Source organism: Suricata suricatta, chromosome 15 (assembly GCF_006229205.1).
Source record: "Suricata suricatta isolate VVHF042 chromosome 15, meerkat_22Aug2017_6uvM2_HiC, whole genome shotgun sequence".
Taxonomy (NCBI): Eukaryota; Metazoa; Chordata; class Mammalia; order Carnivora; family Herpestidae; genus Suricata; species Suricata suricatta.
In genome coordinates, this window is record NC_043714.1 from 59,579,614 (window position 1) to 59,710,379 (window position 130,766).

Sequence of the window (130,766 nt, forward strand, 5' to 3'; positions counted from 1 at the left end):
CACTTGTGGGGAGAAGCACTGGGTGTTATATGGAAACCAATTTGACAATAAACTTAAAATATATATATATATATTTACGGAGTCAAACACAGAACTGTAATCCTTTATGACTTCTCTCACACAATCTTTGCAAGATTGTAAATCAGACCATGATATTCCTCTGTTCAAAATCTGCCCATGTTCTCAATATAAGCTTTCGGTGTGCATATTAAAAAAAAATCACTATGATGCCCTTATACTTGGCCGTATAAAGAAGAAAAAGAAAATAATCTATAACAAAATAATATGATTTTAATGTTTAAATGACTACAGAAGTCCTAGTGAGGTGGTCAGGTGTTAACAACTACTTATAATGAATATTTTATTTTGTTTCTAATATTTATTTTGAGAGAGAGAAATAATGTTTATTTATTTATTTTGAGAGACAGAGAATGAGAGCAAGTGATCAGGGGAGGTGCAGAGAGAGGGAGGGAGAGAGAGAATCCCAAGCAGACTCTGTACTGTTCGCACAGAGCCTGATGTGGGGCTCAAACCCACGAATGGTGAGATCATGAGCTGAAATGCAACCAAGAGTCGGACACTTTACCTACTGAGCCACCCAGACACCCCTAGAGTGAATAAATTTAGAATAACAGGAGGAAGGCAATAGTTTACTGAATATTGCCATCACTTCTTTTTTATATGTGGCATTTTAAAAATTTGTCTAAATAACATCCCTGTACAAACACACACAGAATCACCACATGCACATGGCTAACAAGTGCTGACTGAAACAGGGATTCAGGTCACACAGTGTGTTTACCACACACAACAGGTGAACTGCTTTTATGTCATGATGAACCTTTCCTGGTCAAGTTCATAGCAAAGCGCAGCTTTTGGGTTTTTTTTGTTTTGTTTAGTTTTTGGTCAACGTAGACAATAAATGCATTCTGGACAAGTCAGAATTCTGTTAAAATTGTGTGAAAAAATATCTTGTGTTTTTATATAAAACCAAGTTGGGTTTTAAGCTCAGAGAATAGCAAACAGGTTTTTCACTTACGAGAATATCCCACGGAACCTAGGAAAGACATTCAGGATTGAGGACAATTCCTTAGAAGGTGCTGTATCGGGAAAGTGAGAATGTCTAGCATCCCTAGTTCCCGGTCACTAAAAGCCACGAGTAGCCCCAATAACGTGACACACCGCAATCCCCACCCAAATTTTCCAAAAAGCCCTTTTGGGGTCAGTTAGCCCTTTTCCAGGAGTCATTTAGTGTCATCATGAAATCAGCCACTAGGTGGCAGCACACACCAAAGTATTAAGTATTCTTGCCGTCCTTCCAGCAGTTAAGAACTCCTAGGGACCTAAGCAACATTTATTTGTGATGTTTGCTTTCTATCACTACATAAAAGATGAATCAAACACGACAAAAATATTAAAAATGGATGTGGATGAGGACATGAAAATTTTATTTTTTCTTATTTGTATATTTATTTTCCCCTTCTTAAAGGGTGTGTCAACAGAAATATCTAGACAGGATATTACTAAACCATCAGTTTGCTCCCATTCACAGAGAGAACAAACCTGGGGAATAGAGACTCCCATTAATGGCTAAAAGTCATGTGAATCTTCTGATATCATGTGAAGTCAGAGGAAAGGAAACAGCACACCTCTCGAGGGAGTGTAAGACACCACAGGGAAGGTGGAGTTTCAGTTGATCTTTGAGATCAGGTGGGAACAATACTGGCACATATTTACTAAAAGGCAACAACAGTACTCAAAGGAAGCTAACGTGTTATTAAGCTTCAGAGTTGACAATATTCTTTCAAGTGTTTTGTTCAAGTTCATCGTCTCACATTGCTGCTCACCCTTAACCAGTAAGACTAAAAGTGTGGTCTTCCAACTGGTGACCGTTACCTGTAATGAGAGACATTGAGACATACGGACACCGAGTGAAATGTTTATTGGTTAATTTTCTGTCCACACCGATAACAAATTGGGGCTGTGTTTTATACGTTTTAAGTGTTCATTTCTATTGGATTTTACCAAAATGTCAATCTTCAGTGAATTAAAAACACACACACAAGCACGCACGCACGCACGCACGCACGTACATCTACCAGAAGTCTGAGGAGCACTGTCTCCGGAGCACCAAAACAGGCAGAAGGCACGAAGCAGGTGGGCAGGACCGGCTGGAGGAGAAGGCTCACATTCAATAGTTCGCAACTGTAACGAGTGTGCTCATTACATTTTATCTAGTCCTCCCAACAACCCAATGGGACTAGTAGTATGATCTTGACTTTACCAAAGGGGGCAAAAATTAGGGATGATAATGAACCTGCCCCAATGGAGTCAGGAATCAAACCGAGGTCAGGTGGAATCTTTGGCCCTTTGAAGATCTTCACACAGGCTTCATCCCCATGTCAGTGCGCATCTCTCATCTAGCGATACCTAGAGATCACTGTCTATTTTGGAACCAGTTGCGTGAGCTCACAGACTCACCTAGTGCTCCTGGGTTCTCAGCAGTCAGACCGATCTTTTCCTCACGCAGGAAAAAGGGTCTGTCTTCTAACTCAATAGAGCACAGTGTGGTCTCACGTCAAAAGAAAGTTTGAAACAATCACGGCAAACAAGTCCCCCTCCCCGTGGACATGTACACACCCAGAAAACCCTTCTCCTCGAACGAGAGAAATAAATTCTGCTCTTTCTCACTGGAATGGTACGAGGTATTTTTCCTGACTTGAGTTTTCCTCCCTTATGTCAAGGTGTTTTTTTCAATCATAAACTTCCATGAGAAAAGGTTTTTATCCTATTTTCAAATCATAAACCATTAAACAAGAAAGTATTTTACAAAAGTACACTTCTTTTAAGTTTTGTTTTTTGGATAAAGAAAGTTGCCTAAATTTAAATGAAAACAACCAGATTTATAGAAAGAGAAACAGAAGACGATCACAATCGAGATATGAGTTACAACACGGAGTCAGAGCTTTTGGAAAAAACAGTGCTGAACACTGCTGTAACAGTTTTTTTTCATTCTATACTTTCAAAAAGCTTAAAAGCATTAAATAAAAGATTTAGAGAGGCCAGTCTTGCACTTCTCTTTTCTTCATTTTTTAAAGATTCATTTTATTTTTTGAGAGAGGGACAGCATGTGTGTGCGTGAGCTGGGGAGGACAGAGGGAGAGGGAGAGAGAATGAATCTTAAGCAGGCTCCATGCTCACCATGAAGCCCAATGTGGGGCTTGATCCCGTGACCCTGGGATCATGACCTGAGCAGAAATCAAGAGTCACAAGGACCCTCAACTGACTGAGCCACCCAGGCACGCTTCTTTTCTTCATTTTGAAGGCCCATTAATAATTTAGAAAATTATTTAGACACAACTTGAGAAAAAGCATTTTTGCCTTGCACCAAAAATTCCTCATGGAAAGTATCTGATAAGGACTTTTTCTCCTTCCTCTCTTTCCTCCTCCTCCTTATTAAAAACAGTAAAGATATTAAAGAGAACAGCTATTGGCCACATATCATGTATGTGAAAACTTTACATAATGTTATTAAGGCACCCAACATCCCCATACGGTAAGAATTATTCTTTGGGGAAACTGAGGCCCAGAGAAGTAACTAGCATTAAGGCTGCAAAGTTAACAAATGACAGAATCAGTATAGAAATGGCATGTTTGAGTGTGAAGTCCATGCAAACTTTTGATATTCTATGATACAGGATTAAAATATGAGTGACAGGGGCACCTGGGTGGCTCAGTCGGTTAAGCGTCCAGCTTCAGCTCAGGTCATGATCTCATAGTTCGTGGGTTTGAGCCCCGCATTGGGCTCTGTGCTGACAGCTAGCTCAGAGCCTGGAACCTTCGGATTCTCTATCTCCCTCTCTCTTTGACCCTCCCCTGCTCATGCAGTCTCTCTCTCTCTCTCTCTCTCTCTCTCTCTCAATAAATAAAACATTTAAAAAATGAGTGACAGCCAGTTGTTACGCTCATTAATTCTGGGACCTTTACTGATGTTAAATTATTTTTATAGTTTATGCAGAATGAAGCTCTTAGAATCACATTCACTTAGAACTATGTCTTGCTTGCCCTACATTTTTGCCGTAGTCTATTTAGGAAGTTAAGAAAATTAGATAATGTCATTTGGTGAAAGAGTTACCTAATATCTTGTGTTGAATGCCCAAGGGAGTGGGACGATTTTTCTCTTTCTGGAGTAGGTTGACCATAACCTTGAGCATCTACAGACCCAGGGTTCAAGGGCTGCCTAAGTGACTTTCTGGGTGTGAAATTTAGGCAAATACTTTACATCTCTATGCTTAAGCTTGTAAATTGACAATAATAATACCCGGCTCTCAGGGGTCAATTAAATAATATAAACAAAATGCTTAGCACCATGTAAAGCACAGTATAAATGTTCACTGAATTGTTATAAATTTTAAGTTCAGTAATAATCTTGTAGAATGTTGGAAAATGCTAGTTATCTTCTTTAAAAACAAGAAGAAAACAGAACAATAAAATATAATAAACCAGCAGGGCTGTGAGTATAAATATTCTTGAATAGCAGAATTGGTATAAAATATTCAAAGAAGAGGGGCACCTGGGTGGCTCAGTCAGTTAAGCATCCGGCTTTGGCTCAGGTCATGATTTCGCATTCGTGGGTTCGAGCCCCTCATCGGGCTCTGTGCTGACAGCTAGCTCAGAGCCTGGAGCCTGCTTCAGATTCTGTATCTCCCTCTCTCTCTGACCCTCCCCTGTTCCCACTGTCTCTCAAAAATAAAGAACATTAAAAAAAATTTTTTTAAATATGCAAAGAAGAGAATTTGTTTTTAAACAGCCCTCTCATTTTCATTTTTATTTTGTAGACTTACTACAAATCTTCAATTGAAAGAATACTTTTCCATATAGTATTCCCTAAAAAAAAATTCACATTTAGTAAGGGCAAAGAGACTTGCATATGTGCAAAAATTGTAAAACGCTGCAAGAAATGTCAACAAACAAATGTCCCCTTAGTACAATGACAACTACCGTTAGCATCACTCTGTTTTCCTTCAGACCAGGCTCTGACCTTGCATGGGACTGAATAACAGGACATTTATTTGGTATTAGTCAAAGTTCCTTCCATCCCTTCCTGTAGAAAATACCATCATATCTTCGTTTTAAGAAGCAATCTTTTAAGAACACAACACTGAAGCCAGAGTGTCCTGGACTTGATATTTCTTGCATTTATTACCTGCCTTGCCAGGAGCCTGCCTCCTGGTACAAAATGAGGACAATACCCATTTTATGATTTGTTGCAATAACGAAAGAATTTCTTCTCCTTCCTCTCTTTTCTCTGAGGCATCTTTAACACAGTAGATATCAACAGGTGGTAGCCATAATTATTTCTATTTTGTAAAGGAAGAAACTGAGGATTAAGCACATTTTGGTAGGGAATTACAGGCGTGGAACTGGATCCTAGGTCTGTCTGATTTCCCTGGCCAGCGTTCTTTAGTGATTACACAATAAGGTAAATAAGCTGTCTTTGCTGAAGGGGATTGGGCCGAGAAGAATGCCTAATTTCACCAACCCCTGCAGTGACGTGTATATCCGGATATCCTTCAGGGTTCACCGTTGAACTATTTCATTATTATTTTCACTCTACCAATTTGGAGCATAGACGGTATAATAAAAATACCTTTATACTTGTTCAGGAACACCCTAACCTTTCCCCCACGGTCCCTGAGCATGAGCTCTGTGGGTAACGCACAAACGAGGTCACCGATCTAACCTCCACCAGCACACTCACCGCGGAACCGGAGCCCCGCCCAGATGTTTATATTTTCCTCCCTCGGCCCCGCCCCCCGACCACGCGGGGCTCCAGCCTCCGCCCCAAGCTGGAGTTCCTGGAGCGGACTTGCCAAGCGCGTCGGCCAACCCACAGGGATTCCCTCTCCAGCCAATCGCGATTGAGCAACGGGACTGCCCCTAACAAAGATGGCGGGGCAGGCCTCCGTGAGGGCAGGCTGATTTAACACCCAAACCCGCGGCGTCTGGGGAAGGCAGTGGTAGCGGCGCGGCCCGACCATGGAGGAGGGCAGCGGCGGCAGCGGTGGCAGCGACAGCAGCACCGGCGGGAGCGGTGGAGCGCAGCAAAGGGAGCTGGAGCGCATGGCCGAGGTCCTGGTGACCGGGGAGCAGCTACGGTAAGGCGTGGGGCAGTGCCGGTGGGCGCGCGGTGGCACTGCCAGCCTGTGTCCGCAGCAGTCCCGCGCGCACACGCGTACGCCTCGTGCCACGGGACTCGCGCCGGGCTCCGGGACCGCTGCGGGCGCGTGGACCGTCGGCGCTGCGCCCCTGCTAAGCTGCTGCAGCCGGGCGTCCGGCGACTCGGGACCGGCGCGGGGCTCCCGAGGCGGACGCGTGCGAGCGGGTGGTGCGCGCTGCGCCCCGGCCCCGCCGCTGCAGCCCTGCGCTCCGCAGACGCGCAGCCGCCCGTCGCACGCTCCCCCTTCCTGGGCACCGGGGCACTACCAGGCCTGCTGGCTGCCAGCAGACCCCTAGTCTGTCCAGAGAGCGAGAGGTTGGGCGGGCAGCCCCAAGCCGCTTGCAGCCCCAGACTCTTTACCCCAAGATGAAAGCGCCAACCCCAATGATCGCCTTCACCTGGGGTTTTCCTTTTTGCGGGCAAGTCCTGCTTCACTCCTCGTACCCTCAGCGTTTTCATCTGGAAAATGAGGCTGGTCACCGGGATCCCCTGAAGGGGTGTTGTGGGGGCTAAACCCCAGTTTCTGAAAAACTACCTATCACTAAATTGGCACATCCTTGTCTATCGTTATCCGGGTCCGCAAGGGGGCGTGGAGGCACCTTGCCCGGAGACCCGCTGTGCCAACTCCCCTAGCGCGCGGCTGCAAGAATTAGGAATTGAGGGGTCTTATCGCGCCGAGGATAGGCAGTGAGCCCCAGATCCTCCCCTTAACATTCGCATCCCATCCTGGTCCTTGGATTCATGTTTGAGTTAATGTACTTATACGGTCTGATCGGTTCCGCAGTTGCCCGTCGTGCGGTCATAAATCAGTTTGCCAGGGGGAAAAACCATGGCTCTGAATCGTTTGAGCCACTACTTGCGTGCCTGCCCCCGGCTCAGCTGGAAGGCGGCGCGCGCCTCTTCCTTCTAATGCTTGGCCCGAATCTCCAGGCTCATTTTGGTTTGTAAATGCTGTGTTTCAGGACCTGAAGGAGAGAGACTCTTGCAAAGATCCCTGAAGGTTTTCAGTAGCCACCCTGCTTGCAGTACTTAGATTGAGGAAGTACATTTTGGAAGTCAGTTGGTTGAATTTAACGTTACAGAAGGCAAACTGCGCATTTTTGTCCCTCGATTTTTTAACATGTAGTCAGAATTCAAGGGAATAAAGCCTTGTTTTTCCTTCATCAAGAGTATTTTTTAATTGACAAAATTAAAGCTTTTCTGATTCAATCTGAAACATTTGCTTTTTAATAGTTTATTTGCTTCTCATTATTCTATCACTTTTTTAAAAGTCCTCAAACGGGTACTTTTTATTTCTTTTTAAATAATAAGTTGCAGGGTGACTCTCTTTGTCCAGGAAGCACTTTCTCCTTCAGGATGCAGCGTAAATGCCCCTTCCTGGGGGTCTCCAGAGCAGCTGTTACTCCCCTCTGCCCTACCATCCCTCTGCACCGCCAGTTTTGAGAGCCATGCTTAGTCTGTTGGAAAGAAGATAGAAGGCTCTCTCTGGGCGCCTGGGTCAGTGGGTTAAGCGTGGCAGTTCCGTTCAGGTCATGATCTTGAGGTTCTTGAGTTCAAGCCCAGAGTCAGCCTGAATCAGATTCTGTGTCTCCCTCTCTCTCTGCCCCTCCCCCACTGGCACTCTGTATCTCTCTCTCTCTCAAAAATGAATATATATATATATATATATATATATATATATATATATATATATGAACTGTCTTTCACTCTCACTCAGGAGGTGGACCTGGGTTTGAATTTCTGCTCCGCCACTGCATAGCCAATAATTACCCTGAAGTTGTTTTCAAGACTGACTTTTAGAGTGAAGTTTGGGTTTGCCATTTATTAGTGGGGGACCTTGAACAGTTATTTAACTAACAATGGTGGTAATAAGGGAGCCTCCTGTATAGTGTTGTTGTGACCATTAGATAAGTCCATGCTTAGAACACTGCCTGGAATATAGTAAGCATGATGCCAGCATTAACTATTGTAGCTCTGTGACCTTGGACAAGTTAATTCACTTCCCTTGAGCCTCTGTTTCCTCCTCTATAAAGTGGAAATGAAGAAAAGCACTTCATGGGTTGTTGTGAGAATTTGTCCCTGAGATTCTTGAGTTAATGAGCACTCAACAAATGGCTGTTGGAATTAATCAGTATTATTGGACTCTGTGCGTCACCACATACAACTTACAGCCAAGCAAGATCTGGCAGGAAGGATTGGGTGGTGGTTAAGAACACAGGGTATAGAATCAGGCTGTCTTGATTCTTATTCTACTGCCACCATTTAATAGTTTTGTGACTGTGGGGTCAGTTGACTCTCTGGCCCTGTTTCCACATCTCTTGCAAGAATTTTGTGAGGACTAAATGAGATGATACCTGTGAAAGGCTTAGAAAATGTTCACTATTTAATTTGACTTTGGAAACGTGTAAGCAGGGATTAAAATCTCAACCATCTTAGTACTGTGTCTAGCACATAGTAATTACTCAACAAGTATTAGATTGATATAGTATATATGTTTAAATATACTACTGTAAGTACAGGTGATATATTCAGAATTTAGGAACTTTTTAAAAAGTTTATTTATTTTGGGGGCACCTGGGTGGCTCAGTTGGTTAAGCATCTGGCTCTTGGTTTCAGCTCAGGTCATGTTCTCATGGCTTCATGGGTTGGAGCCCTGCATCCAGCCCTGAGGCTCTGAGCTGACAGTGTGGAGCCTGCTTGGGATTCCTTCTCTCTCTGCTCCTCCCCTACTTGTGCTGTCTTTCTCAAAATAAAAAAACTTGAAAACAAGTTTTTTTATTTTGAGAGAGAGAGAGTGCTCAGGAGGGGGCAGAGCAAGTGGGGAAGGGGCAGAACTAGTGGGGGAAGGGCAGGGCCAGTGGGGGAGGAGCAAGGAGAAAGAGTGAATCCCAGGCAGGTCCCACACCATCAGTGCAGAGCCCCACTTGGTTCTTGAACTCTGGAACCACGAGATCATGACCTGAGCCGAAGTCAGATGCTTAAAGAACTGAGCCACCCAGGCGCCCCCAGAATTTAGGGATTTAAATATGCCCTGGCTTCCTGATTGCTGGAGGAACCTCTCATGAAGGAGAGGAATGCAACCCTCCTTTCTGTCACTGTCACAACATGTTCATACACCCCTAGCTGCTCTCTCACAGTCTGGTTGTGGGGACTTTACGGTGTGCAGGCTGCCTGCCTTGAAGTGCGTCACATACACGCACCTCCCTTTTTCTTTCTCTTGCTTTTCCACTGTGTTTTTGGTCATCAACAATACGGCAGGTGAAAGTGAGAAGGAAAGAAGCCACCAAGGATTGGGATTTAAGGTAAAACATTTGGCTTCCTGGCTCAGCTCTGTGCATTTTATTTATTTAATATTTTATGAGATAAGTATTACAAATATAATATAATATATAATGTTTATTAGACACACATGTGTGTATAGGTATGTATATATTTAAACTTCTATTCCCTTGGTCAAGTCAGCCGCTCTGGGCCTCAGTGCTCTTACCTGCAGAATGGGAACACTAATACCCTTCCCCATCAGATTTGTGGTGGTGGATCAAATGGGCTAGAATACAGGAGGAAACTTTGTAAAATAAACCATAAACCAAGATTAGTTATTGTTGTTATGATTATTAGAAGCTCCAGATGTGAAACTGTGAGCTGACTCCACAATTCTGACACTTTGAAAGGGAGTCAGTTGCATAAGAACCTGAAATGAACTAAAACTTCCTTTTCCAGCCCGACTGCAGCATCCTTTTCCTAATGTCTTCATTCTTTCCTTTTCATAAAAGGTTTTACTCCCATGGTCAGTGTATTTTTACGGTTTTGCATCTTAAACCTGCACTCAGATAGCGCTTCATGCCAGCAGGAGGACTGTGGTAAAACAGACAGTAATAAGTGTTGGCAAAGAAGTGGAGAATTTGGAACGCTGATACTGATGCAGCTACTTTAGAAAACAGTCTGGCGTTTCCTGAATGATAAAACATATGATGCAGCCATTTTACCCGTAGGCATATATTCAAAAGAAATGAAAACATAAGTCCACTTAAAAATGTATATGCAACTGTTCACAGCAGCAGTATTTATAATCACTGAAAACAACTCAGGGGCACACCCATGGAGGGGTGGATTCGCAGTGTGTGGTGTGCCCATGCAGTGGCATGTTATTTGGCTAAAAAGGAATAAAGTACTGATGCATGCAACAGCATGGATAAGCCTTGAAAATATGCTCAGTGAAAACAGACACAAAAGGCCACATATTGTATGACTCCTTTTATATGAAATGTCCAGAAGAGGCAAATCTAAGGAGCGGAAGAAGGTGGTTGCCGGTAACAGCGGGGAGGGAGAATGGAGAGGGTGAGTGTTAACAGTTCCGGGTTTCTTTTGGGGAGGAGGGAAATGTTCTACACGCGATTGTGGCTATGATTTCCTAGTTCTGGGAGTGTAGTTAACGTCATCACATTATACACATGCAGTGGATGAATTATGTGCCATGTCACTTATATCTCAATAAAACCATTACAAAAATGGGTTTGGATGAAACATTTTATCAAAGAATGATAAAAGACAAAATATTAGATGTATTTAAATAAACTTTTGGTTTTCTGACTAGCCAAAGAATGCAGTGATATTTATCACTAACTCAATAATACATTATTGCCACACCGGATAGAACTGATATTTCACATATATACTTTTATAGTATTATTCTTGATACAAAACAGAAAAAGTGCCATAAATAGTCAAGAAAATCTTCTCAGAACATTCCTAACTTGAAGATAATTAACCATATATAAATCATTCATGAGTGAGGTTTCATATTATGAATTTTCAAATCATTTGTTATTTTTATGGGTTCTATATTTCTATAATGTTCCATATGTCTTTTATCTTGAAACTTGTTCATGTAGTCATAATTGTGACACTGATTAAAATTCACCTCATATTTCTTTTCTAGGATAATCCCAGAGATACTTAACAAGAAAGTGGTTTGTGATAGAATGTTTAAACCCCAATAATATCACTGGGGGCACCTGGATGGCTCAGTCCGACTTCAGCTCAGGTCATGATCTCGCGGTTCTTGGGTTCGAGCCCCGCGTCAGGCTCTGTGCATACTGCTAGCTCAGAGCCTGGAGCCTGCTTCAGATTCTGTGTCTCTTTCTCTCTCTGCCCCTCCCCTGTTCACACTCTGTCTCTCTCTGTCTCTCAAAAACAAATAAATGTAAAAAAAACAACATTAAAAAATATCACTGTCCTCTTTGTGGTAATGGTAGGCATGGTAATAATAACAATAATACTCATTTATATGGCATTTATTACCTGCCAAGGAGATGGAGAGATATCTATATATCTGTATATATCTATATGCCTTTAATATATATCCTTAATATATCTATATATATCTTTAATGTTTATAGCAACCCTATATAGAAGATCTTCTTAGCTCCCTCATTTTACAAATTTGAAAACTAAAAAACTGAACATTTAAGCCAACTGGCTATAGGTTTTCTAGCCATAAAGTGGTTGAGCTAAAAGTGGCTGCTCTGAGGCGAGAAACTAGAGTACAATTTAATGATGTCCTCAACTCATAATTCAGAGGGTTACAGAATGTAATGATAAGATACATTTAAAACAAAATCATGTATATAAGACTTGTCACATTCTAGCATGACTACTTTTTGCAAACAAATAAGCAAATGATTTTTTCCATTTTGTTGGGGGAAAATCCCATTTATTTCTAGAAGTGTTTATGTTTTGACAGGCTAGAATGGTCACTTTCTCTACTAACTGTTAAACGGGGTCTTCCTCGCTATGGAGTTTTGAAAACTTAATTAGAACTCCACTCAATCTGAATTTGTCATCATTTTAACAGGAAGATAAATTGCGGTTCACTATTTTGCCAGCTGTGAGGATGGAAGTGGAGCAGGTTGGAGAATTAAGAAGGTAATGAGGAATGCTTAATTAAGAGAGAAAACGTTTCAAGCATTCCAGTTATGCTCATCTACCTAGACTAAATATGCTAATTACAACAATCGTGTCCAATCACTAAAAGCTGGTTTTCTACAAGCAATTTACGAGGCAATGAGTTTTAGCTAAATTGTAAGAAATTGTAGTTCCTTCAGGTTGTTTGATGTATTTGCCTCTTTGCTATAACAGACTGCCTTTCCAGACTCTTACAGCCTTGGTATTGCCTTTTTCAAAAAACACGTTCAGTAAGTGTTGAGCTGCTTCCTGAATTTGCTTTGCCCATGTTAGTGCAGTGTGCAGGTAAGAGGTAAAAATCAGCTCATTGAACCAAAAATCAAGCTATAATAAAGTAAATATGAGATAAGGAATTTAGAGCGTGCCAAATAGAAAAAGGAGAAAGAATCCATTTCATTGCATTTTGAACATAAAGCATTTTAAGGTTGGCCTGAGATTTTCTTAGGGGGTAATCCTACTGGAAGCCATTAATATGGATGCTTAGCTCTGTTAAACATTGTAGATGAAGGGAAGAGCCGGAAACTACCATCCAGAAGCTACTACTGAAGTCTAGAGAAGCAAAAATAAGGAGAACACTTGTATTCTTCTAAACAGCAGAGATATCCTGGAGTCAGGAAATTATTGCCTGTTTGGGTAAAAAAAAAAAGGGGGGGGGTTGGTGCTGCAGGAAACAAGAGTCACTGTATTTGGAGTTGATGCAGAGAAGCCTTGTGTCTGGTATTAAATGGCCTTTGCGTCAGAGGCTCCTCCAACATACAGACCCTGTTCCTGGGAACATCTTTTCTGCTTCACAAATGGGATGTGAGGGCAGGGAGCAGAACCCTGGTACATAGCACACCCTTGGTAATGACTCGTTCCATAACCTGGAGAGAGCACGTGAAGGTACTTTGTCACTTGAAAAACACATCATGCACATAGAAGGCGTTTAGTAAGTGCTCAATAAACGATTATAGAATAATTTTATACCCTTATGCACTTATTCATATGAAAACCTTTTTCTGAAATGACTGCTGTTAGTTGTTTATGAATAATATATTTGTGTTTCCTCAAACGCCAATGCTGATATTTCTGTTATGGCTTCTGTCTTTTGGAACCAATAAACCTGAAAATACATCTCCAAAGAAGAGAATGGAAGGGGAAGGAAGATTGTTCTCTCCTATTCTTTCCAGCATTCATTTGTATCAGGAACTCACTTCCCTTTACTAAGTAGTGGCTCTCAAATGGTTTCTAGGATGTCAGTGTTTAGGAAAAGACCGAGGAAAACAATGATCAGTTCTCTTCATACACAGTAAGTCTTCGCGCTTTTCTGTTCCCCTCATTGTCTACCATGGAGAAGCAGAGTCTACATCTGAAATCTTGTTCTAATATTTATCAGCATTAACCAAACCTGGAAGCTCATGTCAGTGACTCTTTTTTGTGGATCATTATTTCCTTGGGGGACAACAGTGGAGACGGAGTGGGGGCAGAGGACTTAGTAGGCCAGACGGCCTGCTTGCATGCAGCTGTTCCTGGTGGCGATGCCAGCAGGGGCCACGGGGGGCTATTTTCGTCAAGGCTGGCTGTGCTGGTTCCATCCTGGAAGAGTTGAGACAGAGCACTGACCTACTCAGGTCTACACAAAGAATTGCCTTTTTTTTTTTTTTTGGTAGCTTTCAGAATAATTTTAAGGGTCACTAGGAGAGATGAGATGAAGCCAGAGAAAATACATCTGGGAGGGTGGGACGAGATGTTCTTTTGTATCTGTAGTTTTCAGATCAACAGCTGTTGCTAGGGTGTGGCAAGTGGGGACACATGCCAGGGCCCTCCAGCCCAGGGAAGCCCATGGCAGCTGGGGAGGGGGAGGAGGAGGGGAGGGGGAGGGGGAGGAGGAGGGGAGGGGGAGGGGTTAGCTCTAGTGTCATCAGAGAAGTCTCACATCTCTCCACTCCGTCAGCTGTCACTTGGGGCTCTCTGTTTCTGGTGATGGTGATGGTTCGCTTGCTCGTGTTAATGCTGATGACACAGTCCCCTGGAGACACTTGTGTCCATCCACTTCTGATTCTGATATTTACCCAGAGATTCCTTCTTTTTTCAATAAATTTTTTAAAGGTTTTTTCTTTTATTTCATTTTTGAAAGAGAGAGAGAGACAAAGTACAATGGGGGGAGGGGTAGAAGGAGGGAGACAGTATCCCAAGCAGGCTCCAGGCTCTGAGCTGTCAACACAGAGCCTGACACAGGGTTCCAACTCAAGAACCATGATGTAACCTGAGACTGAAGTGCGGTGCTTAACCAACTCAGCCACACAGGTGCCCCCAGAGATCCCTTTTATTGAGGAAGTGGTGACCCAGCACCCACCTCGATCTCTGCCCAATTTGAATCATCCAGCGCTGTGAAATGGTAAAACTATCTACCGAGAGCTGAGCCTGGGGCTCTGTGGGCTGATCGGGCAGCCTTCAGAGGACCTGTCCCAGCACAGCAGCTACTCTCTCTGATCTTGACCAAAAGCGTGAGAGACAAATGAGCATTCTGATGAGCACACTCTCTCATTAAGAGGTACAGTCTCATTTCACGCTATCCTGTTTTCATTAGGGTTGAGTTAGTCACTGCATTTTATTATGTGTGAAGCTTGGCCATTTTCTAACAAGCTGTGAAACTTTGAAAGGCTATGCTGTGAGTGGTGTCTTGACAGAAAAAGCAACGGGAGATTTGCAAGGGGATAGCATAGAAATACAGAATTATGTGCTGGTCTGAAGGCGGTCTTAGGCTTGCCCATCCGTGATTCATGTGGCAAGAAGGATGCCATTACCCCACCTGCCTTGTGTCCCCCTTGGGGAAGAGGGGAGATCACAGCTGTTGTACTTTGGAGAAAGGTTCATGGACTGTTTGGGAGATAAGCACAATGTCCTATGCAAAAGGACATTATCTTCTTCTTTGTATGAGAATATATGAAAGTTCAAATTTACAAAGCAAATGTGTTCAGAAAGGATTGATTTTTTTTTCACATTAAAGAAGAGTTTAGCACATATTTCTTTTGTGTATCCTGAGTTAGTTTGCTATTTAAAATGCAATCCTCTTATAAGATTTGCACACTATTTTCAGGCACATACATTGAATGCACTCGAATGTGAATTACTTGGATTGCAGAAATGCTGTCTGGCTTCCCGATTCCTTTTCTCTTCCCTAGGAGAAAAGGAGAATGAGTAAACTTGCACCTTCTTTTTACTGAATTGTTTTTAAAGTTCTACTTACCTTCTTACTGTTGAACTTTTCCATAAATGAAAGTGACTTTCACAGAATATAGTCACTGCAAAAGCAACAGGGATAGTCCCTGTGATGATATACAACTGTGTTTTACACTGAGGTATATTATGATTAAACTGTGATGAGGTAGATAAAGCAAGACTTTACCAAAGCTCCTACGTCTTGTATGACTTTTTTTCTTGAGAACTGACTACAAAAAGCAGTTTAGGAATGTGGTCTTAAGGCAGTATGATCTAATGCATAAGCATTTTCCTTTACACTTGTTAGAATTGATTTTGTTAATGACTGGGTTGTAGAATCTGACAGTCAAACATAACGGTGGGTAGAACCGAAACCGTGATGGGAGAGGATGCACGGACCTTGGCTGTCACGATAAAGGACACTTGTCCTGCAGCCATACTTACAAGAGCTGAAAGATATCCCAGAGTATTTGAAGAACATCTAAACGTAAAGAACAAGAGTGAACTAGCGCTTTTTCCTCCCAATAATTTATCATGAAAAAATTTAAATATACAGAAAAGTTTAAAGACTTTTACAGTGAACACCGGTATCTCCACCACGTCGATTCTACAATTAACATTTTACCATGCTTGCTTTATCACACAACTGTCCTTCTGTCCCTCTTTCTATCCAACCATCAATTCATCTTCTTGTTCTTAGGCACTTTAGTTGTAGCCAGTAATAGACAGTAATATACTTCCCCTAAAACCCTCGACATGCAATTTGCTGAAATTCAGTATTTTTTTTTAACAAATGAAGACTGGAGAGAGTGGTGGCTGCCATCAACTATCAGCAAACGTCTTGAGCTTGGATGATTTGGGACCATCTTAACTCACAGACTCACATGGTATTACGGCAGAGCAAAGCTCTTCACTGGTGGTCTTAGGCTTACCCACCTGGGATACTGTGGCAAGGAGGATGCTGATTCCCTGCCTGCCTTGGGTCCCCTTGGGAAGAGGGGAGATCACAGCTGTTGTGCTTTGGAGAAAGATTCCTAAAGTGTTGGGGCGATAAGTGCAATGCCTTCTGCAAAAAGTAGTTTGGGCTCAATGACAAAAAATCAGTGAAAATTTTTTGAGTTAGAGTACAATGTGATTAAGCCGAAATTTTAGGAGAAATAAAGTTCAGAGCAGGGAGCTTATACAGAGAAGGAGAAAGTGTCTATAGAAACGCCACAAAAAAAGGCACAGCATGGGAAAGGGTAGGAGACATTGGTATACATCTTAGACTCTGCTCCTTTCAATAAAATGCCTCCTGTAAACCTGCCCATAATGATGGTCACCTGTTCAGTATCCAGATCTTTCCTCCTCCATCTCCTACCCCTGCCACCCTCTGATTTGGAAGATAGGCCTCTGGTGTTCAGGATTCCTTGGTGATAGAAGTAAAATACAACTCTCAAGATATGACTGAAATGGCAAGTTTAGGTTCAAATTGCAAAGAATGATTTCTGTATCACTTGGATTTTGATGACTTTCCAAGGAACACCTCCACCCAGAGAGAGCCAAAGCTGTATAAAAGTCATCTCTTTGTTTAAGCAAAGCTGTTTGGGGGTGGGGGGAATAATTAAGAGGCAGCCTTTTTGGAAAAGTTGCAAAACATTTTGTACTTACATAGCTCAACTAAAAAAGAGCTTTCATGTCACATGTTCAATATATTTTGTCAGTTTCCCCCTCCATTCTCCATCAATCAGAAATGGGAGCTACCTTTGATAATCAAGAAGGCAGGTTTTCCCACACTGTACATTGTGTTGACTTTACAATAGTGACTTTGGCATCGAGTTTATACTGCATCTTACCATAAAGATCACTAAAAGGAATAAATCCAAATAAAAGTGGTTTTATTCTCAGATAATATGACATGAATGTAGTCTTGTATTCTTCAAAATGGGTGGTGTATGTACAAATGCAGCAAAGCTTCTGTACTCAAGTGATATCAAAAGAGTGATTTCTTTTCTTACTCCTGTGTTGACTACAAAAGAGGCAGCTCCAGTTAAACCCATTGAGAAGCATCCATGAAATCTAAGAAGCTGGGCTTGGAGCCAACACATTTGTCTACATGCTCGCCATTTGCTGACTTTGCACTAATGAGGGCGAGAATCCAAGGAGGGCAGAGTCTGATTGCTCAGGGCTGCATTATAATTTACAATTACATCTTTCAAGCGAAGGTGTAAGGTTAGGGCCAGGATTCCTTACAGACCACTGTTCCAATGCACCAGGATTTGTTGAGCCTTGTTTATTGTGGGACAGAATGAATTGATTGTTTACATGGTTAATTAACAGGAGGGAATCTCTTCAGTTGTCTTCCTGTTCGCTCCATTTTGGGTGGGTGTTTTGCTGCTAGATAATCTCATTTCCAAAAGGGGAACACAGAGAAGGAGAGGAAGTTGGTTTGGCTATTTGTCAGCAGTTCTGGAAGAATGTTTACTCAGGGAGGAGTTTGAAAACTGTGAGAATTTGGGGGCTTATCTGGACATTTTTGGTTCTTTTATGTATCTATCCCATCTATTTTCTAAGATTTCCTGGCTGAAGCCAGGCCTCTGGAGGGTCCTGGGGAAGGTCCTTAGGAGAGTGGGAGTGAGCTTTAAAGGTGTTCTTTCTCCCAATTCTTGAGATTCAGAACATCTTCCACAACTTGTAACTCTTCTACATCACCACTGCTCTTCTGTTGGGCATATAGACAAAAGTGTTCGCCTCTGCTGGAGAAAACTTCTAGTTGCCAAGAGTCAATGTGTTCTTCATGAGCTTCCAAGTGTATGGATGGGGGAGGGGAGCTGGGAGGAAGATCAGCATTAGCAAAGCAACCATACTTACGGAATCTAAGATGCATTTGGGAAGATCATTGCAACCATTATTGGTAGCTTATGTGAACGGAAATTTCATGATAAAACATAACCTTGCAGTCCTTAAAAGGGCATCCTCCTATAATATGACACAATTTCTTTTATTTTGTAGTAAAAAATGCTCTTCTTGGGGTTAATAGTCCAGCAGGTAGCAGGGAGAATACTTATTTAAAACTATTCTGTAGTCTATTGAGACCAGTGTTCAACGTTTATATTTGGCAAATTCAGTTAGTCACTTAAAACCATGTCTGCAAGAAGGCAGACATTTTACAGAATCAGGCCATGAGTCCTCGAGAATCATATCTTGTCTACATGGCCTGAAATGCCACTCTTGGCAGAAGGGATTGCTAATGTGACGTACACATTTCTCACAGGACAAGTATTTTCTTCTCTGAGGGCCCCATGTCCTCGTGTGATAATACTTCTCCTGGAGAAGGGTCAAGATGATTGATTGCAGGCCTGTCTTCCCTTCCTGTCCAGAATTTTAGGAATGGGAAGTGTAAGCAAAAGATGACACCTTCTAAAGGGAAAGGCCAACTGCCGAACTTCTTCTTCCAGTGACCTGAAAGAATGGCTGCTTCTCTTGCTTTGAGCCTTCCTGCATCATACACACTTCGGTCAAGGCCTCTACAGCCCTTTCTGTTTGTCCCTCGGGTGTGGTGAGGGGGGTGAAGGTGAATCCCATGTTTCACGGTATGGAATAAGGAACACTTTTCCTGGAGACCCATAAATGGAAAGGGCCAGCAAGAAGGTACACGCTCTTCCATTCCTCATTATCCTATAGCAAGTTGAGCACGAGCATGAAGCTGCCTGACATGCAGAATGTTTCTATTCTGTAGGATGGACCCTGTCCCCATGCTACTAGACCTTTCTAGAATGCACACACTGAACTCAGGCACCGAGGAGACCAAGCTGGGAAGCAGCAGGCTGTGCAGCACCTGGAGACCTTGGGGCCTTGTTTGAAGTTGTGGCCAGGAAGGGCCACAGTCCTCAGGACAGCTGGGTTTGTGGGGAGCCACTCCTGGAGGGAAAGGCCTCAGCCAGCTCACTGCCTGGCAAATCAAGCTGGGCGTCCAAGGTCACCTCCACACATCCTGCTGGCCCTCCACAGGTGGCAGATCTGTAATCTTCAGGGTGAGGTACAGTGCCTCATTTATTCTTAGGCCCGGAACTTCCATGCCTAAGTCCAGGAAGAAGCATACCGTATTTTACTGCCACAAGTGCGTTTTGACTCACTCTGAAGTTTGAAAGTAGGATTTTAAATGTTACCTTATTTTATAAATGAGGCGTTTAATTCAAAGGTCAAACTAGGTTATGTCTTCTAACCTCTGAGTCTTTTTAATTGCTTAACACTGAACTTCTATTTTCCTTCTGCCAAGAGAGATGGATAAATCATTTCTTGGCAGTAGATTGTAAGTTTTATTGCTATGCTATTTGCTGTGATATTCATTGTTTCTGTGTTATTCTGATTTTCTTTTAGCCTCCTCAGTAAATAATAACAGTAATAACAATAATAATTACCAGTATTTACTGAACCCTACTGTGTGCCAAATAGTGTGGTAAGCATTTTGCATGAATTATATCATTTAATCCTCCAGTAGATATCATTAGTTTCGTTTTAGAGATGGAGACACAACGCCTTACAAAAACGTTAAGAAACTTGGCCAGGGTCACATGACCAGCCAAACGGAAGAGCTGGGCTTTGCAACACACTGGTGGTCCATCAAAAGCCATGCCTTTAGAGTTTACAGGTTGCAAACACAGTTGGACTCAGCCTAAAGCCATTAGAGCCTGGAGGTCAGAGGCAGAGAATGCTTCAGCTGTTGTGGATGTGGAGCCTGGGCCTTTGAAATTGGACTTGTTTCAGGATATTTGTATCTGTGTTGAGTAAACATTAAATGTTCATACACAATAAGAATTATATCAACTACATACATGCAAGTGATGAACAGCAATGTTAATAAGCTTTAAATTTTTTTAATTTTTTTAATGTTTATATTTGAGAAAGAGAAACAGAACATGAACAGGGGACGGGTAGAGAGAGAGGGAGACACAGAATCTGAAGCAGGCTCTAGTTCAGGGCTCGAACTCACAAACTGTGAGATCATGACCTGAGCCGCAGTCAGACGCTGAACCGACTGAGCCATCCAGATGCCCCAATAACTTTAAAGTTAATGAAGAACTATTTAAAGGCACAAAAACTTGACTTAGTTGTGTGAATAATCCACTATTTACACTGTACCATATGCCTAATTACCAGGAAGTATAGTGATGAAATATGTCAGATTGACTTTTGTGTGTTTTATCCCAAGATAATAGTAAATATACTTCACCTATGGATTGTTTGGTAACCAGAAATGAAAGTTCTGGAATGTGAATCCAGCTGGTCATATTTTAGGCTGTAGGAGGAAACTTAATTATTGCTGCTTTTCTGTGGCACGCAACTCTAGGAAAATGCATATCCCTAGGATTATGTTTTACACATAAGGAATAGATTAGTCAGTAGAATATCATGCAAGCAACATTTTGAAATGTTCCAAATATTATTTGTTACATTGTAAACTGAGAGCTCTTCAAGGTATTGCTCAATTTCTGTTTAGAGCCAGAGTAAATTTTTACTTAATTAACTATAGATCTTTACTTTAGACCCTAATATAGAGCCTTTAACTCATTGTTCTCAGAGCCTGGACATTTAGTTCCAGACCCTCTCTTGCTTCTTTTGTAGGAATGGATAAGACAATAATTTTATGATAACTGATTTTTTCCACACTAGAGCTTGAGATTTGGTGGAAGAAGGGTCTTGTGGTTTAGGTGTTGATTTTAGGACTAGAAGAATGCAGAACTTTAAGGACTGGGGAATCTTGGATTCAAGATAAAATAAGTAGAAAGATTTTCTATGATATTGGGGGATATGTAGCTTAATGCTAGAATTTTCAAGTATCCTGAGACAAGACTTGCTTTAGCAGAAGAGAGGATAAGGACTATTTAAAGAGGGTTATGCAATCTTGGCCTGGTTTCTTGAATAAATGGACTATCTCAGGAGATTCAGGGGCTCTAACTAAGCACCCTTATTGACAACATCAGTTTAAGGTTCTATTTCCTGGGGTGCCTGGGTGGCTCAGTCAGTTAAGCCTTTGACTCTTGATTTCAGCTCAGGTCATGATCTCATGGTTGTGAGATCCAGCCCCACATTGGGCTCCACGTTCAGCGGGGAGCCTGCTTGGGAATCTCTCTCTCTTTCTCTCTTTCTGTCCCTCTTCCACTTGCATACAGTCTCTCTCAGTCTCTTGCTTTCTCTTTCAAAATAAAAAAATAAATAAACTTTTTAAAAAGCACTTCTGACTTCTTTTCTATAAAATAGGAAGATAAATAGGGTTCTTGAAGTAACAATGCATGTAGAGTGCTTAGAATAAAGCCTAGTGTGTAGGGTAATGGTAATAGTAAATAGGTCAACATGGCTCTGAGTTAATACTCTGGAAGCATATTTTCATCAATTGTGAAGTGAGAGTGTACACATTTATTCATGATGTCAAAAACATGAAATTTTATTTTATCTTTATTTATTTATTTATTTTTAATGTTTTATTTATTTTGGGTACAGAGAGAGATAGAGCATGAAAGGGGGAGGGGCAGAGAGAGGGAGACAGAATCTGAAGCAGGCTCCAGGCTCTGAGCTTGCTGTCTGCACAGAGCCTGACGTGGGGCTCGAACCCATAAACGTGAGATCTGACCTGAGCTGAAGCCGGCCGCTCAACCGACTGAGCCATCCAGGCACCCCAATCTTTATTTATTTTTAATTTTTTTTATTCTTTGAGAGAGGGAGAGAGACAGCATGAGCAGGGAAGGGGCAGACTGAGGGAGACACAGAATCCGAAGCAGCCTCCAGGCTCTGAGCTGTCTGCATAGAGCTTGACAGGGGCTTGAACTCATGAACCATGAGATCATGACCTGAGCTGAAGTTGGATGCCTAACCGACTAGGACACCCAGGTGCCCCTCTTTTGTTTACATTTTAAAAGATTTATATTTTATGGTGGGAAACTAAGTTTAGAAATATTCTGATAATTTTGATTGAGGAGAAAGACTTGAATACCCATACAGAATCCTAAACCATTTGTTTTCTGATTGTCCCCCCACACCCCTGATGATGGAGGCCTAATACCTGTTGCATAGAACATGACATTAATAATGTATATGTGATTGTAGACTAATGGATGTTCTCTCTGCAGTCTTACCTTTTGGTAAAACCTGTAACTAGACTGTATGTTGCCATTTTAACCAAATGTGAAATGCTGGCTTTATTGTCTACTATCTTTTTTTTTAGTTTTTAAATATTCATTTATTTTTTTGAGAGAAAGCGAAAGAGCGCAAGCTGGGGAGGGGCAGAGACAGAGGGAGAGACAGAATCTGAATCAGGCTCCCAGCTCTGAGCTGTCAGAACAGAGCCTGACGTAGGGCTCAAACTCACAAACTGTGAGATCGTGACCTGAGCCGAAGTCTGATGCTTAACCGACTGAGCCACCTGGGCGTCCCATCCCCTGTCTTTTTTAAATCTTCAGCCTTCCCTCTGCCAGTCACTATAAATTTCAAAATAGCATTGTAGGTATAAAGTCATATTATATTTTAATTCTTCCTGGTGATCGAATGCGGTCTTCATTTTGTCACACACTGAGTAGCTCCTTGTTTGTATTTATGTATTCAGGTTTCTTCATGTCACTGGGAATCTGTTATTATTTAGCTGATTGACACTTTAACCACGTACCTGGAAGTTTCTTCCGCCTCTGTTAGTTCTCGCTCTTGGTCTTAGGACCTAATCTTGAGCTGAATGAAGCCTGAGGAAGGAATGACTTAAGCTTTTCACTCATTTCCATGTCTTCTTCTAATGAGAGAAGTTGTCTGTCAGGTGGACAAAGAAGATGGCACGCACACATTCAGACACTTCACAGAGCCTCGTAGTGGTTGACGCTCATCTATGCACAAATCTGTCTGTATTTAAATAGTTAGTCGAGACTCTCAGTTCAATGTGTCTTTGGTCATTGGCAATTGGAAAGGCTTATGCGTTTTTGAAATGACAAATTGTTATGAAGTAACCATAGTTTGTACCTACGGAATCACCATGTGGCTCACGGAAACTTACTAGCCTGCTTCAGGCTAGTAAGAGCTTGTAGTCTTCACTGTCCAGAAATTCTTGGAAGTCTCTGGGAATCTCCTGCCTCTCTAAATGCTTTTGGCAGTTTCCTGATTCCTCAGTGAGACTCCAGAGCATATTCCCAGAGATACATAGTTCCTACATTTTCCAAGCTTCCTGCTTCAACCTTCTCTTATATTTGTGGTAGCCTCTAAATCCTTTCAGAGAAATCCTCTTTTTCCTAAATTAGCCAGAATTAGTTTCTGTTTCTAATAACCATTACTGACACAGAAATTAATACTAGGAATGATGTATATAAATACTACCTGACAAAAATTACAGATATCTATTATACTGTTTTTTTAAATTTTTGCTCAAAGCACAGAGTTGGGGGATATTACTATAAAATTTTTGCCTGCTTTAGAGTTTAAGCAAAAGCTTGTACTGATCAGTATAGAAAATCATCTGATGATCAAAACAATCATCTTATGATTTGCTTACATTTGTATAAGCTTTAATACATAAAACTATGTTGGATTTCTAACAACATCTGTTACATAGATGGCTGGCTGTCACTGTTTTGATAGCTTGTGTGGTATCTCCACTGTTCTAAGAACAGAGTAGAATATAAACAAAGACTTATTGATTGCTCCCTTACAGAACGTGAAATGCCTTTAGTTTCCAAGTAATGAAATTTCATGCTCCCCACTATTACTTTAAAACTAGGGAAACTCTGAGGTTTTGGACTTCTCTGTGCTTTGAAGTTCACATTGGAGTAAGAAGCAGAGAGTGTTTTACTTAATTGATTTCTTTGGGTTGTGGTCAGTTTTCGGTATTTTCACAGACCAGGATATTTGTGCAATCCTATTGTGAGCCAGTTAACGTTTTTTGATCTTTTTATACTTAATCTGTCACTTCGGTGCACTGTTAAAATTGGCAAATATTTAGGAACAGACATAAAATCTCACTTTAGAGTCAGCTGATGGATTATGTCACTGCAGGCCAGATGACGTGCAAACATATTAATACCTGTAGCTTTCACAGATGCTGTTAGAAAGGTATGATAAGCTTGGCTTCATGACTTTACAGCAGTTATTAGTTGATGGTCAGATGCCGTCAGAAAAAAATTGGGTAGTTCACACTGTGAGCCTTTGGTCTACAGAATCACAGAGATGTTTGCTGGGTGAAATAAATATATATAAAAAATTCTATTATTTCTACAACGATTTTTCTTTCCCTTTATCTTAGTTTTGTGATAAGTTTTTATGATACAAATCAGGAACACCATCTAACATTTAAACAGATATAATGAAACTTTTTATTTAGAAAGAGGTATTATTTTTTACTTTTTAAATTTTTAATTAAAGTATAGGTAACATATATTAATTTTGAGTATATGACACAGTGATTTAAAATGATATACATTACAAAATGTTCACCATAAGTATAGTTACCATCTCTTGCCATACAAAGCTATTACACTATTTTTGACCATATTTACCCTACATAATACTCTTCATCCCTGTGACTTACTTTATAACTGGAACTTTGTACCTCTGGACCCTCTTCTCTGGCAACCACCAGTTTGTCCTCTGTATTTATGAATCTGTTTTTCTTTTTTAGTATTTTGTTGTTTGTTCATTTATTTTGTTTTTTAGATTCCACGTGTAAGTGAAATTATATGGCATTTGTCTTTTACTGTCTGACTTATTTCACTCATCATAATATTCTCTAGCTCCATCCGTGTTGTTGTAAATGGCAAGATCTCATTCTTTTTTTCTGGCTGAGTAATAGTTCACCGTATATGCACACCACCTCCTCTTTACTATTCGTCTATCACTGGACACTGTGTTTTCGTTTTCCTCAGGTGAATGCCCAGAAGTGGAATTACTGGGTCACATGGTGCTTCTATTTTTTAGTGTTTCTCGAGGAACCACTGTACTGTTTTCTAGAGTGGCTTCACCAATTTACATTTCTACCAACAGTGCATGAGGGTTCCCGAAGAAAGAGGTATTATCGATTCTTACCCTTGTGATGATCCTTAGCATGTGAGGTAAGAATATGAGTGATTATTTTGATTCCAATTTAGAGGTGAGGAGGTTTGCATGAGGTTCTGTCAAGACTTGTTCATTGCCATGTCCAAAGTGTTCAGCCCAGAGATGGGTACCTAGTTGACATAGACTGAAAATTTGCTAAGTGACAGAATAAAAGCAGCACAGAGTGATAGATATTCAGCAACTTGGCCACAGAACATACAGTTACTAAGTGATGGCGGCAGAGCTCAGATTGAGGGCTTTTTATTCCTCTCCAGGTGAGGTCCAGAAAACTAAAGTAGTTGCACCAGGCACACGTAAGCAAAGGTCTTCGTAGAAGGTTGACCATACCATGGTTGGCCAACACTTCAGCTTCAGAGCATCAACACAATCAAGTTGTTGAACCTCAGTCCAGAGGGACCTCGGTGATGGTCTAATTCAGTCCATGTAAATGACTGTTTCTCAGCCATTTGACTTTGTGCCAGAACATGAATGGAACTGACAGTCTTAGTTCCTCCCATTTTCTGCTTCCTCATGCAAACCCGGAAAGTCTGCATGAGGAGTCAAGACAGTCTTTTCTGGAGACTAAGAGGCCCTGAGGTGGTTAGTATATGCAGAACTGACCCAGGACCTGAGGCCTCACTTGGTGCTGAGCACCTGCCCTCTGTCCCACAGGCGTCTTTGCTGGACTGTTCCACCCAAACGCAACATGTCCTGCATTTCTGATTTGTTCTGCTCAGACTTACAAGCCTCTGGTCTCCACTTTTACCTGAATACTCAAACTGGCCAGCCCTCCCTTGTTTAAAATGTTTAGCTTTCTCACATTCCAGCTCTACATTTTCTAGTGGTAGCAGTAGTCCAATGCCTTGAGCATGATCACCTTTGACCACCTTCAAAGGCCCTCTGCGCCATCCTAAGGAGAGAGAGGAGGAAGTACAATGTACTCTGAACTACCCATGTGAAACCCCATCTTCTTCAAGTCTATTGCCATTAGAAAGAAAAAAATTGTGAAGACATTCTTTACATAAGTGAATTCATTTCTCAGATAAACTGTGAATGTCTCTTACATGCCGAACATTGTGCTAGCTCTTAAGAAAAATAAGTAAATTGTCCCAACCCTGCCCTCAGGGAGCTCACACCCGGCTGGTCCAGCAGCTGGTGCCAGAGATGGAAACGTGGACAGTCGCAGTGCAGTCTGATGATTTCTGCCATAGTGTGGTGCATACGGTGCAGTGGAGCTGTCGGTGGAAGGGCCTGGCTCTCCCTGTTGGAGGGGGATGATGATTTCCTGAGCAGGTACCAGCGGAGCCGGGTTTTGAGGTTTACTCAGGGTACAGCGAGGAAGAGGAGGTTCATTTGAGGAAGAGAAAACAGCAAGAGGAAAGACCTAAAGATGAGAAATGTCATGGCATGTTCAGGAAAGTCCAAAGGGTCTTGCAGCCTGTTGGTCTTCAAATGTTTCTGCTTGCCCATCCCGATCTGTAAAAATGTTTTGATCCTCAAGGTGCCTGGGTGGCTCAGTTGGTTGGTGTCCAACTTCAGCTCAGGTCATGATCTCACGTTTATGGGTTCAAGCCCTGCATCAGGCTCTGACAGCTCAGAGCCTGGAGCCTGCTTCAGATTCTGTGTCTCCCTCTCTCTCTGCCCTTCCCCCACTCACCCTTTGTCTCTCTCTATCAAAAATGAATAAACATTAAATGTTTTGATCATATTAATAGCTATACACATGTACTACTATACTAATGCATTATGTGTATTATAAGCATACACAAAAGCAGAAATTGCAATACTTTTAATTGTTTTTTTAAAATGTGTTTTCATTTTTGACAGAGAGACACAGAGTATGAGTGGGGGAGGAGCAGAAACAGAGACACACAGAACACGTAGCAGGCTCCAGGCTTCAAGCTGTCAGCACAGAGCCCAACACAGGGCTCGAACTCAAGAACTGTGAGATCGTGATCTAAGCTCAAGTTGGACACTTACCCGACTGAGCCACCCAGGAGTCCTAAATTGTAATACTTTAAAAAGCAAGATAAAATAAATGTAGACATTCTCATATTTAAAAAAATAGTTTTAATGTTTATTTATTTTGAGACAGAGAGAGCATGAGCAGGGGAGGGGCAGAGAGAGGCAGATAGTAAATCCCAAGTAGCCTCTGCACTATCAGCCCAGAGCCTGACGCGAGACTCAAACTCACAAACCCGTGAGATCACGACCTGAGCTGAAATCAAAAGTTGGATGCTTAACCAACAAGCCCCCCAGGCACTCTTGCACTCTCATATCTTTGTAGCTGCACCCATCAGATGGTCTTAGGCCCCTCCCTTGTCAGCCACTCTCTACAAGGGTCATAGTCACTGCTATATCTCTGTGTGGGGCACAGTTTCTAACTTTACTAGGGACCAGTAAATATTTGCTGTGTTGAGTTCATTCTTAGCATTGCCAGCATTAGCCTAAAGTAGTGAGCTGCTGACAAATGTGTCCTAGCTTTACTGAAGGAAGACCTTGGTAGCTTTTCCCAGGGCTCCAAGCAGGATACTAGAGCGTGGAGTTCAAACTCTGACTCTCACTGTTTATCTCAGGGCAGGCAAGGCTCTTACATAACTTTTCTGTGTCTTAAGAGGGTATTTATGCTGTTCAACAGGCACAAAAATATTCCTGCACATCACATGGCGCTTCTGCTGGGTGACTAATAAAAGTGATATTGTGAAGCACGTGGCACTGATGGAAAGCTTATCAGAATGGTAATTGGTGCTAGTGCAAGCAGGGGGAGAGAATGAGAGCCATTCTTCATTCTACTTCTCTTTCTGCTAATGATAACAGCATCAAAAGCACATTTTTCTGTTTGACTTTTGAATCCAGAAGTCTGTGACGCTGTAGCTGCAGAACTGCCTTTTCCACAAGGCAACAAACAAAGCATAAAGTCTGTCCCATGCCTTGTGATTAATAGATAGGTTTGAACAAGATTTAAGGCAGTGTGTGTGAACTCTTGTTTAAAGTGCATGGAGCGCCTGGGTGCCTCACTTGGGTAAGCGTCCGACTCTTGATTTCAGCTCAGGTCGTGATCCCATGGTTTGTGGGCTTGAGCCAGAGCTCCTAGGCCCTGGAGCTATAACAATCAATGCCGTGGATTGAAAGACCTGGCCTCATATTGCTCCCTGGATCAAGGGAAGAATCAGAAGCATCATGTTTAATAATCTAGGAAGGACTATAAAGTATTGTGATTCTCTGAACACAGACATGCTGTTTAATTTTATTTACTCAATAGTTTATGTTCACCTATCAACTATATGACACTAAGAAGAAGTTTGGAAGTACCATGGAGTATAAAATAATATTAAAGAATATGCTGAAGAAAACATTCATGTACTCAAGTGCAAATAATGCTCTAATATCTGGATTTGAATTTATCACTACTGGTTTCTTAATTTAAGATTTTTATCTTTCTTTTAATTCTAATGGTCACCCCCTGATCTTTAGCTCATATATTCAAGAAATGCAGAGTAAATATTAAGGTAAAGTTCAACAGATCTGCTACAATATAGAACTCTGATGAAGTGATGTATTGCAAAAACAATGGGATTTATGCTCAGGTCACGACAGTCACAACATAAGCTCAAGTAAAATAGAACTAATTGTGCCTCCAATGTGGTCTCTGGACTTTAGTTATTAGTATATGAATCATTGGTTAAGTGGTTTGAGGAGAGACTTTGCCATCCTTCAGGTTAAATGTTCAGAGAAGATTTAGGGAACTTAATTGAAGCACCTCCTTGCAATAAATGAAACAAAGTAAATTAAAAATAAATTTATTATTAAAAAATTTTTTAATGTTTTATTTATTTTTGATACAGAGAGAGAGCATAAGAGGGGGAGGGACAGAGAGAGAAGGAGACACAGAACCGGAAGCAGGCTCCAGGCTCTGAGCTAGCTGTCTGCACAGAGCCTGACGCGGGGCTCGAACCCACGAACGTGAGATCTGACCTGAGCCGAAGTTGGAGGCTTAACTGATTGAGCCACCCAGGCGCCCCAAAACTAAATGTAAAAAATAACAGGAGGAAGAAAGTTTTTTGTTTGTTTTTGGGGTGTGTGTGTGTGTGTGTAATAATCTAGGAAGGACTGCTGGGGTGCCTCAGTTGGTTGAGTCCGACTTTAGGTCAGATCATGAGCTCATGGTTCATGAGTTCAAGCCCCATGGTGGGCTCTGTGCGGACAGCTCAGAGCCTAGAGTCTGCTTCGGATTCTGTGTCTCCCTCTCTCTCTTTCCCTCCCCTGCTCATGCTCTATCTCTATCTCTCTCAAAAAATAAATAAAAACATCAAAACAAAAAACCTGTCTCAGGACCTGTTTAAAAAAATCTAGGAAGGACTGTAAAGTATTGTGATCCTCTGAACATAGACATGCTGCTTAATTTTATTTATTCAGTATCTTATGTTCACCCACTAATTGTATTGATTCCATTTAGACCATTGTTTTTCTATTATCAAACTAACACAAGCCCCTATTCTTTGGTTTATGCCCCTTTATTAAAATGCAGGTTTTATCATTGTTTTCCTCTGAATACCTCTTATTCTGGGCTGGCTCTGCTTTCTATATGCACCTCCTCCCTCAAAACAAAGAAGTTGAGACCTTGACTTGCTATTGAAGCAAATAGCAAACAAATGAAATGAAATCAAATATTTATTCCTTCGTGGTGTAACCAGAGGGAAAGTTACAAGTCTATAAATGGAGACTGATTTGCAGGGCATTTTAAGTGTTCTCGAGGAGCTAACTAGATAGTTAATTTGTTAGCTGCCCAGGGCAGATGTAATTGTGGTGTAAATCAAAGTCCCCTCAGAACAGACCTCAGGCTTAAACAGAGGCCAGGCCCTCATTAAAAACCAGGACAGACAGCTCACCAATTCACAGAACACAAGTATCATTTACTTTTTGGTACCTAGAGTGCGGGTTTGTCATGTTTGCATTGTTTCCTAGCATCTTGCACACAAGAAAACAAATGTTGGGATGGAAAGATATGGCAGACAGGTGCAGGAGCTCGGTCGTGCTAAATGGAGAGAAGTCTTTCAAAGGCCGTCTAGAATCTTAATGATTTCCGAGGAGTCCACTCTCACCTCCCCTACCCTGCCTCTGCTAGCCTAATTAATAGAGTGTGACTTTTTAGCTGTTGCCAAGTGCCACTACCATTCAGGCAACAGCTGTCAGGAGAATGTGGCTGCAAGGTGATGAGATCTTTAGTTATCTAGCTATCTTTAGAAATTACAGTCTTGGGTTTAAAAAGTGCTCTAGTTCATAAGCAGCCACAGGTGTTTGGAATCATGCTGGGTGTCCAGGGCTCTAAATAGAGATTGGTTATGTTTTCAGAGTCTTTATATAATCATCAGCATGGTTTTAAATACCAACCCATCCTCCGTAACAAAATGGGGCAGTAGAGAGAAAATGGAGGTTTTCAGGATGCTTATCAAATAATGGAAGACCCATGAAAAGCATAAATATGCAAATACCACTGCAGGTGCAACCATTGATATCCCCAACTATAACAAGGCAGAAATAGTCTTATTGATGAGGTTGGATACACTCTTTCAAGTGTGGAGTCTTGTGAACTATTACAGTGGCAATTCCAGTCATCGTAGAAAACCTCTTTTTCATCATCTACGGACAGGTTAATTGTCTCTCCCTGACATGCCACATGAGGTTGTTTGCAAAAATCAAATGAGAGGAAGTGTATGGAAGTGACTTATAAGCCATAATGTGCCAGGCACATGAAATGTGGCATCATTATCATGTTGAATGTCAGCGGGACTCAGATGTATAGAACACTGGATACTCCAGAGTTACTACCTAGATTCTTTCTTTCACACTCAATCTACTTCCTTGTTGGCTGTTGATGGATGGCTTTTTGCTTCTGCTTTGGCCCCTCTTCCCTATGCTCCTCAGTCTGAGTGACCTGGGATGCAGGCAAGTGTAGGTCTAGATATATGAGGTTATATGCACCAAAGCTTCCTTAAATAGGAGCAAGCTTACACACTGTGAGTGTTCAGTGACTCCATTGGTGCCTCCACAGTCTGGAAATTTAGCTCTAATTGTGCGGAGTTCCTGTAAGGGTCACAGTAACTACATTAAGAAAGAGAAAATGCAAACCTGGACTAACCCAGTTACTAGATTGCTAGTAGTTTCTTCTCACTAGCTGGGTGGCTCACAGGTCTGCAGTGATTTTCTTGAGTGTGATATTAAATACATGCAATAGCATTTTATTATGTGGCCCAGGGTAGTGTTTTTGTTTTCTACTCAATCGTAAGTGAAATACAGAGTTTTAGCTTGAGTTTCTCCCAGGGTTTCACTTTTCTTTTCTTTTTTGAGTACAGCTGACACACCTTTAGTTTCAGGTGTACAACATAGTGATTCAAGAGGGTTAAACATCGTGCTGCGCTCACCACCAGTGTGGTTACCGTCTGTCACCGCACAACTGTGTTACAGTATCATTGACTATATTCCTATGCTGGGCCTTTTATTCCCAGGATTTACTCATTCCCTAGAGTTTCAGTTTACTTGCATTCTGTTAGTCACCAACAAACAAAGTCACAATACCGATGGATTTGGTGTCTACACTAAAGGTGGCCTAAACATTTGGAGAGAAGCGTATTGAGTACCTGAAAGGGGCTACTAACCCCTGAAAGTGCTTCTTTTAGTTTGTATATTGCTTGTCTTCCAATGTGTGTGTGTGTGTGTGTGTGTGTGTGTGTGTGTCGCTGCACCTGAGACTCTCAGTATTCTCTTTTTGTGTTTTCTTTGTCACGTTTCCCCCACAGCGCAGCTGTCTCTGCCCCGTCACTTCACAAAACTGTAAAGAACACAGCACCTTCAGATTCGGCTCCGTGTCCTTGGGGCTGACTAAGTACCATAGCCTTCTAGCAATTTGCTCGTCTCTGGTGGTCTGGCTCGTTCGCTGAGCTGTCAGTGGATCCCTGGAGGCCCCTGTCCAGCAGCCTGAGGCACAACTGTCCAGGCCTGCCTGGATCCTGACAGACAGAGCTTCGGCCAAAGCTCAGACACCTGCTGTCACTTGTTCTGTGAGGAATCAGTAGTGTGGGGTCTTTCTGAAGGAAGAATCACTTAACATTATTTATCTGGTGAAACCAAACACACAGATTGGTCCAAACACACCTTAGTGTTAATAGAAGAAATGCTTTGAAGTGCCATCTGGGCAGGTTAACAGTCACCAAAGGGCCCAAGATGAGAGTACATATTTGCATTCTGTACTGTGCTAAGGCTTCTTTATGTCTGGCCAGAAACAAAGATGAACACCCAGATCCTTACACCAAGTGCCATTTATCATTAGCCCTCTCCCAGATGCTTTGGGAAATAAGCAGGAGGAATGAAATAGTTCTATAAGCATAGAATTTGTAGTATACTTGAAGAGAATTAATGCAAATAAGGGTAAAATAATATGCAAAATAATATGTGGGTAAACATGAGCATCATAGAAAATATGTCATAGAGGAGTCAGGGGAACGAGGTCGTGTCCGGTTGGATGAGAGAAGACATTGTGGAAGAAGGTGGAGATAAGCTGGACTTTCCTGGAGGGACAGGAAAGGGGAGGGGATAGCCTGAAAAAAATTAGCATAAATATAAGAACAGAGGCGGAAACGAAGGTGATGCATTTGGCAAAAATGGAGGAAATAGAAGAAGAGGAAAGTAATTGGATAGATTCAGGTTTAACATATTATGGTGACTTTGGTGTGTGTGTGTGTGTGTGTGTGTGTGTGTGTGTGTGTGTGTGTACACATCCTGTACACATAGAATACAACACTTTCATTTTGAAGAAACAACACCTGTTTCACTTACGTGGTCCCTGAACTAGTTTGCCATGAGGAGTTTTTCCAGCTATTCTTGGTATGCAGTTGGGGCTCAATAAGTGCATACTGGTTGAGAAATCTTTTACAAGCCCCGTGAAGAAAGCAGCCTTCACAACTGCTGCGGATGTTTCTGATAACCCCTTTGTGGACCCTTGAAATACTTTAACCCCAGAGAAACTTTCTATTCCCACATCCCAGACCTGCACACCCAAAGCCTATGGCACTTTGGCATCTGTCTTGTGGGCTGAAAATAGACGATCGTAACCCTAGACAGTGTTTGTACAGCATGCTTAGCACAAGATTCGTTTTGATACATTCATCCTTGTTTGGAAGCCCTAAGGAAATGAAATTGCTGTTTTGTGCTCCCAGGCCTTGTGGTTTGTGGTAGGTCTTTTCAGTACAAAATGTGCCCCAGACGGCCTGTTCTATTTTGATCTCATGAATTGAGATTTTACTCTGGAGGCTCTTCAGGGCGTCCATAAAAAACAACAGAGAAATTAGAGTTGAAAGAGATTTTAGCAATAATCTAGTCAATTTCCTCATTGTCCCGATTAGGAACCTCAGGTCCTGATTCAGTAAGAGCCCTCCCCCGGGGGCCACATTACCTGGACAGAGGCTGCACACGCTACGGTTTGGGTGCCTGGACTCCTCCCAGGGACTACACAGCACCTGGCTCTGTTGTTCCCCCCACACCGCGAGCAGGGACCGTGAGGTCCACTTTCGGAGCCCGGCTTCCGCTTTGGGCCTCCTTCCCACCAGCCAGACCAGTTGTTCCCTCTTCTTCCCTCAAAGTTGTGCATCTTCCTACTTTAAACTTCCTCTGCATCAAAATGGGAAGAGCTACCGTGTCATCATTTACACTTGCTGCTTTACCGATTCCATTTAATATGAGTGGGTTGTCAACCTGTTCCTCAGCCAAAGACCTGTCTTAAAAAAAGAAGAAGAAGAAAAGATTGTTATGCTTCTTATTGGATGGAGAGCTGTGCTCCTCCTCAAGGAGGAGCGAGCATCAGGGAGCAGGTGGGGAGATACGTTTAAAGAGAGGAGGAGCCCTAAGAATCACCCCCTAGGTTGGCCCTGGAGGTAGTTCGCTTGTATGCCTTTTAAGGTTTTTGGTAAAGTGTGGGCTGTAGACTCACAGGATCCTGATTTCCGGGGCCTGGAAATAGACGTCCTGAGGGGAAGTCCCACCTGGACCACACCCTGCCCCTCGCAGGTCTCCTGGCTCAGTGCTCTTGTCGTGGGCTGCTCTCCCCGCTGCTTTCTTCCCCTATCCTTTCTTCTTTGTGTTCCACGGCACACTGCTGATTCTGTTTCACTCCAGCCCAGGTGTTTGTGATGTGTGCTCCCTAAATAACCGCATCAGCATCGCCAGGGCCTTTGGTAGACACGCGGATTCTTGGGCCCACCTCCAGACCTACTAAGTTGGAAACTTTGGAGGTGGGGCCCAGCCCTCCGTGGAAAGAGGCCCTCCTGGTGATCCTATTGAAGGCTCTCTCTGAGCGTCGCTGCCCTCACCTTTTCTGACCTGAATCTCTGCCCGCTCCACGGAGTAGTCGGCAGGTATTTTCCAGATTGCACTTGGCGGTCCAGGGGACAATCCTTGGCTATCATTTCGTGATCTTTGTACTTCAACTTTCTAATTTTTTTTATTGCTTAAAATAGGCCCTGAGACCGTTTCTTCTCCAGGAAGGAGTGGTGGTAGAATGCAATGTTGTCTTTCTCAAGAGGGGTGCAGGCTGCGTGTGACCAGAGATGACCTGAGAAGCGGTCCGGGACAGAGTCTCCTAGGCCAGCTCGCTCATCAGGGGGCCACCCCTCAAGAAAGGCTTGAGAGGCAGCAGCCGCTCTTCCCAGGTCATCTGATTGGAATCAGGAGGCCAAGTTGAAGTTCCAGTGGGTTGAACAGGGGCAAGTCGCCCAGCTTCTCCGTGTCAGCTTTCCCACCTGTGCAGCAGTGATGTTGTCGGGAGGGCTCGACTGGACAGGCTGAAGGTTGTTTCCTATTAAAACAAGTCAGGTATTTAATTATCAGTTTGGCTGATACCACAGAAGGGGTGAGATTAGCTCTAGTAATCTTGCAGGAAGCGAGGCCTCTGTGTGTTTTTAGGGAGTGACCAGGCACTGCCTTACCTGTGGTTTTCTCTGCTTTTACCTGCCACCCTACCTGCAGGGCTTTTCCTCATCCTTGAATGAAGAAGAACAGTTAAGTCTCTCCAGGAGTTGCTAACTCACCTTAGTGGTTCTCCGATCTGCTCCCAGAGATATTAATTAAATTTCATGCAAAACCCTGCGCCCATACTAGAAAGCAATGGTCAGCAACTTAAGGACTGCATCTGTTCTAAAAAGTAACTCAAATACATAGTTAGTAGGCTCTTGATGGTGCTTCTGGCAAAATCTGACAATGAAATATGTAACATATAAGAACAACAGTTAGGGCTGGCATTTATTGAGCACTTACTGTGTACTAAGCACTTTATACAGTTTCTCCCTTCACCCTCACAGTATGAGACCTCACAGTATTGTTATTCCCATTTTGTAGATGAGAAGGTTGAGGTACTGAGAAGTTGAATGTTTTGTCCAAAGTCACACAGCAGATACTGATGGAACTTGGATTTAAGCCCCAGTCATTCTGGCTCCACAGCTCTGCTATGAATGAATGACAGAGAGGATGAGGATGTTCACTAAGGCACCTGGGTCCCGGTTCCTACCTGAGAGCTGTCCTTTCTTAGTTGAATCAGTAACCAGTACTGATCTGTGAGTCACTCTGTGTCCTCAGCGAGTTGCATGAACCAATCTGGAGCTGTTCCTTCACCTGTAAAATGGCAATTAGAGGCCCAGTACGCCTGGGTGTGGCGTAAACAAATCCCGGCCTATTTGAAAAAATAAAAATCTCGGAGCTTCTTGGAAAGACACTTTGTAAGCAGGAAGAACATCGTCCTTCTGACTTATCCGAGGAAGAGCTCAGAGCCGGGGATGCTGATGCAATTGCTCTTTGCTCCTTCAGAACAGGAGACCTCTTAGGAAAAAGCCCACAGGAGGAAGACAGTGAAAATCTCAGGTCTAATGAGATAAGGGAGGCTGACTTAGGGGCCTCCCCATCTTGACCATGTGTTTACCTCTTATCGCCAGGATGAGCTGAAAGATTGAAAAGGGCCTCTTGAGCTTTCGTGCACTGTCATTGAAAGTGTTTGTTACATGTGCCGCGTGAACTGGTGCTGACTCTCTGAGACAGTGTAGCGCCCCAGCCCCAGCCTTTCCCTCCGCCCCCGCCCCCATGTCACCTGAGTTCTACAACATCGGCTCAGTGCAGGCATGAAGACCATGTGAGGACTTCTTTTGCGGACACCTCTCAGAGCCCCGTCTGTGTTTATATTGGTAGCAGCATCTGCGTGATGTATAAATTGCATAAATGCTCACCTTTCCATGGCCCTTGAGCATAATGTTTTCTCTTTCCTTGTCTACGTGAGCATAAAACAGGCAGAAGGCACGTGGTTCTGCCATATGGCACGGAACACTTCGCTTTTTTTTTAAGTTTATTTTTATTTATTTTTGAGAAAGATACAGAGAGCGAGTGGGGGAGGGACAGAGAGAGGAGAGAATCCCAGGCAGGATCCATGCTGCCAGCACAGAGCCTGACACAGGGCTTTAAGTCACAGACTGCGAGATCATGACCTGAGTCAAAACCAAGGGTCAGACGCTTAACCAACTGAGCCACCCAGGTGCCCTATGGAGCCCCCCAGGCGCCCTATGGAACTCTTTCTAAACATAGAAATCGGACGATCTGGGTTCAAGTCCTGACCCTACTCCAGGTTGAAATGTGACTTGAGCATGTCACTTTAACTTACTGGACTTGCTTCTTTATCCGTCAGTGAATAATGACAGTGCCTTCCTGATCACAGGGATGTCACTGGGCTCAGCTCTGGTAGCGTGTGGCCGTGCTCAGGTGTTAAGTATAAATGACTGTTATTATTTCTGCTTGTACTCCTTCATCAAGAATACGGGACTCAGCATCAAACATGCTGCTGTCCTGGCTGTGTTTACCATCTCTCTTTGTTGTGGTTGTAAGATACACAGCATATGGGACTTTGCTGACTCGAGCTGTTCCTGGACTGGCTCTGTACAGAACTTATGGCTCTGCCTTTGTGCCTGACTCACAGAGACGTTGCCTACAAGCCTCCCGAAAGGGGGTCCTGCTGGTGGAACATTTGACATCATGTGGTCACTGCAGCTTTCTGTATAGTGTGTGTGTGTGTGTGTGTGTGTGTGTGGTGTGAGACCAGTTCCCTCTGGCTTTCTAGAATCACATGTGCTCTGTTTACATTAACCAGTTTCACGCTCTTTCCTTCCTATCACTGTCTGTTGTTCTGATCAGGTTGGGAGAATTCAAGCGTCTTCTTGAAGCCAAACTACATGAAATGTGTATTACGATCCTATTTCACATAACTGTATATACACAACCATAGCCATACATTTACACATACGAGAGTTCATAAGAGCCTATTAATGTTGGGTTCTTTTGAAAAGTGGGGGTCAAGGAAAATTTTGAACACACCCCAAAGTAAATACAGTAATGAACCCCATGCACCTGTCTCCCGGCTTCAACAGTTATGGTCATCATTGGTACCCAGCTTCGTGTTACACATATTTGAGCTTCTTTTTATCTATCATGAGCATGTATTATTTTGATAATTTGAAAGATTAATTACAAAGTAAATTCAAACATTAAAAGGAAATGCAGTAGGTCAGATTTCATTTGTTCCTGTCTTTTTTTTCTCACCCTTTTAGATTTGGGTCCTTTCAGGGGTAGGTGATCAAGAGTGATTTTCTTCGAGTTCTCTGCTCCCCAAGGACAGATGGGAGCTGTGGCTGAACATCTGGCGGAGACACGCGCTTTGGTTTACAGCACGTCTGCGTCAGCGCTATTGCTCAAGTCACAAGGCTCACACTGTCAGCCTCGCCGTTTGGCTTGCTGTGTTTTTTAATTAAACTGTTTACTTTGGCTGAGATTTATGACGCTGTTTTTAAATGAGAATATGTGCTTTCTGTCCCCCGCTTTGTTCCCTGGGCCCCACAACCTGTGCAGTGCCCTGCAAGCTCTCTTCCAAAAAAAACAGTTTCTGCGTTTCTTATCAGATGGACGATAATTTTGCAGGGATTATTAATGCCCTGCGCTCAGTAGTGTTTGTTCTAGGGCTGGGAGAGGAAATTGTTTGATGCAAGTCCCTCAGCCGGTTTGCTGGACAGGAATAGACTATTACAAAATCACCTTGACTCTAAAGCCTGTGAACCAGCTGTGTGAGGTGAATGACGGAAAGGTGGTTTTTGTCTTTAAAACTCCTTGGCTAGTGGTATTGAAAATGCAGCTGAAATAGGGATGGCTGTTCCTCCCAGTGGTTCACGTGGATTGATTTGGACTACGTTAGAAGACTATTCTGCCCGATGCGTTCTCCGTGCTGTGTGCACTGTATGAGCAAATTGATTTTTCACGTCAACACAAATCTATCCCCTACTATGCACGAGGCACTAGAATTACAAAAATAAATCAGCAAGTCCCCCTTTGTATGCTTCTCATCTGAGTGTAATTTAGTAAGATGAATGTTTCCTAGTGGCACTAAAAAGTGTGGGAGAACGGAGGGAAAAAGCGTTCTGGCTTTCGGAGGCTGGGGAAGTGTTCACAGAGGAGGTGCCTTTTAAGCTGAAGAGCAAATAACATTTTTTGAATTATTGAAGCAGAAGACAGAGGTCTTGAGCAGAGGCGTGGAAGGTGACGGTGTGTGCAGGGGAGGGAGAAGAGTCCAGTGTATCCAGACTTCAAGGCAGGTGCATTTGTGGTTGGGAGGGGAGGAGGTGCGGACGCTCGGAAGAGGCCTCTGGCCAGGATGGAAGAAGACCTTCTTAGAGCCTGGCCAGGGGGGTTCTTTCTGATTCAGGGAATCGAGGCATCTTCAGCCACCTGAAGAGATTGGCGCTGCTCTGGTTATTATGAGGATGGGCACAGCTGGGGAGAAGATCTGGAAAACTCCAAGGAACCACCGCACTTTAGGGACAGGCATCTCTTGCTGTCCCTCATTTGTGACCTCGGGGGCTCTTTCTCCTGCCCCTTAGCTTTGCTGTGCTAGCCTCCCTGCTTGCCTCTCCTTCACCGTTGGGCAGTTTCTTCAGTGTCTTCTAGTCCTGGGAATTTTTCACCTTTGTTCTAGGAAGTCCACGCAGAGAGTCATGGGGATGTGGAGGGTGTATGTGGGAGAACCGAATGGGAAAACAAGGAAATACTCTGGATCTGGAAGCCTTTTAGCTAAAACATCCTATGTTGCTCTGTTGCTCTGTTTTGCACATTTACACCTGGGTAATTTGCACTTGAAGAAAGTGTTCTGTGGCACAAAGACAGGTTGAAGACTTCTGCTCCAGGTTAAATCTTGGAGGGAGCCATTCTGCTTGGCGATAGCTAATTACTGTCACTTGAATTGGATAGGATCTTGTGCCTTTGGGCTCCTCACTGAATTGCCTCTCTGGGCATGTAGGTGCAGGGGCCACCTTAGATCAAGGTCTCTTTCAGTGCGGAACTGCCCCAGGCATGGAAAACAGGCCTAGGTTATAATGAACCTTGTCTGAGGTGGGTAGGGCAGGGTTCATAATAGGAAGGCAGTTTTAAATGGAAGGGGATGTTGGACATGGCAGACAGGGTGACCAACGTGTCCAGGAAGCATGGTATGTTTAAAGGTGTGGCTTTTAGGGGGCGCCTGGCTGGCTCAGTTGGTGAGTGTGTGGCTCTTGATCTCAGGGTTATGAATCTGAGCCCCATGTTGTGTGTGGAGATTACTTAAAAAATATGGCTTTTAGGCCCTTGCTCAGCATTTTATGAAGTTGTTATATTCCATGAGAGGCCCAGCTACTCAAAGTTTTCATTTTCCTGTAAGACTTTGAAATACTCCTTACTCTATTCCCTTTTTGAAGATCTCCATGCATATTAGCGTATTAAAAATTGTGACAACCAGGGACACCTGGGTGGCTCAGTGGGTTAAGCATTTGACTTCGGCTCAGGTCATGATCTCATGGCTCATAAGTTCAAGGCCCACATTGGGCTCTGTGCTGATAGCTGTGTGCCGACAGTCTCCCTCTCTCTCTGCCCCACCTCCGCTCACACTCTGTCTCTGTCACTCTCTCTCAGATATAAATAAATGTTAAAAACATTTTTTTTAAGTTGTGAAAAGTTTTAAGGGGTAAAGTTTAGTTCAAGTAAAAGGAAAATGTTTTTTTGAACAACACTCATGCACATACAACAGGGATTAAAACTTTGGAAATTGATTACCCTGGAACTGAAAGCATAGTTTGTAAAAATAGATGGTTACGAAGTTGTGGAGTGGGACTCCTATGAAGTTACTGAGAAGCATCCTTATCTTTTTGAAAATGGCGTCATTTCTGTTAGTGTCCTTGGACATTTGTTTGTTCAGCAAACATTACGTGCCCACAATGCTATGCAGAAACACTTGGTTATGTGTTTGCAGTGTGAAAATTCTTATCTGTTTATTGCGGTGGTTTTTCTGGAATGTAGAATTTTTTTTTTTTTTTACAGTTTTATTTTAGAGAGAAAGAGCGTGCAAGCAGGGAAGGGGCAGAGGGGGAGAGAGAGAGAAAATCTTAAACAGGATCCACACCAAGCTTGACATGGGGCTCTATCTCACCACCCTGAGATCATGACGTGAGCCAAAATCAAGCGTTGATGCTCAACAGCCTGAGCCCCCTCAGTGCCCCTGGAATGTACAATTTTTAATGTTCAGTTTTAGAATTCTGTATTTCTGACTATGAAATAAAAAAAGATGTGGCACCATTATCAACCCCGGTAACCTGTCTAAAAATATCAGCATCTCCTGGATCCAGAGTTCTTTCCCCTCCATCATCTGTCTGCTTCGGTTTCTAAACATGGAAATGTTCCAGGCCCTGGTGGAGGCTGGAGAGGTGAGGTAGCCTAGGGCTTCTCCCCTCCGTGCAGGGTGGGAATCGGCAGGATTCAAGAATGCTCGAGAATTAGCACCACGCTCAGCGTTCAAGAAAGGATAGTAACTGAAAGGTTCTATTTTGTAGTATTTAAAGATAAACATTACCTAATAATTTTTTTTTAATTGGAAAGTTTATAGGAGCTAAATCTCATCTCTTGGCTCATAACATATTCCTCCTCCACCAAATTAGAGGGTAGCTCATTCCACGTTTCAATTTCTAAATAAATTGGTCTTCATTATTCTTGGATTCCTGACAGACACCATATCTAAGAATTAATGTTTTCCATTCTGCCACTTTGAGCATATTCAACAAATTACTCAGTGTCATTGTCACTGAATTAATTAGAAGGATCTGCGTGAGACTTTAGCATGCCTATGTGAACATGTTTTTTTTATTAGGCTTTATTTATTTTTTATCAATAATTAGAGCTCTACGTGGGTATTGTGGTTTTAGCATTACCTGTGTTAGAGCGTTGTCGTGAGGATTGATTGCCCATCAAGCAGGTAAAATAGTAAGGGCTCAAATGCTATCTTTATCTTGATTAATGAACTTTGTGACTGTGTGGTGGAGTAATCATCATGGATCTAATTATCCCCATTTTCTCAGTGAAGATTCTGGTGCTCAGAAGTGTGATCGTCTGGAATTACTGGCAGTGTCAGGATGAGAGCCTCGTGTTCATATTCCTAGTCTTGTGTTTCTGACACCCTCGTAACTGACATTTTGGGGTTCAGTATCTTGATATATGAATTTGGGGAGCATGCAACATCCAGGCCACAGAAGTTAAACCAGCGTATGTGAAAATGCTTAGTATAATAGTGGGCCTATAGTAGTAGCTCAATTAAAATTTGTTAAAATTTATTTCTTTTGAGAGAGAGCCAGTGGAGGAGGGCCAGAGAGAGAGGGAGAGAGAGAATCCCAAGCAGGGATGTGCCATCAGTGCAGAGCCCGATGCGGGGCCCAATCTTAAGATCATGACCTGAGCCCAGGACAGCCGTGTAACTGCCTGAGCCACCCAGGTGCCCTGCTTGTTTTCTTTTTGTGCAGCCTACAGGAGTGGGGCCCTTGTTTCTCTCCTCCTGGCACTTCTCCCTGCCCTGCCCATGTCCCAGTGGGGCACTTCAGCTCCACACCGCTCAGGTGCCCTTTGTCGTAAGCACTTCCTGGTTGTCTTAGCCCAGGCGCCAGTACGTAGGATCGCAGACTGAGCGGCTTAAATAACAGAAATGTACTGGGGCTAGAAGTCTGAGATGGAGGTGCTGGCAGGGCTGGCTCTTCCGAAGCCGCACTCCGTGGCCACCTTCTCCACGTGTCTTCACATGGTCTTCTCTCTGTACATGAGTGTGTCCTAATCTGTCCTTATAAGGACACCAGTCATATGAGATTAGGGCCACCCGCATGACCTCAATTTGATTACCTTTTATTTTATTTTATTTTTAATGTTTATTTATTTATTTTTTTTTTAGAGAGATAGAAAGAGAGAGAGTGAGCATGAGTGGGAGAGGGGCAGAAAGAGAGGGAGACAGAATCTGAAGCAGACTCCAGGCTCTGAGCTGTCAGCACAGAGCCCGCCATGGAGCTCAAACTCACAAACTGAGAGATCATGACCCGAGCCAAAGTCGGATGCTTAACTGACTGAGCCACCTGGGTGTCCCTAATTTAATGACATTTTAAAAGACCCCCACCAAATACTGTCATATTCTGAAGTAGGGCCTCAACATATGAATTTTAGGGGATCACACTTCAGCTTAGAACAGTGGTGTAGCAAGAAAGAGATCTAAGCCTCAGAGCCCCAGCCCAGAAAGCCCCCAACTTACACTATACCCCCTGGGGTGTCAAATTTCATGAGGAGAACTCTGTTCAAAAAGCAGGCAAGCGTATCATCTACTTTCTTCCTTAGGGAGGAGAAGAAAGGAGGTCGGAGCCTGTTCTGGGCCAGGCACCGTGCTGGGTGCTTGAGCCTAATAGACATCATGTCGCCCAATCTCAACATGACCAAGGATAGGCCGAACATAACTGCCTCCGTTTTACAGAGGAAGAAAGAGACATTAAGCCACGTGCCAAGCACACGTAGCTATTGTGTCATTTACTCAGGTGGCAGTTGAGAAAATGAAGTTAGGAGCATAGGACTACGTGGGCGAAGCAGGAAGAAAGTTGATCTTGTGTTTCACCCCATTCAAATCCTCGAGAATTAAAAAGTAAATGCAAGGCTGATAGAAGAAGGAGAACAAATGGGAGAAACTTTTTCTTTTTTAAAGGCAGGTTTAAGACTCTTTTGGAGGGGCGTCTGGCTGGCTCAGTCAGTTGAGCGTCCGGCTTCAGCTCAGGTCATGATCTCGCAGTTCATGGGTTCAAGCCCTGCATTGGGCTCTGTGCTGACAGCTCAGAGCCTGGAGCCTGCTTCGGATTCTGTACCTCCCTTGTTCTCTGACCCTCCCCTGCTCATGCTGTCTCTGTCTCTCAAAAATAAATAAAACATTTTTAAAAATTTTATAAAAAGCCTCTTTTGGAGGGGCGCCTGGGTGTCTCAGAGTCGGTTGAGCGTCCGGCTGTGGCTCAGGTCATGATCTCCGCACTGGGGAGTTCGAGCTGCCCCGTGTTATGCTCTGTGCTGGCAGCTCAAAGCCTGAAGCCTGCTTCGGATTCTGTGTCTCCCTCTTTCTGCCCCTTCCCCCTCCCCCCAAATTAAATAAACATTAAAAAAAAAAAGACTCTTTTTGAAAAAAGTTACTGACTTCTAAAGGGCGTAAGGCAAGGTTCTGTGTCAAACATTTTTCTCCACACTACTCCATCAGCCTGTAAATAAATTGTGTTTGTCCAGCAGCTTTAATCTGTCTCTCCTGGATTTTTGGTTTATCGCTCCCTGGCTCAAGGTGGCAGGATGTGACAGTTTGGAGGTTGGACTCTGAAGTGAGACCATCAGGTTCAAATCTAATTTTCATCACTCATTAGCAGTGTGTCATGTCAGTCTCTCTGGGGCCTCAGTTCTATCTGCTGTAAAAAAAAAAAAAAGGGAGATGGTAATAATAACTTCTGATGAGGTTGCTGCAGGCACTAGTGTGTCTATGGAAAGTGCTGGTAAGCATCACATACGGATAAACTATTGCCCCTATAGAAAGAGGGACAGGCAAAGGCCAGAATCTTTGTGTACTTTCCCATGTAGGTCTCTAATGACTAGAAGTGCCTCGCGGACAGGGGACAGACACTCATTTGTATTTGTTACATCCGTGATCGAATGCAGACATGGTGGACCTTGCGCATTCTGTAAAGGGGAAGAACCTGGTTTCAGCAAGTTTCTAGAGTTTTTGGTTACTGTTTGGTTGGAGCCATAAGTCCACTGGTGGAGGATTCAGACAAATCAGTGAGGCAAAGCAGGGGTGAGAAAGCTTTTCTCAGCCTCCTGGGGAATAGGAGAGCTCTAGCTTATCCATGATTGTCTTCCCCTGCCATCTCCTTGCATCATCTCTAGATCTGGGGGAGCAATCACTTTCTGGGGCCTCTGGGCCCTGACAGTGTAGGAACCCCCGCCCTCTACTGACATCCCGGGATATGAATGGCACTCTAATGCATTTATAGCTTCCACTTGTTACTGAGGTCTGAAATCAGCTTACTGATTTGTGTTGTCATTAAAATTCCTAAAGCGATTGCCAAACTTTCTTTCCAGGCTCAGGCTGCATGAAGAAAAGGTTATCAAAGATAGGCGACATCATCTCAAAACCTACCCAAACTGCTTTGTTGCAAAAGAACTGATTGACTGGCTGATTGAGCACAAAGAGGCTTCCGACAGAGAGACAGCAATCAAACTGATGCAGAAGTTAGCAGACCGGGGCATCATTCATCACGGTGAGTGAGGTGGCCACCGACAGTCAAGGTAACTTGGGAGGAAGCCGAGGGCCACGTCCTCTGTTCCAGATGTGAACCTACCCATTTAAGAGACAAACCCTTTGCCTCCGGTGTACCTCTCCCCAGCGACATTCCCTTCTTTCATCCAAGAGCATTTGAGTTTATTTCCATTTACTTCTTCATACTTTTTCCTTTCTGTAGATGCATCTTAGCAAAGAATCATACTCTTATAAGCGCTTTAAGTCATTAAAGAAATGCGTGATCATTCGTTTGCAACTTGATCAGCATGCTGTTTGTGAAACTATCCATGTTTACTCATTTTCGCCGCTGAGTGTGCCATATGTAATTATGCTGTTGTACCTTTACCCATCGTCCTGCTGATGGACAGTTAAGGGGTTCCCACATTTTCGCTGTCACTCTCAACAGCTCCGCGAACATTCATGAACATGCCTCCTTGAAATCTCTAAAACTGACCAAGCCCTTTCACATGCTGTTGCTCTCTTGGGCTGGAATGCCCTTTCCCTTCACTTTTGCCCATTTTCTATCCATTCTTCAGGTCTCCAGCCACCAGCACACTCTTCAGAGAAGTGTCCCTTCCTTGCAGCGAGGAGACTGGGGTTCTTTGGTCTCTCACTTCAGTATCTCCTCACCCCTTTCATTGCCCTGTCACACCACATTTTAATTCCCTGTTGATGTTGCTCTTTATCTCACTAGACTTCACATTCTTTGAGGCTCACACCTCCCGCAGTGTGCTCAAGAAGAGTTTGTGGGGGCGCCTGGTGGCTCAGTCGGTTAAGCCTCCGACTTCGGCTCAGGTCAGATCTCACGTTCGTGGGTTCGAGCCCCGCGTCAGGCTCTGTGTTGACAGCTAGCTCAGAGCCTGGAGCCTGCTTCCGGTTCTGTGTCTCCTTCTCTCTCTGCCCCTCCCCCTCTCATGCTCTGTCTCTCTCTGTATCACAAATAAAATAAAACATTAAAAAAAATTTAAAAAAAAAGAAGAGTTTGTGGAATGGATGATGAATTGAATTTTGTGACCCTTTTACTAGATAATAAGGTGATGGTGATTGGTGATAGCACTCACTCTATTCCAGGCACTGTGAAATACATGTATTAAATCATAGAGGAGTGTGCTTGAAAAATTCGGTAGTAAAACAAGTCTTAATTAGCATCTCACTACATAGGAAGAATTAGATGAGATGTTTTTTTCTTATTGGCCTCTCTCTGTGTATTGTGTTTCAGTGTGTGATGAACATAAAGAGTTCAAGGACGTCAAACTCTTCTACCGCTTTCGGAAGGATGACGGCACCTTCCCGCTGGACAACGAGGTGAAGGCCTTCATGAGAGGACAGAGGCTGTATGAGAAGTATGTTGCACGTGGAGTCCCCCACTGGGATCTTAACTTGTGCAGAGAAGTAGGGCTATTTCAGGCTTTTATCTTTCTGACTTCAGCCTGGCTCTTTACGCGGGCTGGTTATGTAACTGTTCCCTTTAATGTGGGACAACTCCATCACTCATTTGCTTTTCTCTTTGCCAGGAATGAAGTCGATTTCGTAAGATTCTGAAGAATTTATTTAAATCGAAAATATTTAAATATTTATTTTCTACGTGTAAGTCGATTTGACAAAACTCCAGATGTTAAAAAAAAAAATTGGAGCTTGCGGTTTGGCCTCAAGTCATGCGGTTGCTTATTTTCTCTTTTGATTACGTTGTATAACTTGGAGGTTTGGTCTTGTCAGTGGCTGGAGAAGCGGTGTCATGTACAGGGGAAGTCTGAGAGGACTTCAGAAGGCAGGATGGTCTAAGAGGATTAATTGCTCAGCTCTTTGAAGAGGGGAACGCATTGTAGTCCGGGAGTAGTAGAGACTGGATCTCAGGTCTCCCCAGTGGTCCGTGTCGGAGCTGATCTCCTGTTCCTGTGGCCCTTTTCCATCCTAGTTTTCTTGTTTGTTTGGTTTTTTTCCAGGGCGGCCATTAGAGAAGACACCCTCTCCTTAACTCTGGCTGCCTTTCAAGGCTTGAGGGAGTTAGAAATACGTATTTATCACACAAAAGAGCCTCCTCTGTGATGGGCGGGTTGGTACCTGGGGAGGTAGGTCCGGAGGGATGAGTAGTAGCCAGATGAGTTTGATTCTAGCCCTGTCACCTTACTTCTGTAAACCTCAGTGTCCTCTTTTGTGACATAGGAGTGGTGATGGCACCTACCTCCTAGGTGCTTAGTGCTGTAGTAGGAAATCAAAGAATAAATTGTGTCAAGTACTTAAATATTTAGCTCAGTACTCTGACGTGTTGTCAGACCCCAGGGATGATAGCCGTTTCGGACATTAGCGTGACAGCAACGGCCACCCCGGATTCTGTCTCTCCTGTGTTCTGCCTCCATTCCAGTTCTGTTCACCTGTGTCTGGAGCCGGTATTATCCAACCACTTAATGCCCCATTTGTGCTACCTCTCTCATCACTTGCTTTCTGTACTGAAGTATACAAAGCCCTCATCTCCTGGACTCATGAATTTAAATGGAAGGGACCCATTAGCACCTCCGTTTGTATATCTGCATATATGTATATGTTTTATTGCTGTTTTCTTCTACTTTTGTAGCTCCTTTTGCAAAATTCTAGCAGGTGTTATGTACTCTGGTCACTATGATGGTCCTTTCAAACCATAAGATTCTATGTTGTCAAAAACACACATGTCATTTCCATGGATCAATATTGCAATCTTTTTTTTCTGGGTACAGTTGGCTTCCCGGCCATTAGTGTTCAGTATCTCCATTTCTAAGTACATGTATTCTTTAAAATGCTCATGAAATTAGTACTAAGAAAAGTAATTTATTTATTTTCTTTTAATTTTTAAAAAATGTTTATTTATCTTTGAGAGAGAGACAGAGTGCAAGTAGGGGAGGGGCAGAGAGAGGGACACACACAGAATCCAAAGCAGGTTCCAGGCTCTGAGCTGTCAGCACAGACCCTGAAGCAGGGCTCAAACTCACAAACCACAAGATCATGACCTGAGCCGGAGTCTGCTTAACAAACTCACTCACCCAGGTGCTGGTACTAGGAAGAGTAATTTAATCAGTACTTAATTTTGCCTGAATTAGCTGCTGCCTCTCAATCTTGGCCCCTACTCTTGGATGCAGGCACATACATGGAACAAACTTTAGGGCCTTTGGAATTCATGGCTCAGTTTACCTACGTAAACTTTGTTAATCGTATGTATACCTTTAATCATTTTTATTGTATTTTCCATGTTCCCCTGGGTATCTTTTCTATGAATCTCAGCATGTATTATAATTTTGTAAGTTTTGTATACTTAAAAAAAATAATATGAAGAAGTAAATAGTTTTGTTCACAGCTCACCTTTACAAGATTTTATTGATTTTACTAGTGAAGTTCTTTTTCTATATTTTTATTTTTATTTATTTTTAACTTTTTAAAATGTTGTTTATTTTGAGGGAGAGAGAGAGAGAGAAGAGAGAGCAAGCAGGGGAGGAGCAGAGAGAGAGAGACACATAGAATCTGAAGCAGACTCCAGACTCTGAGCTGTCAGCACAGAGCCCGATGCGGGGCTCGAACCCACGAACCGTGAGATCATGACCTGAGCCAAAGCTGGACACTTAACCAACTAAGCCACCCAGGCACCCCTTATTTCCTATATTTTTAAAAGCCAGAATACTTGTTTAGGATATCTCTAACATTTATGAAAAAAGGCCTTGCAAAATATATGTTCCTTTTTTTTTTTTTTGCCTTTTAAGATAATAACAATTGATAATATTTGTTGGTTGATAAGTATGTATCAGGCATCCTGACTAGTCCATTTATTTGGTTATCATAATGAGCCCTGATTTAGCTCAATTGTACCCATTTTATGGACAAGGAAAATGTGGTAGGGAGAGATTCAAGCTTGTACTCAAGGTAACTTCACTAGTAAAAACATCTGGGATTTGAACATAGGGATCCACAGACGAAACTTATTGCTACTAGGCTGTTAATAAATATTATAAAACATTTTTATTATTAGGAAAGATGTATTATTATTAATTATTTATGGAAATTAAATTAATGAAATCAGTGTTTTCTTCAAAATGTAGTTTATATTAAAATGTAATATGGAGTTTGTAAATATCTGGGTGTGGAATTTTCTGTAGAAAGTAACTGAAAATATGCTAAGTAGACATTGAAAAAGAAGAGTACAGTGATTTTCCTACAACACAAATCTACCTATAGATTTAAGGACTAAAAGAACACAGGGAATATATTAAACAGTATTGCAAGAGAAAAAGAATAAATTTTTTTAAAGAATTTATTAAAAAATTTTTTTTAACATTGATTTTTTTTAACATTGATTCATTTTTTTGAGAGACACAGACAGAGAGAGTGCAAGCAGGGGAGGGACAGAGAGAAGGAGATACAGAATCCAAAGCAGACTCCAGGCTCTGAGTGTCAGCACAGAGCCCAATGCGGGGCTGAAACTCATGAACCATGAGATCATGACCTGAGTCAAAGTCAGACGCCTAAGTACTGAGCCACCCAGGCGTCCACTAAAGAATTTATTTTTAAGTAATCTCTACACCCAACGTGGGGCTCAAACCCACAACCCTGAGATCAAGACTACCTCACTCCATTGACAGAGCCAGCCAGGCAGCCCCCAAAAAAGATAAATCTACATGGTATTCTGAAAATGTGATAAAAACATCTTTTATTTGCAAATTAAGCTCTTTAAAGCACTTCTACTAGATTATTTTATTTGAACTCTCTTAATGGAGTAATAATAGAATAGTAAATAATAATAGAAATAATCACATAGTAAATAATAATATAAAATACAATATAAAATAAATGAGACATTACATTATCACCCCGGTTTTTGGGAGGAACATCTGGGACCTGAGGCAATAAAATCATTTCTGTGTGACAGCGATACAGCTCGAGAGGGGCACCTGAACCAGCGCAGCAGGTGCGCCAGCCACTGCTGTCCACGCGCCTCCCCCCCAGCTCTGGGGGGGCTGGCTGTGTTGTCAGTATTTCCTTTTTGCCCTCCTCTTGCTTGCTTGTTCTGGGCTATTAATATAACTTTGTGAAACTGGGTGGTTTCTGCCTGGGGTTTTGGTGAGCTGCTGATTTCTGGGCACCTTGGCCTTGGCCTGCTATCCATAGAGAGGTTTCTCAGTATGCTATTTTATAGGACAAAGCTGTATTTCAAAACTCATAGTGACTCTGCTACCTCTTAGCATCCATGTTGTTTCAGTTAATTTAACTGAGAGGTACTTATATGAATACCAGATAAGGGGCAAATGCTGGCCTTTTCAGGGTGTCCCACCATGAGGAAGGTTATGGGTAACCAGAGTCCTCTGCACAGGGAGTGACAGTGGGTGTGGGTTTTCGGAGTCACCCAGCCCTGCTCTCCAGTCCCGGCCTCACATAGCTCGCTCTGCAAACTTGAGCAAACCGAACTCTCTGAGCTGTCGTCAAAAAATGGAGGCAAGGCTGAGACCCACTTGGGAAGGCTGTTGGGAGGATTCTACAATCTGTACACTGCTGAACACAGTGCTAGGCACAGAGTGAGAACCCAAGAAAGGTTAGCTGCTGCTATTAGAGTAGTAAATCGTTATAGAAATACATGATACCTATTATTCTTATTATCATATTCTTTTAAGATTTAGCCTAGCCCAGACGTTAAGAGCCCAGGAGCCGGGCTGCCTGGGTGTGAATCCTGGCTCTATGCCTTGTTGGCAAGTGGCTTCACCTCTCTGTGCCTGCATTTGCCCTCCTGGTATATGGAAATACCAATTGTATTGACCTTGTAGACATCTTGTGGGGATTAAATGAACTAACATGATGTATAAGCACACGGACAGGGTCCACATCAGGGTATGAGTGTGTCTTCTTGCTCACCTACTGCTGCCAGCGGGAAGGGAGTGTGAGTGGGAGGATGTGTGCCCCCCAGGATCAGTGCCCAGACTTTGTCATTTTGAGCAGTTCATCTGAGCACAGTCAGATCACAGTGCACTTCCATCCACAGGCATTCATCAGACCTTTACTACGGGCTGAAGGTGCATTAGATAAGGCGTGACGTCTCTCCTGGAAGGGCTTGCTGCTTGCCACTTAATCCCGCGTGCGCCCTAACACTGCAGACATGCAGTGCATGAACATAACTCGTGTTGTCCCAAGTAGTGAAATTTTTAGTTTGTATAGGAAACCTGCGTCATCAGGACAGAGATATCCATCCCTGACTTGAAAGAGCAACATTGGATCTGTGTACTCAGCCTTCATGTGGTGGAAGATATTTGTACTCAGCCTTCATGTGGTGGAAGATATTTGAGGTGCATATTCCAAATGACAAAGACTGATTATCATTTAGCATTTAGCGAAATAGATCTCTTTAAGGAAGAAGGTGGACTCAGGGTTATCAAGTGCCCTGTCTATTGATAAATAGAATTAGCTATAAAAGAGAATGTGAGTTTGAGGTACAATTTGGACTTTCCTTACTAAAACTAACAGTTGAAAAACAGGGAAAAAGGGGAAAGAGAGAAAGAGACAGAGAGAGAAACTTAAGCAGGCTCCACACTCAGCACAGAGCCCAACACAGGGCTTGATCCCATGACCCTGTGATCATGACCTGAGTCAAAATCAAAAGTGAGGGGCGCCTGGGTGGCTCAGTCGGTTAAGGCTCCGACTTCGGCTCAGGTCAGATCTCACGTTCCTGGGTTCAAGCCCCGCATCGGGCTCTGTGCTGACAGCTGGCTCAGAGCCTGGAGCCTGCTTCAGATTCTGTGTCTCCTTCTCTCTGTGCTTCCCCCCCCTCTCATGCTCTGTATCAAAAATAAATAAAATATTTAAAAAAAAAGAGAGATGCCCAACTAACTGAGGCACCTACATGCTCCGAGATGCGCATTTTAAACGAACCCTGATTTCATCTTGAGACCTAGAGGATGCTTCTCAATTCTAATTTCACCTCTGTCTTAACGTGGAAGTAGGTCCCTTCCAGGTCTGGTTCATAAAGACGTTAGTTTAGTTTTTCACCTAAAGGGCTTTTGGTTTGTTCAGCACCCAGAATCTCTCTCTCTCTCTCTCTCCAGTGCCTGTATGCCATTAGGTCTCTGTTGAAGTCCCACGGCTCCTTTATAGTCTCTCCTCCATAGGACTGAAGGGAAATATAAGGGGGAAACTATATCCAAAGGGGAAAAGCCCTTTTGTGTGGTTTTATCTTATCAGAGGTTTCTCTCCCATGTGCCCCTGGGATCTTTTTCCTGTTCCCTCCCAGTGCCTGGCACAATAAATATTTATTGAATGAACAAAGGACTCTGCGTGCTATGATCGCTGTGAGCCGCTGAACTTGTTCCATGAAAGAGCTACAGAGAACTTGCTTTTAATGGCAAACAACAGTAGCCAGAGGTTTACCTTGCCTTGCCTTGCCTCGTTAGGGTTTAAAAAACAATATGCATTACCATATTTGATCCTCTGTCCAACGCTGGGAGTTATTACACAATTAATCCTACTGTAGAGATGAGGCACTTGAGCTAGGGAGAGGTTTAATGACTAATGTAACCCTAAAGCATGGAGCTGGAGGGGAAAAAAAGTATCTTTAAAAGTCTTTAGGCCTTTGACTCCATCTTGTTCCATTTCTGGAATAGAAGTGCTTTTCAAACTGAAATAACTGAGTTCTATGACTTGATTCCTATTTAGTGTTCAAAATACATTTTAGTTATTTTGCAAACTTTAATAAAAATACTTTCTAATAGGCTATGTACAACATTTTCACAGTTTACATGTGCTGCCCAGTTTAATAGTAATTCATACAGTCTTGAAATAAACATTTCCTGACTTCTTGGTATATTTGAAGAGTGTCCTAAGAGTGAAACGTAAGTAGGTTAAAAGTTGTTTCCTTTCACAACTGCTTGTCTGAGTGACAAGGGATGATTTCCAGGATGTATAACTAATGTCAAGGACTGTTAAGAACCTTGAGATTTTATCTGCAACCTAACAAGTTTGCCTGCCATCATTTCCTGGATCCTGGCAGAAGACAGGAGACCCCTGGGTCAGAGACAAAGGACAGTTTGTTACTCTCAGCAATCGTAATAACCAGAGTATCATCATTTTCTGGAACCAGTTCCGCAAGCCTTAGTTCCCACAGCAGAACACAATGGGTGCCAGATGGCACCTGCCAGGGCTGTTACAGAAGAGGATCGCAAGCTTGGGGAACTTGAGTTTTTTGTAATAGTCTTCAGGCAAACTGCTCTGTTGTAGCACAGAGGGAGACATTCTCTGTATTATACAGGAGAGTAAACCAGTCTGCCCTTTTGCTTCAGAGAGACTCTATCTTCCAAGTCTGCTCATTTGCAAACATCCTTGAAAAGGCAGTTTAGAACATGAGCTGTCAGTGCTTCTGCTTGCAGCATATGAAGAGATGTGCAAGATCCGTGGAGAACTACCCTCCCGCAACTGAAACAAAATGCACAAATTAATTGGATTTTGTAACTGATTCTTGTGGAAGCAGTAAATAACACCAGTTCTCTTACTTTTGTATTTTTTTTTTTTTTTTTTTTTTTTGGTAATCAACACTACCTTATAGGTTTCTTTGCTTAACTTTTATAAGTGTTTTATAAGTGTTATAAACATGAAACTTTTTTAAAAATGGGGTTTTCTGTAAGATTTTATTTGAGAAAAGAGATTAGTTGTTTAAGAGGTTTTAAAATGATGCTGTTTTTAAAGGGCTATCATGGCTTCTCACAGGGTATTTAACAACAATTTTAGAACAAAAGTTTCAGTGGTTTTATCCTATGTGCAGCTCTGTGTGGAGTCATGGGAAACTTTTGATCTAGAACTGAATCCTTAGTGGGTGCTCCTAACCATCAAGTCTTTCTTTTTATTTATTTATTTTTTACTGTTTATTCATTTCGAGAGAGAGAGCGCAAACCAGGCAGAGGCAGAGAGAGGAGAGAGAATCCCAAGCAGTCTCTGTGCTGTCAGTGCAGAGCCCCAGGCGGGGCTCATTCTCACAAACCATGAGATCATGACCTGAGCCCAAACCAAGAACCAGATGCTTAACTGACTGAGCTACCCAGGTGCCCCTCTTTCTTTTCTTTTAAAAAAAAGTTTCTATATCACAAGCCATGCAAAATTGTGTGTTTCACCTGACAGGTTATTAAAATGTTTAATAATTTGCCTGTCAGAAACCTTGAACTGGAGAGACCATGTAAAACAAACTCATTGTTTTATCATTTTCAATATCAGCAAAAATTTTATGCTGCAGTTATTTTCAAACAACTTCTCTGTCTAAACATTTCCTTATAAATTCTAAGTGTAAAGTATGGAAGAGAGTTTGTATGCATGTTGAAAACAACCAGCCCTGGTTCACCTAATTTTGTTGGTTTTCTTTCTTTCTTCTTTTTTTTTTTGTAACAGCTGCAGCTTCAGCCTGCCGAAGAAGGGCTATCTAGGAGCCAGCCTCATGGCCAGTTTGGTCATGTAGCTGAGCTCCTGCCCGTTCTCTGGGAACAGAACTAATGAGGGTCTATACATTTGGTTATGCCCCAACACTGGGAAGTAGGGGTAGTGAAATACATCTGGGAACACAGACCCATTGGAAACACAAAAAGTGGTGATGTGGCCACTTCATACTCATCGGGGTGGTGATCACAAAAACAAACAACAAATAATAAATAGCAGTGCTGGTGAGGATGTGGGGAGACTGGAACCCTTGTGCATTGCTGGTGGAACTGGTGTAGCCACTCTGAAAAATGGTATAGGGGGGTCCTCAAAAATTAAACACTATAGTACCATATGATCCAGCAATTCCACTTTTGGGTATGTACCCAAAGGAATTGAAATCAGGGACATGACCAGATATTTGTACACCCCTATTCATAGCAACATTATTTACATTAACCAGAAGGTCAAGGTAACCAATGTCCATTGATGGATGAATAGATAAGGAAAATGTAGTATATACATACAATGAAATATTATTTAGCTTTAAAAAAGAAGGAGATTCTGAGGCACCTGGCTGGCTCAGGTAGAGGAGCACTGATTCTTTTTTTTTTTTTAATAGTTTATTGTCAAATTGGTTTCCATATAACACCCAGTGCTTCTCCCCACAAGTGCCCCCCACCATGACCATCACCCTTTCCCTCCTTCCCCCTCCCCCTTCAGTCCATGATTCGTTTTCAGTATTCAGTAGTGTCCCTTGATCTGTGTCTCTCACTCTCCCCCGCTCTCTTTCCCCCTTCCTCTCCCCATGGTCCCCTGCCAGGTCTCTCCTGTTAGACCTATGAATGCAAACATATGGTATCTATCCTTCTCTGCGTGACTTATTTCGCTTAGCATGACACCCTCAAGGTCCATCCACTTCGCTACAAATGGCCAGATTTCATTCTTCCTCATTGCCATATAGTACTCCATTGTATATATATACCACATCTTCTTGATCCATTCATCAAGTGATGGACATTTAGGCTCTTTCCATGATTTGGCTATTGTAGAAAGTGGTGCTATGAACATTGGGGTACATGGAGGAGCACTGATTCTTGATCTCAGGGTCATGAGTTTGAGTCCCATGTTGGGTATAGAGATAAATAAAATAAGTAAACTTCTAAAAGGAAGGATATCTTGACACATGCCATAACATGGATGACAACATGTTAACAAGCCAGTCATAAATGGACAAATGTTGTCTGATCCAGCTTAGGTGAGGCCCCCAAAGTAGGCAAATCCATAAAGACAAAAAGTAGGTTGCCAGGGACTGGGGGGAAGGAGGAATGGAGAGTTATTATTTAATGAATATAGAGTTTCACTTTGGGAAGATGAAAACCTTCTTGAAGTGGATGGTGGGGATGATTGCATAATCAGGTGAATGCACTTATTGCTACCGAACTGTATCCTAAAAATGGCTAAAATGGTAAAATATTTTGTATATTGACCACAATATAGGTAAAATAAATTAAAATTGTTTACATCACTAAAAAAGCTGGTGGGAGGTGGGTGGAAAGCATCAGGCTTCACTTGGAATACCAGCAAGCATGAGAAAGACAGAGCGAGGTGACATCCGTACTGTTAGGGTCACATGTTGATCAGGGGGATTGAAGAGACAGCAGAGTCAGCCCTGCAGATGCTGATGTTAATGATGCAAGCAGGAAACACAGGGCGTTATTGAGGTTTCCCACGAGTTGTCTTATTAAAGCCTCATTCTAAACTAATGAGGTAAATACTGTTATTTTCCCTTTGGCAAATAAGGAGATCCAGGATAGAGAGGTGAACTAAGATGCTTGCCTTCACAGCCAGAAAGCATGGGGACCATTTCCAACCCCAGTCTCCAGCTCCAGAGCCCGTGATTGTAACTACTTTTCAGTCTGCAGTTTCTACTTCGCAGTATCTGTAATTTCAAGCCAGGGCGGTAGCATTAATGAACGCCATGAGATGATAGTAAACAGTACGCAGCTTAACAGATTTTTAAATGGGCCGAGAAAAATCTCTGGGTCTGATTTGGGAAAGCACATTCCCCTTACTGTTGCTTGGCAATGCCATCCCCATATAATGCATGGCAGTAATATCCAAGCTTTGTTAACACGCGAAACAGGCAGCCAGCAGCTGTGCCTGTCAGAAGTCATCAGCCCTCGCTTGTCCTCTACAGATTTCTAGCTCTAGGTGTCATTTAGAACTGATTTAAAGGTAAACTGCTGCTTCCACAGACTGGGTTCACTGACGGTGGAGGCTGACTGCTGGTTATTTCTGCCATGTTTTCCTGATCCCACCTAATTGCTGGATGGTGAACCTAGTCTCTGTAACATTCACTTTGCGAGTCCGTCTCCGTTGTTACTTTTCAACTCGGTAAAATGAAAGAGCCGTTTGTGATTTCTAGAGTTGGGGAAGTATGTGTCAGAGCTCTTCTCCTGTCTCTCATCAAAACATTCAACCTTTCTGAGCCTGTTTTTCATCTCTAAAATTGGAAGAAAATGCATAATTCACACATTTGTCGTGCGGACAGAGATAAAGCCCAGCAGAGCCTTGTCTAATGCAGGGTGTCAATTTGGTCCAAAGTATCCTTGCGCCACCCGGATTACCTCTCTACGCTAGAATTGCATTCAGCATGCTGAGATGCCCAGCCTGTACCTGAGACATTTCTGTCCATCCTCCGATGCATTCTCTTCCCATTCCCAGTCCTCCATGTGCCCCAGAGACTGACTTACAGGGACTGGCTCCATTGCCATTGCCTCAGTCAGTGGGAGGCATGGGCAGGAAGTAAGTGGGAGGAAGGAGAGTGAGGTCAGGGTATTATTTCTCTGTTCCCTCCCCACCATCGAAGGCTCCAGCTGCTGTCAGGCAGCCCTGTCCTTTCCCGCATCTCTTTTAGGCTTTGGAAACTTCCCTTCCTCTAGACTCCTCAGGCTGAGAGTTGTTAATGATCACTGCTGTTGCCAGTCTGGGAGCTTTACACTGTCATTTCCTTTAACCCTGCCCATAGTTCAGTAGTTCTTTTATTATAAACTACCCTTTATTAGCCCATGTGCACAGCCTTGTTTCCTGCTGGGACCAGCCCGGGAGACCCATCTGGGGACTGAAATGAGTGATCTTGTCTCTCCTTGAGAGGATAGACAGGCAGCATTGCCCACACTCGAGCAGTGGAAAGTTGACTTGCTCTTTCTGTTGTCTCTGAGAGTGTACCATGTATGATGTGATGGCTGGGACTGGCATAGAGCTCTTTCAGGGGCCACTGCTGTGCGAGTACGGAGTGTGGTTGGACCATAATGGGTCTTTCTGGCTCCCTTTCTGCACCTGTTTCACCCTGGCTTCTAGCCCAGTAACTGCAGCAGCCGTCTCTCCAAGGTGATTGTGTTTCATTCTTTCCAACTTGAACAGAAGCTCTTGGAGGTCATGGACCTTGGTCGTTCTTATTTAGAAGAGAAGTCAGTGGTTAGCCCCTTGCCCTTTTTCCTAACCCATGGAATGTCCAAATTTGAGTAAAACCGGTAGTAGATATTTAATAATCTAAGATCACTCTTATTTGTATTTTCTCATTGTACATTCTTTTTTTTAAATTTTTTTTAATGTTTTATCTATTTTTGATACAGAGAGAGAGCATGAGAGGGGGGAGGGACAGAGAGAGAAGGAGACACAGAACCGGAAGCAGGCTCCAGGCTCTGAGCTAGCTGTCAGCACAGAGCCCGACGCGGGGCTCGAACCCACGATCGTGAGATCTGACCTGAGCCGAAGTCGGAGGCTTAACTGATTGAGCCACCCAGGCGCCCCTCATTGTACATTCTTATCATAAACTTTCAGAGAATAAGAATGCCAATCATAACCATCATTTACCGAGCACTTCTTGCTCTAGGCACCATCCTAAGTATTTTTCACACATTATTTCCTTTAATTCTTCCTGTACCTCTAAAAGAGAGAGAGATTTTCATCATTATTTTACAGGTAAGGCAAGTGAATTTGAGATGGTCAAGTAAAAGGCATTAAACCTCCAGTTCCTGAAGCGTTCTCCTGTAGAAGTTTCTCATAGTGTACGCTCTTCACTTACCCACAATGACTATTAAAAATTAAAAATTTAAGTTCCCTGAATGAACCTGTAAAAATTGAATACCATCTCCAATATGCTTTGAATCCAATGACACTCGCTTACATCAAGTTTATTCCATCTGGAAGAGATTAGGAACTCAGAGTCTTTTCTAGAGGAAATAGCTTGTTTGTTTTTAAGTGCTGAGATTCTAGAGTGAATGGATCAAGAGGGAAGGGGCATGAAGAGGCTATGCCAGACATTCCGCAGCAAAGGGTTTGAAAAAGAACACACACAGAGTAGGCGAGGGGGCAGGACCTTCTGAGTGAGGAGTCACATATTGGAGCAAAAGAAAAGTGGGTTTTTTACAGTGATACCAGGGGAAGGCATGGTCGGGAGTTCTTAAGGAGAGTGTTCTTCCATCATTAGAAGCTTCGTGTGAAACCCCCTCCCCACTGTAGGTGCTTTGTCTTTAAATGTAGGGATGAGCCTAAGAGGTGTAGTTGCTATATTGTTTTTCTTGCTTTATTTGCTTAACGGAAACATCCCTACTTAATTACAGTCTTTTCACACAGAGCTGTGGAGTGTCAGCAGAAGCATTGTTCCACCAAATGAAAAAAGCACAGAACTGACATAAAACATTTATTAATTTCAGAGCCCCTGACAAAAGAGTCTTCCAGACCCGAAAGAAAATCCAGATGATATCTTTAACTTTATTAAAGTTAAATTTGTAGTTAAACTTTCAAAGTGTAATACACATAAAATACATATATCCCGAGCGTGCAGTTCAATAAAAGTTCACAAATTTAACACACTTCGGAAACCACCCCCGCCAAGTAGTACTTCTAAAAGGTTGTCCATAATTTAGCATCCTAAACAAAATTGACTTTTATCAGTGTTACCATTCATTAAAATAGAACATTTCTTTTAAAGAGATTAAACTTCTTTGGCTTTTTTTGTGTTCTACCTGTGACCTGAACACTACCGTCTCCCTCCACGTACTCAGAATTGGTTCTTCTGGTTAGTTTGAACTGTCATTCGACCCAGTGAGGATTGACAAGAGTCAACAAGGGTCTCACGGGTTGTGTGTGTGTACCCATGTGTTTTGCTTATTCACTGCGCCTTGGTGCCAGGCTGTATGATAGATGCTTTTATAGATTAGCTTTAATTTTTACAACCCCATTGACGTAAGCATTGTTATCTTTACGACATGCAAGAAGAAATTCAGGATCGTAGAGCTCAACCACAGCTTGGAAATCACAGTTCAGAGATTCAAACCCAGGATTTCTTCTCATTGCTACTGTCTCTGAACCATTTGTGTTCATAGGCAGGAGCAGAGGGGGAGGTGATCAACCAGATCACTGCTAGAGACATTGCTTCCCTTTCATTATCTATATACTTCTAACTGCCTTCTGGCACTTATCTACCTTGCATATAGGTTTTAATTTTATCTTAATTTAATTTTAATAAGCTTCTCACTGACTAGGAAGTAATTTAAGGTCAAGGGCCATGTCTTTGCATTTCTGCCTCTTCTGGGATATAGAAGATGCTCAATAAATATTTACTGAACTAATGAATGAATAAGTGAAATGAACAAAGTAGTGATTTTTAACAGCTCTGTTAAGATGTAACTCATCTACTATACAAATGACCCATTTAAAGTACACAATTCAATAGATTTTAGCATAGTCACAGATATGTACAACCATTACCACAATTTTAGAACATTTTTATCACTTCATTAACTCATCTGTCACTTCCCTAGTCCTTCATCCATCCCTATGCAACCACTAGTTTACTTCCTGTCCCTGTAGCTTTTTCTGTTCTGAACATCTCATGTGAGTGGAATGATACAGTACATGGTCTTCTGGGACTGGCCTCTCTCATTTACCGTGTTTTCATGGTAACAAGTATCAGTACTTCATTCCTTTTTAGCCAAATAGTATTCTGTTGTGTGCACACATGACATTTTTAGTTTTATCAGTTGACAGATATTTGGTTTGTTTCTGGCTTTTGACAATAACAAATAATGCTGCTCTGAACATTTGTGTAACAAGTTTTTCTGTGGACACATGCTTTCATTTCTCCTGGACATAGAGAGAGAAGTAGAATGGCTGGATCGTGTAGTAACTTTGTGTCTAGTGGTTGGAGGAACTGAAGTGTTTTCTGAAGTGGCTGTAGCCATCTTACATTCCCACCACCGGATTATAAGGCCTCCAATTTCCCCACATTCTTGCAAACAACTTATCATCATCAGACTTTTTGATTCTTGCCAACTAGGAGGTATAAAGTGATAGCTCACTGTGTTGTTTTTTAAATTTTTTAAATGTTTTATTTTTGAGAGACAGGGAAGGAGCAGAGAGAGTGAGAGAGAGAGAGAGAGAGAGAGAGAGAGAGAGAGAGAGAGAGAGAGACAGGGAGACACAGAATCTGAAGCAGGCTCCAGTCTCCGAGCTGTCAGCACAGAACCCGACATGGGGCTTGAACTCATGAGGCGAGATGTGAGATCATGCCCTGAGCCAAAGTCAGATGCCCAACCAGCTGAGTAATTCAGGCACCCCTCATTGTGGTTTTGATTTGCAGTTCCTGATGACCAATGATGCCTAGCATTTCTAGATGTTTACTGACCATTTGTATATCTTCTATTGTCTACTGAGATCATTAGTCTACTTTGAAATTGGGTTATTTGTCTTTTTATTATTGTGCTTTAAGTGTTCTTTTTTAAATTTTATTTCCAAGTTTTTATTTGAATTCAAGTTAGTTAACATATAGTGCACTATTGGTTTCAGGAGTAGAATTTAGTGATTCATCACTTACTTATAATACCAAATGGTCATCACAACAAGTGCCCTCCTTAATGCCCATTACCCATTTAGCACATCCCCCTACCCACCTCCCCGAAATGTTCTTTATGTACTCTGGATGCAAATGCATTCAGACATATGCTTTGAAAATATTTTCTCCCATTCTGTGAGTTGTCTTTTCACATGATGGCTGGTGTCTTTGAAACATAAGAGTTGTAAATGTTAATGTAGTCCAGTTCATCTATATTTTCTTTTGTCATCAGTGCTTTTGGTAACAAAATGAAAGATGAACTAATCATCTCAGTTGAAAAAATGATTCTTTCCACTTGGGTGGCCTTGGAACCCTTGTTAAAAATCAGTTGACCACAAATTTAAGAAGCAAAACAGATGAAAATCGGGGAAGGGGGGGAGAAGGAGGCAAACTGTAAGATACTCTTTTAAAAAAATTTTTTTGAATATTTTATTTATTTTTGATACAGAGAGAGACAGAGCATGAGAGTGGGAGGGACAGAGAGAGAAGGAGACACAGAACCGGAAGCAGGCTCCAGGCTCTGAGCTAGCTGTCAGTACAGAGCCTGACGCGGGGCTCGAACCCACGAACGTGAGATCTGACCTGAGCCAAAGTCGGAGGCTTAACCGACTGAGCCACCCAGGTGCCCCAAGATACTCTTAACTATAGAGAACAGACAGGGTTGATGGAGGCAGGTGGATGGGGGATGGGCATTAAGGAGGGCACTTGTGATGAGCACTGACTGTTGTGTGTAGGTGATGAACCACTATATTCTACTCCTGAAACTGATATTACACTATATGTTAACTACAATTTAAATAAAAACTTGAAACAACAACAACAACAAAATCAGTTGACCGCAGATGTATCAGTGATTTTTATTTTATTTATCTTTTAAAAAAAAGTTTAACATTTATTTATTTTTGAAAGACAGAGAGAGACAGATCATGAGCAGGAAAGGGGCAGAAAGAGAGGGACACACAGAAGCAGACTCCAGGCTCTGAGCTGTCAGCACAGAGCCTGATGCAGGACTTGAATCTACGAACCGTGAGATCCTGACGGAGCCGAAGTCGGACGCTCAGCCGACGGAGCCACCCAGGCGCACCAGCAGTGATTTTTAAATCTGTTTTAAGGGTGGAGTTTTATGACCGTCCAATGTGTGATCTTGTTTGAAGAAAGAGAGCAGAGAGTGTTTTCCCTCCTCTCTCAAACCGCTTCCACAGAAGTACAGGACAACGCGGTCCTACTGTCACCTGGTTTATTAACCTGCACGAGAGTAGTACCCACTTGTCCTTGTGTTCGGATTTTTATTGCTTCCTTACCTTTCTAAAGCATATTTATTTTCCCTGGGTGGTATTGTCCTCAATTTTTCTTCACTACTTCCCCTACTTCCCCTAAGCTGCTGTCTTTGCCCCTTTTCTTCCTTTGTTTTTGGCCTCAAAGGCCTCTCTTTTCCAATAATTATGGAAGCATCCAAACTAAATAAAAGCCTTAAAAGGAGCCTTTCAGAACTAAGTTTCCCAAAATGGTTGTTTAAAAGGCCTCCCAGGACTCAGAATTGTTTTGAATCCATTGTAAAAGTGCTCAGTTTCTCTCCTTCTTGTGTAATTTTGCAGTTATGAAACCATAGCTGAATGTGGCCTTTTAGGACTGTGGCCTTGCGTTTGCACTTGTATTCTGTCTAAAACTGACTTACATTCTGACAATGTTTACTGCAACAGCACTAAAAACTGTGGGCAATGTGAAAATTACAACTTAAGGTTTCAGAATATCAGTCTCTTCAGAGCATAGAATCCTCACGGAACAGTTCTAGTTTTTCTTCCATTAGGTTTTAAAATCGCAAGCAAAAAGGAAGGGATTTCACCTTTCAAAGACAAATAACCCTCTCTACTACTGTTGCCTGTGATATTTTTAGTTTTTAGCCAATTGAATAGCAAATATTTATTTGTTGAGCACTTAATGTATATGCCTTCTGTAGGCTCAGCTTTTTTTTTTTTTTTTTTAAGCAATAAAAACATTTAAGACATGTCTTTAAGCTTTCAGAAGCTTCTAGCTTAGCTGGAGTCCATTAAAAATTCAATGGATATATAAACCATGGTGCTGACTTTGAGTTCAAATCAGAGAGAGATCTGTCTGGATTGTGCTTTAGGTGGGATGCTTTCAGAGAAGGGTTAGTATCTCATCCAGCCCTTTAAAACAGATCCCCACTGTGTCATTTAGCACCTAGTGCAAATGAGACCCAGGGACGTTTTTGCCCTTTCCTTCAAGCTAGTGTAGTCCCTCAGCTGAACACAGGACTGCCCATGAGGAGTCAGGGCTGGACTTGAGCCCTCCTTTTTACCTGAAGCCAGGTTCCTTGATCAGTGACCAACTGGTATCACTGTACAATGCCACCCCCCCCCCAACCTCCTATGGAGGAATAGAGAATGGAGAAGTCGATTTCTCCAGAGAAAGAAGGTAGCAGAGATGTCAGGAAGTAGCCTGAGCAAGGAAAAAGATGAAAATCAGTATGTTCAATTCATTGCGTAATATGGAGACAAGTTAAGGATGATGAAAGATAATATCTTGGCAAAGAATGTAAAATGCTGTTTTTCCTTTCTTTCCCTCACCCTTTCCAATATGCAATGTTTTTGCTTAAAAATATTAAATGTTCCAAACCTAAGTACTATGAAAACTATGTCAATTTATCTGTATGACTTCTGTTCTATAGATAATAGCATAGTACATAAAAATATTAATGCTCATGTAAGCATTTCTTCCTAATTAATATGTTCTTGCTAATCAAAGAAGTCAATGTTATACATTCAAACTGTATGTTGGGAGAATATTTCTAATATGTTTTTTATGGTTTTTTAAAAATTTGTTTTTGAGAGACAGAGAGAGACAGTGTGAGCAGGGGAGAGACAGAGAGAGAGGGAGATGCAGAATCTGAAGACAGGCTCCAGGCTCTGAGCGGCCAGCACAGAGCCCAAGGCAGGGCTTGAACCCACAAACCGTGAGATGACCTGAGCCGAAGTCAGACACTTAACTGACTGGGCCACCCAGGAACCCCTCTAAATATATTATTAATACATTGGGAGCTACTTTATTATATTGGATATTAATATAAGCCTTTTGTCAGAAAAACATTTTTTTAAACCAGCTAAACGTAAACTTAACCTTAATTTAATTTCTTCATTGATAACATTTTCCCCCAGTTACAAAAATAGTATATTCTGTCTGGGGAATAATTTGAGTAATAGAGAATTCTGTTAATAAGAAAAGAAAAATCATTCACAAATTACCCCCAGGAGTAAGAAACTCTTTTAATTGTTGGGTGAATTAATTTTTAATTTTTAATTTTATCATGTGTATGGAGTTGTATATTTTGCCTTTCAGAATAACTTATCATTATATTAACACATGACTTTTTAAAAAGCTATCTCACTATCTCTCTATCTCTCCAAATCCTAAAGCACTGTTTTGGCCTCTAACACATGGGTTATTGTGACTCTCCCTAGCTTGTGTCCTTGAGTACCATTTACGTATGTTCTCATGTTATAGAGGGCCTCCTCAACTATTTTGATTTTTGTTTTTTCAGTGCACAAGGAGATCGCTATCAGCTTATTTCTATTTCTGTATTGGCCCCTACATGTAGCAGTTCCTTCTATTGTAATGCTGCCTTCCCTCTGGCTTAAAGTGAGTCTGGGAACTCTGACTCAGATATATATCCAGGAAAGGTGGAAGTCAAACTCACATGCACCACCAAAATCTGTTGAGTACACACTTATGGGAGGCAAGTGTTCTTGGTGCGTGGCACCGTATTTGGCTTTATGTTGTGAATATAGGCTACAGTGGGACAATTTTGACTAAAAATGAATATGTTTTATAAAATGTAAGTTTCTGAGCATCATATACACTTCTGATTACTTATTAGAGTTATTCTTGTCTAGAGATACGGACACAGAATCTTAATTCATTTTGCCACAAAGGGTTTTGATTTTATCAAATCATGGCTCCATCTAGAATCCTTTTATCATCACCATCATCATCGTCACCATCATCATTATCATCATCACCACCACCATCATCATCACTGTCATCATCATCATCAACATTATCATCATTATGGCTAAAATGTATTCAGTGTTTCGGGGGAAGCTGACACCATGATTGAGTATTTTATGCATTATCACACTCATACTGCACAACTCCCCAAGTTGTCCTTGTCATTCTCCGTAGTGCACACTTGGGGAAGTAGGGTCATGCAGCTCACACGTATGCAGAGTTAAGACTTAAGGCTGGATTTGTCTTTGATCTCATTCTTTCAAAACTACCCTATAAAGTAAAAAATATTAAATGAGGAAGAGACAAGACACCCATGAAGAGGTGACGCGAGTATCCCCTCCCCTTGAGTCTGGCCTGAATCTGATGACTTTATAAATATAATTCCGGGCAGTTGTCATTCTGTGCCTTCAGAGCCTAGGCATTAAGAAGGCCCAGCAAGGTTGATTGATTTTTGATAAGTACCGATATAATTCAACAGGGAACGAATTATCTTGCAATGAACAGTGCTGGAACGACTAGAGAGCCACATGCAACAGAATGAACTTGAACTCCAGCCCCACGCCTTGTGGAAAAATGAACTCAAAATGGATTATAGAACTAGATGTAAGGGCTCAAACTGTAAAACTCTTAGAAGACATAGAAGCAAATAAATATTTATGGGCTTGGGCTAGGCAGTGGTTTCTTAGTAGTGACACCAAACACACAAATGACAAAAAGAGAAAATGGATAATTTGGACTACCTCAAAATTAAACAACTTTTGGGTTACAAACAATAATCAAGAAAATGAAAAGACAACCTGCAGGATGGGAGAAAACATTTGCAAATCATCTGTCTGAATATGGACTTGCATCCAGAATATAAAAAAGACACTTAACATTCAATAATAAGAAGACAAATAACCTAATTTTAAAAAATGAACAAAGGATCTGAATAGACATTTTCCCAAAGAATATATACAGATGGACAATAAGCACATGAAAATATGCTTAATACCATTAATCACCAGGGAATGCAAATCAAAACCACAGCATGACACCACTTCACACCTGCTAGGAGGGCCCTAATGAAAAAGAACGGCTGATAACAAATGTTAGCCAGGAGGGGGAGAAACTGGACCCCTCGCACTTTACTGGTGGGAATGAAAGTGGTGCCGCTGCTAGGAAAACAGTCTGGCCGTTTCCCAGATGGTTAAACAGAGTTACCACCTGACTCAGCGACTCCACTGCTAGATGTACATCCCAGAGAAATGAAAACATGTCTCCACAAAAACTTGCGTATGGATGTTCACAGCCGCATTATTCATAAGAACCAAAAATGGAAACAATCCAGATTCTATCATAAAGGGCCACATATTGTATGATTCTACTTACATGAACTGTCTGGAGCAGGCAAATGTGGAGGTCACAGAACATAGATTAGTGTTTTCCTGGAGATGGGGCAATGGGGGATTGTAGTGGTTGTGATGGGGTTTCCTTTCAGGGTTCTGGAAATATTCTCACATGGATGGTAGTGATGGTTGTCCACGGTGTATAAATACTGTTGAATTGTACGTGTCAAATGGGTTAATTGTATGGTAAGTAGATTAGGTTCCAGTAAAACTGTAAACAAGTCTTGATAGCATCTGCTTCCTCCCTCTTGAGCTCTGCATCTCAATGTCCAGGCTCCCTCACTGGACAGAGAGGCCATGTTGGCTCAGGAGCACTGCAGTGCCACACACCTAGCCCTGGCCGCTGTCTGCCTGCAGTTGCATGACGAAGCCCTAGCAAGAGTGATAGAGGAGCTGTCCACTGGAGCCCCAGGCAACCCACGGAATGCTAAGAGAAAGTGAAATCGGGGTTGTTTAAAAGCTACCAGCTTTGGGGATAGCTTGCTATATAGCAGAGCAGCAGTGGAATAAGTGGTAAGTTAAACTCTTGCCTTAACACTAAGACCACATATTAGTAGTAAAATCAGGGCTCTTGGGTGGCTCAGTGAAGCATCTGACTCTTGATTTTGGCTCTGGTCATGATCTCACAGTTCGTGAGTTCCAGCCCTGCATTGGGCTCTCTGCTGACAGTGTGGAACCTGCTTGGGATTCTCTCTCTTTCTCTTACTCTGCCCTTCCCCTGCTCGCTCGCTCGCTCTCTCTCTCTCTCTCTCTCTCTCTCAAAATAAATAAACATAAAAAAAATAAGATCCCACAAAAGGTTTTATCTTAAAGAGAGGAAATAGGAGAAATGAAATGAGGAACTAAGGCTGGCGGGCATGTTTTAAATGGCAGGCTGTGCCGACGGACAGACCGGCCAACAGTCTCTTTCCTAAAGCTCCTGTTGGCAGCTGCAGCTAACCAGCCACTTGTCCAGAGGCCACCGGCTACTTAGCAGGAGCTCTAGAGGTCTGGCAGGTAATGTTTCTAGTTAGGAGAAGTGACACAAGTCAACCCCATCCACTAGTCCTCTCTACACCCTGAAAGGAAAATTGTGGAGCTGAAAGGAACAGACTGCTGTAAAGAGAGACAAAAGCCAGGCGTCTGCATATGTGTCTTAAATGGAGAGCATCAGTGGGGCAGGAACTCTACCCTACTTTATTTTCCTTGTCTGTATTTCTTTTCTTAGTTTTATTAGCATCAGGGACTATATAGTCATATTGCATAGAATTTGGGAATCCATGTACATCAGACCTCCCATAGCAGATAATGGCTTGGCAAGAATTATATTTAATCTAGATTATGTCTTTTTTTTTAAGTTTATTTATTTTTGAGGGAGAGAGAAAGAGAGCAAGCAGGGGAAGGGAAGAGAGACAGGGAGCCAGAGGATCCAAAACAGGCTCTGCACAGGACAGAGCCCAGTGTGGGGCTCAAACTCACAAACTGTGAGATCATGACCTGAGCCGAAGTCTGATGCTTAACTGACTGAGCCACCCAGGTGCCCCTGATCTATTTTTAACCTTTTGAGGAACCTCCATATTGTTTTCCATAATGGTTGGACCCATTTACATTCCCACCAACAATTAAAAGGGTTCCCTTTTTACCACATCCTCACTACCACCTGGTTTCCTGTCTCTTCACTGATAGCTAACGGGGTCATTTTTAATATTCTAGGGTAATGATGTGTAGTAGGAGAATGCGCAGAAATGAGTTTAATTTATTCCCTCAGCGAATACTTTTTGAGGATCTTTACTATTAGGAAACAACCGTGAACCACAGACAAGGACAGTCATCTCAAGAAGCATATAGTTCGGTGAGCAGCCATTCCCCTAGGGCTCTAAGGGCCTTGCAGGCAACTATGGGAGTCCTTCACAGTGGCACATGGTCCAGATTTGTGGGATCAGAGAAGACTTCTTAGAGGAAATAATGTCTGAAACTATAAAATTGAGGAGGCTAGCTTATCTTTATTTTCATGCCCACATATCTTATTTGAGTGTCCAAAGAAATGAAAAATAGTGGCGTTCCTAATTTGTACATGCATGTGGGCCCTTCAGGGGTCTTTTCTAGATTCTCATCTGTCTTTTTCATCTTAGAAGGGCCTGGTCATCATAATACTAGGTATAATTCCTACTGCTCATCTCAACTCAGCTGTTACTAACCCGGGGAAGGCAGCCCAGGAGCTTTTTCTAAGGATGGATTAAAAGGCAGAAGAGGATTGACTTGGAGAAAGGTCTAAAGAAAAAGATTTTTTTGAAGATTTTGTTTGAGCAAGAAGGTTTTTTATGAGTTCTGTTAGATGCTAATAGCTTTTATAAATACTCTTAATATACAAGCATACACTTATATACACAGAACTTCTTTTTCCAAAGATTTTTGACAATAACAGCAATTCAGGGAAGGATGTAGAATAGATATTATCTTCCTCATTTAATATGGGGACACTGCAGTAGTGAGAAACGATGTCTTTAGTTTGTGGCAGAGCTGTGCTGGGTTCTCTGGTCTTCCATTTCCCAATCGAGTGCTTTTGCCACGGCTTTCATATAATAGGACACTGAAGCATCTGTTGCGAAGACTGGAGGGAGCACCAAGAGTTTCCTGTGTCATCTCATAGCTGTTGGGCACAGGTTCATCCTGTACGCAGTAGGTGCAGAGATGTAACACTTTGGATACTCCTTGTCTTTTGTACTGTAAAGCTCTTTTATTCACACTCATATATGATCCCCACAATCTTGGGTGAAGATAGCATTATACTTTCAAGGAAAAGGAGACTGAAACAAAGCAAAGTGGCTTGTTTTATATCTTACAGCTAAGTGATTTTGAATAAACTGATGTCTTCAAATTGCTAGCTTAGTGTTCTTTCCACAGCAGATTTGGGCTCTAAGTCTGAAAGCATGGAAAACGTATATCCTATGAATGGACATTCAGGTATGGAGGTTCAATTACCCCCCAAAGGAAATGACTTATAAACATGTATAATGCGCTTCTTATATGACCTTGAGCAAACTTCCTACCCACAACACTGAATGTTGCCATACAATTTTTTTCTCATTTGGATGCGAATTACATTATGTAAATTCAGTTGTATTAGAGAATTACACTTTTCTTGTGTGGATGAAGAGAGGGTTGGATTACAGTGGTCTCGAAGGTTTCTTCCTACTCTAGAATGAAATGGTGTAATTTGTGTTGCATATTATTGGTAGTTTGAAAAGCAAGGAAGGTTTTTGAAAGAAACTTTTGTGTAGAAGACAGGAAATTTATCAGAAATAGTTTTAAAGAGGAAAATGACACAATGATTTTGGCATTTTATGGAGTTCCATTTTTCATTGAAAGAAAGTGTTACAGTTAAACATAGACCCTACCCTGTCAGAGCTTATAATTGAGTAGGAGAGGTGGTCTGGAATCCTAGGATACATAGAACTTTACAGGGAACACGGAGATGCTCTAATGGAGACCTGAGAATAGCCAAGATACAAAGGATAAGGAGTCAAGTAGGGTTAAGGAGTAGAAGAATGGCAGGGAAAAGTGAGGGCAATCATTCCAAATGCAGGAATAGCATATTCAAAGGTCCTGTGGTGGATGGGCTATGATATGTTTGAGGAGCTATAATAAGACTCTCTCTGAAGCAGACAGAGGTAAGAGGTGAAAATGGTCCTACGCGGGTACATGGGAAGGATTGTGCATGCATTAGAGACCATATAAAGGATTTCAGTCTTTAGTCTAAAAGCAATGAGAAACCTTTGAAGTGTGTCTTCAGCAGCAGCAGGACATTATCAGGTTTGAGTGTTAAAAAGATAATTTTAATTGCTGTGTTTGGACTTAGATGCTTGAGGTTGGGTTGAGAACAAGAGTGTGTACATAGTAAAGCCTAATTAAGAAATGACTGTAATTAGGTTAAAGGTGTTGGTGATTTGGGCTAAGGAAATGGCAGTGTCAGAGATGGGAAGACATATATGAGCATGATTTAGGACATAAAATTCACAGTTTATACTGACTGGCTGGGGGAGGGGGTCAAGGAAGATGGGGGACGAGGAAGATGGAGGCATCAGAGATGCTGCCTCGTTTCCTGGTGGGGTGATGGAAGCACGCACTGGCACAGGACCAGCTTTGGGAGAATAACATGAGTTCAGTTCTGGGCTTGTTGATTTTGAGGTGTCTGCAATGTCTGTGTGGATACAGAGGTCTGGAGTTGGGAATATAGACCCAATCTAGAGACATAAATCTGGGAATCCTTGGGGGCATGGACGGCAATTAACACGATTCCGTGCGTAACTATGGAATGAGAAAAGAGGTATTTGGGGAACTGAATCTCAAGAGATTCCAGCCTTTAAAGTCCAGGGAGATGAGGAGGAGCCAACGCAAAAGGAACTGAGAAAGAGGTAGGAACAGAGGGACAGGACAGGAGGGAACCCAGGAGAGCGTGATGCCCCTCCAGATGAGGGAAATGGTCAGTAGCATCTAATGCTATTAACATCAACCAGAATGGGGATCTACAAGTGTGGGCACACGGGAGAGTGCCATGGCCCCAGAAGGAGCTATTTTGGAGCTATGTGAGGACAGAAGCAAGGGGAATTGGGGGTGGTGGTGCTGGAGAAGGAAGTGTGAGGAACAGTTTCTCTGGGGCGGGGGTCTTGTGAAGGAATGGCTGACGTCAGTTCAGGCTGCTGTAACAGATGCCAGAGACGGGGTGGATTAGACAATAAACTCTTATGTCTCACAGCTGGGAGGCAGGGAAGGCCAAGATCAAGGCACCGGCAGATCTGCAGTCTGGTGAGGGCCCTCTCCTTGGTTTGCAGACAGTCTTCTCCTGTAGCCTCACCAAGAAAGAAGGGGGAAGCAAACTCTCTGCCTCTTCCTGCAGGAGCAGTCATCCCTCATGGGGGCTCCACCTCACGAAATAATCACCTCTCAACGTTTCCGGCTCCCAATGCCATCTCACTGGGCATTATCGTTTCTATATATGAACCTTGAGGGGATGCAAACATTCAATCCTTAGTGGTCATCTTGTTAGCCCAATGATTTGGGAAACTGCATAACTCCTTTAGGAAAGAAATGCTAGCCTTTTAAGAAAGGTGGATGGAGCTTGGTCAATAAATTGTAACTCCTTTTCTAGGTGGCTAACCAGTGTGGGGCTTGAACTTATAACCCTGAGATCAAGAGTCACATGCTCACTCACCACCAGTTTTTTTTTGCCCCTTAAGTCTGTTTCTTTAAGAGAGAGAGTGTGTGTGCATGAGTAATGGAGGGGAAGAGAGAGAGAAAGAGAGAGGGAGAGAGGGAATCCCAAATAGGCCCCACACCCAGCATGGAGCCCAACACGGGGCTCGATCCCACGACCCTGGGATTGTGACCCAAGCCAAATAAAGCGTCGGATGCTCAACCAACTCAGCCACTCAGCACCCCTTTTTTTATCTTAATTGCCAGGAGAAAATGCCCCTTATTCACTCCTGAGGCAGATCCTTCTCTTAGAGGTTATGTCTGTAATAGCACACGACAGCCATGTCTGTCCGTCTAATAACTTGGTCATGATATGTCACAGAAGCCTATGCTGCAGGATTTCAAATGAACTATTTTCCTTCTGTGTAGGTTCATTTTTCTTCCTTTCCTTCCTCCCAGGCTGATGAGCCCTGAAAACACACTCCTGCAGCCCAGAGAAGAGGAAGGGGTCAAGTACGAGCGCACCTTCATGGCGTCTGAATTCCTGGACTGGCTGGTTCAGGAAGGTGAGGCCACCACAAGGAAGGAGGCAGAGCAGCTGTGCCACCGGCTCATGGAGCACAGCATCATACAGCACGGTGAGCATGCGGGTCGGCTTTTGCCGAGGTCACAAACAGCCCTGAGATCCTGCACTTAAAATAGCAGGCATTTATTCCTCACACGTGGGTCTGTAAGTCAGCTGTGCCTCTCTCTGCAGGGGCTTGGGGTCAGCTCGGCTCGGCTCCAAACTGGGCTCAAGTTCAGCCGGGCTGGCCATGCGTTCTTGTTCTGGGACCCCGGCTGAAGGAGCATCTAGTCTTTGGGACATAGGGCTTTTATAGAGGAGGGCTAAAGACAGGACACAGATTCTTGTAGTGTCTCCAAAAACTTCTGTTCAGATGTAATTTGACATCCCCAACTCCCATATCCTATGGGCTTCAGCGAGTCATCTGGTCCAATCCAGATGGGAAGTGGATGCTTCTCACAAAGTCGGTTGCGAGGGGAGAACGAACATTCGCTGAACCAAAGTACAAGTTACGGCAGTGAAGAGCTGAGCCACAAAGCCTCGTAAAAGTTTCACTTTCCTTTTAGGGCCGAGTCATGATGATGCCATGTAACCTGTGGTTAAGAACTATATTAGTTATCTACTGCTGCATAAGAGCTTACTCCAGAAATGAAAGGTCTAAAACAATCATAAATGTTTATTACCTCGTGCAGTCCCTGTGGGTCAGGAGGTCGGGAGAGGCTTGGCTGGGTGGTTCTGGGTTGGGGCTCTCTCGTGAGGTGGTGGTCAAGGGGTTGGTGAAGGGTTACAGTTGCCTGAAGGCTTGACAGGCTACAGGGTTGGCTTCCACGGTGGCTGACTTTGGCAGAAAGTTTCAGTCCGATGCCGTATGGACTTCGTCATAAGGCTGCTCTCGTGACATGGCAGCCTGGCTCCCTGCAGAGGGAGTAATTGAAGAGAGTGCAAGACAGACGCCACGATGTCTCCGAAGTGAGCCTTGGAAGTCACACACTGTCATTTCTTCAGGACTCTACTGGTTACCAGGTTAGCCCCATTCGGTGTGAGAGAGGACTATATAAGGGTGTGAATCTATATAAGGGTGTGAATCTCAGGAGGCCAGGATCACTGGGAGGCTGCCTATCACAAAACAGATGCTCTGGAATCCCATTCCACAAGTTACAGCTCCTTGCCTTCTCTCATCTGTAAAGTGGGGATATCTGCACAGGTGGTTGTATGAGTAAATGGGGTAGATGTAAGCACTCAGTTCAGTGTCCTGTTCTTAATAAGCACCTATTTAATCTATTAGTGTAGTTGCAAGGTGTAAGCATTGAACGGTGCAGACAGGCTGGGCCCCAGACAGGCACATCAGCCTCAGAATCACTATGGAAGGTAATACTTGAGTCATTCCTGCCATGAACTCCCCTAGCCTTACTTCTGCACCGGCCCAGGATTTCTATCCCAACGCTAGCAATATAATAATGGAATTGTAGAGATGAAAGACGCTTTCAAAACTAATTGGAGCGGGGTTTTACAACTGCAGAGTGCAGCCCTTTAGTGGGATGTGAAATAAATTTAGAGAGCCATTCCCAGCATTACTTCTATTTAACAGTACGGCCCGGGGACCCACAGTGTCACCCAGGAGCATGATAGAAACGCAGAATCTCTGATTCTACCAAGCGCTGCTGAATCTAATCTACATTTCAGCACAATCCCCAAGTGGGTTGAATGCACATTAATGTTTGAGACGCAGTGGGCTGGATGTAACTAGAATAGAAAATATCAGAGCTTATTTTATCTAGCGAGGTTATGTATTGTTTTGTAAAACTTTAATTTCAGCTAGATAGTTATACAAACATATGGGCATATCCATGTGCGTATTGATTCGCCACATAAACATAGCTACTGTGTGCTGGGGTCAAGTGTTTTGAAAGCCACTGACCTAGAGGCATTCATTACAGAGGCAGTCAGGCCGCTGTTTTGCAGGCTTGTTTCTCTGCACCATGCTGCCACGATTGAACTCACCACTATTTATTGTTGGCTCGTGTCTGCTGATGTGCGAAGGGCACGGACGGTGGGGAGCTGAATAGAAAGGAGAGTGCCACTGTGGTGTCTGGCTTTAGACAGCTTAGTCTTGTTGGGACTAAAAGATGGATCTAGAAGCAATTAGCAAACAATAGAAGGTATACATTTTATTTTATTTGTTTATTTTATACTCTGTGCCAGGCGCTGTTCTAATGACGGCACAAATATTAACTTATTTAAACCTCCTTAACTCTTTGAGGCAGGTTTTCTTTTTGTTGTTGTTGTTAAATGTATTTTACTGTGGAAAGAACACCTAACATGAAATCCATCTTCTTAATAAACGTTTAAGTGTGCTGTATAGTAATATTGACCATAGGACAGGTGTTCTTATTCTCGCTATTTTACAGAAAAGAAAACCAAGGCACCAGTAGACTAAATAGTTTGTCTGGGGCCACTCAGATAGTAAGGTCCAAGAGGATATTTGCAGGTAAGTGTGAACTCAAGAGTTTTGGTTGGAGCACGGGGCTTTCCACAGTGAAAGATGGTATATTTGGGTTAGAGGTAGTTCTGTCATCTTTGCTACAGACAGAAAACTTGGTGATACCAAGTTCCAGGCACAAATAGCCTACAGTTTACTGGCTGATACTATAACATCTTCAGAGAGAGGATAGAGGATGCCACACATTGTTTCCAAATGATTTCCAAAGAGTAAGCATTAGACTTGAACTGCAGTGTGGTAATTTTATAATTCTATAAACACAAACACCATAAAGGTGCAATGTAAAGGATAAAATAAGTCATCACTGATGGCAAATCTCAACCCCCAAAGTTTGCTTTGCATGATTTCAGGAGGATTAAATATTCTCTATCTATAGACATCAGAGTTTCCAAGGAAGTTCTAGTTTTCCTAGTATAGCAATTCATGGCTAGATTACAGGTTCTAACTTTGAGTTATGAAAATACGGCTACCATGCATGTGTATGCTAGAGCTAATGATAAATGCCAGTTGTGTCTTAAGCAAAGCTCTGAATTCTCTAGCTAATAATTAACTTCACAGGTTAAACATTAAGGAAAGTCAGACGTTAGGCTTTGAGCAGAAGGTTTCTGGACAAAAGTGCTTCCCTAGACTGAAACCAGTAGGCATAAAAATCAGGCCCACTTATGAAATTCTAACTAGCTTCATTTATAAATGGCGAATGATGCTCTGTAATCCAGACATAACTTGTTAGATGAGTCATTAGCTTACAAGCATATGTCTGTGTGTCTGTGTGTATATACACACATACATGCATATGTGTCCATATTATACAAACATGTATTTTGACCACATAGATACACATTTATCCAGCTTTTCCATTTATTAAGGTTTACTGTATATCAAGCACTGAGCTAAATACTTTATAGAGTTTAACGTATACCTAAAATATGTATTTCACACATATATCTATATATAATCTTATTAAAATCTTGGCAGCAATTCTGTGATATTGTTATTATTAATATCACAGTTTTCCAGTGAAAGCAGAAGTTCAAAGGCTTTAAGGTGTTTTCCCAAGGCTGCATAGCTAACCAGTAGGTACTAGGTGTTGTGCCTTCTACCGATGTTTTCCTTGGCCCAGGATGTAGGAACTAGGTGTGGCCTCCTGGCAAAGTGGGCTGAACACGGACTTGGGAGAGAGACAGACAGGAATTAGGTCCCAGTTCTGCCATCTACTGAGTAACTATGTCGACATCTCAGTTCTTGCATTCTTTAGGTTTTTAGATTTATGAAATTAGAGTTATATACCACTGAGAGTTATGTTTTCATTTTGGGTGGGGGGAGATCGGATGACCACACATATGTTCCAAAAGGACTCAACGTATAGTTGGAGTCATGCCTAACCTTTATCAGAGTGAAAGGACACAGAGAAGGATCATCAAGGGAAAAAGACATATTACGTGTCACCTGGAGAAACCCAGACACGGCTTTCCTGTCTCCCCTCCCAGGGCCATACAGATCTGGCTCCTTCCTCTGGCAGGGGGCATGCGCGAACCCATGTGTGATGTCTCTGCCCAGCGGAGCCCATTTGAGATGCAGAGTACGAGGTTTTTGTTGGGAGGGTGCTTATGGAGGTACTCTGCCTGCTTGGCCAGCTGCAACTACCAGCATTCCAGACTCCAAGAAGGAAAGAAGGTTCTCCATAGATCATAGTGTTTGTGCAGTCTAGGCCATAGATCATAGTGTTTGTGCAGTCTAGGCAGGCTGGAAGAGCAGAATTCAGTGCCCCAGGTGGGTGAAGTTGCCTTATCGTGAAGTTACCTAGGGAACGTTCCAAAAGCCAAGTTCCCAGATGCTAGCCACAGGCCAGCCCACAGGTGAGCCCTTCTGTATCAGGGTTGCCATGGTAACCCCTGCACCCAGCTGCTGTGAGGGTTACCAAATAGCCAAAGCTTTCCACTGGGCATCTACTTCTTATGGCCCCCAAATACCTGCTATCATACGCGATCTGATCCACTACAAATAACAGTTAACATTTATAGAGCCCCTACATTGTGCTGGCCACTGTTGTACTCAGTCTCCTCATTTACTCATTTATTCCTCTTAAGTTAGGCGTCCTGATTATTCTCATTTTAAAGATGAGGTGAAGAAACTTGCTGAAGACAAGAGCTAGTACATGGTAGATTCAGCATTCAAATCCAGGCAATCTGGCTCTTGATGACCACCGATGACTGGACACCAATTATAAGCTCCACTAGATGGGGGAAAAAAAATCCCTCAACTTTTATTGCATCAGCTCACACGGCCTGGCAGACTCGTAACTGCGAAAATTGTTGGCTCATAAAATATACGATTCCCATACCCCAAACAATGACCAGGTACCTGGAGATATTTGTATAACCTTTGCAAAATGCGATGAACACATTTCTCCATTCACATAAAATATCTCTCTCAACTGCTTGAGCCGATCTTCAGCGATCTTTCCTTTACATGGAGGGAGATCGCGAGCAGATAATCACGCAGGGAAATTGCTCACAGCTGCAGCAGCTGACCCTGGATAATCAGGCTACCGCTGTTCTGTCCAGGCATATAATTTCCTCTTTTAAAGATTTAGTCAGAGCTCTTCGACAATTTCAACACTTCATCAAGCCCTCTTTCTTTTTCTTTTGTTTTAAGAATATATTTATATAACATTTTGCAATTCCCAAAACGGTTTTATATATATTAGCCTTTTAATCCTCCCAGCTGCTCATGGGGGTGTTGTGATTATCCCCTTCTCTGGGGGGGGGGGGAAGACAGTAGCTGAGACCTTCAGTCTGACAGCCATGGAGAGAGAACTTGGAACCTGCCGCCCAGGAAGCTAGATGCCAGAGCCAGACAGGAATTAGTGCCATCTTTCCAGTAATTAAGATCAGTGACGAGAGTTCAGCCTGAGCCTGGAATAGCCTGGCCAAAGAAAGGTTGAAAGAGAGAGAGAAGGATGGGAGGAAGGGAAGAAAAGTGGTCCTGATGATTGAGGCTGAAGGCAAGATTGCAACTTGCCCAAGACTGAGTGATACTATGGGGGGAAAAAAGTATTCTGACAGTTAGAACCATAAGGAAGACTTGCCCCAAGACTATTGCAATGGGGGGGGGAACGGGGGGTACTGCAGTGGTGGTGGGAGATGGGGCTCGACTCTGAATGCAGCAAGGACAAGTAGCCATGGAATGGGTGGAGGGGCCAGGAGATGGAGATTTATTAATAGGAGACATCAAGGGTAGGGAGATTCTTTTTTCTTTTATTTATATTATTTTTTTTTTTTTTTGGAGAGAGAGAGGAAGAGATGGGGAGTGGCAGAGTTGGGGAGAGAATCTTAAGCAGGCTCCATGCCTAGGGCAAAGCCTAACACAGGGCTCGATTTTCTAACAGTGAGATCATGACCTGAGCTGAAACCAAGAGTCAGATGCTTAATGAACTGAGCCACCCAGGCACCCCTAAGGGGATTCTTGTTAAACGAGTTTAAGAGAATTCTTAAGGAAGGTAGGCCAAGGACTTATAATCAAAGATGGAGGATGAGAAATTTGGTCAAATATCAAGAGTGATTGGCTGTTGAGGGTGGGAGGGGGTGGTTCTCACTAAACTGACTTAGCAGGATTCTTTGTTAAGACTGGGCTGGGCAAGCCAAAGACAGGATGGGGGCCAAGGCCAAGGCCTGATAGAAAAGAGGGTTTAGGAGACTCTGACTATAAATTCAGTACTAAGAGAGAGTCTCTGTCAATAGCAACCTACCCTTGTTGGGGTACCGTCCATTCCTGTTCATCAGGACTCTCCTACTCACATTCTCCTTCTGCCTTGGGTAACTTCTTGACACCAACAAATGAAGATTTTTCTATTACAGATAGTTCCCAGTCAGTACCTTCATTTTTCTTTATCCTTAACTAGAATGTTAAGTGCTTTGAGGACAGAGCATTGTTTTTCTCTAGCTCCAATGGCTTGGCATTGCCATATTGACTATTCAGTTTAAAACAACAAAAGAGTGTTAAATGAATGGATGGTGGTAGAGACCACTTACTGAAACCTTACCATTTGCTGGCCAAGTGCTGAGTATTTATACCAGCTAGACCTCTTTTAGTATAAGCAATGCCAATCAGCATTCGCTTTAAACGTAGGCAGAGCTAGCCGACAGTTAAAGGAAACATTGCAAAACCAGATGCCTGAAAAAGGACTAGAGTAGCTCTCAGGGATCCACTTGCCAGGAACTAGTGACTAAAAGACCATATCTTCCAGCCACCTACAGCCAGGAAATTAGCTCCATGGGAAACTCTAGAGAGGGACTCTGATTGGCTGAACCTAGGTCACATGCCCACATCTTGACCCTAGATGGGGCAGAACCTTTGACTGACAGACTCACCAGGTGGGGGAGGGATGCTTTAGGTAAGCACAAGTGACAGACTGTTCTTAATGCTGTTAATTCATTAATCCTCTACCCTCAAATCAGTGCACTGGTTTTGTAATTCCTGTTGTTTTAGATGACATCATGCAGTGTATGGAACTAGAATAATCATTCTCAGCTCCTTAGTGTTAAACTCTGAATAGAAAAAAAAAGTGCTTAGAGAGAATATTTTCTCAGTCAACTTTTAATAATTATTTTAAGCAGCATCTTTATCAACAGTCATCATCTAATAAAATTGTTTTGCCTTTTCAATTCAGAATTGTCTGGGAATTATCCATCCCACTGTGCCTTCTGATATGCTTTGACTCTGTTTCACTTTGTATTGTAGCTGAGTCCAAAGCAAGAAGGAAGGTGCACACAGCCAGAATGTTGTTGCAGTGTAAACATTAGGGAGCAAGGTTGCTTGGTAAAGTCAAGGGCTGAGGCATTGGCTCACATGAAAGTGTTGATTTTGGTTAAAGGAAAACAGATCTGTCATTAGACAAGGTCTTAACTCTTAGAAAGTATGAAGGGAATGAGAGATACCTTATCCCGTGTAATCTTCCACAAGAGCGTGATGCGTAAGGAATGGAGACCTTTTGTCAACAGTTTCGCAAATGTAAATATTTCTGTCTTTGGTTAATGTTAGTAGAACTTGTCAGGTCTGCAGACACTGACCTAGGTACAGACGGTGTTTGGCTCTGAAGCCTGCGCTCCTGCTAACACTGGCCTCACCCCTGACAGCTCATTGCCCGGTGTCCCAGCTGTACATAGTCCTCAGTTTACCTGAATATAGCATTTCTTTAACAACATGAAGTCTTCAAATGGAAGCACACAAGTTCTGTGCAGTTGAAGTATATGGAAACTATGCAGTTTTGTAGTAAGTACTGCTCAGTTAGGTGTTGTGTGGTAATTTAAGGACTCTGCTGGGTTTCAGTGGCCATTTTTAGTGGAACGTGTAGGCCAGGTCTCAGGTGTATTAGAAACATGTATCAGGGTGAAATGGACAGTTCAGATTGTGGATCAGGATTTGCCTCTCCTTTCTCCTACCGGTCAGGAAGCACTATGGTGTTATGTCCTGGCTACTGATGGACATGAGCTTGACCACAGCCCTCAAGTCAGGATGGAGGTGGGTGGCACAGAAAGTTAAGAGGCTCTGCTTTGAGGAGTGGAATATCTCCATTCTCTCTCACATCGCTCTGACTCCTGTAGCTGGGAGAACTGGGACGTGTGGGCAGGGGATTCATGTCTGGCACCCAGGATTCTTCTCACAGCATTTCTTCCCTGCTGCCCAACTTTCACTCATGATTAGAGAGAAAGTCCCCAACTCGCTGCTTCTGGCTCTAGATCCTCAGCCACTCACGTGAACTCAGTTTCTCTTAGCTGACAGTTCCCTTTCAGGTAGTCTGTCTGGATTGTCTTTTGTGTTTGGATCTACAGCTCCTCCTCCCTGCTCCTTTTTCCCCCTCTTCCACCAGGATTGGCCAAACGAGCTGAAGCATATTAATACCCTGGAGTGATGGCCAGGGGTAAAACTGACCATATGGGCAACTCTGATCAGTGTGACTATGCAACAGAATTGAGTTAAAATTAAAGGAGTCTCACACACACACACACATACACACACACACACACCACATACATATCCAGATTATAGTTGGGAAAATATGTTTATTAGTTAGTATTCATAATCAATTTTAATCTAATTTGGAGAATAATGTGTTTGTAGAGTTAGTTATATAAGTTATTTTGTTTATTTTAATGTTTATTTTTGAGAGAGAGAGACAGAGTGCAAGTGGGAGAGGGGCAGAGAGAGAGGGAGACACAGAATCTGAAGCAGGATCCAGGCTTTGAGCTGTCAGCACAGAGCCCAATGTGGTGGGGCTTGAACTCACGACCATAAGATCATGACTTGAACTGAAGTCGATGCTTAAGTGACTGAGCCACCCAGGCGCCCCTATATAAATTATTTTTAAACTGACATAAAATTCTAAAGACTCTAACATTTTATGTAGCTTTTTTTTCCCTAAAACTTTGCTCTTCACTTTCATCTCTGTCCTAGTGATGACATTGGATTCAGTAAGGCACCCCCCCTCCCCCCGCCTCTCCTTCTGTCCATTTAATTGTAGCCACTCCTTCGGCTCCTGCCCAGGTTTCAATGTGATTAGAAATTACTAAAACCACCATGCCCAGGGAGAAGGGGTAGGTGCAGGTTTTTACCCACCGGCTCATTCCCGTCTCTCTGAAGTCCTCTTTGACAGTTGCTGAGAGCATAATCTCGAGCAGGGATTCCTCTCCAGTAGGAACAAAATGTGCTTCCTCATAAAATGAAGGAAATAGGATGGGGGACATAGTGTGAGAGGGGAAGAGACTGCAGTACCAATAGCCCTTGATCCTATGGCTGTCAGAGGCTCGGGATGAGTTCTCGTCTATGACGGATAGCTCTTAAAGTGCTACACTTCGAGGGATGAACTTGCTTGGTGGTGAGCTGGTCTGTCGCTATGGGATTCCAGCCTCTACTCTGGACCCATCGCACTTCCAATAGGAACATGGTATGAGCCACAAATGCCAACCACAGATGTACTTGTAACTTTTCTAATAGCCACAGTAAAAACAGTAGAAGCAGGTGAAATTCATCTCAATAATATATCTTAACTGTCTCCAAAAGATCACTTCAAAATGTAATCAACATGAAACATACCAATCAGCTATTTTATACGCTTAGTTCTCATTCTCAATATTTTAAGATCTAGTGCAGATATTACACTTACAGCTCATCTCAGTTCGGACTCGCCGCGCTTTAAGGGCTTGGCAGCCGCATGACACCCATGGCTGCCGTTCTGGAGAGCCTCCCTCTAGACTTTCTGGAAATCAGTGCAGGGTAGGTGGTATCCTGGTGAGTGTTATGTCATTTTTCAGTTCCTCCTCTCAGAGATCTTTGTCTGAAGGTTTATGTCAAAGAGGCACCTTGTTATCTATACTTTACAGTGTCCTTTTGGACACCTCCATAAAGCTGGGTGCCAGCCACACAGGTTTCTGAAACAGTGATAAAAATTCTCCCTTTCCCAACACACTGATTTCACAACCATATTTTCTTTTACCTCTGTTTTTTAAATATTCCCTTTGATTTTTAAATATTTCCACAAGTCAGAAACTGTTGACTGCCGTCACTTAGACTGGTTCTGATCTTGGCAGTTCTCTCTTTACTCAGAAAGGACTTATCTGGTATATAATCCAAAGTTCAGGAGCACTTTCTTAAGTGTCTGCTCTTCATTGTGGGAGCCTTTGGATTTTTGCAGCAGCAGAACAATATTATTAATGGTGCATTGGCATTATTGTGACCTGTCTTTCCGACATCTATATGTTCCCGTATGTTTATTAACTTCACTTGTGTTGGTTAAAAGATGAGGTTACTGTCATTGCTTTTCCACAAATGTAAAAATTGAGGCCAAGGGACTGTCCATAACCAGTTCCATCACCGGGGAATCAGACAGCAGTTGCTGGAAGGCATGTCTTCTGCCTGCACGACTTTGTCTACTCCCTCGTGGCCTCTGAGTCAGGCATAGTTTGTTACAAGGTGCGGGCTGCAAACAAACAGAAAGCATTTGTGTTTTTCTTTTTTAGGCTTTTGATTTCATGTCTCTAAGCCTGGGTTTGGAACAGTATCAGGATTCTGTTTTGCTATAAATAACAGAAAATGTAGTAATGATGGGCTTGAATAGAGAGGTTTCTCTCTCTGAGAGCTGTTCCAGGGGGAGAATCCTGGGCTGATCAGAGCCAAATATAGCCCCATCCATCTCTGTGCAGCCATTCCTAGTGTATGCCAGGTCTCATGTCTGCACTGGGGGTGGGAAGAACATAGAATGGCAGAGAGCTGTCACCTCACAAGACTTTGCTTTTTTTTTTCTTTTTTTATGTTTTTTTAAATTTATTTTTGAGAGACAGAGACAGCACAAGCAGGGGAGGGTCAGAGAGAGAAAGAGAGATACAGAATCTGAAGCAGGCTCCAGGCTCTGAGCTAGCTGTCAGCACAGAGCCCTAAGTGTGGCTCGAACCCACGAACTGTGAGATCATGACCTAAGCCGAAGCCGGACGCTTAACTGACTGAGCCACCCAGGCGCCCCTGCTTTTTCTTTAGGAAAGCTTGCCTCTCCCAGAAAGTTATACCTACATCATGTGGGCCAGAACTGTGTCACATGGTCACCCCTAGGTGGAAGGCAGTCATTGAATCTAGTGCCTTTACCCAGGCCCACTGCTGCCCTGAGCAAATAATAAAGGAGGAAGAAAGAGAGAGTGTGTTTTGGACGATGCAGCCAGCTTTGTCATCCACAAGGACAAAGGTCTTTTTCATTAAGTTACTATGGGACCTTCCCTGTGGGACATCGGCTTCCAAGGAATAGTTTTCTTCTTTTGTCCACACACAGAGTTTCTTGTAGCTCTACGTGAGATTTGAAAAAGAAGGAGACCAATGTTAATGTCATAGATTGGACCACTGCACCATGATTAACCTTAGGGGACTCTTGGGCTAGATGGGAATTATTTGTACTCTCTTTGCTTTCAACAAATTTAAAATGATTTCAGAATATTAAGTTTATTTTTTAAAAAGTAGGCAAGATTTTCCCTATATCTATGTTCCTTTTTGGTATAAGAAAAGATGAATACAGATATAAATGATATAGAAAATATAGGAAGACAATTTTTTAAAAACCACTAAATCTCACCACTGATTTCTTTCTTTTTTGAACACCACTCCTTACTTTGAAGGTACCATGCTCTTCAGTCTCAAAAGGAACATCTGATAAATTACTCTACAGTAAAGTGCCAGCAGGTTCTGTGGTAACCTTTCTGGGAAGGATTGGAAATTGCCATCTGGGAATCGGGCTTTGATGGGTTTTCACACCCCATGGTTCCTGGGTACCTCTAGCATCATTCTAGGTACCCTTCTCCATGTTGTTGGCCCTGCTGAATTGATCTGGTTTAGGTTGGATGCCTCCTTTTCTTCCAGACCACCTAGAGTTGCTTCCAGACTCTGCCCCTACATTGGGGAAGTCTGCAAGGGCTTATACCTTGGAAAGTTATTTTTTGGGTACTGACACCTGGGGCCCTCAAGGAAACCGACACACGGCCAACGTTAATGGAGTGCCTCTAAGGACCAGAGACTGTAACAGGCTTTTTTACCTATGTTGTTCAATTATCTCTTCAACTCATTTTACAGACAAATATAATTGAAGCTCAGGGCAATTAAGTAGTAAAGACCAGACATCCGGCACTGGACAAAACATGAGTATCAAAGATTAATCTTGGAGATTCTGGCAGTGTAAAATGGAAAGTGGGAGAAAAATAATCTGTATTATTTGACAAATACAATGCAGTTCATCATTAATAATAAAAAAAAAAAAAGCAAGAGTGAAACTGGTATTTAACCCAGGGTCATCTGAAACCAGACCAACCGTTTTCTATCTCATTTTTCTGTCCTTTCCATAGGCAATTCCAAGGTAATAAATGTTTTGGCCTGGTGAAGAGTGTTGTGGAACATGTGCTCATCCACATTGCCTTCTGTAAACTAGAGACAGGAATAAATGACAGAAAGTCAGATTTTGTTTTGTGTGTGTGTGAGTTTGTAAGCTAATTTACCTCCTCGTTTGGCACTGTTATATCTTTGGGTGGGCGACAGCCTAGCCAGGAGATTACGGGATGGGGTTCCAAAGTTATTCTGTCAAGTGTTTTTGTCTTGGACCTTCCGGTGAATAATTATGGAACCTTGTGTAACCCTGTTTTCTCATCTGTAAAATGGGAATAATCATAATAGCTCTCTCATAGTGCTGCTAGGAGAATGGAATGATACAATCATGCATGTTCTAAGCATAGGACCCTACACAGAGTATCACGCAACAAATGCTAGCCGATTCTTACTCTCATTATTGTTATCAGTATCCTCAGCATCCGGTGCCTTGGGGAGGTGGAGCTGAGTATACTATGATGGCTTCATCCGTGCTGCCCTTACATGGTATGTTATCCATACTCTGTGATGAATGTATACATGTTAAATAAATCAACACTGAGGTGCTTTCATTAGGCCTTTGGATTTATGCCAACAAACCCAAAAGATCTAGAACAGATTATAAAATCTTTGCATTGACTTTTGTAAGTGAGATACTCCATTTCCTGGACAAAATAAATTTTGTTTTTAGTCCTGTGAGTGCTCATGGTATGACTTCGTCTCTGAAAAACATACCCTTTGTTCTGAGTTTTATCGCTAACAAAGGTTCTAGTCCTTGGCACACACCCAGCTATTATTTAATGATGCATAGCAAAGAATAAAACATAATTTGAGCCTCCATCTGTTCATTACCTTTACATTTCTGGCCGTAAGACACGGACGCTGCAGAAGCGTACACAATCGCGATGCCATGTTTTGATTTTCTTCTTTTCTGCTATCTTTGCGATACTCACTTCGAGCCTTGTTCCTCGCCTCCTTTCAATCAATTAAACTGGTGTAATTGGGTTCTAGCCTTGTGAATGTGAAGTGTTTTGTTTTAGTATTATCAGCTAATAGGACTTTATACCCTAACACCAATTTCCTGTTTTCATATCCTCTTCTGTTTGTTGTCAGTGCTCAGGAAGTAATTATTTTAGTTCTCTGACTCACTGTTGTTATTGCCATTTGAAGAATTTTATATTCCAGGCACCTAGCACTGTCCTTACATGGCGTAGGCACTTAAATACAATTGCTCAATTTCTTGAATCAAGGACTTTTGCTCCCTTGGGAAACAGGACTCTTTCAACTCCTGCATCCCCTGTAGGATGGTTTGATATGGGTAGCTACAGCCTTCAGTATAGTTCAGATGAAAAAAAAAGCTTTAACTTTCTGTTGTAGTTAGTTCTCAGTTCTTTTCCACAAAACATGATTAAAAAGCATGATATTAATATTGCTTTTAGTCTTGACAGGTTTAAAATCTGTAATATACGACGTGACGTGAGGTACTTGGACTCTGAAGGACTGTGAATTAGCAAGAGCAGGGAGACCGAAGGGGCAAAGACCTCCCTGGATGTGTGAAACCACGGAAAGCTTTAGTCTTGTTGGCGGCGAGGGTGCAGTATTCTCATATGGAGAACCCAGTAGCCTTTTAGAAGCGCTGAGTCTGAGGACTAGACCTGCCACCTGTTTATCCTTGAGGTTTGTCAGCATTAGGCAAGGGCTGCAGGTGCTCAGTGGTCCTTTTGGGAGGAGGTACAGGGATCAGTAGGAGGTAAGGGAGCAAGTGAGGAGTAGGATAGAGTGACAGCCCTGATGGCTCAGAATGATCTTTCTCCCACCATGGTACCCTGGGGGAAGGGTGCACCACGCCCACCTGTGCTACTGGGGAGGGTGATGGTGATGATGATGATGATGATGATGATGATGATGATGATGCTAATCGTGGCAGCTGGTGAGGGTCTCCTCTCTTTCAGGTGACCTTGAAGACCTTTTAGGTTTGACTTTGCACTTTGCATGTGTAGTATGGTCCCCGCATGCTCGTCCTTGCTGAGCTTTCTACTTAACTATGATGGCCATTATCCTTATCCCTCCCTCTGATGAAGCCTCTTTTTACCCAGCTAAATTACTGCATGATCCCAGAGCCAAAACCACCCTTTATTTTTTTCAGGTTGATTTATTTATTTTGTGCAAGAGACAGAGAGAGAGAGAGAGAGAGAGAGAGAGAGAGAGAGAGAGAGAGAGAGAAAATATCCCAAGCAGGCTCTGCACTAACATTCCGTACTAACTCCACATAGTTACTGCAGAGCAGAGACACGGGGCTTGAGCCCACGAACTGTGAGATTACAAACTGAGCCGAAATCAAGGGTCAGATGCTTAACCAACTGAGCTACCCAGGTGCCCCCAAGACCATCTTCTAAAAAGGTTTGGTGAAGTACCATCGAGGGAGCAGTTGGTGTCTGCACGTACTCTCCCCTCACTTCCCTCCCCATCCCTTATCCCACTGCTGGATTCAGTTCACTTACTTCACGATGCCTGTTGTGTTAAGTCATTTGCCAGCAAACATTTCAAGGATGGATGAAAGTATGTGACCTTTCTCCCTTCAACTAGATAAGTAGCTTAAAATGTTTTCTGTATTCAGCTGAGTTCATAGGTTTCAAGATGATAAATGTTTATATTCATCTTTAGATTATATGGGTCAGTAGAGTAGAAGCCAATTTCCCCTCTTGTAGACAGTCACTATTTTTTTTAAAGTGTATTTATTTTCAGAGAGAGAGAGAATGAGTGGAGGAGGGGCAGAGAGAGAGAGAAAGAGAGAGAGAGAGAGAAAGAATTCCCAGCAGGCCCCATGCTGAGAGAGCAGAGCCTGATACAGGGCTTGAACTTGTGAATCTCGAGATCATGTCTTGAGTCAAAATCAAGAATTGGACTCTTAACCAACTGAACTTAGCAGTTGCCCCAATAATCACTTTTTAAGATCTCTGTGTTTGCACAAAGTCATCCCAATAATTTATAGGAAGAAAATATAGCCACATTATCCACATAAAGAATAATGTATGTTAACTATGTCACTTTATTATTTTGGTAGATTACATTCCATTTCCCTCATGCTTTCTAAAAAGTAAAGGTAAATCAGAATCTATTTTCTTTTACCAAATATCAACAACATTGTGAGCTTAGTGCTTCTAGAACCCTCGCTGTCCTTAACAATTAGATCCTCTTGTATTTACATGGCTTCAGCTTTCTGGCTGTGACTGCTTTTTCTCCTGTTTTATGTCTGATTTTATACCAAGCCAAGTCCCTTGAGAATGCAAGTAGTATAAAAGGGAAGTCCCAGGAGTTATACATTGAATGAGTCAATAATTATCACTTTTTAATTACAACTGTAATTGTAATTTTTACCTTAATACCCAGGATTCATGGTCTCACTGCTTCCAAGAATGAAGAGGTGGGCACAAAACATAATGAGCAGCAGCCAAAAGTTTGGGTATAAGATCTGAAAGGAAGAATAGTATGAAAGCTCTCTTTACAGAAAGGGGACATTTGAAAGTGAATGCCCGTGACTATAGGCAAGGGACTTTGTTTTATAAGGTTCTGGTCAGCACCTCACCCTCCTTTCCCCCTTGCTCCTTTGCAGGTCCTACCCTTATTGGCTTGATAATTCTAGGTGCTGGGTTGTCCATTCCTGATTGGCTCATTTCCATTGTATGAGGGGTGGTCTATGACCATACCTTCCTTGTAGGTCATACTTTAACGGGTCTTCTACTTACTTTTAGTTAGGTCTTTTTTTTTTAATTCCTGAGAGGAACCTGAGTGGGAGTAGGTGGTGTCTGTTACATTGTTAAGAGGAACCTTACGCCTGAGGGGTTTGCTGTGGTCAGACGCTAAGCATTGTTCCAAAATAGTGCTTTTCCCACCCAGACCTCAGGTCCTAACCTTTCCCTCTCTGCCTACTGAATCCCATATTTTCTCTTAATAATATTAGATATTAAATGTCCACTTTGAATGTTCTCTCTTATTTATTCCTGTTTAGAGCTTCATATTCTCAAGGAGCAAAGAATGAAATTTATCAAATTGTTCATGACTCCACATTTACTCTAAATAAAAGTCCTGTATAGTGTTGGGATTTGAGCAGTGAAGAACGGGAACAGTCTCCAGATTTAGAAACTCTAATCACTGTCTGCCAATTGATTTGTCTTTCTTTCCCTTTAATTCTACCCCTCCCCCCAGAGTTTAGGTAATTTCTTCTGTGTTTAGCAAAACACAAGCCTCCTGTGTAGCAAATGGTTTTTGTATTTAATATAGAGAATGTCATGTTAAGGTATAAAGAAAACCAACTATTTTCTCTTTCTGGAATATAAACTATATGTCATTTAGCCATTGTCTACTTCATGAGACTCTACATATGTAATTTCTGGCTATACACATGGCTTTCTTAATCTAGTTACTTCCTAAAACGTCCTGTGTCTTAACTTACTCCCTACTTCTTGTTTTCTTCTGAGATTTAAACATCTCCCATTGGGATGGTTGCCAATCTAGATCTGGATATCTGGTTAAGATTTCATATTTTTTCTGCTTTTTCCTCTAGGGTTTTGATGGTTTTATGTCTCACATTCAGGTCCTTCATCCATTTTGAGTTTATTTTTGTGTGTGGCATAAGAAAGTAGTCTAGTTTCATTCTTCTGTGTGTTGCTGTCCAGTTCTCCCAGCACCACCTATTAAAGAGGCTGTCATTTTTTCATTGGATACTCTTTCCTTCTTTGTTAAAGACTAATTGGCCATACATTTGTGGGTCAAATTCTGGGTTTTCTATTCTATTCCATTGGTCTATGTGTCTGTCTTTGTGCCAAAACCACACTGTCTTGATGATTATAGCTTTGTAGTAGAGGCTAAAGTCTGGGATTGTGATACCTCCTGTTTTGGTTTACTCCTTGGCCTCAACCGCAGCAATTTCCTACTCAACACATCCCCAAAGGCAAGGGAATCAAGAACAAAAATGAACTATTGGGACCTCATCCAGATAAGAAGCTTCTGCACTGCAAAGGAAACAATCAGTAAAACTAATAGGCAACCGATGGAATGGGAAAAGATAGTTGCAAATGACATATTGGATACAGGGCTAGTATCTAAAATCTATAAGGAACTTAGCAGACTCCACACCTGAAAAACAAATAATCCAGTGAAGAAATGGGCAGAATACATGAATAGACACTTCTGCTAAGAGGACATGCTGATGGCCAAGAGACACATGAAATGATGCTCAGCATCACTTATCATCAGGGAAATACAAATCAAAACCACACTGAGGTACCACCTCATGCTGGTCAGAGTGGCTAAAATGAACAAATCAAAAGACTATAGATGCTGGCGAGGGTGTGGGGAGACGGGCACCCTCCTACACTGTTGGTGGGAATGTAAACTGGTACAGCCGCTCTGGAAAACAGTATGGAGGTTCCTCAAAAAATTAACAACAGACTCCCCTATGACCCAGCAATAGCACTGCTAGGGATTTACCCAAGGGATAGAGGAGTATGATGCATAGGGGCACATGTACCCCAATGTTCATAGCAGCACTGTCAACAATAGCCAAATCATGGAAAGAGCCTAAATGTCCATCACCTGATGAATGGATCAAGAAGATGTGGTTTATCTATACAATGAAATACTAAATGGCAATGAGAAAGAATGAAATCTGGCCATTCGTAGCAATGTGGTTGGAACTTGAGGGTGTCATGCTAAGTGAAATAAGTCAGGCAGAGAAGGACAGATACCATATGTTTTCAGTCATAAGTATAACAGTAGAAACTTAGCAGAGGACTATGGGGGAGGGGGAGGGGAAAAATAGTTGGGGAGACGAAAAGAGGTATACCATGAGAGACTCTTGAATATTGAGAACAAACTGAGGGCTGATGGGGGAGGGAAGGGGAGTAATGATCAGGGAGGAGGGCACTTGTGGGGATGAGTACTGGGTGTTACATGGAAACCAACTTGACAATAAACTATAAAACTAAAAAAGAAAAAAGATTTCATTTTTTTTCATGAGTGAAAAGGTGACAGAACTGTTCATGGGAAATGGGTGGAGTGTTTTTTGAAAGAAGGGCAGAAAAAGCAGAAGAAACAGGTTCTGTGCAGAAACATATGTGCCCAAAGGCTGAAGTCAATCTTTTTGAGTCTAAGAGCACGGAGACTTAAAATACTAGATTTCAGTAGATTTCAGATGACATTTCAAATCTTTCACATCAGTTATCTCATTTCTTTTTCATAGCAAAGCTGTGCAAACGTAAAATGTTTAGTGAATTGCCCAAATCACTCCACTTGTCAAGTTGGTGAACTGGGACCACAACTGAGGTCATATGATCGTAGAATAATTGCTTTCTATTGCATGCTACTAATTTCTAGAAGTTATTCAGCATAAGAAAATGTTCAGTAGAGTCCCAGCTTACTTGTTTTGTTATTATATAAAACAGACTTTGGTATGGCCTTGAAAGGATGAGCAGAGCACATCACATTCTGGCGGCCACTTAGTAGGTGCTCACATTGTTGGACAAATGAATGGATGCCACATGTGACTGATTGATACTATAATATGGCTTCTACCTGTGCTCTTGAAGCTTTTGTAACTATGATTATCTGTTTTCTACCTAAGGCTACACTCACAAACAAAGCAAATGCATGGTATTCAGTGTTCACATCATTAAACTTTTAATGAGAGAGAAAAAGAACCCTTTTAAAAGCAACATAATTCATTGAAGACAATGCGAGTGACACATGCAATTGTCACTTTTCTGTTCTGAGAGGAGAATCAGACTCCAGCTCCACCAGCCACACGGTTGGGGCATGAACACATGGAGATACTTGGTTCACAGTGTGACTGCTCCTCAGGCACGAAAATCCAAATAAGTCCTTGAAAATTGAAGTGGGGCGTTAAATATAGTGTGTCATAAAATCGAATTCCCAGAAGCCAATTGGCAATGTATCATCATCAGTACATGCTGGTAACTGTAAAAACAACAGTGGTTGAGAAATAATAAAGGTATAATTGTTTGAGTTCTTACAGTCTGCTTGCCTTATGTTAAATGGGTGTGGTCTACTATCTCATCCAATTTCTGTTTTCCCTGATTTGGTCACATTTAAGGTTATTTACACTGTTGGAGAGAGAATGTGATGAGTAAGGACTATTCAAATGTAACCCTTTTATTTTACCTTAGATGCTCAGTTTATCCTCTAAGCCATAGGTAGTAGGGAGCTGGGGAGGTGGAAAATGGAGAATAGGGATGACTTCTCCTCCCCTTCGGTGAGGAGATTGAATTGAAAGTCAAATTTCCACTTCAATTAAAAACACTTTTTAGGGGTGCCTGTGTGGCTCAGTTCTGTTAAGCATCCAACTTCAGCTCAGGTCATGATCTCGTGGTCCGTGGGTTTGAGCCCCACGTCAGGCTCTGTGCTGACAGCTCAGATCCTAGAGCCTGCTTTGGATTCTGTGTCTCCCTCTCTTTCTGCACCTCCCCCACTCATGCTCTGTCTCTCTAGAGTCTCTCAAAAATAAATACACATTAAAAAAAAAACTTTTTAAAGTACTTTTAACCATTAGGGAAATTGTTTGGATTCAGAATTTTTTTCTGGATGTATTTATGAGCAGGGCCAATATTTCATATAATTCACAATCCAAAGAGAAACAGTAGATGTTAGTAAATGTACATAAACTGTGTATTTTCAGGTTGTAATTTAAGATACTATTGTCAATGTCTACTTGAGGACTTTAAAAGTCTTAATAAACTCAGAAAAGTTTGCTAGGAATAAATAACTTGCCACAAAATTTTATTATAGTATTATTGAATATAGTGTAAAAATCTGACTAACCACAAAAGAACCACTATTTGTAGATATCATATCGAAGTGTAATTGGCATATCTCTTGGTCCAGGATGCATTCAGCATCTCGCCAATCCAAAGATGCATTATTTATTAAGAACATGCAGAACTGCCACTGAATTAACTGTATTGTCTTTGTGGCCAACATCCTTCACCTAGTTTATCACCATTTAAAGAGTGTGAAGCATGCATATGAATCATTAAGTTAAATGTTGGCAGTGGACTCTCTTAATAGGGAGCCACCTTTCTGAGACTCTGATAGTCATGTAACCAGAAGAATCACTCATAGCAAATGTGCATGATAAATACAGCTACTACCTGACATTGTATTTGCTGACCTAGCTGGGTCATCCCATGAGCCCACAGATTGGTTTAGGGGGAAGTGGTGTAGACTAGCCACTAAACAGTTTAAAGTTAGGTGTGTTCTGCATATGCTACTTCTCTACCCATTACAGACTGTTCACTACCAGCCTTTTATGGAGTACCTACTCTGAGCCAAACACGTGGTAGTCTAAGATTTTAAATGCCAGGATGATTAACAGACAGTCTGAGCCCTTAAGCAGAGTGACTTAATTGGGAGAAAGAGCTGTGCTCCCCCACCCTCACCAAAACAAACAAACAAATGGATATGGAATCTCTATTATTTTTGCAACTCTCTGAGTCTATGATTTCAAAATAGAAAAGTTAAAAAGTGAATAGACATGTTGCTATGGGACTAGCCCTTCGCTGGGTACTGGGGACGCAGGGCTAAATGAAGCCATGATCACTGTCCCACAGAGCCTAGAGTTGAGTGGGAAAGGCAGAGAATGGACAATGCAGGTGCAGTGTGGTAGGGGCTCAGATGGAGAAGGCGGGGGCAACACCAGGAAGAGTCTGACTTAGGTCAGGGGTGAGGTCAGGCAAAGCTCCTCCGGAGGAATGGATTAGCAAATTTCTAAAGTGCATGGCACGTAGAAAGAATTTGGGACCCTGTGTGGATTACAAGCTCATGCGGCATCTGTAGAATTAAACTCCTTCTTAAGACTTTTGCCCCCGTTGGATGGAGCCTTCTGGCTGTAGTGCTCAGAGGCCAGGATGCCAGTCACGCTCATCTGTTGTTTCTCCTCCTCAGTGTCCAACAAGCACCCATTTGTGGACAGCAACCTTCTCTACCAGTTCAGAATGAACTTCCGGCGAAGGCGCAGACTGATGGAGCTGCTCAATGAGAAGTCCCCCTCTTCCCAGGAGACCCACGACAGCCCCTTCTGCCTGAGGAAGCAGAGCCATGACAATCGGAAATCTACCAGTTTTATGTCCGGTATGTCCGTTTCACCATGAATCTGATCACATGCATTTGTCTTTTAGGAAACAGTATGATAATACCTCCCCTTTGTGAAGTTATTTCCTCCAGCACGTTTTTATTTATTCATAACTGAGAAGTATGGGGTGGGGGGAACCCCTAGCATGACCAGAGGGCTCCTGGGCAGTCCACTAAGATGTCATGATGATCATTTCATAAAATTAAGTATTTGCATTCAACAAGACCTCTTAAGCCCTCATTTTATTGTATTTTTCATTTTATTGTATTGTTCATAAACAACTCTTATACATCATTAATTATCCAGTTTTCTAAATCATAGCACTCGAAAGCTGTATGTTTTAATGGTGAATAAAGACTTCTGAGGGCATAGACTAGTCAAAGGCACTCATTGTCCACCTGTCATGAAGGGGTGACCCAGAACAAAGAAAAATTGTGAGAAGCAAACCCAGGAGTTCATAAAGGATAGGACGTTACATCGAAGGTCGAATAGTCCCATGTTTACAATGAACCTTGACAGAAATGGTGCTGACAGACGTTCACAAAGATAACCCCACTCATCCGGAAAAAGTTAACTTGATGTGTCATTTGAAGAAGAAGAGGTACTGCTGGGATATCTTCAACTCCTCTGAAAATTTGGCATTGACTCCAGGAATTGGGTGACCTAAGGTTTGGAAATTCTGGGCTTCACCTGAAACCCGGGGCACAATGAAAATGTGCGTCTTAAAAATGTGGTTATTTGTCGGAGGTGGTGGTTTTTATAGGTGCAAGCGTACTTGTAGCTGTGCCGAGAGTTTTCTGTGCCCCTGGCACTGAGCTAAGCTTCCGGGCCTGAATTTTATTAATTCTCACAATACCCTAAAGAGGAAGGACTTTTCTTATCCCCATTTTGTGAGTGGAGAAACTGAGGCTTGGAACAATGGAGGGGCTTACCCCAAGGTCACTCCATTAGAAAGTGGTGGTCGGAGTTGGATCTCACACCAGTTGTGTCTTAACTCTAGGTCTTATGTTATACTGTCTCCTCCCCATCCCCCTCGCCCCGGGGCTCCCAGGATGTGGCTAAGGTGGAAGAAAGAATGAAGCAAGAGGAGAGAGTAAGCACTAGCAGACGGTCAGGTGTGCTCAGACACACACGTCACGTGGTCCCGCGGGGCCGCAGTCTCCTGCAAATGCAGGGGAACTATTCACCGTCTTACTAGTGCAAAAGTTTGCTGGTTTCTTGTGGGCCCAATAGGACCCAAAACTGACCCTGACGAGAAGGAGGATATATATAGTGGCCATGGTCACCATCAAAGCCAGTCATTATTTTGTGCTTTCCATGTTCTAGAAGGCACTAAGCAGGATATTCTCTATGGCTTTGAACACACAGCTTCTTCTCCTCTCCCTGTTGAGAGCCACCAGCTCTGTGGCAAAGAGAACCAGATCAGATCACCAAACTGCTGCCTCACCTACATTTCCAGAGCCGAAATATATGTTCGTGTGTGTTAATCTCCTTCTTCCATGGCTCCGGGTGACTCATGACTTGCTATTAGATCAGGAGGCATTTATTCTTACTGTTAATCCAGTGAGTCTATAGCCGGCAGTTAATTTACTCCCTTCCAGGGACTGCCTAGCATGGGCTTGGTCATTCTTGAAATACCGTTTTGTATGGCTGAGTCCTTTCACGTGCATTGTATAACCCCCTCCTTGTACTGATCCTGTTGCATTATTCCCACTTCACAGCTGGGGAAATTGAGGCTCAGAGAACGGAAGTGAGTGACCCCAGGTGGTGCCATTAGTGAGTGAAAGGCTGCCTCTCAGATCCTTGTTCCTCTGACTCCAAGGCCAGGGTGCCTTTTTCTGGCACGTGTGACATGGCAGCTGTGTCTGGTGGCTGGAAGCCCACGTGCGCTAGGGCACCAAGGCCACCAGCCTCACGACTGCTGTGCTTCCACCCGCAGTGAGCCCCAGCAAGGAGATCAAGATCGTGTCCGCCGTGCGGAGGAGCAGCATGAGCAGCTGTGGCAGCAGTGGCTACTTCAGCAGCAGCCCCACCCTCAGCAGCAGCCCCCCTGTGCTCTGCAACCCCAAGTCCGGTGAGTGGCTGAAAGGCAGCCCCGCTTCTGGCCGTGACTGTGACTTGGGACACGTGCAGGCCGCCTTCCCCGGGAAGCAGATTCTCAGACGAGGAAGCTAGTGCGAGGGAGTCTTGTGACAGCGTGCTCATGAGCCAAGTCCTGGTGAATGGAAGGGAAGCGTGCACATTTGGGAGAATCAGGGTGCACTGGCCCCAGGGGGAGCTCTGGAGTTGGGATGGCCCTTCAGAATTGTTCCAGATCGGGACTCATCTCTCTTAAGCCCTCCTGTTAACTAGTCATTAGATGTTGGCTGCTCCCCCCCAGGGAGAGGGCATGACCTTGGGGAAGGCAGCTCCCATCAGAGGTCGTTCCAAAGGCTGTTGAATGTATCTGCAGCCTCTCAGTCCTAAGGTCTTTGGGGCCCCAGCACCCCCAAGGAAGAAGCACGTATCTGTGCAAAACCCAACTATCCCCAGAAATGACTCCTGATGCCTTGCAGTTTCAAAATCTACTCATCAACCGCCATGGCTTTTACATTCCAGAAAAAAAAAAGAAAGAAATCTAGGCACAAAGATTGTTGATGAGCTTGTGCTTGGAGACAAATCTTCCTTGACCCAATCAGTTGTTCAGCCCACGGGAACCTGTAACTCACAGATACTACCGCCGTCTCGAAGTCCCTTACCCACCTCTTTCCTAGGATTAGATGGTGTGGTCTGTCATGGTAATAACCTCTGCCTTGAAAACACCTCGACCCCGTTTGTTTAATGCCCTGTTCACCCTCGGCTCAGTGTATCACCTTCAGGGAAGGAAATTCATTCCTTTGGTTCCTCTTGTTCCCTCGTCACCAGATTTGGGGACACAAAGATGAAAGGTCATGGCCGTTTCCCTCAATGAACATATCATTTCTTTGTGGGGGGAGGTGGGAAGCATGTATTAGTGAGAATGAGAACAAATGGATGTTGTTCAAAGGGTTTTAAGAGAAAACTCTGTTGTCTCATGCCATTGTTTAGGCAAGTGGGTATTTTACTCCAACATTTTTTTTTTTTTGCTACCTTCTGGAGGATTAGCTGTAAGAATAGAGTCGTAACTTGCAGCAAATGAATGAAGCAAATGAAGAAACTTGCTTCCACACTGACTCTGGCTGAAAAATCATTGAACACCCATATGCTAGCAGGTTTTTCAATTAATGGAACACTGGTGATAAGGTAGAATGAGAAAAGAGAAGTATATTCTTAGAACTAGGCTTCTAGAAGCCTGATCGAAATCTGACAGGTGTATCTAAAGTTAGAAGCTAAAGAGTTCCGTTTCCGGAAAAGGTCGGCCATGCTAAAGCCATTTTGCTTGCTTCCCACTGTGTACAATAGTAGAATGAGAACAGAGTGTTAATTACTTAAATGAACTACACATCTACATTCCCTGAGGTGCGTTTGTATTGTTTCCTCTTTCTCCTTGTGCCTTGTCTCAGAGGGAAACGTTTACTGATAAGCAGGCACCAAAGAAAGGTCAGGTTGCCTTTTTTGGGTCTCAATTGTGGTTGTTTCTATTGTTTTAATTGTGGTTTGTAAGTCCTAACTCCTACCCACATTCTGACAAGCTTCTCCCTCACTCTTAAGAGGGTTCCCAGGGTGCGGTGAGCTCATGTGTGATTTCTTTTTCCTCAAGCAAAGAAACAGACCTTCACAGGTTTAAATAAATTATTAAATACATTGGTTAATCCTTATATTTACATCTGGATATATGTTTCAGTACTGTGTATAAGTGCCCTAAGCCAAAAAAAAAAAAAAAGTACTACAGAAATTACCATAGTTGGTGTCCTTGTGATGAGTAAATAACTTCCCAAGGATTCAGAAAGAGAAAGCTAAACCTTCATTCCCTGGGCTTCAAGGTTTCTATCTTTTTCAACAGAAGAAAGAGAAAGTGTATTAAGATAATTATTTTTATGTATAATTTATTTTATTTTATTTTATTGGTGGGCAGATATTACAGTAAATTGTGATTCAAAACCGTGATGAGATATCATCTCACATCTGTTAGAATGTCTGTTATCAAACAGACAGAAAATAACAAACACTGGGAAGGATGTGGAGGAAGACGGACTGTCATGCACCGTTGCTGGGAATGCACACTGTGGGGCAGCCACTATGGGAAGCAGTATGTGGGTTCCTCAGAAAACTAAAAATAGAACTACCATATGATCTAGCCATTCCACTTCTGGGTATTTATCCAAAGAAAAGGAAATTACTAACTCAGATGTTATCCACACCTCGTGTTCATTGAAGCATTATTTACAATAGCCCAGACATGGAAACAAGCGAAGGGTCCACTGATCGATGAATGCATAGAGAAAATGAGGTGTGCTTATACACAATGGAATATTACTCAGCCATAAAGAGAAGGAAATCCTGCTATTTGCAACAACATTTTGCAGAACATTATACTGCGTGGAATGAGTCAAACACAAAGGCAGACTGGTGGTCTCAACTGATGTGTGGAATCTAAAAAGAAAACAACAAACTCATAGAGAGAGAGAGCAGACTGGTTGTTGCCGGAGTTTGGGTGAAGGCGGTCAAATGGTACAAACTTCCAGTTATAAACAAGTCCCGGGGTGCCTGGGTGGCTCAGTCGGTTAAAGCTCAGACTCTTGATCTTGGCTCAGGTCATGATCTGGCGGGGCTCGTGAGCTTGAGACCCACTTCAGGCGCTGTGCTAACCATGCAGAGCCTATTTGGGATCCTGTCTCTCTGCCCCTCTGCACTCGCGCGTGCCCTCTCTCTCTCTCTCTCTCTCTCTCTCTCTCTCTCTCTCTCTCTCTCTCTCTCTCTCTCTCTCTCATACACACGCACACACGCACCCAATTAATAAATAAAAATTTAAAAATAAAATAAATAAGTCCTGGAGGTATAATATATAGCACGGTCACTATGGTTAATCATACTGTATTGTGTATTTGAAAGTTGCTAAGAAAATGAGTCTTAAAAGTTCTCGTTACAAGAAAAGAAAATTATAACTATGTGAGGTGAGGGTTGTTAACTAGACTTATTGATCACTGCACAAAACATATACATATATTGAGTCATTACGTTATAACCTGAAATGAATATAATTATATATGTCATTATATCTCAGTAACAAGAAAGTGTATTAAAATCAGTGGTCAGTACTGTCAAATATTATAGTATGTGTGATTTCTGTATCCAAACTCATATACCCAGACAGGATTATTGGGAGAAGGGCAAGAATTATGTGACAAGGAATTGAAAGGTCTCAATCCTCAACCATGTCCCTCTTCTCTCACATCCTGTTCATCTGAGAGCTCCTTTTCTTGATATTTCATCTACCCCCTCTTTTTTGGGGGTGGGGGGACATGAATTCATTTTCTTTTTTATGAGCTTCCTGAAAGCAAAAAGAATCATCCTGGTCACCTGTCATCTCAACAAGAAGCCCTTCACTGCCTTTAACTGAGAGGGTGTTTGTTAGGGCCAAGCTATCCGGTGGGTCACCTAGGTCTCGCCCGTGCTGCCTTTCCTTTTTCTGCTGCACACATGCTCCAGGACTGACATGTGACCTCTGAATGCTGCCACCAAAGAGAATTAGAAGCTCACACTTTGCCGGAATAGGGGGCTGGCCATGGCCCCTCCAATTTCTTTGTGACTCCCAAGTTCATGACCTCTGAGTAACTGGGTTAGGATGGTCCCTGGCTTCCCATTCACTGGTTTCTCTGGGCCGCTATAGCAGTTCTCTCTCCAGTGCTTGGTGAGCACAGGATGGATGGAGAAGTTCATTACCATGGTCCCCCTTTTCCCTTTCCGTGAGGTCAGTTTCCCAAGTCAACCTCAACCTGGAGGCAGATGATCCTCCTCCTAATATAGTGTCAGAAGGTCAAGGGTGGCCTCAGGCTCCATCACGTACCGCACTTTGTCTCATCCCAGAGGTATTATATCACCTCACTTCATCACAGGAAGAGTGAGTACAGGACAATGAGATATTTTGAGAGAGAGTCGCATGACTTTTATTACAGTGTATTATTATAATTGTTCTATTTTATTACTAGTTATTGCTGCTGATCTCTTATTGTGACTAATTTATAAATTAAGCTTTATCATAGGTATGTATGGAGAGGAAAAACTGTAGTGTATGTAGGGTTCAGTACTGTTCCGTGGTTTCAGGCACGTGGGGGTCTTGGAACGTATCCTCATAGGTAAGGAGGGGCTGCCATATTGGCAGGTTTTTAAGCAGCCAGCAAGTCAAGAATTGGCTGCCGTCTTTGACATCTCGTGGGCAATAGCAGTGAGATGGTAAGAACAGATGTCTGAGGAGGCCAACACATTACTACCCTCCAGAGATGTTGAGTCTTGTCTTCTGCTTACGGAGAGGGCATGGCCTGAGAGGAGCCCTGGAGTCCCGTGACTGATGGGTGCTGGGGTCAAATGCCTGAGTTTGAATCCTGATTCTGCTACTTATTGAGTTGAGACCTGGAACAAAGCTATTGAGCTTTTCTTTCTTTTCTTTTAAACATTTTTTTAATGTTTATTTATTTCTGAAAGAGAGAGAGCACAAGCGCTGTCAGCATGGAGCCCGATGCAGGGCCCCATCTCATGAGCTGTCTGATCATAACCTGAGCCAAAATCAAGTGTCAGTCAGGTGCTTAACTCACTGAGCCACCCAGGCAACCTGAAGCTATTTTTAACTTTTCTAAATGTATGTTTTCCCATCAATAAAATAGGGACAACGAGGAGCCTAACTATATAGTTCTCAGGGTGATTAAATGAGATGATATATTTAGAGTTATCTAGCATAGAGCCTAGCACCCGCTGCATATGCAGAACATTTTTCTAGTATTACCACTCAGGGAAAACGGCAGTGAACGTGTGCGTGCAGTCTGGGATATTGACAAGGAAGTAAGTGACGCTTGGGTGACTGGGACATGTGCAGTATGTCACGTGGAGTTAGCTCTTGAAACCTGATGATCAGACCGCTAGAGTCAGGTTTTTCTCTTGACTTTGATCTGTTGAATATGTATCAGGATTCCAAAGGAAAAAATGTGAGAACTAGAAAACCTTTTCTTTTTTTTTTTAATTTATTTCTTTTTGAGAGAGAAAGAACACAGGCAAGTGGGTGGGGGCAAAGGAAAGGGGACAGAGGATCCAAAATGGTCTCCATGCTGTCAGCACAGAGCCCGATGCAGGGCTTGAACTCATGAACCCATGGGAGCATGACCTGAGCTGAAGTTGGCCACTTAACCAACTGTGCCACTCAGGCATCCTGAAAGCTTTTTCTTTATAGAAAAATATCAACCCACCTTATCCCCACCGCTGGCATTTGGCTTCCCTTCACCCTGTGCCATTTCTTCTTTCCATGGCTCTGTAAGTTAGGCTTAGGGTTATTCGCGTTTGCTAATATTTTGTCTGTATTCAGCTGGAATATAAACTGTGAGGCAGGGATCTTCACCACATGTGCTCGCTGATGGTCTTATATGCGGCAGTCAGTAAATCTCTGCTGAATGAATGATCGAGGGGCCAGACGGATTTGCACCTTGACCTTGTGTCTGTCTTACAGTGTTGAAGAGGCCCGTAACGTCGGAAGAACTCCTGACTCCCGGGGCTCCATATGCAAGGAAGACGTTCACGGTAGGTTCATCGTTTGGGTTTTCCTCCTGCTCATTTTCTGTGTCATGTCCACATGTCAGTGTCTCAATGTGTAGCTAAGGGATAGAATGGAAAACCTTCTAATTTTCCTTTTGTTTGGGGGTATAATTATAACTGGATTTTCCTGACCCTTGGGCACTAAAATGCATTAGGGCTTGACATGATTTATGATAAATACAGCCTTTTAAATTCCTTTGATGAGGCCTTAAGAAAAAATTTCCATTACTTAGTCTAATATAATTACAGACCTGAAGGCAAATGGTGGTGCAAATAATGCCAATAATTCCTTCTGTGTTAGAGTTAATCCTAACAATCATTTTAGACATTAGAGGAGTCTTTAGGGGAAAAAAGAAAACCATGGGATGATTTGTTCTACCATGAGGAATGTTGCTTCCGACAGTGCTAAGTGATCCAAGCACAGGATTTGGGAGCACTGTGTGCCTGTGAGCACCTCTGGGCCACCTGCTGCTTCCTGGAGGTTCTCCAGCATTCTTTCTACAACCACCCCCCACCCAGTGGCTTTCCTCAAACAGAATCTGAGCGCTCTGCTTGACGGCACCTCGCCCTCTCTCCTTCCCCAGCCTCTTTCTCTCAGTCTCTACACAAAACCACGTCAACATCCTCTTTAGAACACTTCTCCTCTTCCTCCAACCGTCTCACTTCTGTTTTATTACCTCAGGGACCAAAAAAAAAAAAAAAAGAAAGAAAAGAAAAGAAAATCCTTCCATACCCATTCAGGCAAACACTTGTCGAGGAAAACTTCACATCTGGGCACTGAGGAGTTTAGACAGGATGAGTCCAGTCATTGCCAGTAGGTATGAAAAAAGCACCAGACATATGTCTGTATCAGGGGAAAAGGTAAACTATACCTTTGGAAGTGAGATTAGGTATAATGAACTACTACCAGTAAACCCGAAAGCCAGTGAAGGGCCTAAACAACTTTTCAAGAATGTCTACAAAAATTGCATTTGCTGGGGCATCCGCGTGACTCAGTTGGTTAAGCAGCAGACTCTTGATTTTGGCTCAGGTCATCATCTCACAGTTCGTGACATTGAGCCTCTCATCAGGAGCCTGCTTGGGATTCTCTGTCTCCTTTCTCTGTCCCTTCCCTACTTGTGCTCTCCCCATCTCTCTCTCTCTCTCCAAATAAATATTTTAAAAAATTGTATTTGCTTCCCTGCCTTGCCCTCAGTCTCCAGCAATCAAGAAACAGTTGATTATAGTTTTAAGTATGGTTTTGTTTTATGTTTTGTTTTGTTTTGTTTTAAATTTAAATGCCAGCGTTGCTAGTGATTGTGGATGTGTTTCATCTGTATTTCAGTCGGGGTACATATGATAGACCTGTCTTGGACCTGCTCAGGGAATGTAACTGCCAATCCTAATCATTCTCTAGGAAGAGGCATCCTCCAGTGTCAAACAGCTTTTGGACTAGCATCTACTTGTAAATTGTGAACTTTATGTACTTACTCACTTTCTTTTCTTGGTAGAGGTTGTGTTTCAAGACAGCTAAAACTCTTCCTATTTCCCCCTGTTAGTAATATAAAATGTTTCTTTGGACTTGACGAATGTAGCAAGATCATCAAGAAAGTATCTGTTGAACCCTGGGGAAAAGAATAGCTTGGAACAGAAATTGGGTCTGGAGAGAAATTTCAGCCATGTTTTCATACTCTTCTAAATTTTCCACTAGAGCCTGATATTAATTTCCATAGCAGTCTAAGAAAGAGGCAGTCTGCCAGTTATTTACCGAGTAGTGCCCTCAGAGAGGAAGCTTCTTTCTGCCTAACAGGTGTCCCTTGACCACCTTCTCTGCAAAGATATACCTGTGTTTGTGCTAGAAGCAAAGTGTTCTGTTCTGACAAGATACAGATGGAATGGGGAAGAGATATGCCAGAGTAGATGCTTAATCCTGGGCTGGTTTTCTTTCTCTTGGAAGGACAGGCAAATTGCCAGGGACCGTCTTCTAGATTACTAATTGTGGTTTTCCTCTCCAGATTGTTGGTGACGCCGTTGGTTGGGGCTTTGTGGTCCGAGGAAGTAAGCCATGCCACATTCAGGCCGTGGATCCCAGCGGCCCTGCAGCGGCAGCGGGAATGAAGGTACCTCCAATCCTGCAATGTCTAAATACCTCTAGCCTTGTTTCCTTGTTTGCTTTATCTCCCGAGTGTTTTGCTGTCATTTCAGTCAAGTTTCCTTTTCCCTTTCTGAAGAGGGTTGAAATGAAGCCAAGAGTGTGTGAGGTAGCCCTTAGGAGGGAAAAGGTTTCCTATTGCTTTGATGGTACCTCATTGGTCTCTAACCCGCCCTTGGTTTTTCACATCTCTCCCCTTAACCAATACTGAGTTTGAACATAAAGTAGTTGCTTTTTGCTTAAATCTTATATAATAACTCCACTGCTTTGGTTGTATACAAAATATATTCCTGGAGGATTTAGGCAGCCAGTGGGACATGCTTAGACCATACGGGACAGCAAATAGTGAGAAGTGATAGACCTTGGAAGAGGAGATCTGAGTTCCCATTTTGGTTCTGCTCCCTTCTAGCTCTTTGACTTTGGACAAGTTCTGGAAATATCCCAGAGCCTGTTTCTTCCTCTCTGAAACAATAATCCTATTTCCTTCTGCTGTTTTGTGGATTAAATACGTGGAAACACTTTATAAGGTGTAAAGCATAAGACAAACGTCAAAAAAAGTTGAATGAATTGTGAAAGATTTTTGAAAATAACTTTTAGATTTTTTTTGGTGCTAAAGTAATGCATCTGGAGTTAAGAAGATTTAGAAAATACAGACGAGCAGGAAAAAAATTACAGTTGCCTATAGTCTTTCATAAGTAAGAGATAACCACTATCAACATTAACTTTAAGCGGCTTTATTGAGTATAATTGACATACGTTGAAGCGTAGTTCTGTTGACAGTTTGATTTATATTCTTCCAGACTACTTGTATTATATATACACATATATATGTACATATATAAATATATATGTACTTATACCTATGCATTGGTTTCTTAAGCTTTTTAATTGAGTGTAATTATCATATATGTTATACAAATGCATTAACATATAAATGTTTCAGTGTACAACATATTGATTTTACTCAGTGCTCACCAGGGTACATGTAGTCACATCTGTCACGTTTTTATTTATACAAAAATACAATGTGCTGTAAGAGGATGTGGAAAGCATTGGTTTTCTGCTTCAAAACACCTTTACCTCGCCCACTGTTGTTCTGTCATCTGGAAAATGGTTCACAGAGGACACTTGATGTCTTAATTATCTGGGCCCTTGGGAGGAAGCAGAAAGCTTGAAAGCTAGATCATTCCTCTGCTTGTTCCTTCTACACTCTCATCCTCTCCCCAAAGTCCTTTTCCTGGAGCAGGAAACCAGTAAAGCGATAGGCATGACTTGGATCTTCACAGCTCTGAGTCCCAGCACTCAGCCTCTGGCATCGGTTTACTCACTGGCAAAGATAGGTGTGCAGCAGAGACCAGCTCAAGGGTGCCCAGGGCGCAGATCACAGCCAGTCTGGGTCATGAGCGCTGTATGATGCGGGGTTCACTCCACGTCCTGGTTTGAAAACCTCATTCACGCAGGAAGCCACAGGGTCACCAGGTTCTGTGCTCTGGGCAAGTTGCAGAGGCCTTGTTGGTCGTGCCTGTCTGTGTGACAGACCCTTCCTTCCTACCCCCTTGGTCTGCAGTGGGCACAGCACCAAAGAAACTGGGAGTAGGAAAGTTGGCCGGGAGCATAAAGGGCGAGCATTTGTATCTGTGCCGAGGCTGAATTTATCATTTTCTAATGGAACTCTTGGCTGGGGGAAGAGTTTTATGTTTTATTTCCATAGTAAAGCACCTAGTATAAGTTATTTTTGGCAGAGTGTACTAGTACTGAGCATGCACTCACTCACACCAGACTCTGACTTAAGGCATATTTGCTTTGGGGGAAGCAGTGGATTTACACTACAGCTAAAGACCTTGTTTTGTTTGGCCACATAACCGATCTTAGTCCATTTTTATTGATTAATATGAAAAACATGTAAACATTGTCAGTCAATTAACCCCTTAACATATACACCCTGATCGGTGGGTCATCTGATGCATGGCTTTCAATTTCACAAGCTAATACTTCACAAGGTTTATATTCTTAGTCTCTCAAGGGGTGTGCAGTGGTTTTCATATGTTTTAGAGAAGTATAGAATGTCTTAGAGCAGCCTTTCCTGAAGTTGTGTTTTACAGCTCTCTGGCCCAGCAAAATGCCCTGACCTGCATTTCTGTGATCAAAACCATTTTTAACTACTGTACGCTTTATCCCCATTTTGGGAATGCACAAAGCATGTTAGCATATTGGGAATTCTGGTAAGTCCAGCGAGCAAAAAAAAAAATTTTTTTTTGTTTAAATTGTCTAATATAGCATTTTATCATTTAATAGAAACACTCAAATGGAATCTTAGGATTGTTAAGATAGAGCATTAAGACTGTTCAGATTGGGGGCGTCTGGGTGGCTCAGTCAGTTAAGCATCTGACTTCGACTCAGGTCATGATCTTGCTGTCTGTGAGTTCAAGCCCTGTATCTGTGCTGACAGCTCAGAGCCTGGAGACTGGTTTGGATTCTGTGTCTCCCTCTCTCTCTCTGCCCCTCACCTGTTCATGCTCTGTCTCTCTCTGTCTCTCAAAAATGAATAAATTTTTTGTAAAAACTTTTTTAAAAAGACTATTCAGGTCAAACTCTGTGTTGGGTTGAATATATAGAGATATATTTTTGATTGTACTACTGGTTGAATGAAGGTGACAGAGGGCATATAACTTACTGTGTAATACACTCATTTAGATTACTTAGTCCATTATTTTCTCCTAGAAAACCCTGAACAGTTTCCTAGTTTACCATATTGATTTGCCATGGATTAACTCCACTTACATAAAAATCCATATGTATAATCCAGTCCTAGAGGCTTATTTCCACCGCCCTGTCACATACTGTTGCTGTTCACAGGTGTCTGGGGGGCACTGTGGGGCGATGTGTGTGGCTGTACAGTGCTCTGGGAGGGTGGGAGCGGGGGGGCCCTCCCCCCGGGAGGGACTTGCCCGCTGACCTGGGCAATGACTGACCTGCTCGGTTGAGCTGGGAGAAATGAGCCAACATTCTGGCCAGAAGCCTCCTTTTAGCACCTGTGACTGGCAGGAGACGCTGCAGATTGTGTCAATTTGTCTTCAGTGCCCTTCTCTCTGTGGAATGCCAGACTCACCCCTCGGGTCATAGTCCTGGTTTTCTCCTGCTTTCTGATGTGAACAAAGCCTTGCCCATAAGCCTTAGTGACTATGGCTGCTGAATTTCACTACTTTACTTGCCGAAACGGAGATCGTTTTGTGGCTAAGTTTCTCATGTGTACCGTGTATCTCTTTTATTTCACCTTTTTACGGGGATTGGAAAGTTTTACGATGTGGGCCACCCGCCTATGGACAGGGCAGACCACAGACTGAAGAGACTGAGGGCCATTTCCCCCAATGAACATTTCTAGACTGTCCCAGTCCCAAAGGAGAGTTCCTTGCCCCATTTAAGTGGAATCCTTAATCCATAATGAGAGGACACCCTCACGTGTATTAAAACTTACTTCTGTAGAACGTCTAGAACTTCAGAGAACATGAGTCTTCTGGGGAAGTGGTGAGGTCTACCCCAGTTCTCTTCTGGACTGGAGTAGAGTAATCTAGGGCCTTGTGCCTGGGCCACTTAGCCCCGTGGCTCCACATCCCTCCACCCTGGCCCTCCGCACTGCTGGCTGAGGCGGTGCGGCTGGATCAGGCAGCGAGGCTGCAGGGTGGGGTTGCTGGGATGCAGGGCAGGGGACCTGAAAACACAGAGAGCAGGGAGGGTTCCAATCTGACCTCAGTTGTAAATGGAGTTGAGTTTTACATGTTTTGGTCAGTTATTAGACTTTTATGTGATCTCAAGCTTGTTTGACAAGTTTGTCTTGGGTGCCTGGGTGGCTCAGTAGGTTAAACATCTGACTTTGGCTCAGGTCATGATTTCACAGTTCATGGGCTCAAGTCCCACATAAGATGAGGTCCAGCCCTGGTTTCGATGAGCTCGAGCCCTGGGTGAGCCCCACTTCTCTCTCTCTCTTCTCTCTCTCTGTCTCTCTCTCTGTCTCTCTCTGTCTCTTGCTCACATGAGCGCCCCCCTCCCCAAAAAAAGTTTGTCTTTCCTCCAGTAAGTTCCTTCCCTTCCCTTCCCTGTTCTCCATGCAGTGAGAACATGATTATTCCCAGAGACCTACATGGGCTGCAATGTTACAAGAGACCCAAAACTGTTACTTTATTTTTAGTTTTGTCTGACTCGAGACCCTCATAAAAAAGAGAACAATTAGTCTCATCTTTTCTAATCAGGTTGCTATGTTGTTTTGTACCCCTCTCCTCTGTGCCTACATAACAACAGCTGTGGGGCCGTCAAAATCCTCACCTGACGCGGCACCTTTGGATCTGGAGCTGTTTTCTTTAGAGGGTTCTTTTGTTTAAAAGATGAAATCTGTAAGCCTCCAACTCAGGGGATCTTCATTGGGCATTACAACTCTAGAATGTAGCATGCAATATGGCCAGCCTCAAAAGTTTAGTCAACCATTGAATGCATTTTCAATTAGGGGAGGTTGTTTGCTATACTTTCTCTTTGGCAACTCTTCACTCATCTGTTAGGAATTACATAGCAGTAGACCATAGTTCATTTCAAGGCAAAGGGGGAAGGAGGGAAGAAGAGAAGGAACCAGAATTTATTGTCTTCTGCGTGCCTGACCCTGCACCACGCTAGGCCCTTTCTGTACATTAGGCCATTTATTATCAGCATCTAAACACTAAAATCCTAGGGGAAGAGACGGGTCCAGGAGGAATAATTCTATTTCTTACCTCTTTTCTTTTACCTTGAACAGAAATCGTTTCTTCCCCAGACCATAGGCTACAGTCTAATGACTATCACTTAATTTTTTTTTAATGTGTATTTATTTTTGAGAAAGAGAGAGAGAGAGAGAGCTTGAGCAGGGGAGGGGCAGAGAGAGAGGGAGACACAGAATCTGAAGAGGGCTAATCACTTAAACATGGCATCACGTCAGAACCTTGAAGGACATCCCTTTTTTTCTTTCAATCCTATCAAATTGAAACCCATTTCTGGACCACATGATTTATCAGAACTTTATTTTATTTACCTCTAGTAGCTGTCCTTCACTATAGTCAGGGCAGAATTTTTACATTTCACAGATACATCTTAATTGTATCTATGTCTGCCCTCAAGTAAACCGAATTAAGTGAATTAAGCGACTCTGGCACTTAAAATCTTCTAATGGCTTCCCATTACAATGAGAATAAGTTTCAGATGCCTTCCCATGGACGACAGTGTCCATGATCAGGACCTACTGACAATAACATTATCTTCTACCCTGTTTTGCTTAAAGCTCCATTGGCCTTGCCTCCGTCCCTCCCAAATACCACGCTTTCCTGCCAAAGTCTGGGTGACTGGTTTCACCATTGTCATTCAAGTCTCAGATTAAATGTCAGTTTTTCAGAGGAAGCTTCCTTAAATATCCTGTGATATTCTCCCTATTTTCTTCCAGTTATTTTTTACCACATTATCCTGTCTTATATTTTCAAGACATAATATTTATCAGAATCTGAACATACTACTTATATGTTTATTAGCTATCTGTCTCTAGTAGCTCCATAAATGTAGGGACCTTGTCTGTCTTAAATACTATATTCCCAGAACTTAGCACAATTCCTGACAATTTAGTATGTGCTGGAAACACATTTGTTGAATGAGCCAATGAACCCGTGCTTTCATAGAACGGCTGAGGAATTCACCCATTGAATACGTGCGCTGTGTCCTCACACATCTCATATGCATTCCCTCGTGTGTTGTTCTTATCACTTTTGAAGGTGAGTGGGTTGTGTGCTTCCAACTTTGCAAATGAGGAAACTGAGACCCAGTTAGTCTCTTTCCGGAAGTCACCCAGTTTACAAATGTCAGAAGTAGATCCAAACCTGGTTTCTCTGACTCAAAGCCCTACTAATGCTTCTGATTGCATTATTTCAAAAATTACAAACCCCTGAGGCAGAGCCTAATAGAGGAGCCCAATATGACCTTGAATTCCTCTAAACTGCTCATGGATGCATGACCTTTGCTGTCTCTTGTGGGAAGAATTAGTATTTAATTCAAAATGCATTGTTTGGGTGGTCACGTGCTCACCTGCGTTGGCTTGAAGATCAAATAAATAATTTCTATTCTTGGCACCAACCACTCACTTGGGTCAGCACTCGATCACCCAAGTGAAAGGTGCAGAATATTCACTTTTGTTAGTTTAACCAAATACTTGTCAGAGCAAACCATTCAGCCTTCACACTGTGAAGGAATTTGAGCCATATTTACAAATAAGGAACAAAAGGTATCCTTGCTCTTTTCTGGAAAGTTTATTTTTTTTTCCTGGTGGGAATAATGAAATCCTGTGAGAAACAGTGTTCAAGTTTTTCATGCAACCAGTGCCAACCCTGGGAGGGATTTCAAGACTCCTGGCTTCTTCTCTTGTTTCCTGCTGTGATGAATTGATGGATGTGGACTTACAGGGCCTCTTTTCTCTTTGTTTGTTTCTTTGTGTGTTTATATAGAAACAGAACTATCTGAGTCAGAGCAAGGCATTAGGGGTCATTGTGTTCTCTTATCATCCCTTTCAAAAATTCCTATTTCTTATATGGAGGGAAAAAGTAACAATTCTGCCTTTCGGACTTTCCTCCTTATAGCAACAAACCTGCACATCCCATGGAATTTTCCTTCTGAACCAGGAGAGGCCAGGTTGGGCAAAACGTCGGAAGTTCCTAATTAAATTAAGCAAGACAGTTTGGGCATCGCCGCCGCGACTTGTGGGATGATGATCAACACAGATGAAAAAAATGCATCTGTTAACTGTATTCAATGTGGTTCTTTTCCAGTTGAGTTCAGCAAAGTCGTGTGTGGAAATAAAAGGTCTTATGTCCCGCGCTACACATCTGGCTGTGTCGTCCCTTAGTTGACAGAAAGTGGTAGGGTCAGTGTCCCCTTGCTCACCACTAGGTGTGACTGGGGTGGGGAGAGAGATGGCCACTCTGCCTGGGGGGCCCTGCCTGCACAAGAGGCCACTTCTCGGGGCCTCAGCTCAGACCCCGTGGCTGCTGTGGGCCCTTTGCTGACCGGTGAGTTGGCTCCATGCCAGGCTCTGACAGCCTCCCGAAGCCAGGGCAATGCCACACCTCTGCTCCATTGGTATTTCCTGCCTCCCATCATGCACCAGACCCCGTCTCAGGCTTTCAGGGGATCTTCAGTCTAGAGAAGGAGAGAGACAGGAATCAACCGACTCCACTCTTAAATATATAATTACCAACAGATGAGCGCAATGAAGAAAAGGACAGAATTTCTGATTTTTGTAGGACAGTAGGAAGAAAGACAGGGAGGACTTACCCCAGGGAGAAGCCTGAGCTGAGATCTGAGATCTAAAGAACAGATAGAAATCAACTGAGCCTGAGTGTGTCTGTGCACTTTCTGTGTGTGTGTGTGTGTGTGCATTGTGTACACATGTGTGTGCAAGTACATGGTTGCAATTCATTCACATGGGTAGGTGTGTACACACACACACACACACACACACACACACACACACACACAGGGCTTATTCCATATAGAAGAAATCTAAAAAAGCAATATGGTTCCTTGGAAGAAAAGAATGGAAGCCATGACCAGACTGTAGTGTGAAGGGAATTTTGGAAGGAGAGGTAGCAATGAGTTAGGGCAGAGTGTTTCTTTCTTCTTTTTCTTTTTTATGTTTATTTTTGAGAGACAGAGAGCATGAGTGGGGGAGGAACAGAGAGAGAGGGAGACACAGAATCTGAAACAGGCTCCAGGCTCTGAGCTGTCAGCACAGAGCCCAAAGTGGGGCTCGAACCCACGAACCATGAGATCATGACCTGAGCCAAAGTCAGACACTTAACCAACTGAGCCACCCAGGCGCCCAGGCACTGTTTCTTAACTATTTGTTATTACCTTTCCCTTAAGGAGCCCTTTTAAGACATCCCCCCCCATCATCCCTCCCATGAAGTTTGGGTAACACAGACACTGGATATACCTGTTTATGTACTCTGTGTATGTGTGGGTGTGGGTGTGTGCTTTATGCAAGAAAGAGGAATATTTTTTCACACTCTAGGAGGAAGTTTTCTCCTTTGGGAGAATGCATGAGTTAGGGAGAGAAGCTCAAGAGCTTTATAAACTTGTTTTAAATTGAGGTGTGTGGGTTATGACCGAATATACAGCTTTCAGGTATATAGTTTGACAAGCTTTGTCAAATGTATACATGTGTGTAATTATCATCAGAACATAGAATATTTCCAGCACTCCAGAAAGTTCCCTCATGTCTCTTTCCAGTCAAGCCCCTCCCACCAGAGGCAACCACTGTTGCGATTTCTGTCACCAGTAATTAGTTTAGGTTTTTAGAGTCAGACAGAATCCTGGATTCTCAGCTGCATACCTCATGCCTCTGCGATGGTTGGCCAGTTACTTTCTTTCCCTGGGCTTTTTTCTCATGTGGTAAGTGAGGATGTATGTGGAGTCTCCATCAGAGTTGGTGAGGGGGGCATCTGTCCCTCCCCGCTTCCCTACGGTATGAATATGGAGGCACCTCTAGGAAGCATCCAGTGGTACCTTCTAGAATAAGCCTGAGGATTACTTCAGGGCTGGAAATGCTCTGAGTTCTCTGAGTGTTGGCCTTCCCACTCCGCATTGCCCTTTACTTTGTGACCCACAAATCCTGCCTGCTCCTCCCATTTCCCAGATGTTTCTACTTCTGTGCTCTTCTAGAAAGCTGCTACCATAAGTCCTTTCTCACTGGTTTCATCCAGTGACTCTGCACAAGCATCCCCTGGTCCCCCACTTACAGAATCTCCCAGAAGCATATCTGATTTACCTTGGCCTGTCATTCTCCTTCCTTCTATCTGGCCATCCCATCCCCTTATCTCATGGCCCATCCCATGGTCCCCTGAGGCCTTGAGTTTGCCCCCGACACTGGATCCTATGATGAAGAGAGAGGCCTCGGTGTCAGATAGCAGGTGTCTGAGTCCCAACTTTACCGCGTCTGCAGGACCCAGGATAACTACTGAAACTCCAATCCAAGCTTCAAGTTCTTCACCTTCAAAATGACATTTATAATAGTCACAAGTCACAAGGAAATGAAATGTGTCCTAGCACAGTAGCTGGCTCATAATAAACACTCAGTAAATGGTTGTAGGTGTCAGTGATTACATTGCTTGTTATAATTATCGTGTTACATTCTGTCTTCTGGTTCATTTTTGCTTAAATAAGTTTGTATTTACAAACATGTAACACAACGTAACAAAGCAGTAGCCAAACTGGGGTATCATGGGGCACATGGTCTGTGTAATCATATGTTCACATGGTCATGTTGCAGCATGCTACTGTGATTTCCTCACTTTCTTAGAAGTGCCAGACCTCCGTTTCTCACCTTAAAATGGCAATGATTATTGCTTCCCGGTGTAACTGTGGGGACAGATAAGAAAATGTCTGTGAAATATCAAGCCCTGAGCTGTGACGTAGTAGACATTCAGTGAACATCATCTAACGTATTTCATCAAATATAAGCTGCATTGATCGAAAGATTGGACCCGATTCTAGAGTTGTTAAAATGTGTATCTTAGAATCAGCAATTACGGTGGTTACATCAAGTCCCAGACCCACTGATTGCTGTACTTGTATCAGTGAGTTTGTTTTTGCTTACTGCTAAACTTGCTTAACCTTAAGTTGAAAATAAATGTGTTAATGGGGAGCATGGGTGGCTCAGTCAGTTAAGTGTCTGGCTTCAGCTCGGGTCATGATCTCACGGTTTGTGGGTTCGAGCCCCGCATCGGGCTCCATGCTGACAGCTCAGAGCCAGCCTGCTTCAGATTCTGTATCTCCCTCTCTTTCTGCCCCTTCCCCATTCATGCTCTGTTTCTCTCTGTCTCAATAATGAATAATAACATTAAAAAATTAAAAAAAAAAGAAAAAAATCATTTATTCACAATTGTTGACAAAGTAATCTTTTAGACATGTCAAATTTTAGAAATGTCTTGGTGTCATTCTGAGCTGTTCCTAAGTTGATTTATTGTGGCCCCTAATACTGGCTTGCTTTGTGCAGACTCACTGGAAATGGAGGAAGGACAAGTACCGAGACAGTGCACATGGCGGAGAGGCAGAGAGAGGGAAGAGAGACAGAATCCCAGGCAGGCTCCCTGCTGCCATCCCAGAGCCTGACATGGGGCTCAAACCCAGGAAGCATGGCATTGTGACCTGAGCAGAAACCAAGAGTCTGACATTCAACTGACGGAGGCACCCAGGTGCTCCAAGACTAGTATTTCTTTGTCATGTACAAGCTAAAAGGAAGTCAGGGCAAGGCTGAGATGTGTCTCTGTGATCTCTGACACCTATTTTGTATTTTCACTTTGCTCTGTTTTCATTGCCAAGGTCACTTGAAGGTCTAGGATGGCTACTGGGACCTTAACCATTCATTAGGTTTGCATTCCAGCCATTCATAAAAGGAGGAAGGGAAGGAGAATGGCACTATTCCTCTTTTAAAGATATTCCTTGGGAGTTGTTCTATTTATATCCCATTGGTCAGAACATAACCACACATGGCCACACTTAGATACAAAGAAATCTGGGAAATACTGTTTATTCTGAGTGACTATAATGGTTAAATTGCCCCCCTCCTCAAAAGATACATTAAAGTCCTATTCCCTAGTACCTGAGAATGTGACCTTATTTGGAAATAGAGTCTTGACAGAAGTAATCAAATTAAGATGAAGTCATTAGGCTTGGTGTCCTTAAAAAAGGAGACATTTGGAGATAGGGACTGGTATGCATAGAAGAAAGACGGAATGAAGAAACACAAGGAGAAAGTGTTCATGTGACTGGATGGTGCATCTATAAGCCAGTGAATGCCAACCATTTCCAGAAACCACCAGAAGCTAGAAGATGCAAAGAATTTTCCCCTGGAGTCATTGGTGAGAGCATGGCTTTGCTGATAACCTTAAATTTCATACTTCTAGACGCCAGAACTATGAGACAACAAGTTTCTGTTGTTTTTAGTCACCAAGTTTTTGGTATTTCTTATGGTAGCCCTAAGAAACTAATAGTGGTCGTGTGTCCAAGAAAAAAAAAATGGAGGTTCTATTAAAAACGAGGAAGGGGACAATGTATATGAGGGGACAACTAATAGTTTCTGTCATTGACCAGAGAGAAGCTGTACTGATGTCCTTCAGCAAATATTTACTGAGTGCCTACTGCACACAGGGCCCTATGGGGATCCACTGGTGAGCAAACCAGTGAAGTCCCTGGCCTCATGGAGCTTCAGGTCTAGTGACAAGGAAGATATTAATGATTCACACAAATATTTAAGTATAAACTGTGATGTGTGTGTTTGGTAAGAATATTGCTGGATGCAAGACTTGGAGTCTCAGATACAAATTTTTACACATTGCATTCCTTTTCAGAATTCCACGGTGAACACTAAAATGTCATGTGCTGAGTTCTTCATTTTGCCTTTAGCTTCAGAGTCCCTTAATTCTACCACTAGTGGAATTCATCTTCCAGATGAAATCAAATGTTAGTACTAGTGTTACAGTTTGTGGTTCTCAGGGGAGAGCCTGTGAAAGTAAAATCACAGAGAGCCAAATGGGAAAACATCCGTTTGGCAGAGGGTTGTATCACTGAAGCAGGAATTATGGAGCTGAGTTGATGGAATGCTTTATTTTGCACATTCCTATGCCTCCTCCAGTCTCTTCCGTCTCAGTAAATATCATTGCCATCCACCCAACTGCTTGGGCCAGAAACCTAGAAGTCATGCTTGCTTTTCTCTTCTTCCTCCAATTCAAGATACTTCCAAAATGTATCTCAAATGCATGTGTTTGTCTTCCCGTCCCCAAATCCCAACCCCCATCATCTCTCACCAGGACTACTGAGGCCCTCATCGGTCTCCTTACATGTATTCTTGCAGCCTTATCTTCTGTTTCCCATCTAGCAACCAAAGAAAATCTGGTTCTGCCACTCTCTTGCTTGAGATCCTTGAAGCAATTGCTTCTGCATTGCTTTTAGTATGAAATCTAAACGACGTGCTGTGGCTGACACAGTCCCACATGATCTGACCCCCACCTGTCTTTCAAATCTTACCTCTGCCACTCTCCTTGCTCACCTCGTTATCCCTTTCTAGTTTCTGAAATCAGTGATTGCTTTCTATCCATTGGAGCTTTTGCACTTGCCATTCCTTCCTCCTAGAATTCTCTTCTCATGGCTTTTCACAGGATCCCTCCTTATCTTTTATTTGTTTGCTTGTTTGTTTGTATTTTTAGTTAACATGCAGTGCAATATTGATTTCAGGCCTATCACTCAGGGATTCATCACTTACATAAGATACCCAGTGTCCATCACAACAAGTGCCTCCTTATTACCCACCACCATCTAGCCCTCCTTGTCTCTTTACACTTCACCTTCCATGTCTCCTTCTCTTTAGTTCGGATGTTTTACCCACATCTCAATGACTGCAATTATGGTGCTTGGCCATTTCTAGGGGGGCTAAGAATTTATTTTCTTCTCCAACTTTTATAAGGCAAGAGAAGGAGAGGTTGAGATGAGGGAGGGAGGGTGGAACCCACAATATCTGCCAGAGCCCCTCATTTCTCTCTTCTCACCTCCCTACTTATTTTCTTCACAGGTAAGTATTTTCTTCTTTTAGCCCTTCTCTACGATATATACTCTATGAGTGTGTGGATAGCAGCATCTAATTCTTTTTTTATGACATGCCCAATAGATGTTTTTTGAGTCAATAAATTAATTTCTGTAGCCAAGGATGGTGGACACTCTGATCTAGACACTGTCTCTTCTTTACTAGAATAAAAAGGGGTTTTTTTTAGAGTGGCAGGTAGCCAGTGGGATTTCATTCCAGCATTTAGCTCACTGTATGCTACCTAATAGGTGTTGAAAATAATTTTTAAAAAATCTCAGTTAATTGGATTCCATTTATTCAAGTCCTACTCTTTTCTAAGACACTAAATAAACTCTTGGAAATTGATTGCCAGAGCCCCATCTTTATATTCTAAGGTAGGCAGACAAATATAAAATACACTACAGACCAGCAGCAACAAAATAATTCATGTGAAAATCCCTAGCATCTTTCTCGGTACTAAGTAGGGACTCATTTTTTTTTTTTTTAATTTTGAGCATGTCAGTGGATGTCTAGACAATATATTATTTCAGTCATATACTGAGGCAGACAGCACTGAACATATTTGCATGAGAAGATATTTTTCCATTTAACATTTTTGGGCACATGTCCTACCCTTTCAGTAGACTTAATGGAGAACAAATGAAAACAATTCTAAGATAAATTGAAGCAATATTTGTTGAGTGACATTACATGCTAGGCCCGACGTTAGGTGCATGATCTCTGCTCTATCATGTATAATTACAGTCCTATGAAAGAGGTGTTCTCTTCATTTTTGTAGATAGAAGCAAATGGGGTTTGGAAGGGCTAAGAATTTGACTGTGGTTAATCCTTGCATTGGAATTCAGATATGCCTGGATGTAGATCATATGCTTTGGAATCATTATTGTACGTGTGTGGAAGTGGTTATATCAAGAGAAGATAGAAGCCAGAAATACCCTTAATAACACAGGGCTTTAGACGATCCTGTGGACAGAAGCATAATATTGCATTTGGGGCCACTCCGCATTCGTTCTTACTGAATAACTGCGTCCTCCAGTACCATGATGCTGGTAGATGGCATTCTTGCCAAGTAAGAAATTCAAATCACTAAAATGTTTAAAAGTGAAAGGGCTGAGCTTTGGGAACTAGAAAAAAACCATGTCCTTCTCTCTGAACTTTCTGTATCCCAAGGATTTGAGCAGCCCACATCTGTTGATCTTTAGGATATGGTCTGATACTGAGCATTTGAGCTGTGCTCCTGAATGAATAGTTTTTGTCAACAGGAAGCCCCAAAGCACAAACGCCGGGGTATCATGATAGCAAGTGTTGTTCCTAATGATGTGATTGTAGGTCGCCTCATACAAGGCCTGTTCTGAGTATTATTCGATACCTTGTTCCACTCAGGGCTTTAGTCTCTGGCTTTTCCTTATTCTGTGTTTTGTGTGACACTGGTTCAAGTGCTTGTTCTGGGCAAGTCCCAGAATTTAGACTTGTCTCTCTCTGCCCTAAGACTTTATTCTTTGTTCCATCTGTCCTCCAGCCCACATGCAAATATAGATTTCTTTCAACAGTACACATAGGATCTGCAGAACTCTGACTGGCAAAGACCCAAGGGTTCTTGGACCCCACAGTACCTCTGTAGGCCCATGCTGGTTTTATGGGTCTTCTGAGATTGATAACATCTTCAAACTAGTTTGACTTCTAGGAGGTGACAAAAGTGATTGGTAATGATTACTGCTTATTGATTCATCTTTTATTCTTGGCTGTCATCCAGGATTTCTACTTAGTAGCTTTGTAGATGAAATGTGTTTGAAATTCAACATAATGTAAATGTCTGTTGAATTTCCAACACCAATGTAGATATTATTTTCTTTATTAATAATTAGAAACTTAGAGCTGGAACAATTCTGCTGATTCTTTATAAAAATTAAAAAAAAATTTTTTAATTTATTATTGAAAGACAGAGAGAGACAGAACATGAGCATGGGAGAGGCAGAGAGAGGGGGAGACTCAGAATCTGAAGCAGGCTCCAGGCTCTGAGCTGTCAGCACAGAGCCTGATGTGAGGCTTGAACTCACAAACTGCAAGATCATGACCTGAGCTGAAGTGAGATGCTTAACCAACTGAGCCACCCAGGCGCCCCAAGATTCTGCTGATTCTTAGCATTATCTTGGGGTCATATGCCTCTTTGAGAATTCAGTGACAGCTATGGACCATCTTCCCCGAAAAAAATGGTGTGTGGGTGTGTGTGGGTGTGTGTATGCATGTGAGAGAGAGAAAGAGAGAGAGAGAGATTTGTAGTTTGTTCTTGTTCACAGATTGTCTGAAACTTATTCGTACACCCCAGGATAAGAATCTCCCAGTCTAACCTTCTCATTATATAGATGAAGAAGGCCCACTTAAATAAAGTGACTTACCCAGGGTTAAGTGTAATAACCAACACTAGGATCTGATTACACCGGTAAGTGTGTGTGATGTATCAACCTCACCCAATTTATACTCTTTCCATCCCTTCTGCGCCCCACCCCTTCCATCAGAGTTATTTTAGTAACTAAAATGATTTGGGCTGTTTGAGTTTATCTTATGGTTAACTATGTTTAATAATACTGATTATAAGAGTGCCTTGCTTTTGTGAAACGTGTGCTAGAGACTTATATTTCTCATTAGATTCTCACAACTTCCTGAAATAGAAGTGTTATAACCTCCCTTTTACGTGTAAGTAAATCAAGACCCAAGAAATCGTTCAGGGCCAAGTGAAAAGTGAAATGCTGCTCTTCGTGCGCCGTGAATCCCATTTTGGGGAGCTGGGCTTGCATATAACCCTCCTTTTTAAAACAAGCCATAAGCAAGGACACAAAGATCCTTGAATTAATGCCCAGACCAGTGTTTCTCCAGCCTCCCTATACATCAGGGTCACCTGGGGAAGCTCCTCCAAAAATACCCAAAGATAGGGACACAGTTGGTGTGGGGAAAGGCCCAGACATCGGTGCTCTTTGGAAACTCCCAAGTGACTTTAAAGTGGGACAGCCAAGGCTAAGAGGTATTATCCAGACTTCATGAAAGATGGATTTACTGCTGCCTAATTCCTTCATGCAGTTAGATAAGGGGCTATCCTGATTTCCATGCCTCAAATTCAGATGGAAGACAGTGGTCCATGGTTTGTTTTTGGAAATACACCACGAAGGCATTTGGACGGTGCATTTTGGGTATGGAGCCATCGCCTTGCAGTGTGTCAGTTACAAGCGCATCCGGAAATGTATTAGCTCCACTTGATCTCGGAATTTGCCCAAAGCGAAGTGAGCCAAGAAGCAGCCCCCAAACCTCAGTTAACACGTTTTCCAGCACTTATTCCTCCTGCTGGCTTCTTAGCTGCTTTGAATCATGACCACGGTGCCGTGTGGCATTCAAGAAACCCAGCTTCCCCCATCTGTCAGGGTAAAGCACGGCTCCTGTTGCACGTCCCATACCTAGAGGTGGGCTTTCTGGATGGGGTTTTAGCCCCATTTGATGGCAAGGATGCCAGCCAACAGCTGTGGCCTTTTACCATGGGAAGATGTGCTGTGTCCTGCTCTCTGTGAGCTGCAGAGTCTTTGTCAAAGAAAAGGAAAATATACTGCACACTGTCCCAAGGAAAGTTTAAGGCTGGTGGAGGTCAATTTCTTTTTAATTCAAATATACTTTGAATCTTTAGTTTTATTTATTTTATTTATTTATTTTTGAGAGACAGAGAGAGACAGTGCAAGTGGGGGAGGGTCAGAGAGAGAGGGAGACACAGAATCTGAAGCAGGCTCCAGGCTAGCTGTCAGTACAGAGCCTGATGTGGGGCTCGAACCCACCAACTGTGAGATCATGACCTGAGCCAAAGCCGGACGCTTAACCAACTGAGCCACCCAGGTGCCCCTGAATCTTTAGTTTTAAAAGATGCATGTTTCTCTGCGGAGGAGAAAATGTTTACTCTCCCCTCTTGTCTTCACCTAGACCCATATAGCCACCCAGATTTGGCAGAAGTATGTGCTGAGAAGTTCACAAAGCAGGCTTTTGAACAGGCTCTTTGGCTGGGGTGGGGAAAGCAGAGGTCTGCAGAAGGAGGGCCCACAGAGCCCCTCTGCACCTCAGGGGAAAAAGCAGCCTTTGTCATGGCTATGTGTGACCAGCTGTGTTACCACATGGGATCATGGGATCCTAACGAAACTGTGTTCTGGGTGGGGTGGCCACCTGCGCATACCCACAGCTGGGGTTGATGAGGCCAAACCCCACTTTTCAGAGCCAGAGTAATCGGGACCGGGCACACACTGTATCTTCGTCATGATTGTCTCCTGCCTTAGCTAGCTAAGGAAGACCCAGAATGCCAAGGGGTCCCCATTTCTGCTTATACCAGAATCCTGGGCTACAGGCCTACGTGTGCAACACAGCTTACCTGTCTCAGGCTCTATGGAGAATTTGAAGTTATTCTTGTCAGGAGCTTCTGATCTTATGGAAATGGGATATATACAGAGAAATAGCTGGAAAAAAATATGTTTTCCATATGTATTCCCTCAGTACCCACCTCACTTATGTGTGGTTCCTGAACCTTTATTTCAGGTTGGGTAGCCTGAACTTTCATTTCTGAAGGTCCTAGAATGAGGCTGTTTTCAGAAAGCTGGTGAAGAAATCCCTGGAAGGCTATGACCTCATCGGCTGGTGGGGGGCTTGGCAGAGGTCGAGGGTCAGAAGGCTATCAGGGAGAAGACCCGGATGTGGAACAGCACAGCAAGGATAGGCTGGAACTCCTCCATGGCACCTCTGTGCCAGCTTCTCCCTGTGTTTAACCATGACAGCCATGAGTAATGTTTGCTGCTTCACTTCTGCTTCCCAGATATTATGCAAATTTCTTCTTGTGGCCACTTGGACCTGGAACTACATTGGAAAGGGAGTCTGGGAAATGTAGTTCTGGCTTGGCCAAGTTGACAACGCCAAAGTTCTACCTCTTATTTACTATATCCATGTTCTTCCTAATATCAGACACTCAGAATATCCTCAGTACAAGTATGTGGAAGAGTGTGAGATCCATGTAGGAAGAGAGGGGAGAGGATGCTCTCAAGGACTAGTACCTGGTACTTGCTACTGTATATGGGATTGAATTATGTATATCAAGAGTGAAATTGCTTCTACCATGGCCTCTCTAAGCAAAAATGATCTTTCTTCCCTTTGGTTCTTTGGAGCAGGGGACCAAGACAGATGAAGGGTTTAAAATAGGAGTCCTGGGTTTGGCCTTTGCTCTCCAAACTTAACAAACAAACAGACAAACACCTTGTTCTAGCAAACTCTTGTTTGGTACACAACATGGCTCATTTCAGGGACTTCATGGAAGACAGAAGGAATATGACCAAACTGGCCATGGCCATCTGGAATACCTTCCTGGATCATTTCTGAATGCTCAGAATCCAAGTCCACTTTCCAGGGTTAACCTATAAAGTAATCAGTTTCTTCCATAAAGACTTAGCAAAGGAGTTTAGTCCTGGCTCAGAATCCATTAGAGTAAACACACACAAGGGTGGGAGCTGGCAATCGAGGGTAGACCACTAAATGTAATGTGATGTCTGGTATGTTCTTTAGAGATACCAGGAGCAAGGAACCCATTTTTGTTGGGTGTCACGCTGGACACAGTGATCATTGCTTCATATGTATCATCTCTCTAGTCTTTGTCACAGACCTGTAAGCTGCATATTAGGTATATTTTATAGTTGACACTGTCAGAGTTTGAGTCCTAGCCTCTGGTTGTGCAAGAAAATGGCAGAGTCAAAAGCCAAACTCACCCAGGTCTGTCTGGTTCCAGAACTCTAGGTCTTCCCATGAAATCATGGCTGCCTTTCACATGTATTGAGATTATTCTACTTTTCTGGTCTTCAGTTTCTCCAGCTGGCTCATCTTGGCAAAATCTGTTGCCAACTCTGCCAGGGATTAGGTGTTTCTCCAGGAATGGAGATATTGGAGGGAATCCCAATCTTCAAATCCATACAGTTCTATTATGATCCAGAATATAACACGCAGGCCACACCTACTGTTTATTGCTAGACCATGGGAGGCGGGAGGCAGAGGGCCTTACTCCCAACCCTTAGCCAAACCAGCATGGAACCTCCCTAGCTCCTTCGGCACAAGTTCCTAAACTGAGAGTCCCGAGCAGGCTGATTGGCACCCCTGCCCCTGGCGCACAGATCGCTTGGTCCCATCTATAGCCCCAGGGACTGGTAGAATAAGAAAGACGTTCTAGAGCAGAACCCAGAAGCATAGTTCCCTAACCTGGGGGTGCTCACCTCCTGTCAGCCAGGCCAAAGAAAGTCTGAGGTTACTTAGCCCAGACAACACGCAAAAAGAGGTTGTTCCATCTAGGTCCTATTTATAACCCTTTTACTTTTCCCACCAAAACACTATCAACTAAACTACATGGCAGCCGGTGTTGTCTCTGCAAAGTACACACGCAGACACACGCAATTTTGTTCTTAGCTCAGATCACTGCAGCACCACCTTGGAGACAGACGAAAAGAACGAGACTCTGGGTCACTCTTCAAGGTTAGATAATGCCACCAAGACACTACAAGTCACCTCCTATGAGTGAAACAATATTAAAAAAAACATATAGCATTTGTGGAAACAAAGTTATAGTGTAATTATTTGCCTGATGAAGAATCTTAAATGTGTACTGCCTCTCATTTAGTAATCTTTTAAAACCTTTCTATTAATTTTGCCTTTTAGCATAATCCAGAAAAAAACATAAATTCTGGGTATTAAGTGGCTAATACTATTAAAAAAAAAAAAAGAAACATCCTAAGGGCAAACAGCTAATTGGGTAAAAGTTTCCTGCGTAGGAAAGAATTTGGGGTCAGGGAGGAAGTCTGACCTTCTGGAGCCTCTTTCCTTTTAGCGCTGAGCTCCCGCGGGAGTTAGCACATGCACTGAGAGTCTGTCTGCTGCTGCTGGAAGCCCCAGTTAGCAATTAAATGGAATTGTAAGGAACTTTCTGTACCTACAGTGTAAGCCAACTTTGTAAGAAGGAGCGATAATTAGCACATCACCTGTGGTACAAAGGCCCCTGGATGATAGATTTCTTTCCTTCAGTAGTAAAGGAAGTACAAGGCATCTTGTGGTTATAATGTGTGTATGTTGCTTCTCTCAGTGCCTGAACTCTTCCTGTCACCTGGGGGAAACACCAGGTGAAGAGTATGCTGTCTGTCCTCAGCACAAGCAGATCTTGGAGGTGGTCCCAGTGCAATCGAGCTGCATATGGCAAAGTGACATGAGCCACCAGGGCAGGCCACAAATCCTCCATTGATCATCATCCCCATCTCCAAAGGAAACACCCAGGAAGGCAAATTTTGTCCTAACTTTAGGAATCTAAGTTCTATGGACTGAACCTGAGTTCCTCATAGCTCTCCCTCCTTCAATTTATTTTTTAGTTTAGTTAATTATTTTGAGAGAGAGGGAGCATGAGTGGGGAGGAGCAAAGAGAGAGGGAGAGAGGGAGAATCCCAAGCAGGCTCTGAGTTGTCAGTGCCAGATGCAGGGCTCAATCCCATGAACCGTGAAATCATGACCTGAGCTGAAATCAAGAGCCACTCCTTGATTGACCCCTCCCCGGCAAACCGAGTCAAGTAGACTAAGGGTGAGCTGTGTCTGAAGCAGACCTTTGGTCCATTCGGGCTGGAAGGGGGCAGAATCTGTGTGCAACCAGCAGGCACTTTGAATTTCTCAACTTGAAACAAACATTCTCAAGTGTTGCTTTCTGTTGTTGTTTTATTGTGAAAGTCATTCTTACACATGGTTGGCTTTCCTTCAAGGCTAGTAGCACAGTCTATTCTTTGGGGACATCCCATAGCTTAAATGCATAAAGCTTAGAGGAAAACTCATTCTCTGGAGAGAGAACTCAGTTCTGTCCAGGAACTGGATCTCTGCCTCCTCCCACACCACTCACTCCCCAGCCAGTTGCATATTTGGTGGGGAGATTTATGCGACTGAACCTACAGCTGCAAATCTTTTCTATTTTTTTTCCTCCCAAGAACAATGTTCTGCTGTCAAGGCTATTATGCACTAAATACAGACAAACAGCTTATTTACTACAGCAGCGTCTAAAACTCCCAAGTTTTATCCTTGCTGGACGTGAATGTTTTTGTAAATGTAACACCTTCTATAGATGTAAGGAATTCATTCTACAGAGGTTACTAGCAAAGTTTGAGTCGGCTTACTGCGGTTCAGAGGCAACTTGGTTAAAGTGAACGTCCTACCGACAGACCCAGCGATTCCTTAACCGAATTACACACTCGATTTACTTTAAAATCATGCTGATTGTTTACAGTGGTTTCTGGATTCTCTTAGCCTGGGAAAACTCTCTCTTGGCACCCTGTATTTATTTTTATTTTTCATATTTGATCTCAATAAATCCAACTCAACATCTACTTTTATGCCCCAAACCAGAACCCAGAATGGCTTTCTGGGTGTGTATCAGGCAATGGTTAGTCTGTCTTCAACAATGCATTCACTGCCCTATTTAGGGGGAGAGATTGTGTGGGAAGAGGGAAAGAAGAGAAAAACCAATTATTTCATGTTTCACTGATATTCAACACTGGGCTTTGTTCTTAATCAGATTTGATCCTCATCATAAACTTCATCCCCACTTCACTGATGAGTAGAGGATAGCTCAGAGAATATGCAACTTGCCCAAAGTCACATTTCTAGTAAATTAGGTAAGAGTTAAAGCAATTTTATTGCATTCTAGAGAAAAAGAGGAAATTATTTATGCGCATCTCAATTGATCACACAGTGAACTACTAGTGAAACTACTGGTAGGGAATTCTAAGATCACAGGTTAGCTGCCTACTTCTGAAGTGGATATAAATTAATCATATTATAATCATAATATTTAGACTTCATCTCTTTTGGTCTCTGCCTTGCTAAATGTTTTGTTATTTTGAGGGAAAGCCTGAAGCAGTCTTATTCCCCAATCCTTTCTACTTCAAGACACAAAGAGAAAAAGAGAGAAAAGCCAGAATGGCTTTCACATGCACGGAGGCATTTCAGCCATGCAAGTGCTTGGTGAGGGCAGATTTCCGAGGTAGTGAGAAGACACTTATGTAATCACAGGCATCCTGTCTCTTTCCAACCTCACTCCCTCTTTGGATGACAATTGAATAATTGTGATGGAACTCTAGCCAAACAAGGACTATAGTGCAATTGCACAATCCCACGGGTACTCAGTCCATCTCTAAGATTATCAGACATCTGCCAGGACAGGCACAGGATAGAAATCAAAGGCAAGGTTATTTAGTTGGTTTGGCTCCTTATCAAGGGAGAGGCTGGAGTTCAGCCTAGGTATTTATTCCAACCTGATCACACCCCAAAATGTGCTGAATCCCTACCTCTGTCTTCCTGTTAACTCTTATCACACCTATGGTAGCTTTTAGGACTTTTCTCCACTGCCCACATGCTCAGAAATCACTTACCTATGACTTATGAAGGCGTTGTTCACCTTCATTAAGGATAATGTCCTTCGTATATCCCTTCTTTATAAAGTCAAGGGACTACCTTTCATGTAGGAAATGAGTTCATAGCAGCTACATGAACTCAGGAATGATCTCTTTTCTATGAACTGAGAAGTGGGAGAATGGCAGTAAAGTCTTTGCAAACAGATCTGATGAAGATCATTATAAGCAGAAGAAAAGCATCACTGCCTCACTTGAATTCTCATTACCGCCTCCCTGGGGGACACTTAAGTTCCTCGACCCCAGATAGGAGGTAGTAGGAATCTACTACAACCTTGGAACCTGTTCCAAGGTTGTCAATGTGTTCTGTGTGTTTGTATATATGTGATTTTTAATACAGAAGGGAAATAATTGTCCCCAGGCTGTGTCCTTCCTGGCGTGACTTGTGATGTGGGTTTATTTGCAGAACACAGTGTACCCTCGATGCTAATTCGAAGTCTATTATAACTGAATATGTTACACAATTCTACCTGCATTTCTGAATCATTCTGCACGTTTTTAGTAACAGGACATTGGAACTGCTGGAACCACAGCAGTTGTTGGGTCCACTTAGGGAGAGATGACGTTTTTACTAACAGCCTGATTCCAAAAATACTCCCTCGAATACAAGCAAGATAAATGTTTGGAAGGCTTTTTTGTCCCCCTCATCATTCAGGGAAGAAAATGTTGAAATAAATATCTAAGTTCACATATGTTCAGGATCTTAAGGAAATAAAGAGCAACCCAATGCTAACTGAGTAAAAACCTTCTTATAAGGATCCTAAACATCAACATCACGAGATGTCTGAGTGGACCTGGGCTGTTTAATTAACAGTTAAAGTGAAGAGGAAAACACGTTTGTTTTCTAGGCTTCTCTGTGTTCCCCAAACTTGCACCTATACATTGTTCTTTATAAATCTGTGAGTGAAATGGAGTTCAAATTCCAGACGTGGCATTTAGTTGTGTGACCTTGAGCAAGTAACTTAACCTCTCAGAAATTCCGTTTGTTGATAAGGATTGTATCAGTGATCATGAGTGACCAGTGACTGACACAAGCTATCACACAAGAAATTGACTGTAAGATGGGGCGCCTGGGTGACTCCGTCGGTTGAGCGTCCGACTTTGGCTCAGGTCATGATCTCATGGTTTATGGATTCGAGCCCCAGGTTGGGCTCTGTGCTGACAGCTCAGAGCCTGGAGCCTGCTTCAGATTCTTTGTCTCCCTCTCTCTTTGCCCCTCCCCTGCTCATGCTCAGTCTCTCTCTGTCTCAAAAACATAAATGTTAAAAAAATTTAAAAAAGAAGAGAAATGGACTGTAAGGATATAAAGGATGTAAGGAATGAAATACATGTCTAGAGAATCAAACTTGATAAAGACAGCACCCAGGGCAGATCTGGGGATTTAAGGACCAGAGAAGAGGAACTTTCTCTCCTGTGTGACTCAGCTCCAGCTTCAGTGGTCCAGGAGAGAGAATTTGGCCAATTTGGGATCAGGTGACCCCATGGACATGGGAGAACACTGTGATTGGCATTCCTATCCATCTTACCCACAGCAGGAGAACATGATATTCGAAAAGTATTATCAAGTTTCTATTGGCAGAATTGATCCTGGATGCCTAAATCCAAAATATGTCACCCATGGCTATTAGGAAAACATTTTAGAAAATATGTGAAAGACTTAGATTGCTACTTTGAAAAAAATAGCATTTCAATAAATGACAGAATTTACTGAGAAGTTGCTTGCTTTGAGAATTATCTTACCAATAATACAAGAGTTTGCCTCCTAAACTAAATTGTAAGCTTTGTAAAGGCAAAGGTTCAGCTATTTCATTTTTGTTTCATTGAAGTTCTCCAGACACACTAGTTGGTACAAGATGTCTTAGAATTTTTCCCCATCATCCTGTGACAGAGGTCTTCACGTAATCTTCTGTTCTCAAGGGGTGCTCAGGTAGCAGCACAGATCAGAAGGGTTACAGACTGTGAATAGTTCGTGGTGCCCTTGCTCTGCCCCCACTCTTGTCCTCCACTACTCTGGACAGCATGTGGGGATGGAGGGGAGACTGCCTTTATGCTAGGGTAGTTTTGAATCAGCCTTATTTTATAAAAGAACAAACCAGTCATAAACTTTGGTATTTGAAAAATATGTGTGTGTGTGTGCATGTGTGCAAGCACACATGAGCTCATGCACACACATACACACACATCCCCCAATACAAAATGACCTTCTTCTAAAATTAAGTGCAGTTCAAGTCACCAAGGACTGAGGTTAATAACAAGACCAATACAATATCGTTTTGGTGCCCCTTGCCATGCCCTTCCCCTTTGAGATTATAGGTCCCCCCGCCCCTGCCCCAAAATCCTAAAATGGACTTTGACCATTATGTTGCCAGTGGTCCTTGCCCAGCGGGCCCTGATGGCTGCCCTGTTTTTACTCCTGAACTCGTTCTTAGGCACTGGTCTGAGCAGAGGCCACTGAATGCTCATCCCCTCAATCACACCCCACCCCCATTCAAGTTCTGTAACCTCCAGAAGCCCCCGCAATCAGGACGTCCAGAAGACTTCATCTTCAAACTGATCCTGAAGCTGTCTTCTTCAGTCCACAGACATCTATGTGCTGGTGACATCAGCCTCCCTTTCCTCCAGTTCTTTTGAATAACAGCATTATTGAGATATAATTCACCTTCTTGGTCAAGTGTGTATCTCATTTATTTTTGGTATATTCACAGAGTTATGCAACTATCCCCACAATCAATTTTAGAACACCTAATTTTCATCACACCTAAAAGAAACCCCATGCTTTTTAAAAAATAAAGTCTTTATTTCTTGCCCACATTACATGAGGACTGCAAATTGGTTACAGTTTGATTGGGCTAGAAACCTCTGACTTATTAGCAGTCACTGCCATACCTGCTAATCTACCTTCTGTCTCTGGGGGCTTGTCTGTTCTGGACTTAGAATATAAATGGACTCATACAAGACGTGGTCTGTTGTGATTGACTTCTTTCACTTCAGCCTAATGTTGCCAAAGTTCACCCACATGGTAGCATGGGATTGGCTCCATCTGATTGCTGGATAATAGTCCATTATACAGGTATACCAAATTTTATTTTTCTTTTCATCAGCTGATGGACATTTGGCATCTTTCCATTCTTGAAGCACTAAGTCCTCCTCTCTTCAGCTCTTTCCCTCTGGTCCCAGATCGGGAATTGCAGACTTAAATGTCGTCTGCTAGGTAGAAGAAAAAGAGGAAGTAATGAGGACCCTGGCAGATGAGAGAACATGTGCCCATCTGGTACAGGTAGCCCCTACTCAAGCATTGCCAAGTGGCCATTCTGACCTGGTGCTATTAGAGCTGTAGATTGTTCCAGAGATGCCAGACTCTGGATTTTTATGTGGAAATTATCTGTGTTTTAAATAGGAAATCTGGCTATTTGTAGCAAAGTGGATGGATTTCGAGGGTGTCATGCCAAGCGAAATAAGCCAGGCGGAGAAGGACCGATACCATATGTTTTCACTTATAGGTCTAACAGGAGAAACTTAACAGGGGACCATGGGAAGAAGAAAGGTGGTGGGAAAGGGAGAGAGAGGGAGGCAAATCATGAGAGACTCTTGAATACTGAAAACAAACTGAGGGCTGAAGGGGAGGGGGAAAGGGGAGAGGAGGTGATGGTCATGGAGGGGGACACTTGTGAGGATGAGCACTGGGTGTTATATGGAAACCAACTTGACAATAAACTATAAATAAAAAATAAATAAAAATGTTAAAAAGGAAACAGACAGACATCATGGGAGAGAGACAGAATATAATTCTGCTTGAGACAAATGCTAAATTAAAGGTGATCCCTGCTGATAGAGGGATGCATCTCACCTTCAGGAGCCCATGAAGGGTTAGCTGGAGTGTGGGATCAGCTGGAAACTGCTGCCTTCTCATTTGGGAACACAAAATAGCTATTCATCCTTTGGGAGGAAAGAAGGACCCAGGTCTGAAATCAGTACTCTGGACTGAGAGGGAGTGGAATTTCTCTCGTTCTCTGGCTCATCAGTCTGCTGGGGCAGGAAAAACAAAGCACCACTAATGTCTACATTGAATTAGTGCTCAGTTGCCCTGCAAATCACCTGTGGCCTACTTTCAGGTGGATTATTACCTGCTGGCATGACTTTGATTATGATTATGACTTCAGCCATGGTTGAGAACTGCTGATTCTGAATTCGTGAGGACAGATTTATGGAACTGGGAAAAGAGAAACAGAAATGGTGTGGTCTTCTTATATACAAAGATGCTACGGTAATATAGGTCAGGGTGTGGAAAATATTGAGGTTCATGACAACAGCAAGAGTTTATTGAGGAAATAACCATTCTGCTTGCCACTGTCTGCTTTCCATTTTGTTTTGCATGTGACTGCAAAGAAAATGGGTATTTAAAAATTTTTTTTTACTTTTCTTGAAGCTAGGCATAGTGCTTAAGAAAAATTGACTCTATCTAATGGATAGTTGATACCTGTCACAACACAGCATTTTATATACTGTTAAGGGAAACTGCAATACAATCTAAGTTTATTTTGGGAGTGTTTGCTGTATCATTGGATTTAATGAAATGTTTAGAGGTGCAGTAGGCATGACTTTGAGTAGATAATGAAAGAAAATGCAAAATGCTTATTGATTTATGATGTGGTTTCATCTTAGCTTGGGCAAACCATGCAGTATTTAATACA

The 130,766-nt window shown here is 42.7% G+C and overlaps 2 protein-coding genes across 2 annotated transcripts in view; both read left to right on the forward strand.

Moving 5' to 3' along the window:
• Nucleotides 1-5,933: 5,933 nt before the first annotated feature.
• DEPTOR (DEP domain containing MTOR interacting protein) lies at nucleotides 5,934-110,801 on the forward strand. Its single transcript, XM_029923594.1, has 9 exons — nucleotides 5,934-6,158; nucleotides 44,933-45,111; nucleotides 46,351-46,474; nucleotides 72,477-72,655; nucleotides 93,932-94,117; nucleotides 96,058-96,192; nucleotides 101,731-101,801; nucleotides 103,811-103,915; nucleotides 110,586-110,801. Exons 1-9 carry the CDS (start codon nucleotides 6,040-6,042, stop codon nucleotides 110,712-110,714), a joined length of 1,227 nt encoding a protein of 408 aa, XP_029779454.1. The 5' UTR covers nucleotides 5,934-6,039; the 3' UTR covers nucleotides 110,715-110,801.
• Nucleotides 110,802-128,418: 17,617 nt separating this feature from the next.
• The window catches only part of COL14A1 (collagen type XIV alpha 1 chain), a 172,580-nt gene continuing 170,232 nt past the window's right edge, over nucleotides 128,419-130,766 (forward strand). Inside the window, exon 1 of the mRNA XM_029923320.1 lies at nucleotides 128,419-128,671. Within this exon, the coding sequence (XP_029779180.1) occupies nucleotides 128,419-128,671 (253 nt within the window). The remainder of the gene's footprint in view (nucleotides 128,672-130,766) is intronic.

What these genes read in the sequence shown, in the direction of transcription:
- DEPTOR (XM_029923594.1), top strand. Translation starts at nt 6,040, where the DNA reads ATGGAGGAGGGCAGCGGCGGCAGCGGTGGCAGCGACAGCAGCACCGGC. An exon ending in ATCTACCAGTTTTATGTCCG is followed by an intron (nt 94,118 to 96,057) that starts GTATGTCCGTTT and finishes TTCCACCCGCAG; the next exon opens with TGAGCCCCAGCAAGGAGATC. An exon ending in CAGCGGCAGCGGGAATGAAG is followed by an intron (nt 103,916 to 110,585) that starts GTACCTCCAATC and finishes TCCTCCTTATAG; the next exon opens with CAACAAACCTGCACATCCCA.